At 37.5% G+C, this 144,179-nt stretch overlaps 10 protein-coding genes, 1 long non-coding RNA gene and 2 other non-coding genes across 16 annotated transcripts; 8 read left to right on the top strand and 5 right to left on the bottom strand.

Moving 5' to 3' along the window:
* Positions 1-922: 922 nt before the first annotated feature.
* Positions 923-7,531, bottom strand: LOC147485515 (aspartate--tRNA ligase, chloroplastic/mitochondrial-like). Its single transcript, XM_086572104.1, has 15 exons — positions 7,073-7,531; positions 6,847-6,990; positions 6,548-6,657; positions 6,095-6,206; positions 5,846-5,917; positions 5,398-5,489; positions 4,976-5,096; positions 4,724-4,846; positions 3,918-4,113; positions 3,646-3,833; positions 3,472-3,543; positions 3,079-3,177; positions 2,870-2,950; positions 1,878-1,935; positions 923-1,268 (listed from the first exon to the last, which is right to left on the bottom strand). Exons 1-15 carry the CDS (start codon positions 7,442-7,444, stop codon positions 1,099-1,101), a joined length of 2,010 nt encoding a protein of 669 aa, XP_086428230.1. The 5' UTR covers positions 7,445-7,531; the 3' UTR covers positions 923-1,098.
* Positions 7,532-35,442: 27,911 nt separating this feature from the next.
* On the top strand, positions 35,443-35,515 carry TRNAK-CUU (transfer RNA lysine (anticodon CUU)). The gene has a single exon. It is a non-coding gene; the product is annotated as a tRNA-Lys (tRNA).
* LOC147485513 (rhodanese-like domain-containing protein / PPIC-type PPIASE domain-containing protein) lies at positions 35,485-39,064 on the top strand. Its single transcript, XM_086573040.1, has 8 exons — positions 35,485-35,827; positions 36,237-36,359; positions 36,474-36,565; positions 36,941-37,041; positions 37,166-37,273; positions 37,621-37,729; positions 38,256-38,306; positions 38,740-39,064. The coding sequence occupies exons 1-8, from the start codon at positions 35,596-35,598 to the stop codon at positions 38,818-38,820; spliced, it is 897 nt and encodes a 298-aa protein (XP_086429166.1). The 5' UTR covers positions 35,485-35,595; the 3' UTR covers positions 38,821-39,064.
* A 3,664-nt stretch (positions 39,065-42,728) lies between these two features.
* LOC147485512 (transcription factor HBP-1b(c38)-like) lies at positions 42,729-53,602 on the top strand. Its single transcript, XM_086569712.1, is given in 13 exon segments — positions 42,729-42,979; positions 43,221-43,310; positions 44,448-44,527; positions 45,154-45,230; positions 45,866-46,063; positions 46,348-46,425; positions 46,541-46,600; positions 47,156-47,233; positions 47,627-47,678; positions 48,352-48,623; positions 48,890-48,916; positions 48,918-49,139; positions 53,146-53,602. Coding segments are annotated over 12 exon segments (1,335 nt in total). The 5' UTR covers positions 42,729-42,979; positions 43,221-43,266; the 3' UTR covers positions 53,293-53,602.
* A 4,255-nt stretch (positions 53,603-57,857) lies between these two features.
* On the bottom strand, positions 57,858-62,028 carry LOC147485511 (uncharacterized). The gene is made up of 4 exons (XM_086571668.1): positions 61,605-62,028; positions 60,362-60,966; positions 58,824-58,999; positions 57,858-58,668 (listed from the first exon to the last, which is right to left on the bottom strand). The coding sequence occupies exons 1-4, from the start codon at positions 61,630-61,632 to the stop codon at positions 58,257-58,259; spliced, it is 1,221 nt and encodes a 406-aa protein (XP_086427794.1). The 5' UTR covers positions 61,633-62,028; the 3' UTR covers positions 57,858-58,256.
* A 1,225-nt stretch (positions 62,029-63,253) lies between these two features.
* LOC147485510 (uncharacterized) lies at positions 63,254-64,095 on the top strand. Its single transcript, XM_086572088.1, has 3 exons — positions 63,254-63,395; positions 63,543-63,691; positions 63,797-64,095. The coding sequence occupies exons 2-3, from the start codon at positions 63,563-63,565 to the stop codon at positions 63,842-63,844; spliced, it is 177 nt and encodes a 58-aa protein (XP_086428214.1). The 5' UTR covers positions 63,254-63,395; positions 63,543-63,562; the 3' UTR covers positions 63,845-64,095.
* Positions 64,096-64,487: 392 nt separating this feature from the next.
* On the bottom strand, positions 64,488-68,064 carry PRMT3 (protein arginine methyltransferase 3). The gene is made up of 7 exons (XM_086572087.1): positions 67,623-68,064; positions 66,872-67,432; positions 66,658-66,755; positions 65,887-65,965; positions 65,548-65,808; positions 65,290-65,457; positions 64,488-65,063 (listed from the first exon to the last, which is right to left on the bottom strand). The coding sequence occupies exons 1-7, from the start codon at positions 67,887-67,889 to the stop codon at positions 64,617-64,619; spliced, it is 1,881 nt and encodes a 626-aa protein (XP_086428213.1). The 5' UTR covers positions 67,890-68,064; the 3' UTR covers positions 64,488-64,616.
* Positions 68,065-69,419: 1,355 nt separating this feature from the next.
* LOC147485508 (microtubule-associated protein 70-1-like) lies at positions 69,420-77,853 on the top strand. Its single transcript, XM_086572703.1, has 11 exons — positions 69,420-69,722; positions 69,817-69,902; positions 69,992-70,057; positions 70,190-70,360; positions 70,585-70,755; positions 70,870-71,025; positions 71,136-71,282; positions 71,523-71,594; positions 71,693-72,211; positions 72,317-72,480; positions 77,452-77,853. The coding sequence occupies exons 1-11, from the start codon at positions 69,506-69,508 to the stop codon at positions 77,468-77,470; spliced, it is 1,788 nt and encodes a 595-aa protein (XP_086428829.1). The 5' UTR covers positions 69,420-69,505; the 3' UTR covers positions 77,471-77,853.
* A 3,472-nt stretch (positions 77,854-81,325) lies between these two features.
* On the top strand, positions 81,326-83,607 carry LOC147485507 (uncharacterized). Its single transcript, XM_086573539.1, has 8 exons — positions 81,326-81,947; positions 82,042-82,200; positions 82,282-82,403; positions 82,486-82,561; positions 82,652-82,741; positions 82,874-82,944; positions 82,995-83,181; positions 83,435-83,607. Exons 1-8 carry the CDS (start codon positions 81,326-81,328, stop codon positions 83,605-83,607), a joined length of 1,500 nt encoding a protein of 499 aa, XP_086429665.1.
* A 15,431-nt stretch (positions 83,608-99,038) lies between these two features.
* Positions 99,039-101,078, bottom strand: LOC147485506 (uncharacterized). The gene is made up of 5 exons (XM_086573538.1): positions 100,222-101,078; positions 99,697-99,845; positions 99,469-99,599; positions 99,311-99,386; positions 99,039-99,220 (listed from the first exon to the last, which is right to left on the bottom strand). The coding sequence occupies exons 1-5, from the start codon at positions 101,076-101,078 to the stop codon at positions 99,039-99,041; spliced, it is 1,395 nt and encodes a 464-aa protein (XP_086429664.1).
* A 3,772-nt stretch (positions 101,079-104,850) lies between these two features.
* On the bottom strand, positions 104,851-104,953 carry LOC147485505 (small nucleolar RNA R71). Its single transcript, XR_015203364.1, has one exon. It is a non-coding gene; the product is annotated as a small nucleolar RNA R71 (small nucleolar RNA).
* Positions 104,954-120,352: 15,399 nt separating this feature from the next.
* LOC147485504 (uncharacterized) lies at positions 120,353-120,959 on the top strand. The gene is made up of 2 exons (XR_015201947.1): positions 120,353-120,836; positions 120,925-120,959. It is a non-coding gene; the product is annotated as an uncharacterized LOC147485504 (long non-coding RNA).
* A 2,337-nt stretch (positions 120,960-123,296) lies between these two features.
* On the top strand, positions 123,297-127,383 carry LOC147485503 (disease resistance protein At4g27190-like). 4 transcript variants are annotated; one of them, XM_086573278.1, is made up of 3 exons: positions 123,297-126,144; positions 126,251-126,293; positions 126,436-127,383. In XM_086573278.1, the coding sequence occupies exons 1-2, from the start codon at positions 123,400-123,402 to the stop codon at positions 126,260-126,262; spliced, it is 2,757 nt and encodes a 918-aa protein (XP_086429404.1). In that variant the 5' UTR covers positions 123,297-123,399; the 3' UTR covers positions 126,263-126,293; positions 126,436-127,383. The 4 variants fall into 4 exon arrangements, with proteins under 4 accessions (XP_086429404.1, XP_086429403.1, XP_086429405.1 ...); XM_086573277.1 differs by having other exon boundaries at positions 126,251-127,383; XM_086573279.1 differs by lacking the exon at positions 126,251-126,293 and having other exon boundaries at positions 123,300-124,931.
* Positions 127,384-144,179: the final 16,796 nt, after the last annotated feature.

Raw genomic sequence — 144,179 nt, 5'->3', positions numbered from 1 at the left:
AAAATACGCACTCACGCGCACACACATCTCGGAAGTCAGAACTCATAACTACTTGGAGAGTTAAAACGTTGCCCTGTGGTGTGGTCTTTGGTAGGATTGAAGGATGGATGAACTTGGCTAATTGGTCCATGAAAGAAAACAACAATAGCCAGAAGTCCTGGACTTGCGCTCAAAGTACAATTCTTTCCAAACTTGGCGTCCAAAATTTGAAGTGGGACTCAAGTTTGTGATGATAGATGGGCAAGAGCACATGAGAGCAGTCAGAACTACTGCCGCTCCTTGCAGCATCCAAAACTCGGGCTCTCCTATTTTGTGTTTATTCTTAGTTTTGGATGTCCCATGGGAGAGAGAGTATTTCAGGCTCACGTACATAATCCTCTAGATTAGTGATCATTTTTTATGTGGGAGAGACTCCTGTGCAAATTAAAATGTTGTAGACGAATTAACTTTCAGATCCTTCGAAATATTATGCAAGATAAAAATCAGTCAGGGATTATAGCAAACATGATCCAATATAGGGTTATGGACAGCGGATCGGATTTGATAGAACTTTATACTTGTGCACATACTCAAGTAATCTTACACAATTACACATGCATGCATTGTGCATTCATAAGATTTCATCGGAACCAACGTAATCTGATTGTTACAGGATTGAATAATTGAAAAGATGTACAATTGTTCAGTTCGAATTATAGTACAATTACTCTCTTCCTTTTCCTGTATATTTTGGCTTTGCGAGAATATACAGGCGAGTATTTCTAGCAATATACAGGCGAGTATTTCTAGCATAGTCAAGATTTTTATCATGCAAACGGCAAGGAATTATGTGTTTTGGTAATGATTATGTTACGGATCAACTTGTTGCAGATTATGACAAGATCATCCCTCCAAAATAACGAAATAATTAGACTCGAAGACAAAAGGGAAAGCCCACTGAGAGCATTCATAGAGCCCATTGGGCCAAGTTCATATGGAGAACCCATGGAAGGTTCTCAGAGTAACATAAACTACACTCATGGGGATTTGACATCAACAACAGTTCATCTCAATCAAAAGCTAAAATGATATATGAAAAACTAAAAAAGCAAAGCTAATCTACAGGTTAGAATATGAAAGATCCTTTAGTTGTTGTTGATCAACCTCTGATGGTGTGCGAGTAAGGGCACATTGTGCGGTTGCAGTCTTTGGAAAAGCTATAACATCTCTAATGGAACTGGCTCCGGCCAACAGCATTACCAATCGATCCAATCCAAAAGCAATGCCACCTGAACCAAAACAAATAAAAGCAACGACCATGAAAACCTTATAGACTGTGGAAACCAAACAGACCAAAGAAGGTTTTAGATACTACATTAGTACTACATTCATTGAAACTTTGGGTCACAACTCCTAAAAAAATCCCTTCTGCCTCACCGCACATCACCAAAGCGAAATTGTGACAGTTATTCCTAAAAGAACCTTAAATCCACGAAGTTTGCTTTGGAAAACAAACAAAATCCTTTCAATTCATCACTCTCATTCTTGATGGTGGGTTGGTGGCCTGACCCCTTTCAACATGAGGAACCACAGGTTGGATTCCACGAAAAGATAGGAAATCACGACACAACATAAAGAACACCTAATTGGTGCTCTTATAAAGACCATAGGTAGGGTCAAATTTCACAAAACATTGAAAAGAAACGTTTTGCAACGTAAGATTCATGTAGGGTTCCTATATTAGTAGGGCAGCTAAACATGGTGCAAATAACGAAATAAAATGACATTACTAGAATAATCTGTTAATTAGAGCATCACATGATACACTGACAAATAGTACTTTCAATCGTGTAGTCAAATAAAGGTACAGGGAACTATATTTGAGTAAGATGCTGTACCATGTGGCGGAGCCCCCATGTCTAAGGCTTCGAGTAGGTAGCCAAATTTTTCCTCAGCCTGCACGTGCAACATACAACCACATCATGAAAGGAACTCCTAGCATTTACTACCCTGAGAAAAAACTTTTGATAGGAAAGCGAGTCACGGTTCTGGTAGGGTTCAATTCCAAGTTTGTGAAGTCCACATGATTGTCTTAGGTACGAGGAACCATCAACTCAAAAGACACAAATGACTTAAACGTATTTAAAGTACCACACGTGAAAAGAAAAGAAACACAAAATAGACTGAGTCGGCAATCGATGAAAAGAAGAATCTCACTTTTAATCACTACAACTCATTAAGCCTTTAAGTATCATTATGCATGTCCTTGATTTTGTTAAGACGCTTATGTCTGCAAATATTCATTAAGGGACCATATAATCTAGAGACTTATGTTACAAAAAAGCAGACAGTGCAGCTTTCCCTATACACTGTTATCTAAGTGTAAGGCTGTATTTATTTTTTGCCTAGTTTTGAAATTCAAAGAATCAATGTAAGGTTTTCTAACATTCGGGTTAAAGACCGTAGAGGACTTCTTGGACAAGTACAACACCGAGCAACAGACACTTTAAATAAGTTGCAAATTTAGAACGACCTAAAATGGAAAATTATTGATGATTTGAAGATGAAATGAATCACAAGGCACAAAATGGCCATTAAAAATCACAAAATTCCAAGTTATCGTGTGCCTATACTCCAAGCTACCGATTGTCTATGGCCAAAGCAAACTACACTTTAGGTCTACCAAAATTGCTTTTGAAAGGCATAAACGTAATAATGGTAATATACTCATGTATCAAGAGCACATATATCTGCAAAAAAGGGATACATGATAGAGTACCTAAGCTTTAACAAAAAGGCCGTAGACCATGAGAAGCATAAATAAGCCTGGTAATCTAACAGTTGATAGTGTTAAGAATTAACTGGAGTGAGTAGGAAGTCAGGGTCTCACCTGTTTTGGAGTGATACCAACAATCTCTAAAACCTTCTCTTGGACTTCCCGCTTATATATCCTAAGACTACCTCCACCAATCTGACATCCCATAAGGAATTATGAACATAAGATTAAAGGAGAATACAGAAGATGAAACTTAGGGTGGAATTGACAAACTGAAACCACGCAGATACCAAACTATGACAAATAAAACAAGAGTAACACACCTCGACTCCATTATAAACCATGTCATATGCTAAAGCCCTGGCTGTAGAAAGGTTACTCATGTCCTCGGGGTTTGGTGCCGTAAAAGGGTGATGCAAGGCCTGCATTTATCAGAGTACAATAATACATGTACACCAAAACATAAATACACAATAAAGTGGTACCTATTTCTAGTAAAACGTTGCTAATTTTGGTACAAACCTAAATTAGAAAAGCTAAGGTTCCAAGTAGCAGATGACAATGAGAAGTTAAACAAATAGTGCAAGATACTTCTTTGGGTATCACGTTAATCATGGCAATCAGCACCAATGCTAAAGAACATGAATTAGGAAGTATATCCACAAGCAAAAAGATAAACACATTTTCCTACAAAAGAAAGGAAACATAAAATATACCTCAAGCCTCTGCTCAGAACTATTCCACTCGAACATCGGAAAATCGGTCACCCAAAGAATTGAATGTGCGGACTGGATACAAAAAATACTTGGTATGCATTAGATAGATCTCTGAGTGAACATACGCAAACAATGAACAAGTATAATGTTGTGGAGGGGAAAGTAAGAGCATACATGATCCACCAACCCCAGCTCATGTGCTACAAAGACCCTAAGTCGGTCTAGAGTCTTATTAACCGATGTATGGTGACCAACTGTGAACAAGATGAGATCACCAGATCTTGCAGAACACTGTTTTAGCAATTGCTCTCTTTTCTGGGGATCCAGACTTGATGTCAAGGCGGGAATTCCTTCAATCATCCCTAAATTACACTTTAAATTGATTAGGAAAGTAAAGCAGATCATCATCATGTTAAAAACAAAATGAGTACAGTTGTCTCTCGTACCATCATCCAAGACCTTGAGAAAAGGCAAACCCTTAGCGCCTGATTTAACTGCTTCGCCATAAATGTCACCTTTTTTAAGAGCAGAGTTTGAGTATCTTTTTGCACCTAAAGGCACACATAATGCCTTGATAATTCCCCCGCTTGTCAATGTATCTGAGAAAACCTTGAAAGTGGAATCTGAGAAAACATCCGACACCTGTGTGTTCATGGAAAAATAAATTGTCAAGGCACTAGATCTAAAGGATAATGCTAATAAATATTAGACGTAATGAATGGTACATACGGATTATGAGGTCTTAAAGTTATTCTAACTAGGTCATTCGTCTCGAAATTGCTTACTAAGTTCAACTTTTAGGATTGTTAAAAAACGAGACATCAGATTGATATGAACAAATGCATAACATACAGAAATAGAACCCACTTTTTAGTTCAATATTTCATGAGTACAAGGATTTTCCTCACCCTCAAGGAAAATTTGATAGGAAAATTTAAATAGGGACATCATGCGAAAGTTGTGGAAGAACTCTGCATGAAATCCCTTGAAGGCGGTGAAAAGTTCCCTTGGATGATCGTACTTCAAGATTTTTTGTGATAAAAAGTGAAAATCCCACTGAAAATTTCCCTTGCACATTCAAATCAAACGCACCCTAAGTCTCTCACCCATGTCACATTTGGGAATCAGTACGGAGATTTTTTTCCCCCCCGGGTGGTGGGGGGAATGTCCATAGAAATAGCTTCAGCATTGTGTAAAAACATAGAACGAGCGACTCTGAGTGATTAGAAATCTACAGATGAGTAAGACTCACATCTTTCAATTCAAGATCAAAACGGAGGTCTGGCCTGTCAGATCCATACCGATTCATTGCCTCTGCATATGTAAGCCTTGGAAAAGGATTTGGTAGTTGTATGTTTTTTATTTCTTGAAACACCTGCCACAAACATTATAAAAGGAAATATTACGAGGTTTGAACTTCAGACTTATCTATAATGTCCAGATATTCGTTAGTTTGAAAATATTTTAATGAGCTTCTATCTGAGATTTGAGAAGAAGTACGAACATATCTTATCAAATCCTCGTTAAGCTTTAGCATGTCTTCTAAAGGTGTAAATGCCAATTCCATATCAAGCTGTGTAAACTCAGGTTGTCTGTCTGCTCTCAAGTCTTCATCTCGGAAACATCTGGTAAGAGAAGACTTCTCAAATCAACAAGGAGCACTATCATTGTGTAAATACACACCAGTTAAGAATGTAAATTTCCTCACTCATATTTTTTACTTGCGACAGAAGAGCAAGCACGCCTAATCTTAGTTTGACATACTTTTTTCCCTTCTTTTAAATTTATTATAGAATAGATCTGATAACAGTATAACACTACTTAAGTGGTAATAGACATCCAGTCGAGCATGTTACTGCCTCACATTTTTGTAATTAACCAACTCATAAACACATGTTGTAATATTTCGATTGACAGCGAGATTACCTGGCTATTTGGTAATATTTGTCAAACCCAGAAACCATTAGCATTTGCTTGAACAACTGTGGACTTTGAGGTAAGGCATAGAATGTTCCTGGCTTAAAAAAGACAATTTTGAATTACAGCTGCAACAAATCAGCACAATTTAGGTTTTTATATATGGGTTTCAGTATATTCTATGTCTTTCATGAATAAAAGAACCGGATCTTAAGGAAGCTGTATCTCTTGACAAAATATGCTGCGGTTCAGTTTCAATAGTAACCAACAGTCAAAAAAGAATTGGTTTGATATAGATATCATCAAAAAACGATATATTTATTTTGAACAGTAAAAGCTGGTATAAAAAAGTATGAGATTACATGTTAAGTACGACCCAATTATGTTCAATTATTAGTCTTTGGCAGGTTCATCAAATAAGGCTATAAGAGAAGGAAGGTAACCTAAACTCAAGTACCTGAACTCGTGAAGGCACAAGATAATCACGGGCACCTTCAGGAGTGGATCTAGAAAGTATAGGAGTCTCAATCTACCTTACAACCATGAGTAATCATGATTAAGGAAAGAACAAAAGCACAAATTAGCTCCAGTATAAATCATAAGTAAAAGAAAGTAGTGACGTACTCAAACCGTAACATGCACTGCGAAGAATTCCAATTAGAAACCCCCGAGTTAACTTACTAACTTAAACTAATTCAAATGATACCTCCACAAAAGCATGGACATCCTCTAGGTATCTTCGGATAAGCTTGACCACTCTATGTCGCAACATTAGGTTGGAGCTCATCTGCTGCCGTCGCAAATCAAGGCATCGGTATCTAGTACAAGGTGTTTGTTTATAAGTTTAGATTTCAGATAATATGTAGAAGGGCTGATGAAGTGTCAAATTTCAGTTTACGCAAGCCAAAACAAACCCAGATGTTCTTTAATGCATACAAATCTTTGTATTAACCATCTTTTATAGCCTTTCTATGTGAGTTTGACTAAGATGGATATGTGTCTAGAGAATTCAAAATGAGCCTCAGGATAGTGGGTTATATGTGACAAAGCAAAAGAAGGATCTGACAGCCATAGCAAATAGTATTGCAATTTATTATGGCTTATTAATTCTAAATTTCTAATCCAATAGTTGTAGGTAAAATTACATTAAGCCAGATACCTCAAACGAATCTCCTCTTTTGCTGTTTCCTTTGCATCATCGGCAATGGTAACCAAGAAGGGCAACTTAGATTTCACAGAATTCAATACTAGAACATTCTCTGCAGCAACCTGCATGTGTCAATCACAAATTTAACAACCACTTTAAAGGCCTTAAGAGCATGTAAACTAACTCACTACCTGACTTGAAACAAATAAATTGTACACTAATCCTACTGAAGAAACTCTTATAACAACACCGAATAGACTTTCAAGTATATAATTACACTTTCACAGTGTATCTAATAGTACAAAAGGTACCTCTATACTTCCTGTTGTCATCTTTTTGTTCACAGACTCAACGGGGCGGGACCGAACAACACCCTCAACACAAACCACATACTCAATCCTCAACTCATTCACAATACAATGTGTATCAGGAAATTCATCAGGAAGTGTAGTAACCTGAAAACCACACATAAAAAAAAACATAACTAAATTTTCTTAAAAATCAAAAATTTAACTCAAAAATGTTAAAAAAACTCACCTGAACAATCCCAGAATGATCTCTAAGATTAAAAAAAGACAGACCACCATGTATTCTATGAGAAGCAACCCATCCACAGAGTCTAACTCGTTTACCAATGTCATCTACTGATAAATTTCCACATAAGTTAGTTCTACTTACCCATTCTAATGATTCTTTAAAGGGTACTACTGGTTTTTCATCATGGGCAAGTGTTTCTGTTGGGGAAGAAGGAGAAGAAGAGAGTGTGGAGTGTGTTCTCTGAGGGAGAAGTGGAGTTGGTTTGAGTTTGAGTTTGAGAGAGTGGGAAAAAGGTGGTAGAGATGAAAGTAAGATGGGTTTGAAACGATGTGTAATAATGGAAGGTAGAGCTCGAAGGAGTAATGAAGACATGGTTTTGTTATGCAAGTTTTTTGGAGAAGAAGAAGAAGAAGAAAGGAAGATGGTCCTGTTTTTTTGGAGTTGCAAAGGCTTTCTGTTATCTGATTCATGGTGCAAAATGCGATGAGATTTTGCGAGATTTTTGGTATATGCCGAAACATGTGAATTGAGGCGATATATTGGACATTGTGGAATTGGTATATCGCTATATATCGAGTGTTCAGGGGTCGGGATTTTAAGTGAGGCACTGAGATTTTGAAAAAATATTTTGTACATTCATATTGTTTTTTCTTCCTTTTTTTTTTTTTTTTTTTTTCCGATGAACAAACTGATTATATTAATCAAAATATGGATTACATTCAACAGCTTGGAAACAAGAAAAAATAGATGAAAACAATACAAGAGAACCACAACAAGTACTGAACATCCATAAAATCTTGAACCGAACGCCCAACACCGGCAGCAACTCTACATTGGAAACCCCACCACCACTTTCTCCAATTCAGCTACAACTGTACTCAACCAAAAGCCATGTTGGATCTCCCAAAGCAAAGACTCAAGAGCCTTCAAATCGCGCAGTATTACACTCCACGATACAAGCGGCAGATTAGCAATCCCATAAAGGAATGCCCCACCAAGAGCCCTACAAAGGGGCGGTGGCCTGACCAAATTACTACCCAAACCAGCAATCCAAAGAGGGAATAGATAATGGGAGAGAGCCTTGGTCTCAGTCAAGTAAGATATAAAGCCAAACCAAAGAAACAAACAGAGAGGGCTGAACCCATGACTTTGCCACTGATAGTGAGCTACTAGATCAAAATGAACCAGCTTGAAGCAATAACCACCTGAAAAATATAACTAGAAACCTAGATCTAACTTATTTAAGGTTTTCAAAGAAGAAACGATCTGCAAAATTGGGAAAGAAGGTTTCACCAAAAGAGAAAATCAAAACCCCCATAACCAAATCCAATGAAGTGCACGACCCGTGACGTTGATCATCCTATGTGTTGCAAGAAATTAACACTTAAAGGAGCGATTTTTTCTTCTTTTTCTTCTTCATTGCATTTGGGGTGAGAAGAAAGAGAAGCTACCAGGGAGGGTGAGAAGAGGAGGAGATTTGACAAGGAGAGATACTGCTTTTCCCCGCAAGAGAAGGTTTCTCTACTATCACACTATTGAGAGAGATCGAGAGCGGTAGCCATATTGTCGTACAAACAGACTTGTAATTTGCAAATTCATATCCGTGGGGAAAAAAAATCGTCAAATATTTCCGCAAACAGTCTTGTAATTTGCAAATTATTTAAATAGTTTTGGACTTTGGTGTCACATAATATTTCATCTCAAATTGCATTGGTGCAAAATTGTGTATCAGTGTATGGGCTGCCATTTTGTGCCCTATGGATGATTATCAATACAATAAGCCACGGCATAATTGCCTACTAGTTGGGATTCATAGAGGTTACTGGCACAAGAGAACCTGTGTGGGCGCACCTAGTACCGTTCGATTTTCATTATGATGGAGAGAACAATGATGGGAGAGTAGGAGACTTAACACCGTTTTTTTTATATTCGATGATGTGTCACCGAAAAAATTGGAACCAAACAAAACAAAACAAGAGAGAGAGAGAGAGAGAGAGAGAGAGAGAACAGCTCTTCTTCTTCTTCTATATTCATATGTCACTTTTGCTTTTAAATCTTTGATCATCGCTACTCTTATCTATTCAGGCATTGTAAGTATCTTCCGTTCTGCACTACAGTACACGTGTCCATACACCAGGTCATTCTCCATCAGCTTATACCACTCTATCAGAATGTACCAACGACCAGAACCTAGGTCATCCACAGCATCAGTTATAGCCATATATGGAAGCAAATCATCTAGCGCAATCATGGAGCTTAATCAACGTAACAATAAATAAGTCATTTACTTTGTAACATCAAAGTAATGACGAATCATGAAGACAACACACAAGGTGGATCCACACTTCATAACGGCCTAGAGCAAATAAGGAATGTGAGCTCAAACATCTATAAGTAGAGAGAGATGAACTACGTAAGGCTTGATTCAAGTTGACCCCGAGAAACTTGATACGTAGGCAACTCTTATCCCAAGAAAAGTGCAGCCATTCCCTAACAAACAAAACCTCAGGTCATTCACCTCCAGAACACCAAACCTCTACAGGCATAAATCTTTAATGAGATATCACCATTAATTGTTCATCTTCATTGTTTCTAGAAACAAATTAAAATAACAACTAAAATACAACACAACACAGTACAAGTGAGTCTTCACTCACCTAATTGTTCCAAATCACATATAAAATAATAGGAAATTGCCATCATATGATCAGTCCATGAAAAACTTAAGCATCAATATGATAAGTCAATGAAAAGCTTAATGTAAATGTCTAAAATTATCATTTTGGATTATTAGGACATTACATCAAGTTATGACTTGGCTCTTAAGTTAAGATGAAGAAAGGGGATGATTTTGGTTGTTGTTAATGGTTGTTCTTCATAATTATGAAGATGCCTATGTATCCAATATGTATATTGGAAATAGTAATGAGGTGTGAGTTAGTAACTCAGGTTAGGATCAATAACCAGACTGGAATCAAGCCACACATAGTTCTTAAAGGTGGTTTTTTTTATAGACATTAGGAGTGTGCATCGGATGCGACACGTGTACTGATGAGTACAGATGTGCGGTTGAGATAAATGACATGTTTCCATAAAAGACACGTGGGTAGTAGTCATAGGTGTTTAGGCTTACCTGAACTGGCGTAAGGTGTAATGATGGTGAGTCTTTCGTAATGATGGTGGATGGCTGTAATGGTTCATATATTACGGCGGGAATGAGGTTTAAAGATAATGTTAGTACTAATGACAGTAATATGTGATGATGTCACGAGGTGGGGTCGAGTGACGAGTCGCTAGTGTTGTCGTGTATGCAAGTCTTAAGATATGGCGAGTGCTTGGAGTTGTCTACAAGTGTGACGGATATCCATATGGATGTGGTACGACCGTGTCATACTGAAGAAGTCGTTACATGTGAGTCTTGTGCACATTACGTGTCTGGTGGGATGTCCCTTACACTTAAACATCAATATGATTAGTCCATGAACATTTGAAACGCATGACGATAAATAATTTTAGTGGAGGATCTTGTATTATAATCTATTTTCCAAGAGATATTATTGAAATTTTTTCTTTTGAGTGTGTAAATCCAAAATCATGATAGATAACTAGATCAGAGATGAATATGTTAGACTTGATAAATTAACCAACGAGCATAAGAAGATGAATATTATTTCTCTCTCTATTTTGGTTGGGTATTTGACATGTCATCGAAAATAAGAGTATACGATGTTAAGTCTTCCATTGAAAATCGAACAATACTAAATGCACCCATACAAGTTTTCTTGTGTGGGTAACCTCTTTAAATCCACACTCATTGCCTAATTGCTTTCGTATGGTTTTTCTCTTTTGGTCAAAACTAGTTTTTCTTTTAAGATCCTTACCAGTAACACAAAAGAGTTTCATACAACTTCAACTACTTAGTCGAAGAAACGGGATTTTATCAAATTTAAAAATTAAGAGTCTATGTAAAAAAAATAAAAAATAAAAAATAAACAAACAAACAAACAAACAACAACAACAACAACAACAACTAACCATTTGATTATATGCTAAATAATTAAAACTTGGAAACAAATCATCAAATTCCCACCTGTCATACGGGTGACTTGAATTCGATCCCCGGCAACGGCGCCATTTGAAGTATTAAATTGGTAAGTATGGTTTTAATGAGTTAAAGTTCATCCTAAATCTTAATATGGGAAAAATAATGATGTGTAAAAACAATAACTTTTTCAACTTTTCTTATTTATTGTTCTAGATTTAAAGAGGTATTGAAAAATAAGTTGTTTATCAAGGGAAAAATATTTAAAACATTTAAGTGGATGTGAGATTAAAACATGAAGTGAAAAGAGTTGTATAGTGGTGAGTATTCCCCCGCCTGTCACGCGGGTGACCCAAGTTCGATCCCCGGCAGCGGCGCCATTTGAAGTATTAGATTGGTGAGTATGGTTTTAATAAATTTAAGTCCATCCTAAATCTTAAGATGAGAAAAATAATGATGAGTAAAAACAATAACTTTTTCAACTTTTCTTATTCATATCTAAAGATGTATTGAAAAACAAGTTGCTTATGAAGGGAAAAACATTGAAAACATTTAAGTGGATGTGGGATTAAAACATGAAATGAAAAAAGAATAAAAGAGATAACTTTATCACCAAGTCACACTCATTTGATGTCTTCAAATGAGTGTAACTTGTGTTATTGAGATTTAAATGACAAGGAAGTTTAGAAACAAGTTTGATTGAAATGACAAGATTGAAAACAAGTATTGAATGCAATGAAGAACTTGAAAACAAATAAAAGCAAATAGATTGAAATAAAAAAAAGTAACAAGATAATAAAATAAATTGCAATAATGTAAATCTACCTAAGAAATCATGATAAAATTTAATCTCAATTTTTGGGTTGTCAAACCAAAAATTGGATAATGTTTTATCTCTATAATTTTTGCTTTTATCCTCCTACTTTTTACAATGACTTATTTGTCTTCTCCCTCTATAATTAAGACACCTCACACATTTGCTTTTTACTTTTCAGTTTTCCTCTATGCCTTTGCTTTTCTTCTTTCTTCTTGAGCAAGCTAGGGTTTGAGCAATGCTACTTTTGAGACAAGACCATCCATCTCCAATCTTCTGAGTTAAGGACATAATTTTCAGTCTTCTGGGTTTGAGTCCCTGACCGTTGACCGTTGACTTTGACTTTTTCAGTATTTTTTCATACAAGCTCAAGTCTTCATAAGAAGCGTTAAGAGTATCTTCAATGCTACTCTATAGTCTTACATGTCGAGTGGGTAGCTCAAATTTCCACACCAACCCATGCTCTATATCAAGTTGACAACTCACCACACTCCATTTTAGAGGTCAAATATAGAGTTTGATTTGCTTTATCAAGTGACACTCCATACTAGTTGCCCATGCTGTCCAAACTGCCCCAACTTACCACATGTGCAAACAACTAATTTTATTATTTTTGTATCACTACACTCCATTTTAGGGGTCAGATATGGAAGAAAGATGTGGGGGTGTTGGCAAATTGAGAGTGGTCAAAATATTTTAGCATAAATGTCCAATGGGTCTATAGGATAAGTTTAATTATAAAAACAATAATATAGAGTGTGTGGGTTGGTGTGAATAATTTTCAAGACTTCATATAAAGTGTGTGGGTTGGTGTGGATATTTTAACTAACATCATATTTTAACTTGATGACATCACTTTGAACTCTAAATGAAATGTATGCATTGAAGATGCTATAATAGAGCTCCTTTTGGCGCTAAAATGCATCTTTTATGATAAGTTATCTGAAATGGCATGTAACGTGCAAAAGACATTAAAAACTATGAGTTGTTTGTTTATTATGCGTAAGAAATGTTGTAATGCAGTAATATAAAGAGATATAGATATAATTATGCACATTTAGGAGTTGATCAATTCTCAAAAACTTTGTCACACGCGAAGAGTTTGTAATTGATGTTCATATCTCTCTTTAATTTCACACAAACACGTCACCAGAGTAAGACTTAGGTTTCGTGTTTTGCTTTATAGCTAATATTCTAAAGATAATGAGTTATTTCACAATATCTCTTACTACCAACCAAAATTCATATTCAAAAACCCTTTCAATCATAGAGTAATGGCAAAGGCAATAAAAATTGTGGATTATCTTACCAAAACCGAGTTGAATAACTAGTAAGTAATTATTATTTATCTATGTTTTTGTTTTTAACGGGAGTGTTTATTATTAATTGATTTTTTGTTTTAACTTTAAAGCAGTGATTTTGATTAAGCTGTGGTTTGGAAGGTTAAAAAGAAATTGGACGATGTATATTATTAGATTTTTTTTTTAATATTTTTGTTTGATTTGTTTGTGGAAATATATGTATATTTTTTGCGTTTGAACAACAAGATATGGAGTCCTAGAGAGTTATTAAGAGAGTCGTCTAAATAAATTTTTGTTGATATCTATCAACTTAACAAAACAGCTCGCTTTCCTGACTCACGGCTAGGATTCAATTTCAGGAGGTATAAATCGAGGGTCGCCATGCCGCCACGTTTGGATTAGGAAAATGTCTTAATTGTGAAAACCCTTCGTTTGCAAACCCTTGGTTCTCCCTCTCGCCATTAATTAAGGCAGTTACTTCTCTCCAGCGGTGGAAATTAATAGAGCAATAAATTTATTCACCTCTCTTTCAGCTTCCCACGCAATTCATCTTCCCAAAGGCCAAGACATAATTTTATCTCCTTTTGCTCTCTCTCCCCTCTCTCCCTTTCTCTCAGCTTTCAGTTTATTTCACTGAAGTTTTGTGGGTGAACAACTCAATTGAAGAAAAACAGTACAACTATAAACAATAGAAATAATGAAGTAATGGAATCTGTAATGGCAGCGGTAGTACGTGGATGGGCTTTTGCTCACCACGCAGATCTTATATGGATGGAAACTGCAAGTCTTGATATGATGGAGTTAACCAACTTTTTTGAAGGGGTAAGGTCAAAGCGACCTGAGACCATGTTGGCTTATAATCTGTCTCCATCATTCAATTGGGATGCGTCTGGGATGAATGATATGCAAATGATGGATTTCATTCCTCGAATTGCGAAGTTAGGCTTCTGTTGGCAATTCATAACTGTGGCTGTATTCCATCCGATCTTGTTGGTGATCGATACCTTTGCAAAGGATTACACTTTCGAGAGAGGGATCTTGGCTTATGTGGACAAGATTGAGGGAGGAGAGGAACAACGGGGTTGATACTCGCTCATCACCGAAGTGGTGGGGTGCCAACTATTATGATAGGGTGCTTAAAAACCGTCTAGGGAGGCATCTCTTTCTCTGCACGCCATGGGCAAAGGCAAGTTATTCCTCCTTTCAACATTTTATAATTTCACATTATTATTCCACGCCTACATAATCTATTGTTTGGAATAAATAAACAATCTTAATAAATTTTGTTAATATGGTTTGTCTCTTTGCAGGTGTGACTGAAGATCAGTTCAAGGAAACATGGACTCGAAAAGGTAGCATGGGCGTAAGTGAAGGCACTATCGTGGTTGCTAAGGCAAGAATGTAGAAGTGTTGTACCTATGATAAAGGTCCAGGAACTAAATTTTTTTCATGCCTACCTTAGTAGTATAATAATTCTATGGGATTAGGCTAATTATTTTGGCATTTTTAGCCAGCAATTGATATTAGGACCCTTGAAGTTATGTAAAGCTTCAATAGAAGTACGTTGAAGCATTGTGCTCATGTTTTCCTTTTAGCACTTCAGCCGCAGTGTTTAGTATATGTAAACCCAGTTTGATCAATGAAATGTTTGTCTCTCAGAATCTCGGGTTACTCGAATTGTTCCGAAAAAGGATAACGTGTACAACATTTTTCCATCAGAACTTCATATCCTTATCTTAAAAGCATATAATATTTCGTTCAATCATAAATACAAATGTTGAAGTTATAGGGATGTACTGACTAACAACTACATTTTTATGAAGTGTATATTTTCAAAAAAAATTCCTTAACAGTAGAGCAAACATTTTCTCTGCTCTCTCTCATGAAAACTCATTTTACGTTGTCTAAGCTATTATTGAGTGTGTATTGCCTACTTTTCCCATTTGCAGTCTAATGTAGAAGTTCATGGGGCAAGGGTCTGTACGAAAAATCAAACCAAGACTGAGGTACATGTTATTCATTTTGTGGGTAATGTTCATGTATTGCAATGCTATCAAGGCTTAATTTCTTTTTAAGATTATTATTTTAAAAAAAAAAGAATTGTTGTTTTTTTTTTGTAAAACGACAATCATCCGTACGTGCTGAACAAGGAAGATTGGATTTGCAAATCCGACCTCAAGCTATTAGTGACACCCAGGTATGTAGAGTATTTTCCACACCCAGCTATGTTCCCTTTAGTCTTGCAAGTTAAAAAAAGCTGGATCTGCAGGCTATGACTGAAACTATAGTTATAGTAAAAAAAACTAGACTGCAAATATTTACCATTAAAATGTCGAGTGAGTTTCAGTACAATGTGTTTTTTTTTATCTGCATGTATGTCACCAGATCATCTACTTATAATTAATTGAGTTAAATTATTGCAAATAGATTTCAGGGGCTTCAGTCCAACCTCATCGCCAACTTCCTATGAGTATTGTTCCTCTATCACCATCTCGCCGCACCATCTCACGACGTGCTTATTGTTTATATAACAATCAATTACTGGATTTAATCTGAAATGTGTTTGATGATTACGCTATGAAACTAACATAGGGTACTAATAATTGATTATACTCTTGCAATGTCAAAAAATTATATGCATCAAATTTCTGTTGTCATTGACAGGTTTATGCTTATGTTCTACAACGCTGTAGTAGAATCACAAGGATTTTAGTTTGGTGGTGTTAGTTTGATCACTTATCTTGATGGTTGTTCTCAAGAGAATATCAAAAGGTGCATATTTATTGTTTGAAGAGATGTTAGAGAAGGGAAGTGCCTTCGTATTTGTACCCAATATTTGTTTGTTTTTATTCTTCAATATTAACCATGTAAGTGTTTGTGTAACATTTGTTTTTTGTTCAGCAGAATCCATTGACTTTGAGGAAAGGTTCCACTGCTTTCACCACAATGTGTGGTGTTTGTGTGGTGATGTGACAGTTTTTTACGATGAATCGCGGGGTTCGATGGCTATGACAATTGAAGGTTTTGATATACATGACAATCCTCAAATGATCGGTAAGATTGAGTGCATACATGCATTGTGTCGTATTGTTAGATTTTGAAATCTTGAGTGTTGAATATTCCAAACGGGTGACTTGGAATATCATTAGAATATTTGGGCGTATGATATCACATTTCTTTTTATACTTAATTCATCATATATTTTTTTCATTTGCTAATATGTGTATTGTGTGAACATGATATATTATGTGCAAGTGTAAGTGGGGTGTAAAAAGTAGCAATTGTGGCAGCTTCTTTTGGCAATGTTAGAACTAAAAGGTTTATTAGGGTCTGCTCAACAAGGAATAGAGCGTCTCATGGCCTAATAATTTTCATCGGGAGATTGAACTTTATTTGTAAAAAAGGCTTGGGACAGGATTGCCAAAATGTTCAAAGAGGTTGCAATTCAACTGACTCTGTTGAAGTTCATGGGTTTCTTCTATATACATGACCCTATAGAAAGCATCACCTGTCAGTTCTTCTTAAAGCTGCATTTAAGCTCTACGTTGTAGTAATTGCTTTGTGATTTGTCTCATTCATGTCTATTATGAATTTAAAAATCCATGATACTAGGTATGGTAGTGTTATTTAAGTTGTCTGTAGCATCACTAGCTAAATATTTAATTCGTTTTAATCGTGGGCCTCGGGTGCTTGAAGGTTGTGCTTCACTTATATTCAATGTAAGGTTAGTAATGAAAATTTTGGTTAATCATTAAGAGACGTTGAAGTATGGTTTCCTGCTTTCTGGAACTTTTCAATAATGTATCTTCAATGAAATTTTATTTATGGTGAACGGTATACCTTGGTTGAAATCTATATAGATATCAAATACTCTCTATACGTGTCTATATGATTTTTATGTTATGTGGCTTGAAGTGTTGAAAACAAAGGACCTTTTGGTGCTTATGGCAAGTCCCTACCTTAAGAAATATTCATATACCAATAAAATTGTTGTGTGGCATGAGATTTTCAATCATATACAAACTTTTATATAGAGACATTAGATTTTCATATGGCTGATCCTTCGTTTATTTCATATACATGTGAAGATCTCATGCCTGAGCACATTTGTTTTCACTCCCTATACAAATTTCTATTTGTCTCTATTTCTTTTTGGTGTCTTCTATAGTGTAGGTGCCCTAATAGGTGACCAAGATCTTCATGTTGGTACCAACAATCTAATCTTAGCTAGGCATTTCTCCAGGCCCTAAATATTCTTTCAATTTGATTTAGTACAATATCATTTTTATTCAGCTCAACATAGCTAATTGTGTTCAATGGTTCTTAAATGTTGGTTATGATTGAATATTTTATAGGGTTTATGACTATGAATGTCTTGGAAATTTTGGATTTTGATTGGTGAACAGGTTTGTGTTGCCATCAATATTCCTCCATCAATTGATATCGACTAGCAAGACTTAGTGTGAGACCTCTCCGAATTGGTCGTAGTAGTGCTTCCGCTTCCTAATGGTACGTGTTATAAACTTGCATAAGAGCAGTTGATTCATACCCATATTGGATAGCCGGACAATCCTGATTGCATATTCATAATGGCAATTTCTTGCACATGGATGATGGAACTTGGTTTAGTACTTTCATCAATTCTCTTATAGGTTAGACTTTGTGCTCTATTACCTTATTTCTAACGGGGTATGTTGTTGTAATGAGATTTTTTTTAGTTCTAATGATCTGATTTTTTCTTTCGGGTCCTTAGATACACCTAAAAGATTAGGAACATGATACAAGGGGTGTTTTAAAGGATAAAGGATACCCAAGCGGAGGTGGAGCAGGAAACATATTAAGGGAAATAGCATATATATGGTATAAAGTATAGTTAATGACTTATTATTAGTGGGTACAATGCTTGCTTTTCAGGGGTACAAAAATCCATGGAGACTTCAATGGAAGTGTGAGAAAACGGGAAGGACTTTCCAAGAATAGAGGATGTATGTGTGCGTGGTAGCCTAAGTTGGTATCTCAATTAGCTTAAGGAGTAAGTCGGCCACACACTGACCCACTCCCAGTATGTCGGTTTTGGATTTTGGATATATACATCAATTGTGCTATTTTTTTTTTATTTTTTTTTAATGATTTATGCCTAATAATATCAGACTGTTAGGTTAAGTCATATATATAAATCAGCTTAATTAAACCACAACCACACACACATGCAAATTGTTGTTAATTATTATTATTATTATTATTTAAGTCCATCCCATTGAGCTTGGTGAAAGAGTTTTTTTTTAGCAGATTAAGTTGGAAATCGAGAGAGTATCGATCGTCTTGCAAATGCACCTATTTCAACTACTTACATATGAATGTAAGAATACCAATCCAACCACTACCTTTTTCGGCTTTCTTTGAATTCTTGTTGCGTTCTTTTTTAATGTAGTTGAACATTGTCTTCCAAGGCTGTTTAGATGATTGTAAGTAGCATGCATGTAATGTCATGAGCATTGTTATTATAATTTCAGGCGATCGAGCCAACCATGTGAACTCTGGAGTCATTAGTTGTTAGTGTGACTTTATCCGTGTATCCTTTTTTTTTAGAGGATGTTTGTGCCCTTTCAAATAAGTTTCCTATTGCTAGATGACCGTGTTGAAGCTAATTGTAAGTCCATTTGTCTTATCCTTCAATTATTTTTGTTGTAATTATAATATTGACGCTTCAAGAAGGAGATTGGTTGTTTGTGATATCTATACACAAAGCGTTGCTATAAGAAATTCTGGCATTGCAGGAGAGGGCCAACAAGCTAGGAGATTGTGTATGGTGTTAAACACAGAGAATAATAGAGAAAACGGCTTACTGTTCTCTTTCTATTCACCTCAATATATATAGATACAATCACAATGACCTAGCTAATGTAGGAAACTACCAAACTAACTCCTAAACTTATGGTAAGAATCTTTCCACAGTATACAAGATTTCCACAATCTACAAGAATATCCTATTACTCCCCCTCAAGTTGGAGCATGCAAATCACAAATGCCCAACTTGCGTAACAAATAACCAAACTGCTGACGCCCAAGGGCCTTTGTCAAAATATCAGCCACCTGATGACCAGTAGGAACATATGTTGTGGAAATATTCCCAGCTTGTAACTCATCACGAACAAAATGACAATCTGCCTCAATATGCTTCGTACGCTCATGAAAGACAGGATTATTCGCAATGTGCAGGGCAGATTGATTATCACAAAATAACCTCATAGGCTGAGAGTGAAGAACACCAAGAGAACGTAACAATGACTTTAACCACTTAAGCTCACAGGTTGTGGCATGACCATAGCCACGATACTCGCCCGACCGGATGAGCGGGACACCGTATGTTGTTTCTTGGTTTTCCAAGAAACAGGAGACCTACCAAGAAGTACAAAGTAACCAGACAATGACCGACGGGTCAAGGGACAAGCCGCCTAGTCACTATCACAAAAAGCATGCAACTGCATATCACTAGGACGCAATAAAATTCCCTAACCAGGGTGTCCTTTCAAATACCGTAAAACACGAATAGCAGCATCCCAATGAGCTATCTGCGGGTTGCTCAGAAACTGAGCGAGAGTATGAACAAAATAACTCAACTCAGGGCGAGTAACATATAAATACACCAAACACCGATACTGGTCCGGATGCTCGTAGGAATCACCTGCCGCAAACACAAGACAATGATTCTGCTCCATCAGAGTATCAATAGGTTTACAACCCAACATACCTGCTTCCATCAAAATATCCAAAGCATGGTGCGTTGGGAAAGAAATAATTCCTCATTACCACGAGCCACTTCAATACCCATAAAATATTTTAACACACCAAGATCTTTCATATGAAAACAAGAACTTAAATATTTCTTGAACCGCAAAACCACATCATGAGTGGAACCGGCAATTATCAAATCATCCACATAAACAAGAACATGCAGGGAGACATTACCTCGCTGATAACTGAACAAGGAGTAATCTGCATACGACTGTACGAACCCAAATCTTCTCAAAGCATTAGACAACTTAGCAAACCACTATCGAGGCGCCTGTCTTAAGCCATACAAAGACTTACATAACCGGCACACCTTCCCTGGACTAGGACCACTGTACCCGGGAAGGAGCTGCATATATACTTCCTCCTCCAAATCCCCATGAAGAAAAGCATTGCAAACATCCAGCTGATGCAACTCCCAATTTTTGGTGACAGCAACAGCAAGAAAAAGACGAATTGTTCCCATTTTAGCAATAGGAGCAAAAGTTTCATTATAATCAATACCAGCCACCTGACGATTACCAAAAACAACGAGACGTCCCTTAAGGCGTTCAACATCACCATTTGCATAATATTTAATTTTATACACCCAACCACTACCAATCGCCTTCTTACCAGGAGGTAAGTCATCCAGAGTCCACGTACCACTATTTTCAAGGGCATCAATCTCCTCTTTCATAGCCTGACGCCAACCGGAATCTTGAACTACTTCTTTGAAGGAAGTAGGCTCTTTATGCTTAGTAATTGCTATCAAAAAATGTTTGTCTCACAGAAAATTTATTATAATCCACATAACAAGCTATATGGAACTGTTTACCTGAGGAACGAAAAGAAGCAGTAGATGATGCAGGGGGGTATATCTTTCGAACAACAGTGTTGGTAACAAAACCACGAAGGCACGTAGAAGGTTCTTTAACCCGATGACCCCTACCCAGTTCCTCATTATTTGGCAATGGAACAATAGTATCTCGAGCTTTAAGAATTTCTGGACTCCCCCTTAAATGCAAAAATGTTGTAGTGTCACAAGGTACCTCACCAACCATCACCGTACTCGGACTCGGTGAAGCCATCAAACCATCACGATATGTCACAGCACCCCCAGGACCTGCACTAGCAGACGCCATACTCCCTGACGGAGCACCACCCATGTCTGCAGCACCGTCACCACTTACTCCAGTACCACCCACATCTTCAGCACCACCGAACTCACTCACGGCATCAATCCAAGTATTGGGTGACAAATATTTTTTAAGTTGTACAGGAGTAGAACTATGTGCAGGTTCAGGTTTGGAAAAAGGAAAAACATGTTCCACGAACTTCACATCTCGACTAACAAAATACTCATGGGTATCTAAATCATACAATCTCCAACCTTTTTGACCAAATGGGTATCCCACAAACACACACCTCCTAGAACGGGGTCCGAATTTATCTTTAACACGAGGCCTATTGATAGCATAACATAAACACCCAAATACCTTTAAAGCAGTAAAAGGGGCTGGACTCCCAAAAAGAATCTCACAAGGAGTTTTACCATCCAAAACAGGGGTTGGTGTCCGATTAATAAGATGATAAGCAGTCAAAACACATTCTCCACAAAAATCAATAGGCAACTAAGCTTGAAAACGCAAACCACGAGCAACATTAAGAAGATGTTTATGTTTTCGCTCCACTCGACCATTTTGTTGTGGAGTATCCACACAAGAAGTGTGATGCAAAACTCCCAATTGAGCAAAAAAATCTTGTAAACATAAAAAATCTTGCCCATTGTCACTCCGTAACACCTTAACATGCTTACTAAATTGAGTGTTGACCATTGCACAAAAAAATTTAATCAATTGGCCAACTTCATACTTTCCAACCATCAAATACACCCATGTAGCTCGAGAACAATAATCGACAATGGTAAAAAAATAATGAGCACCACAACTAGAAGCAACACGATACGACCTCCAAATATCGCAATGTATCAAATCAAACAAAGCATAAGCCATTCGTACTTAATGGAAAAGAGTTACGAGGCTACTTAGCTAAAAAAACACACTTGACAATCGTCATCAGAAAACTTAGTAAAACTACTACTACTGAGTACTCCAGGTAAAGACCGCACCACCTTCATAGATGGATGACCCAAACGCCTATGCCATACCAAAGTTGAGTCTGCAACTGTTGAACGATTTGCTTGAATACAACGAATTGGACGAAAAAAATAGACCCCATTACACTACTCCCTCACTCCAATCAGGTTCCTCAAACTCCGGTCCTAAATAGTACATAGCTTGTCAGTGAAAAGGAATATAAATTTATGTTTTTCTAAAAATTGAGACACAGACAGCAAATTACAATTTAGAGCAAGAACATATAACACATTGTCCAGAATGAGGTGTTCACTTAGTTTAATACGACCTTCTTTAGTTGCAGTAGTATGTTTACCATTAGGAAGACCAACAGGTTCTAAAGAAATATCATGTACATCAAAAAATAAATCGAGGGTACCAGACATATGGTTTGTTGCACCGGAATCAATAATCCATTGGTCTAGATATTTCTTACCATGCAACTGTGGAGTCGAAGTCGAGACTTCAGAAGAAATTAAAGCGACTACCAATTGTTGTAGTTGGACATCGGATAGGGTAGGTACACTTCCACAATCTACCCCACTAGCACCTTGTCCATAGCGTGACAAAACCACCCTGCCCCGGCTTCCTCCCGCGGCCATAATTTCCTCGGCCCACTCGACCTACCACCACTTCGACCACCATTACCAGCCCACTCGGGCCACCCAATCAACTGAAAACACTTGTCTTTCTCATGACCTTTGCGGCCATAATGAGAGCACATACGAACATCAACACTACCCTGCGCCCTACTTTGCGTCATACCATCAATCGCAAACCCTACCACATCATTGCGAGAATCTTGAGCAGTAATAACAGATTGGTGTCTCTCTGCAAAGAGCACCTTACCATGCACATAGGAGAGTGAAGGCAAAGGATCAAGCATCAATAGACCAGAAGCAACGTCATGATATTTTTTAGAATCAAGACCCATTAGAAACTGATGCAATTTTTCGTTTTATAGAATAATACGGTACTCACCAGCAGCGAAACACGTACAAGAAGGCAACTTTATGGCACTCGCCAATTCTTCCCACAAAGTACGCAATTCACCATAATACTCAGCAATAGATCTACCCCGTTGTTTGCAATCAGCAATCAGATTTTTGAGTTCCTGAATACGAGGACCATTACGAAGAGAGTATCTATCACGTAGATCATCCCACAATACTTTAACTTTATCAGGAAAAGGAACAATTTCCCTAATTGAAGTATCAAGAGTGTTAAAAATCCAAGCCACAAGCATAGAATTAACTATTCCTCATTGACCATAATCCGGATAAGTAGCATTCGGTACAGGAATAGTTCCATCGACAAACCCTAATTTATTTTTAGCACGCAAATTATTACGAAGTGAACATACCTACTCATCATAATTATTCCCTTGCAATAAAATAGGGCTAATCACAGACCATGTACCTTCCGATGGATGAAGATAATAAGGGGTAAAAGGTTCATATCGGGAGACAGGCGTATCAGTACCAGACATGATATGGTATCACAACAAAAAGGAAAAAAATGAATTGGAAAAAAAAATTACCCACCCTCACAGGATTAAAAAAGGCTCCGATACCATGTTAAACACAGAGAATAATAGAGAAAACGGCTTACTGTTCTCTTTTTGTTCACCTCAATATATATAGATACAATCATAATGACCTAGCTAATTTAGGAAACTACCAAACTAACTCCTAAACTTATGCTAAGAATCTTTCCACAATATACAAGATTTCCACAATCTACAAGAATATCATGGGTATTCGATGGTTTGGATTGAGCTATGTATATTCTTTTAACCATGCCTATAATCAATGGTAGTAGACAAGTAGTTTAATCATTTATAATTGTAAAAGATGTACTGTTTCGACCCCCACATACGTGGCAAACGTCCATTAGTAGGGGTCTCCATTTTATTCATTTAATCGATAGGGCTAAAGCCCAATTTGCAATACCATGGATCAATGTACAGGCCCATTAACTCATGTGTCTAAGGCTGAACCATAGCCACATGGCTTGCCACTAATGTACATTGATTTATGTCCAGATTCATTTATTATCAAAGAGATAATTATCGATTGACAGTTATATTCTATCACAATTACTCAAGATACGAGAATACTTGAGCTACAAGGACTCTCTACTCTACCTATATAAATACCAAACTGTTTTTTATAAGGAACTACGTTGAAACTTGATCCCTAGAGAATAGATCTTGGGTACGTAGGCAGCCATTATTTGGTTCAGTTTCATCTCCCCTAACATTAAAATCCTCTGTTTCTTAGTGCGTTCGTCACCATTGCTCTCGTTGTGTTGAAGCGGTTTATTGCAAAACATAATTGGCGCCGTCTGTGGGGAATTTAGAATTCATTATCCGTGAAACAATCAAGATAGTAAGCACAAGAAGCGGACCAAATAGTCGACATATTCCTCCCGCTAATAATACTCGCAACCACCGAAATTCAAATCGGCCCAATGCAAGAAACGTTGAACAATCAAGTTGCTCCTAGTGGTAGGATCAATTCTCAACATCCAATCAGCGTAAATAACCGCCACCGCCTCCCGCCATGCCATCGCGAAAAGGCGATAAGAACCGCGGCACCAACCCTAACAGTCTTGCAACAAGAAAACCGACAAGTCAGTAATCCTCCATGCGGTCCGCCGTCTGTCCATGTGTATGGGACCGTCTTGAAGATCCACTTCATCGTCCTCAACAACGTGTTATTTCTCAAACACAATCAACCAGTGCACATTCTAAGAGTAATGATCCTATTACCCGTACTTATGGGGAGAATCGGATTGCCAGGGATAACTACTACCCTAGACATGTCCGATCTCAAATGGAAGATTTACCTATAAGAAGCAATTTCAGGAAAGACCGCCATCCGAGATATGTCCGACATGACTGGGAAGGCGGGCATCCCAGACAAGAGCAACAAAACATGGAGAAGTGGTATAATTATACCGACCACCCGGCCAAGGGTGACTCACCGCCTAGACAAAGCCGTAGTTCTGGGATAGACAAAGACAATCACCCGGTCGAGTGATCGTGCGTACCGCCAAAGATCTCTAACTCTAATAAGAGATAATGGAAGGTATCCTTCTCCACATGGGCACGACCGGGGGTGTCCAGTTGTTTGAGCCAATACTTTAACTCTAACAGAACAACAGTTGAAAGAGTTGATTGCAAAAGAACTTAACGATAGAGAGTCAAGGGGGGTAAGAATGAAAAACTTGACAGTCAATGATGGCGTATTTCATAAGTTTTTGCTCGACATTCAAGAAGCTTACCACCATCCCGACTTCAAACAACCCGATTTTGAACTTTATGATGAGTCGGAAGGAGATCCTGGCTTGCATGTTCTATCGTTCAAAAATAAGTTGGTGTTATGGGGTAGAGATGATCCGCTCATATGTAAGCTCTTTCCATCAACTCTAAAGGGAGAAGCATTACGCTGGTTTAATGAGTTGCCTTCAAGATCAATTCACCAATTCAATGAACTAGAAAATCAGTTTGTTAATCGTTTCGCCACAATTGCAAGGCGCCAAAGGATGTCGACTCTTCCGAACATCAAGCAACAACATGACGAAAAGTTACGTACTTTTGTTACTAGGTTACGAGAGGCGAAGAACCGCGCCGCCTCATTACCATAAACGGCGATACAAATGCCTCCGAAGAAAGCGTCCACGGAAGAAAGTATAAGGAAAAACTTCATCCCAGATTGGACCGACGACGGGGAAGGCCGACCTCGCAGATTTGTGGAAAATCGCCATCCTAGACAGTAAAATCCGTCCCGCATAGGAAAAAAAGGCGTCCACGGAAGAAAGTATAAGGAAAAACTTCATCCCGATGGACCGACTTGACAGGGGGAAGGCCGACCTCGCAGATTTCGCGGAAAATCGCCATCCTAGACAGTCCATCCGGGCGGGAAAAAAGCGCCACGGAAGAAAGTATAATGAAAACCTTCATCCTAGATTGGACCGACCGGCGGGGAAAGGCCGACCTCGCAGATTTGAGAAAAACCGCCATCCCGCATAGTCCGACCAGGCGCAGGGATGGAAGGTGTCACGTATAACTAGAGGGAAGACCACAATCCGGACAAACTACCGACCTAGATAGGTTGGTTACCGCATAAAAAAAAAGACAATCTCGGTCGGACCCAAAAGTGTGTACGCCTAAAATCTCTAACTCTTGTAAGAGGTAATGGCGGGGTGTCATCTTCCACATAGGCTCGGCCGGGCGTCTATCTGTTTAAATCTTCGGGTGAAATAGATTTTACTCTTCAATACAATTTTTCCGATCTGTTGGGAAAAATAATAGAGGCTTATATCGATGATATAGTCGTTAAATCGAACAATCTGGTGATCATCTTTCCGATCTTTAACTTGTTTTTGATAGGCTTAACAAGTATAACATGATACTCAATCCGTCAAATGTTCTTTTGGGCCCTCTTACGGAAAATTTCGGGATACCTCATGACTTCGTAGAGGTATTGAGGCTAATCCCGATCGGATCTGTAGCCGTTATTGATATGTCATCACCCAAAAATAAGAAGGAAATTCAACGACTTACTGGTCGGCTTGCCTTTCTCCATAGATTTATTTCTAAATATTTCGATCGTTGTCATCCCTTCTTCCAGACTTTAAAGAGGGCGGCAACTTGGAACATTGATTGTGAGATGGCATTGCAACAACTGAAGAAATACTTGGTTAGTCCTCCTATATTAACAAGTCCTTCAACGGGTCAACCTAGTGGCATATAGCTGGCAGCTACATTGATGGAAAAATCTATAGAAGACATTCTGCCGCCACTAATTGGGGGCGACGAAGACCAACATGAAAATGCAATTCCTAATCCCATTGACATATGGATTGTTTACTCAGATGGCTCGCATAGTAAATCTGGGTCTGGAATTGGATGTGTTTTTGTTAAACCCGACAGAGAAAAGATTGGGAAATCATGCGACTTGGCCGCCGCTTCAAATAACGGCCGAGTATGAGGCGCCATTTGTGCCTTGAGAACGGCTTTGATCGGGGTAGCGAAAGCTCCGGTTATACCACGGATTCTCGCCTTGTTGCCAATCGGTTTGGTGGGTCTTTTGAAGCAAGAGATGAGCGTATGGCGGCTTATCTTAGTTTGATATGTAGTCTTGCTCGACAATTTGATAGCATCTCTATCACTCAAAGACCCCGAAATGACTTACGTCATGCGATTCATTAGCTTATCTCTCCGCCGCCGTTAGAAGCGAAGGGTCAAGACACATCACTTTTGCAATCATCTTTTCGTCAGTCTAAGTTTGAACGTTTTACGCTCACTTAGTTCGTTAATATCGTTCACGACAAAATCCGGACGAAGTTATCGTGATTTAACTTTGTCGGTCTAAGTTTGAGCGCTTTTACGCCGCTTAGTTCATTACTATCGTTCGACAAAATCGACGAGGTTACCACGTTTAGCCGTCGACTTTTAAGTTTGAACGCTTTTATGCTCGCTTAGCCTAATTTTGCAAAGTTAAAGCGCATTGGGGGCGTTTTTTCTACATGGGGGGCGCCTCGTTCTATTTCATTTCAACTACATAAATCAACAACATTGTCGGTTTTTCCACGGGTATGTTATCCCGTCACAAAAACAACATTCAATAGCAAATACATACTTTATTTTTATTTATTTTTCATCAAAAGAAGTTTTAGCTCTATGGTATTACATTCACACAATTACCTAATCCATTGTCTCATCAATTATCTTACGATTCGCTCGAGTAAATCTTCTTTTTTTCTTCTTCGAAATCTGCATTCGCTTAGCACTTTTTCGGTTAACTATCTTCCGCATTCATTATTTTTTTTTTCTATGGCATTGTGCGATCTTTCTCGAAAAATTTTCCGGCGAAAATTTTCGTCAAACCTTCATTATTTTTTCTAAGGCAGCGTGCCGATTTTTTTTTCTGAAAAAATTTTCGGCGAAAATTTTTCGACTTCATTATTTTTCTAAGGCATTGTGCCGATATTTCTATGAAAAATTTTTCGGCGAAAATTTTAAATTTTTCAAACTTCATTATTTTTTAAAGGCAGCGTGCCGATCTTTCTCTGAAAATTTTTTGGCGGAAATTTTCGTCAATGTCATTATTTTTTTTATTTTATTTTTTCTTTCTATGGCATTGTGCCGATCTTTCTACGAAAAAATTTCCGAGCGAAAATTTTCGTCAACTTCATTATTTTTTCTAAGGCATTGTGCCGATCTTTCTACGAAAAAAATTTCGACGAAAATTTTCGTCAACGTCGTTATTTTTTCTAAAGCATTGTGCCGATCTTTCTACGAAAAATTTTCCGAGCGAAAATTTTCGTCAGCTTCATTATTTTTTCTAAGGCATTGTGCCGATCTTTCTACGATAATTTTTCCAAATGAAAATTTTCATCAGCTTCATTATTTTTTTTTCCTTCGCGAGTTATGTTTTTGTTGTGTTCGTCCACTGTTCCAAGTTACGGAGCTTATCACTTCCTAATCTGGATTTAAATTCGTGCTTGGCACTTCCTAATCCGGATTTAAATTCACCGGATTTAAATTCGTTGCATGAATGTGGTTCATCAACTTTTTGCTTATACAACTCGTACAACTCTTTCCGTTTCAAGCGAATTTATATGTCAGCTTAATTATTTTTTTCTAAGGCATTATTCCGATCTTTCAACAAAAAAAATTCCGAACAAACAATTTCAACATCTTCATGCCGATTTTTCCGGGCGAATCTTTCCGAGTTAAACTTTTCAACAGCGCCATTATTTTTTCTAAAACATTGAACCGATCTTTCTCAACGAAACTTCTTTCAGCTTCTTTCAATCTTCTACAACATTAATTGACACCTTGTTACGCAAAACTTTTCTCCGTCGACTCTTTGTGAATATATTTTGCTCGTACTACCGCCGTCGTTTCTCCGTGCAGCAAAAAAAATCGCATTACGTTAACTTTTTGAGCGGATTGAAAATTATCTTCACCTTATTTATTTTTTATAAGGCATTGAGATCATGCGGAGCGAAACTTTTCTTCGCGATATTTTCGTGAATATTCTTTCTCCCGTCGTACCACTGTTTCTACCTGCGATGACAAAAATAAATTTTCCGTCAATCTTTCAGACTTAACCAAAATTTTACGATAACTGATAAAAAAAATACTAACATATCTGTTTCCGACACCGCTTTGTCATATTCTCCACACTTTTCTCCGTTTTCTTCATCTTCTTCGACAGGCCATATTTAAGTTTTATCGAAACTCAATAATTTAAGCTTAATATCCTAGCCGATCCAATTTGAAGCTGCTCGATCCTGAGCTAGATTATGTCGTGGCCTTGTGTATTCGTTATATCTGTCATTTTCTTTCCACCTCACCAAGTCTACGATCGTCAACGCATCTTCTTCTTCTCGATTATATTTTGCCTGTATAGTAATACGATCGTTTCTACCGCAAAAAACGGGTCATATCAAGGCAACACAGGTACGGTGTCCTTACCTTCCTGGAGCTGCACCGTATCGTGTGTGATTGAAACAAGTTTTTGAGTACGACGCAAGTACAGTGCACTTCTTTTGCTGGCGCTTGCACCGTATCATGTTTGTTCCAACAGTTTTCAAAAAGGGCGCCATCTCTCGCCACCACAGCGTTTCCTCCACCGTGTTTCGTGTTTTTGCACGTAGTCTGATATTAAGTGACGGTGTTTTTGCACGTGTTTAGAAAGCATGTGTGGTCTGAGAATTTGAGCACTTGCTATGCATTTTGACATTGAATTGCTTCATATTCCAAACAATCATGGCTGACATCAACCTCTTTGACTTCAGACTATGAAAGTTCGGCTCTAACCATTGAGGATTGCAAAGGTTGCCTTTGGAAGTCTTTTGATAATCCATAACAATCTCATCTCAATCCCCTAATTCATCTTCTTCCTCATACGCTCCATATCTACATCTATTTTGGCCGGGCGAGGCAATCTTGTATTGTGTGTTGATTCAAAACGCCCGAAGCGACTTCTCCTTGACCGACTCCGGCCTTTTTGCTTAAGATAGACTTCCATATAGGCGGCCCTCTCCTAAGGTCAAATGGTTCCCCTCCCTCATCGGTGAGACGGTTTCTTTGTTGGGACCAATCACAACGACGGAAAAAGACCTGGTTATTTAAAAGAAACTAAAATAAGCAATTTTACAAGTTCGAGTTTGCGAGAAATCAATCGTAGTTTAAAAGAAGCAAGAACTAAATGAGAATTCTTCTATAGAAACTGCTAATCTTCTATCGAGGATATTGAGTTACGGGCATTCATCTGAAGCTTTTCGTTATAGATATGGTTATAAGCTTCATTGTAGCGACATACTACATCGCTGACCTTGACATGGTTGTTTTGGTTAATCTCTTTGAATCCCCTTGTGGAAAAAGAGATACTAACGAAAATTCTTCTAACGAACCCGATGTATCGGTTTATGACGAAGTAAAAGACATGGTTTACACTCTCGTGACGCTCTTTGAAAGCATGATATTATGAATTTTTTTTCTCTCCACAAAATCATTATTCTTACCAATTCAAAATTACAGATCAAACAACCCAAGTTAGAAAGCATCATTGTTAGTTACTTCGGACGCCCTATGTCAAATTCATCCCCAAATATAAACTCATCAGTTTGCTAGCCGATCAATATCCTATTCGAATTCGATCAAGATTAAAACCCCCAAAGATATATTGCTCACGCCTCTTAGTCTGTAATTGAACCGGTATTCAAGCGAGCATTTTCATTGATTAGGCGTCGAATCGGAAAGAGTGAAGTCGGTTTCTCTGTGCTCGTGAGAAATTGGAGGGGAGAAGGAAACTATTGTTTTGACTTTTGATCCGAGTGGTCGGTTCTAGTATAATTTGAGGAGTGGTAGATCATAGCAAGGACTTATGCCTTCATCTTGGGTAGCCCAGAGGCCCATTGCCCTTTTTAATTCCTTTTGTGTCTTTTTTTTTTTTTTTTTTTAGTTGGGCCCAATATCACAACTAACAAAGGCCCATCCAAATAAACCAAGCCATATCCAAATGCAAATAGTGAATTCACCAAGTTATTATTACGTAATGCGATACAATTTCGGCCATCAATTTCGTTTGAAATTTTTTATGTGCCCCCATTTCACTTCTCCCTTCTACCATATTTTATTTAACTACATTGACATTATTTCATTCCTGATAATTCACGAATTTTTCCCGATTATCCATTTTCCTATCGTTTACGTTCACACGACACTTTGTTATACATTTCACCTACTATTTTCGTATTCCATTTTTTCCTTGCTTTTACTTCTCTTCTTTGCCATGTGAACTTTGTTCGCATGACAAAGAGGGGGCGGTGTTTCGACCCCCACATACGTGGCAAACGTCCATTAGTAGGGGTCTCCATTTTATTCATTTAATCAATAGGGTTAAAGCCCAATTTGCAATACCATGGATCAATGTACAGGCCCATTAACTCATGTGTCTAAGGCTGAACCTTAGCCACATGGCTTGCCACTAATGTACATTGATTTATGTCCAGATTCATTTATTATCAAAGAGATAATTATCAGTTGACAGTTATATTCTATCACGATTACTCAAGATACGAGAATACTTGAGCTACAAGGACTCTCTACTCTACCTATATAAATACCAAACTGTTTTTCATAAGGAACTACGTTGAAACTTGATCCCTAGAGAATAGATCTTGGGTACGTAGGCAGCCATTATTTGGTTCAGTTTCATCTCCCCCAACATCAAAATCCTATGTTTCTTAGTGCGTTCGTCACCATTGCTCTCGTTGTGTTGAAACAGTTTATTGCCGAAACATGTACTACTGACAAATTAGATTATATTATATACACTTAACAAAGTTTTGTTCATTATTGTTTGTGAATATGAAATTTATTCATTTGGTATCTATTTGGTAACTACTGAAATGGATATTACTATGTGCAATAATAGTTTCCTTCGTTTGTATGGTAGCTCAATGAGTATTTAATGCTAAGTAATGTTGGTAAGCGGTTAGGTTTATGCTATTCGTGCATGTTCACAGCTGCATAGTGGTGTCACAATGCAGGGGTTGTTGCAAGTACATGCAATATTTTCTTTAACCAGTATGGTGTAAATCCTTCAATTCAAGCACCAAATTGTGCAATAGGCCTTAAAGCAAAAGCCATTATAATTTTAATATAAACCAATCGCCAGTAAAGAAAAAGAAATGTAATAGAAAACAAATGGCATTAGAACTACTTTGTAAATGTATGTCCGTTTTTTTTTTTTAAAGATCGCAAATATAATTTATGGATAATAAATGTCCCATTTGAGACCCCACCAATTTTGCCAAATAGAGTCATGCACAAACTAAGCTTGACATGTGCTTATAACTATGGTCGTTGATTTTATCTTCATTCTGTCAAATGCATAAGTTGTATGGAGTTCGTTGGTGTACAGTAAATTTATTTTGTATGTCCATTCAATTGAAATGTTAAGTTTTATCTTCGTTTTTCATTTCATATATTAATATTGTGTTAGTAAACAATAAACATCAATACATGCAGAACAGATGAATTCTAAAGATTGTTGTGCTATAATTCATTTTCCAACATCACACAAATAAAAAAATCTTCAAAAGACATTCCACGCTAGCAAATAAAAAATTATAGCATCACATAGGTAGTTCTTATGGATAATTTTTCTATTAGATAAATGCATGTACAATTTTATATCATACACTATTGACGATGTCTCTTTATGAAATCCATGCCCGAAGGCACGGGCATTAACTAGTATCTCAATATTAAAGTTCCCACAAATGGTGTTTTTTCAAGCTCTATTAAAATTTCACATCATTATCTCTTATTAAAACGGGAATTCCTCCCATATTAGAAAAAAAAAACAATTCTAGCACTTTTAATTAAAACATAAATCCTTCTCCCATTAAAACAATAATACATCCCTTATTGAAAAGAAAAATCTAGCATATCTAATTAAAACAGGAATTTTTATCCTATTAAAACGAGAATCACACTTCTCCCAATTAAGTGAAATATTAAAAACGGGATCTCTCTCCCAATTAAAAAACGGGCTTTTAATACTTAATTAAAACAATTTGTTAGGAAATTAAAATGAGTTTTTAAAACTCAATTAAAACAATTTGTGAGAATCACAATTTGTCATAAAATTTATATATGTATAATTATGATTATTAAACAAGTTTTCAAAAGAGCCAATACATATGCACGCGCCTGCTTTTTAGTCTTAACATTAAAGCTAACACCAAAGGTATTTTTCGAGCTTCTTTAAAATTTTACTTCGCCAACTTAAAAAACCAACCTATAACAAGAATATATTTTTCCTTTTAAGAAACCCACTTAAATCGGGAATCTAACTCATATTAAAATGGGAATTCATCCCTGCTGCTATTGAAAGGAAATTTATAGAACTTCTAATTAAAACGGATCACACTTCTACCTCCAGTCAACTTTTATAACGAGTTTTTAAAGTACAACCAAAACAATTTATTAGAAAATTAAAACGTGTTTTCAACTAAGACATACGATTATTTTTTATTAAAATGAGAATTCATTTTCCTATTGAAAATTGAAATTATAGTAATTATAAACTAAAACATGAATCCTTCTACTATTAAAATGAGAATCACAATTCTAAATTAGATAAACTAGAGAGGCGTAAAGAAGGCTTCTTCTCTCTCTTCTCTTCACAGAGAGCAAGTTATGATAATTTAGGATGGGAAATTCTCCAGAAGGGAGAGAATTTAGGATGGGAAATTCTCCAAAAGAGAGTGAAAGCGTTTATCTACTGCAACAGGAACAGTAACAGGAACAGGAACTGGGTCAGAGAAGAAAGAAGAAAGAAGAAGAAGAGATGTTAGTGGCATGTCAAATTCATTAGTTCAGTACTGGCTTTGATATTCAATTGAGCCTTTTCTTTCACAACAGATCAAATCAAGCAATGGAAAGGCACTTGGCGCTACCTTCACAAAGGTCACCAAGGGGATTTCTGTTTGCACTAGCAACTCTAGATTGTGTCAATCTTTTGTTGCCAGTGCCTGCGGATTTATTTTCAAGTGCAGCGATTACTAGGGACCCTTCCCTCCCGATACTTGGCCCGTCCAGCATGGAGAGAACTGTCCATCTTGACAGCGGCGGAAGTTCTTGGCATTTGAGTACATTGAAGGTGGTCGGAGAGGGGAATTGTAATAGTGGAAGTGGATAAGGTAATGGGGGAGGTGGTGAAGATAATATTGACATCATAGCTATATGTGATGCCTCAGTAAAGTTCAGAAAGAAAGTAGTGTATATTGGAATAGGGGTCTTTTTATGCTGGAGGGACGGTACTCCAATATGTTTTACAATGGCTACAGCTCCATCGACCGACATTAATGTGGGAGAAGTAATTGGAATTTGGCTTTCTCTTCAAGTAAGCAAAGTTTTAGATTTAGATAATAAAACTTTGCTGATAATAAATGATAATGAGACAGTCTTTGGTCGTATAAATGGTAAGGAATTTAAGAAATCACCTCATAAAAACTTGAAAGATGCTCTTGATTTAATTTTGGAGTATCGAAAGACACATAATATTCAAGTTTGTTACGAGAAGAAGGGAAAGAGAAATAAAATAGCGCATGAGTTGGCTAAGCTCGCCTATGATTTGAAAAAAAATATTGTTGAAACGTCCAAGTCAGCAAGTAATTTTACAACATTTCCAAAAGTTTGATGGTAGAGAATACATGTACGTATTGAAAAAAGATATACTTGGAAGGAATGAATCGCCTTTTGGATTCAACTTTATAACTTCTTCCGATATCTTTTTTCTTAATGTTTATCAAGCTAGTTTTTTTTTTTTTGTGTGAGAGAGACTTGAAACTTCAATAATGTTGGTAAGAGAAAGGGTTTGAAAAGATGATTATTTTTTTGCAAAAAATAAATAAATAGATAAACTGTTAAAATAGGATATCTCCTCCATTTAAAAGCAAGTTTTTAAAAGACAATTAAAATAATTTTTTTTTACGAATTTTGTATATGTTTTTGAAAAGAGTCAGTGAGTATACATATGCCTACATTATAGTTATTATGGTTTTGCTCTTTTGGTCATAATTAGGGCGGTTAATAACTATAACCCATATTTATATTTTTGGGAAGCATGTTTAATTAGTAACTCTTTGATTCTGATCACCCTACACCTATGATATTATCATCTAAAGGTTTACCAATATTGCTAATTAGCACGTGCCCCCCACAACTTACTAAGCAGGCCAACACATTACTGGGTCTGGATAAATGTATAGCCCGTCTAGCTCAGTTGGTAGAGCGCAAGGCTCTTAACCTTGTGGTCGTGGGTTCGAGCCCCACGGTGGGCGAAAGCGCAAACTTTCTGTTGATATGTGATTTTTTTTGCAAATGAAACAGTGAAAGACTGAAAGCTAGCTTAGCTAAAACCATGATGAGAACTTCTTCTTCTCACTTACCATCTCTAAAACCATCTCCACTTTTCCTTCTTACCACTTTCAACTTCTCATCATCTTCTTTAAACACTCACAACTCCTTTTCATTTTGTCCAACACTTCCTTCTCTTTCCTTGAAACAACAACAACAACCATTTTTTTCAACTTCAGCCCCTTCTCCATTACTCAACTGGTCTTTAACTATGATGGGCAGTTCAAGTTCTAAAGGTAACATTTGGATAAAAAAAACTATGCTGGTTGTTTCTTGTTTTTCATTGGAATTGAATGAGCTGCCCGTTGCATTACTTGTTTGGCCTTTTTTACTGTTTGAATTAAAATGAGTTATATTGCCTTTGAATATTTTACCATTCTTTCAAAAGAAACATTCTTTCTTATGCAATCGTTAGTGGTTATCTGTGAATTTATACCATGCTTTGTTTGGACTTGTTGCTTTGTTTTTCCGATTTTTGAATGATTTGGTAGCTTGAGTTATATTAATTAGTTCTTTTTTATTGAATGAAATTGAAAGCCTATGCAATTTTTGTCGACCAGTTTAATACGTCGAACAAGATTAGTTATGAGATATGGTATTGATTAAAAATGCATTTCAGTAGTCTACTAATGTCTTCTTATGCAGCCTCATTTAGTACTGGAAGCAGTGAAGGGGGAGGAGGAGAGAGGGAAATAATGGTGCAGCACTTGCTTGTTAACGAAAGCAACCTTAATCTTATTGTAGAGCTTCAACAAAAAATTTTAGGAGGTTAGTATCTCTTGCTCATTTATGGGTGAAATATGAAGAGCATTCTTATATGGATGATGTTACTGTTAAGTGTTAATGATGCCTTGCTGATTTGATTTTTAACAACCTGTTTAGGAGAGGACCTGAGTGATTTGGCTACGGAACACTCAATTTGCCCATCTAAACAACAGGGCGGGATGCTTGGATGGGTGCGGAAAGGACAAATGGTATGGTTATGAAAATATTTAATGCTAATTGCGTCTCATAGATAAAATAATACAGTTATAGAAGACTGTGTGATTTTATAACTATAAGTGGAAAAAGGTTGGACCATATGCTGTTGTTCTAGTATGAAAAATCCTACTACTTAGATAGTTAGATGTAAAGATGCTACAAATGGAGCTTTCTGTTTGAGTTTCTCTTTATATTAAGGCAGACTTGGCTTTATTGACAAGCATAGTTTTGTTATTCCTTTTCTGCATATTTTTAATAGAACTATTACTTAGGAAAGGTATTGAAAAGAAAAACAAATGCTCTCTTGGTGGTATAATTACACATTTGCTCTTCCTTTAATTTTCTCCACACCTACACGTACTGCACAGGTGCCGGAGTTTGAGGAGGCTGCATTTAATGCACCCTTAAACAAAGTGGTACGATGCAAAACTAAATTTGGGTGGCATTTGTTACAAGTTTTGTCTGAGAGGTAATTTTGCATCTTTTTTCAAATGAATGCAGTATTTAAACCAAAGCAGATCAGTTCCTGAATAACAACACAATTCTCATTTTGTGTTTTTGCATGTTGTCTTCTTGGTGATTTCTTGTTATAGAGAAACTTCACTCCAAGACATTGACCCAGAGGAGCTTCATTTAAAAATGCAAGACCCTGGTTTTCTTGAGGAAGCTCAGTTGATAGACGTTCGAGAACCTGATGAAGTGTATGTGTCTTTGTCTATTTCATTGGTATCATTATTGCTAAACAATCACTCTAAGTTGCACAGTGGTATAACTCTTTAAAATTATCTATATGATCGAGTGTGCACCTTATATGTACCATTGCAGCATTTGTTCCTGCTTAAGTGGATAAAGATTGTAGGGGCACAAGGAACAAATGATTACTGACACTTGAGAATGGCAATCGATCATATATGAATTTGAACCTTCCACTTCAGCATTTTAGATTCCCATTATTGACATGTTATATTTGTTTTCCACTACTGGAATGTTTACTTACGTGTATTATTCATTTCCCCTTCTTACTGATGTCATCATTTGTTGAAGACAGCGATCAAGCTTCATTGCCTGGGTTTGTGGTTCTTCCTCTTCGCCAGTTCGGGAGTTGGTCAGCAGAAATATCCACTAAATTTAATCCTCAAAAGGACACATATGTTTTGGTGAGTAAAGAGAATCACTTTTATCTTTTATGTGGCTGTTTAGGGATTTTAGCAGTTCCGTGAGAAATGGTTATACTAGTAGATATTCTTTCTTGAATACATTTTTTTTCATTCTTTTTTTGTTTTTTGTTTTTTGTTTTTTGTCTTTTGTTTTTGATTTTTTATACTTCTGTATTTGCTTCGCCAAAGAGCAAAAGGCCCAATGTGAAACGTATATATGATCAAAGGCTTTAGACTTTATCATATCCTCCATATGACTTGTGTGGGCAAAATAAACTTATTGCAATCGTACATTCCAAGGAAATATCCACCTCAAAGTGAAAGTTGGGGTGGAGTATTTTGAGTTGGAAAAAACCTTGATTTCCCCGTAGGCCTGTACTAGTGCGGTTAGGAATAGAGATTTATAGTTGTGCATTGGTAACTTCATAATGCTTCTATTAATTTGACAAAAATGACATTCAGGTACATTCGGATTATACAGTGACTTTGTTTACTTGTATTGACAACTATTTATTTTTAACTGTAGTGTCACCATGGAGTGAGATCATTGCAAGTTGCCAAGTGGTTGCAGACACAGGTACTTTCCCTTCTTTAGCCATACCATTTTTGGGTAGATTGTCAGTGTGTTGCTGACTGATCAATAGGGTGTAACCCCTTCTTTAGATTGTCAGTAAATTATTGAGTAGCGATCTCATTTTTCAAATATTGCTGTTAAGAAAATGCTAAGAACAGCACAGCTTTTCAAAGAATTTTGCCAAGATTCAAGGCCACGCACCTGAATTACATTGTACTTATTTCGGGAACTCGAAAAAAGGTGGTCAACAGTTCCTTTAGGCATTCTGAACGAAATTTGTTGCAGTAGCGCTCTCTTTGAGACTTAGAACATGAATTTATTGCCTTTTATAATGGTAATGAAGCATGTTTGTCTGGTTCTCACTGAGTAGGATTGGCTTGTATGCATACTTCATATGCGATCAATCACCGTACCTGACATGGTTTCCATCTTTCAGGGGTTCAAGAGAATATTCAATGTAAAAGGGGGAATTCATGCATATGCCGTGAAAGCAGATCCCTCAGTCTCTACCTATTAGTGATGATCGGACATTTACAGTTCTCCGACATTGTGGCTCTGCAACCTTTCTTCTTTTATCATGGATTTGTACTTTTGTTCTTCATGTTTATTTATATGAGCTCTTTGGTCGACAAAGTAAGCTCAATCCACATTTATTTGTAAGGACAAGCTGCAAGCCTGCAACCATCAGATTTTGAGACATTGTGCAAATACAACTATACAAGTATGAAATTAAGAGGAATGACAAATCGCCTTGGCTGTTCTTTTGTGTATTTCAAATAAAAAAATGTTTCATATATATATGAAGTTTAAACATTCACTTGGTGACAAAATTTACATCGAGAGTGGAACTGATGCAAGGATGCAAGTCGTCCGCTCCATTATTTGTATCCTTCCGCTCATTTTCACTGAATTAGGTTGTACCGAATGACCTGGAATTCATCAATCAAGTGAGACTAGTCATATGAGCGGCCCAGAGAGTCAAATGATTCATGCAGCCAAATGATCCAAATTTTGTTTTTTACTTCTTTTTTCCCAATGCCAATTGATTTGTTGGGGATGATGTGACAGATGACATATGCAAAATGTTACAGTAATAAACTAGTGAAGATGAGATTGCGTTTTGAGGAAAGCGAGCCACAATCGTGGGTTGACATCTGAATTTATGGGCATACAGCATACTTGAGATTAGCAAAATTTATGCAGATAACCTTTATTACAGGGGTACAAACTACAAAGTACAATTTAATACTGGAAGCTTTTTTCAAATTGCAAGGTCCTGGCCAAATCTTTGGCCACCGGTGCTCACTCAGATTCACTCCGGCTGTTTTGATCTTTTACTGAGCTTCGACATTATCAAAGTATCGAAAATTATAAGCTTCCTGCAATTGCCATATTGGTCTTCTTTTTAGCTTGGTTGGAAATATTAAGATGCATGGTCCATACTCCATACTAGGGCTGTCAATGGATCGGTTTGAGTCGGGTTTTGGAAAATTCAAATCCAAACCGATAAGAAAATTAGAAACCCGAAACCAAACCGAACTGATAATATTACGTTTAATCCAAAACCGAATCAAACCGAAAAAATATATTGTAAATTGAACCCGAACCGATTCAAACCGAAAACTACAAAATCAATTAAATTTTAAATTAAATTAATTAATTTTAACTACACAATTGATAAACATATACAAAATTAATCATAAATAATACTAAAATGCTATCTTATCTGTTCGGGTTCATATCTGTTTGGTGGAGAGCAAACCCAAACCCAAAACTAAACCAATATCTTATCGATTCGGTTTCGGGTTGGTAAAAAGCAAACTAAATTATTCAAACCCAAACCATTTTATATCGGTTTAGTTCGGATCGATTATCGGGTTTTTGAAACCCATTAACAGCCATAGTCCAGACAGCCAGACTCCATATGTAGCTCATGTAATCATAAATTTTGATCAATAACCAACGATCTCACAAAATAAAAAAGAGACCGTAGAGGGAAGACCGATAGAAGTATAAAAGACTCAAAAGACTCGTCCACTGACATAATGACATTCTTATCTTTCATTTTCATACCCAAAATGTACGGTAATTGTCATATACTCATATGCATATAACAAGATAAATACTTGACTATTACCATAAGAGCATTCCCAATGCAAGTCACTTTGAGGGAAAATAACAACTTGTTGTCTTTAGAGCATTTCCAATGCAAGTAGTAAGTTTTTACCTTCACGTAGGACAAATTCCCCGAGGGGTTAAAATGTCGGAAGGAATGTTTCATTCCGTCTAAAAGTAAAAAATGAAAAAATATCGAAAAAAATAAATTGGACGAAATGTTTGGAATATTCCGTTTGAAAAGAAAAAAAAATGAAAAAGATCGAAAAAACTCACGGGACGAAATGGAACATCCTGTCCAGAAGAAAAAATCGAAAATAGACACGAGACGGAATAAAAAGGGTCCGTCTTAAATTAATAACTCAGCAGCTATCTTCCGTAGCAAGTGCTATTCTCATTGTCACTGAGTTACAAGCTACTCTCATTGTCATCTTTACATTGGACAAAGGTTTTTGGCTTCATAAAAGTGACAAGCCCCTATTTCCTCTCATAGTGATTTGCATTGGGAATGTTATTATGAACCAAAAACAATAGGCCAATGCAAGAGTGAGATAATGAGGGTAACTTTTCATTAAGTAACAATGAGAATAGCACTTATTACGGAGATAACTACTGAGTTGTTAACTTCAGACGGAACATTTTATTCCGTCTTGTATGTTTTTTCGATATTTTTTCATTTTTTTTTCCGAATGGGATGTTTCATTCCGTCCAACGTGTTTTATTTTATTTTATTTTTTATTTTGTACATTTTGACAAACTAAACACATTCTGTATGAATTTTAAAGTCCACATTTGCATTACATAGCCCATAGTATTTTTCACAAAAAAAAAATAACTATAAAGGGAAATAGTCATATACAAATTTATGTGAAAGCAAGGCCCAAAATATCGCCGACATATATGATATATCGCTGATATATATAGTTTTTTTGGTATACCGACATCGATATATCCGATATATATCCACCAAATATTGAATCATTTTTTTCCGATATATATAGGAATTTTCGATACAAAATTTTATATTGCCGATATAACCGATATATGTAATATTTACGATATATATCGTTTGACTTTTTGACCATTTTTTAATATAAATATTTTCGATATATATCAGCGAGATATCCGAAATGATGTTGATATTGATTCAGTTTATTCTAATTTTGAAGCAATGAGTATGAGTTAAGAGACACACAACCATGACAATGAGAAGGTATATGGTAGTGGTTGGGGATACAACCAATCGAGAGATAACGATTCTTCTAGTGATATGATCAGTCACCCCGCGAGTAGTGCGTCATATGGTTATTCATATGGATATTGGATAGGGGTTGATCAACAACCTTATAGCGCACCACAACCTAAACCAACATATGGATAACTCTATCCAAGTTATGAATCTGTTGGAACTGCACCTGTATTTGTTGCATTGCACTCAGTGTATGCTTACACCAACACTCTTCGAATTGGAATCATGTTAGAATTTTCAACATAAAAATATGAGTGACATGTTCGATAATTTCTCGACAGTTGGTATAATTCTGTATACACTTGGGTAGGGTATTGTGAAGCAGTTAGGATTCAAGAATCGGGTATGGAAGTTGACCAGCCACGTCACTCATTTATGTATTGATATAACTTATTTATCTTATTTTGTAATTTGAGACTTTGAGTACATTAGATTATGACATTGTGGTTAATTATTTGTCAATATTTTTTTTATGGTTTTCTTGATAAATAAATGTTATTATTATGTCGTACGATATATCCGATATTTGAGATAGTTTGGATTGGTCACACTAATATATTTACCGTATTCGATATTTTAGGTTTGTGTGAAAGTAACACGTTGTTGCTTGTATTATTGAAAATGCTCGTTATAATTCAAAACAACGACCACGACCATTCATCGGTTTGGCACTGTGGTTTACTTAGCTAGTTTGGTCATAGGATAAAATCGCGGTAAAACACCAAAAACAAGCAAAAAAAATTCAAAACAACGTGTTTTTTACCCATCAACTAACATTAGATCTCAACAAAAAAATTGATGTGAACATTTAGTGCCCAAATTTAACTAGTCTGACACGATATTGTGTATAATCACTATGCAAATATATATTTCGACTTTCTAGCATCAAGACATCGACATAACATTCCGAGATTTCAAATGTCCGTCTAAACTTGAATAATTGGTCAGCCAGTAATCTCAGTTATTCACACTTATACCCTTATCGCATTATTCCCCTATTTTAGCCGCCAACAGACAGTGGCAAAACAATGTAATAACAAACGTTTGGTATGTGTTTAATTGTCTTTTAATACTGTTAAAAAATGAGACAAGAAACAGTACGTCAGAGCAGAATCACTGAATCTCTCTCTCTTTCTCTCTCTTAAAACAAATTCCAAAGTCTCAAAAGTCTACTGTCTTCTCTTCAACTCTTATCATATCATATCACTTCACTCTCTTGCAATAATATTTCCAACTAAGGGCTTCAAAAGATTCCAATTTTACCTCCAAGGACATAAATTTCAAATCAACAAAACCATAAGTACAAAGTCAGGTAATTTCTAAATTTTAGCTTTTGTTTATATTCATTTCAGTTTTAATATGTTATACAAGGTTGAAAGTTTTGAAATTTTTGACTCATTATTGATGGGCTAGTTTTGTCTTTTTGTTTTAGTGTAAGCTAGGGTTAGGGTTTTAAGAATGTTGTTGAGCTGGTTTTGTGAAAAACTTGATATTGTGATTTGGGGGTTTATTTTTTGGAATTTTAATTAATGAAATTTGTGTATGGAAATTAGAGAAGTGAGGTTTGGTGGTATAGAAGATGATCGAGAAGCCGTGGTGATGCCGAGCTTTGTGTCTCCATGGTCTGTTTTTGCTCATGCAGTGTAAATTCTCTCTTCACTTGATTCATTTCATTTCGTAGTAAGATTTTTTGTGTTTTATATAGAATTGGTAAGATTTGGGTGATAGTGTGATACTAGAATGTAAATATGGGGTTAAACATATGTAAAACTACAGAATCACTGAACAATTTGTTGTTAGAACTTAGAAGCATTAACGGCCTTATCTATGTAGCAGAATAATGTATTGTATATCAACATTCTATGCCACTGGTAGGCCAAGAATTTACCTTAGGTATTTGTTGGACCTCGTTGTGTTCCTTTTCTTTTAGTTTGTGATTGCTTTAGTGATGTAATGTTCACAATTCCAAATTTTAAGGATTTTTCTTCAGCTTTTGTACCCCAAATGAGAACATCAAGAAGTTCGTAAATGAAAAGTGATTTCTTAACATCGGAAAGGTTCCTTTATTGGCTGGCTTTATTAATTACAGTGAAGATTTAAATGTGTGGCCGAGTTGGATAGACTGATAGAGTAATATTCCAATTTTCTTCTATTTCTTGTGCCCAATTAGTGGAATGGGTTGAATCTTATTTTACATTGCTCTTCCAATATAATTTTTTTTTTATCTGTTTCAGATATTAACTACCGCCTGCCATGCCAATTAATCCTACTGAATTAATCTTGCTGCGTCTTAGTGCTCATCCATTAATAGTTGTATAGAACAAATAAAAGAAACGGAGAAATATTCTTCCTCCTTTGGAACTTTTCTAAGCTTTCCAAAGATCATGTTAAGGAACTCGATTTTAAAATCTAGTATGTGTCTTACACTTTGAAATTCTCTTTGGTACATCATCTAGACCCTCACCTTTTCTTTATCTTTACATTAATTAATGCCTTTTTCCTTTGTTTGCCTACCTTATCACAATTGACCTAAAAAAAGTCTTAAGATATGCCAAAATAATCTACTGGTGAATATTTAAGGTAGTTTAGTCTCTTAAATGCTTCTAGTATGAAAGATGTCTTTTAGTTTTTTATTTTAGCTGATCTAGTAGTGAAGCCAATTAATTCTTTGGTTACTATAGCGTTATTAACGGCCTGGATATGTTATTTTAGGTTTTCTGGGTTGAGTTCGTGGTTTTGGTAAATGGTAACTTATAAGTATTCTCAACTTATGCTTTCAGTGGCACAGAGGGAATTGGTACTCAAACATCTGACTTTGACGACATCATCAGTTTAGAGGATATTGTTGGCCTGACTGAAAGTACTTCTTCAATACCTTTTTTTCTTGTTAGATATTGTTTTAATTGTTTGTGTATATCTATCTGGCCCATTTGTTTCTGTGTCATGGATAGTCATTTTAGGGGTGCAATTTTCTCATCTTTATCTGCGATCACTGAAGTATAAACGAGGTATTAGCCTATAAAAGTTGGAAGAACTATTCTATATTATCATTCCGGAATGTGCTTTGATTCAGGAGTATTTAGCTGAAAATTCTTCCCCATATTGATTCTCTTTTGACCTATCAAAAAATATTGATTGTCTTGACCCATTGAAATATTGTCTTTTTTGTTTTTCATTTTCGGTTATTGGCTAGTTGGCTACACTTTTGTCTATGAACACATGGTGAATCTGTTCCATCATTATTGCGACTTGAGACCATAGCTTCGTATGATAACATGCTTCTAAGATCATACTTGGTTTTAACAGTTATGTTACTTCCTTGAAGAATTTGCAGGTCTTATAATCTGTGTAAAAATAAAAAAATGGTTGAAGAAGGTTTATTTTTATTTTAATGCTTTTGGTGTTTTCCCTTTTGGGTTTTAAATTAATGTTATCAGACCGGATTTTATTCTGTTATATTTGTTTAGTCTGAATCTTGCTCTGCAGATTCAGAGATTGATCCAACGAAGTTGAGTGGACAAGCTGTTACTTCTTATCCTCCCCATTTTGGCACTTTTAATAAGGTTATTCTTCATATTTTCTCTCGTTATGTCTTTTCAACCTGGTATGCAAATGGTGGATGATAAGTTAATCGAAGATTAGTGGGAGTAACCTTGTTTACTTATCACCCTTGTACATTAAGCATTAGGGTACCTTGAAACTAGTCAGAATTAAGCAAAGATCAGAGGAACGATAGGGGTAATGAGACAGATACAATGTAGGAAGCACTGTTTACTGGAGTGTCATGTGCTGCTGTACTTCACCTACCTTTGTTTTGATGTTGTTGATTTTTACCAATTAGCTGTAGGAAAAAAAGGTTTTGAACTTTTGAAGCCACTCTTGTTTCAAGAAAATGTTTTGAAACAATATGGTGCCTGTCAAATAATAATCTCTCTGATATGGCTGCACATGTTATTACATGTCTATATCAGCTTCATTGTTGCCTAGTGTCTGGGCTGGGAACTTGAAGTTCTGTTTATCCAATGTTTTGATCCTTCTTACCCACCATTTGTGGTAATAATGCTTAACTTTATAAGCTCTCCACTAGTCTGAGACCACTTTAAATTTGAATCAGCTAGACTTAGAATAACTCCCCCCCCTCTTCCCATGGTAATTACTGTTGTTGCCTTTTTTTGATTGCTCTGTCTTCTGGAAACAGCTTGCTGCGTCTTCTGATATAACTCCATCTATCATCAGAGTTGGGTCTCAAAAGTTTCCACTGCAAAAGAGGTTGCAAGTAAATCGTGTATCTTTACCTACTGGTCAATTCGAGAACTGGGGAGAGTCAACCATGGCGGAAGCCAGTCCTAGAACTGATACCTCAACGGATGGGGACACAGAGGATAAGAATCAACGGGTAACGTCAAAATTATGTATCTTTCAAAGCTTATTCTGATGATGCACCCAAGTTAGAAAATAAATTAAAGTTTGAGTCACTGTTTTTGTTATTTGCTTATTTCACTAGAGAATCTCTGACTTTTGTGAATGATCTTGCATTTCTTCATTTGGTCTACTTGTTAGGTTACATATTAATTGGATTGACAAAGTGTAATACTTAAACCATCATGGCATCTTGAGTAGAATTGCTACTTATGCCACAAGCTTTACTTGGATGTTGACTTACAGTACTTATGTGTACAGTTTGAGATCGTGCCGTCAGCGGGGTTAGCTGTTTCTGATTCTAGTGACAGATCAAAGGATAAAACAGGAGATCAGAAGGTTATATAGTTTTTTTAATTTGTTTATTTTATATTTAATTATTTTTATTTGGTATTACATTAAATCCTTTAAATATGTTGTTTGGTATATTATGTGTTTGTCTATTATTTTTCAGACACTTCGCAGGCTGGCTCAAAACCGTGAAGCTGCTAGAAAGAGTCGATTAAGGAAAAAAAAGTAAGTGCCTCCTTTTTTCTTTGGTTTTGTTGTGTGCTATATTCTCGTTGCTAGCATCTCTGTCATGACAGTTTTATATCCCACTGAAGCGTTTAGAAGACATTGGGAGGCCATACGTGATTACTACTGAACAGTTTCCCATCAATCATTTGCTTGTACAATAAATCATATCACTTAAACAGGCACAGCAGACCATGCTTCAATCACAGGGGAACGTAAGTCAGGGAGTCTCAATAAAAAGAAAAAAAAGATTTGGTCAGAAGAGCTATATTATCCTTAGTTATGTAGGCTGTTGGCTTCAAATCCGACAGAAGTCCTTGTTTCTTAAGGTGGTTAGTTCCCTAAATTCAATTAAGAAGAAATGAAGAATTATATGGAAAATTACAACCTGCTCATGGCTAAGGTCTAATCACGATAGAGAAATAATGATGGTGGTAATTACTATTGTTAGTTTGCTTCTTTTTTCCCCCTTAATACGTTTGTTGTTGAATGGCGTTGGATACTCATCATTCCTTGCTGACTCCTACTAATTTTAATTTAATATTATGTGAAGGCATATGTGCAACAGCTTGAGAGCAGCAGACTAAAACTGACCCAGCTTGAGCAGGAGCTCCAGCGAGCTCGTCAGCAGGTTTAGTTACTTTTGTCCCTCTCTCTAATTTTATTTGTGTTACTCCTACATACATACCAGAAGATTTGTGTAGGCTCCTTTTCCTTGGATCACTAACTGATGAACTGGGAAAAAACAGCTGTACTAGTGGAAGCTGTTTCTTAAATCACTATGCTGTTAGGTTGTTGTGAGGCACAATGCACTAGGTTCCCAACTGGGGACTTAGGCCGCCTTAGAAGCGCCTTTGACAACTGCCTGCACCTGTTTTCCCGAAAAGGTTCCGCCTTGGGCTGCCATGGTGCCGCTTTAGACCGCCTTGATGTGGCCATTGCCAACGTATAAAACACGTCTTTCATTGACAGTACCTTTCATTATTATATGAACAATATCTAGCATTTCTTATGTTTTGTGTAGGGCATGTTCATCTCTAGCAGTGGAGATCAATCACATTCAATGAACGGAAATGGTATTTCTACTGAACTTCACCCCTTCTTTTCTTCTTGACCCCTTTATTCCAGAACAAGTTCTTTTAGTAATGAAAAGGAATTACAATCTATAATTACTATAAATCCCTTAATCATTTATGAGATAATCTTACTTTAGAGTGCAAGTACTTATCATGAAAAACAGCACGGAACTATCTTTGGAGTTACCCTATAGCAGCCAAGGTTTTGGTCCATTCCCATGTCTTGAAAATCTAACATGTGGATGTTGGATCCTCAAGAAACTTGTTCTTTAGGGGGGGAGCTCCGTATATATCCTGATCATTTTTCATGTCATTATCATTACGTTGAAATGTTTAATTTCTCTTGTACATTATATCAATCAGTCAAGCCTTGGGGGTTTGGGCCACGAGCTCTTGGTCTCAATTTCTACCTTAACAAGGGGCTAATGGGTTACTATTTACTACAAAAGTTGTGCCAAAGAATTCTTCTCCACTATCATGTTTCTTATAACCCCAAATGACATGGTATGTTCAGAAAAAGAAAATACGGCTAGATTAAATCATAGAATGACCACTCTTGCATAATTTACTTTTGTATGATAAATTCAAACTTTGTATTTTATGTTTTTCATTGTTGAGCTATAAACTCCACCTTTGAGAAGAAACATTTTTTTTTTGTCTCTACTGTTTTTAGGGGCCTTGACATTTGACATAGAATATGGACGGTGGCTTGAAGAACACAACCGTCAGGTCAACGAGCTACGAGCCGCGGTGAATTCCCATGCAGGCGATGGTGAGCTTCGCATTATTGTGGATGGCATCATGGCGCACTATGATGAAATATTTAAGTTGAAAGGCAATGCAGCTAAAGCTGATGTTTTCCATATGCTATCCGGCATGTGGAAGACGCCTGCTGAGAGATGTTTTCTGTGGCTTGGTGGTTTCCGTTCTTCGGAGTTACTCAAGGTGAGGATATGAAATGTCATTTTTATTTCAAGCTTGTTGCGTGTAAGGAGGATGATATTTTTGTTCTGTGTGTTTTTGTATTGTAAGACAACTCGTTCTTTTACATTTCGTCATCATTCATTCAAAGATCTGCTTCTCATAACAAAAAAAAAAAAAGAAAAGAAAAAACAAACGAATATGTATCTCATATGTTTTGGTTTTGGTTTTGGTTTTAGCATGTATCTCATATGTTTTTCTGTTTTCAATTGAACTTCGATTGGATTCAGTTACTTGTGAATCAGTTGGAGCCTCTTTACGGAGCAGCAACTAGTGGGAATCTGCGACCTGCAGCAATCATCTCAACAGGCAGAGGATGCATTGTCTCAAGGGATGGAAGCATTGCAACAGTCCCTAGCCGAGACATTAGCTAGTGGTTCTCCTATCCCCTCGGGATCATCAGGAATTGTGGCAAACTATATGGGTCAGATGGCCATGGCGATGGGGAAGCTCGGAACTCTTGAGGGATTTGTCTGTCAGGTAAGCAACTGATGCATGGGCATGGAATACTTAGTACTTGGTTTATTTAATTAGTTCTATTTAGTTAGTTTCTATTTTTATTTATTATGTTAGTAGTATTTTCCTATTAGGACTCTAAATAGAATTAGGAACAAGGTTTATTATATAAAACATCTAGGCCTTCATTGTTAGGTTGGTTGTTTTTGGATTGTTTAATCAAGAGATTGAATTAAGGAAATTCGTTTTCCCTTTGAAACCCTAGTTTTTGGGTGTTTATCAATTTTATTCATTGGTGTTATTGATTCGAAGTTGCTTCCGTCTTTGTATACATCAAATTGGTATCAGATTTTTAGGTTTTTCCGGGTTTGCTCGTCATGGACACTTAACAAAGAGGACGCGGACGACCACCAGCAGTAAATACACGACTAAATCGTGTAGAAGAAGCACTACAAGGTAGCAAGATGGAATTGCGAGAGATTAAGGAGATGTTGTCATGGCTTCGTACCTAATTATCGACGTACCGCAACTGTTGAAGAACAACTCGTGCCAAGGGATGAAGACGATGCCCCTAGTGATCACAGTTTGCATAGTTCCAGTTCCGATGTCGATGTACGCGACCCTTCAGCACCTCGCCAACGTAGCCACGCACCTTCTAGACCACATTCACCCCCAGTTTCTAGCGATATGGAACATCGTATTGCTCAATAGGTGGCTGCTGCAGACCCCCACAATCGCAGCATATCAAACCCACCTTCTCCAATTTGTGGAATTCAAACTCCCTACCACACCCACGGAGTTAGAGAGAGAAATCACAGCACTTACAGCAACAAAAATCTTGATTTTGAAGGAGAAGGAGAAGGAGGAGATCTAAGAACTCACCACCGCCAAGTTCCGAATTTGGTTCCTCCAAATCAAGTTGGCAACCACCACCATCAGCGCAATCAGGGAGGTCGCCAAGAAAATCAGCAAGCTTACCTCACAGATCAAGCTTTTGCTCCAAAGGCAGATCGTCTTCCACAACCAGTTTGTCGGGGAAGATGACCTCTTCCTTCTATGTCTGTTTGTGAGATTGAAACCCCAAATTGGGCTTCTACTGACCAAGCCCAATATGCTACTAGCACTGGACCAGGTTTTAATTTTGTACCTAATTTCCAACTGTGGGGTTATCCAGACCAGGCCCAAGGCCGAGCACAACATGCTTTCAGGATCAATTCCTCATGGTCACGCCCACCAGAATTTGAGACGCCACCATGGTGCTACCATAGCCCATGGTCGACGAGTTTCACCACCAAGTTCTCCACGACGAAATCGACGACAGCCCCACCGCATTGCTCCTGATTTTGATCCACCCGATCCTTCAGACTTCTCATCTAATCCATCACCACCTTATTGCAATCGGAGAAATCCACGGCATCGAAATTTTAGCACCCCCCAGGTAATTATGATATTAATTGTTTATTGCGCATTTTAGAGAAGAATCAGATGGGTGATATTAAATTAGACGTGCCTGAATTTAATGGAAAATTACAGCCTGATGTTTTTGTCGACTGGTTAAATAAGATTGAAAAAAAGATTGAAAAAAAAATTTATTATAAATTTTTTGAGGATCCTAAGTATGTTAAATTAGTTGCGACTAAATTAACGGGCTATGCACTTGTTTGGTGGGATGAATTTCAATTGACTCGTGCTAAATTGGGTTACAATAAAATTACCACTTGGGATAAAATGCGCCGAGAGCTGAAAAGAGAATTTATTTCTTATGATTATGAGAGGGATTTATTTATGCGCCTCCAAAATTTAAAATAAAAGCTTACTTGTGTGACTGAATATAGTGAGGTGTTTCTTTTATTGGCCACCAGGGCTGATTTATCTGAGACTATGGCACAGAAGGTAGGAAGATATTTGAATGGTTTGAACCAATCAATACAGAAATATTTGACATTTAAAGATATTTTTGATATGTTTGACGCTATCAAATATGCTCTTAAAGCTGAAGAATTGCATAATTTTCTGTTTCTATTGTTACACCACATCCAGTTTCTGTTCCTAGAAGCACTTTTGAGGCTACATGTTTTGAGTGCGGCAAAGTTGGACATGAGAAAAGTGATTGTCCACAGTTAAAGAGAGTGGCGTTAGTCCATGATGATCATAGTGAGATGGGTGCTACATAATTGCCACATAGTATGACTCAGTCTGTGGTTGTTACACCTCCTGATTCTGGTGTTCCTGCTTTGATGATCCGTCGATCCTTGGTTACATCTTCTACTCATAAACCTTCATGGCGTCGTTTTACCATTTTTGAAACTCGTTGTATTGCTGGAGGCAAACTTTGCAATGTAATTATTGATAGTGGTTCTAATGATAATCTTGTCTCACAAGAAATGGTTGATAAGCTCCAATTGAAGACTGAACCGCTTTCAGAACCATACAAAATACAAAGTTTGAGCAAGGGTAGTGCAATTGAGGTTACTTGTCGTTGCTTGGTTCCTTTCTCCATTGGCTCCCTTTACAAAGATGACGTTTGGTGCACTGTGATTCCTATGACTACTGTTTGCCATCTATTATTGGGGCGACCATGGCAATATGACAGAGATACAACTTATGATGGCGCTGCCAGGACCTATTCTTTCATTTTTCAAGGCCAACAGGTTGTATTGTCTCCACTTCCTCCTACTTCAAAGTCTGCCACAACGTTCTCTCTTTTCTTCTTCTTAAACTCGAGGACGAGTTTGCTTTTAAGCCGGAGAGTCTGATGCATGGGCATGGAATATTTAGTACTTGGTTTATTTAATTAGTTCTATTTAGTTAGTTTCTATTTTTATTTATTATGTTAGTAGTAGTTTCCTATTAGGACTCTAAATAGAATTAGGAACAAGGTTTATTATATAAAGGCATCTAGGCCTTCATTGTTAGGTTGGTTGTTTTTGGATTGTTTAATCAAGAGATTGAATTAAGGAAATTCGTTTTCTCTTTGAAACCCTAGTTTTTGGGTGTTTATCAATTTTATTCATTGGTGTTATTGATTTGAAGTTGTTTCCTCCTTCGTATACAGCAGCAACGTTTTAGATTATTATTGTCTGTCTAATGTCTATTCTTATTGTTGTTTCTTTTTAAGCCGCTAGTCTGCTACTTCAGTTTTTACTTTTTACTGGTTCCTTCTTTATTCTATTAGTTGATCTGTATAAGCAAACGCTAGTAGTGTTTATCGTTGTCATGAGTATAAAGTTAGATTTTGTTCCATTGTTCATCACTTTGAAATAGTTTGCACTTTTCCATTGTATTACAACCTCCAAGCCTGTAGTATTCATCAGCTTGCAACACATGTGATGTGTCTCAATTGGGTACCCATTGTCAAGATGGAGCTGAAAATAAGATGGTCTCCAACTCCCCATCTTCAGTACATTAATTTTGGCAAATATATGGCATGCCTAATCCCCAACTTTTCCAAGAAAACAAAAAATTGTAGTCATAATAGGACACTGTTTCCCCCAAAAAAAAGTTGTAGTGACAATTTGTAGTAGCAGCCCTCCTTGATTGCAAGTCCTGACATGCAGCGATAAGTTGCTTCCATCAACAAAAATGAACGTTTTGACATTTCTGGAATTGCCTCAACACTTGGCGTCGACATGAGTGGATGTAATCTTAGCTAAGAATACCCTATAGCTACTCTGTAAACTGCATGAGTTGAACCCTTCTATCAAATGTAGTGGCAGTGTTGTATGGATATAGTTTTATCTAGGATTGGTTTCTTAACTTAGTCGAAGCAATTCATTTTCAGAAGAAAAAAAAAATAGTACATCTAAACTAAAGCTGATTTTACTGCACCGCCGTGTTGAATTGTTAGCAGTTGGTATTTTAGGTAATGCGCTGAACATACTTTTGCTGTTAATGACGTGTAGTCATGAGCATCAGATAATGACATTGTAGATATGTTGTATTTTACTGTGTTTTGTTTTTTGTTTTTCCTTTCCCCCCAACGATCCATTTTCAGTTAACATCATTGTAATCTTTATATTATTCTTACCAGGCTGACAACTTGCGGCAACAAACCCTCCAACAAATGCTCCGAATATTGACAACCCGCCAATCAGCACGGGCACTTCTTGCTATTAACGATTATTTTTCCAGGCTCCGTGCTCTTAGTTCTCTGTGGCTGGCTCGTCCTAGGGAGTGATTACCTACTTACTTTTAAGTTATTCTAGAAACAAAGGTCCTGTTGAAGGGTGTCAGAACCACACCGAGTTTTTGTGTCTACCCTTGCAGTTTCAACTTAAACTACTTGTTAGTTTGGCAGGCCTAGGCACCCTTGAGTTCAGCATTCGTAAGAACAATAGAGATGTAGTCACCAAGGTGTTGTATGTGTAGTCACCTAGTTATATGTTTATTAACCACATTTAGAACATTGATCACAAGCTGTATCTGTTGCTGTTTGTTATAAATTATACATTATCATCCAAATTTATACACATTAGATTTAAGTGGTCCGTAAAGTTTTGTGGTGGTTGTGAATTGTGATTCTCATTTTTTCTTTATCAAGGGGAGTTGCTAAAACCTGGAACTTGGAACTGAGAACTGGGGACATCTGCCAATTAGCAGAAATTAGAACTTCCACGACTACATGCCTCCACTCAACCAGTGGTCCACGCTGCCGTTATCTTTTGTTAAATTCAATTTGGATGTTCCTTTTTATTTTGAAAGCGCCCTTTACGTATTGGTTATGTATTGTCTGAAGATCTTGGTCCTTTCTTAAGAGTGTAGTGTAGTGTAGTGTGTAAGCATTTCTCAGGACGAGATGCAGACTGGCTGAGGGCTCGAATGTGCCATCCAAGGGGTTGCATTTAGCCTTGAAGTTGGCCTTCCAACAAGCGTATCCTCGGGAACTTGAGAGCTGATAAAATTTAAAATCACTTCCAATATTCAACAAGCGTATCCTCGGGAACTTGAGAACTGATAAAATTTAAAATCACTTCCAATATTGTTATGTAATCATCAGTGTTTATCCGGGAAAAAAAAATGTAATCGTCAAGGACACCTGGATTTACAGGTATAGCTGAGATTATCGGAAAAAAAAACCAGGTATAGCTGAAAGTTTTGAAAACAAAACATAGTATGTGTCAGATATACAACAAGAAGATCTGAATTTCGAAGATATTTACAATTTTTGTGTACTGATTTCCCCATCTTGCCGATGGTCTAACTGTGTGGGCAGTCAGATGCGAAATGTAAATTTTGGACGCCAAGTCACCAACAAAACACCATGCAATGCATTGAGACCTATCAACTGCTAATCACTAGAAGCAGAAGTTAATTGGTCATTAAATTTTTAAGCATTTCCTTCTCCTAAAATAGTTTACATTATCTGATGCGTTCTGCCGTCATATGGCCGATCATTTTACTATTTACGTATGTGTTTGAGAGCAGAATAATAATTTGATTAACAAATTCAACAACAAGAATCTTTAGAATCTATCCAATTCTTCAATGCAACTCACGTCAGATACTTAGCAACCAATCAATTAGGGGTGTCGCTCTCGCTCCAACATTTAGAGCAACACTCCATGCTGCTAATTATGTTCTTGAGAACCATCACAGATCCAACTGTTCAAGCACAGAGACCTGTTGTTATTTTATCGGTATGCATGTTTTTTTTTAAAATGGCATTTTTCTCTGATAAGTGATAAGTGATAAGTGCTCCAACTAGGTAATGTCGCACTCCTACTCCTGTTCTGGCGGTCATTTACCTGTACACATTGGTCAGAAACTATATATATATACAAAATACGTCTGAATGTATGTTAACAAACTTAATGAACGAAATAACAAAGAATGCGTCAAAATCAACCCCAGACAAAGCGTGTGCGTGGCCAGACTCAAAATCCTCCATTCAATATTATGGGAATCAAAATTACACCTGGCAATTATGTCTTAATTGCCGTCTCAATTGTGAGTTGGTATAAATAACAAACAGTTCAGACCTTAATCTGAATTGTTTCCACCCTCTACGTACTTACATCCAACACCATTGCCATGGAAAACCGCAGAGAGGTATGAATCTTCGCAAACCATTTTATTTTAAAAAATCTTTAATCATATATTTTTTTCAAGCTATCATTTTAGTGTTATATGGTATTGCTAATGATAAGCATTCGAAAATAAGAATTATATTCCTCTATATATGATTGGAAACATTGATCTCATATACAATGATGTAACTATATATTATTGTTATTGTTATTATTTCTTATATGTTTCACTTCATTTTGCATTAACTTTTGAGTCCAAATAAAAAACTTCATCCAAAGTCCAAACAAAACTTTTTTTAGGAGAGAATCCTCTAAAGATATGATCAATATTAGATACAAATCAATAAAGCATGAGGGCCGTGATTTGAGTCACTTTGGGTGACCCGGCTTATTGGCGATACTCGATCTGGTTAACAAAACAAGCGTGGATGCCTCGCGTCTGGACTACAAGACAACTCGGGCACCACGCTTCATGAGCCACCTATTGCTTTGAGCTAAAAATTACCCTGCCTATATCAACCAAAAGGAACAAACAATTTTTTCTTTTATTTTATTTTGGGTAAACCTGGCAAGCTAATTGCCCAATTAAGTTTTGTGTGATATTACATCCTAAAATGATTTATGTAAGACAACGACATTGTTGTTTCTGTATGGTTGTTTCCGTGATTCTTTCCCCAGCGCCTTTGTTTCTATGTGGATTGATTACACTTGCAATCAATCCTACGTAACTCTGCAAGGAAACTCCCAAAAGTTGTAAAATTGTTTGGACTTATTCTGGCAACCTTGCTAAGCAATATTAGATACTCCTAATTCCCAGCTCCATGCAGCAACATTTGTATATAGCACTTGTTTTTTGGCATTTAAGGTGTTAAACTACTAGTCTACTAAAACATATAGTATTCTCAGTAAGTTCCAACTCCGACTCCACCAATACATAGTGTAATAGGAATTTGTAACAGCAAATTTTCACATCGTAGGATTGTATGAATGCATGCATCTTTCAGTTTTGCTTCCTAATATTTCTCCTAACACACTTTTATTTTGCATAAAATACGTAAGTGTATAACTTGAATATGGAGATCGTCCATTCCTCGTTTATCTTCACAGCGAGTGCAGTGGAGTTCTGTACCAACTCCGTCTGTAGGCCCGGGCTCTTTAGTTTTGTACTTCAAAGTTTTCGGTATGAATCCATTAAGAATTTAACACTCTGGATATTCATCTTAAAGTGTTCCGATACGTTCATTTTGTAGAAACCGGTTTGGATGTCTGTACCACAATTCGGAGGGTGGGATCACAAGACAGGAGCAGCTCCAGATTACTCCATGGTATTTACCCGAGCTCGGGCTAATAGGAAAGAGGTCAAAAAAGAGACAACACGCTCCAGTATTGGAAATGAACAAGAGCTCATTGTACATAATAATCAAGACGACGCTATTGCAGTAAGCCTCGTACTTACTGAATATCATGTCTGCATCTCTTTATTAAATTTTAATTTTTTTTCGGGTTTATCTTTTTTATTGAAAAAGGATTTCTTGGTGCATTCTTTGTGTAAAAATTGATATGGATTAGCATTATATCCCCCTTCTTACATTTTAATATATTTATGTGCAGAGGAAAAAGAAGATTTTGACCTACTTCAACTGTTGTATAAAGGCTTGATAATGTACAATTGCTTATTCAATGCTATTGTTGGATAATTTTAGAACTCAAGTGTTGGAGCATAAAGCTTTAGATGATTGGTAAATGTTTTGTAATGAAGTCATACACCTATTATCTTTCCTTTATTATAATTTGATGTTCTAGTGGTCTTCCCCCTCACATTTGGAAAGTGTTGTATATGGATCCCTCCCGGCCTCCCCTATATATATATGGCCTGGATCAATATCAATATCCTTCTATGAATATTTTCGGTTCAAGATGATAAACAATTCGTATTGTGAACAGGACCAAAAAATCTGACCATTGAACTGCTTTGTTGCTCAGTAGCTTGTAAGTTCTGTGGACGACTGTCTGAATATCATCTATCTTCCATATTCTCACTGAAGAATCAATTGCATTGATTTTATGAGTATTTAATTGATTACGAAAAGTTGTAAATGTAGATAAAAAATTCCTTCGTTGAATTAATCGCACCCTTGGGGCATGTGCCTATGGAAAAGCAAACATATAACTCATCTGAGAACAGACCTTTTCTTTGGAAGTCATAGCTATCTAAGGATTATATCGTCTATGGAGTCTCTTTAGATTTTGCTTAAGAACATCCCTCCATAATCTCTCATAAGATCTGAACAATAGTTCTTCAGTTCTTATATTCCTTCATATAACATCATTGTTAGTATGCCCAAAATATAAATAAAACTCCCTCTACTGCAACTCAAAAACAATTTGTAGAGTGATAAACTGTTGTATAAAAAGTTTTGTACATTGATCCTGGCCCTATATATATAAGGAAAGTATCTATATACAGGAAAGCATAAGGTCGTCAACGAGGATTTCATGAGGATGTATTTTCTTCTAGGACACGCACAATGTATCTATATATTGCACCTACTATTTCCTTTGTTATATTTCCAACAGAAAATATGTCAGGTTGTGAAGCTTTTATTCTTGAAATCTCGTAGTGCTTAACTGCTTATTATCTTTTATCAACAGCCTGATCAGGAATGTCCTTTAAGCACGAAAACGGGTCTAAAAGAGTTCGCTCAATAACAATTAGTTAAGCAGAATAAATACCAACTCCCTATTATTAAGAATAATTAAGCATGTCTGAGCATGTGAAAGCACATTGCCAAAGCACATAGCCCTAACTGACATCCTATTGAATCAACGAGAAGTCAGCTTTTACAGGTTAAGAGATCCCTACCTCGAAGACAACTATAGGACTTCAAGCAGCAACATAAAAAGCAAAACTCAACCCCAGAAAACAGCTGAAGCTTATTTGCTAGGAGAGCATATTTTGTTTTCTTCTTATCACAACTCCTGTGACCATATTCTAAGTAAGCAGAGATTATAAACAAGATGGATTATCAGTCTTTGTTGATTCAAGAAGTTTAGCCAAGTAAAGAACATAAAGGACCTTTCGTCGCGCACTTCAGTTTCCAAATCCCAAGAAGACTCAGCCTTGCTTCGGCCCTGGCTTTCTTATCATAACTTTGCAACTCTTAACCCCAGAGCAATATAACTTATCGTTTTCCTTGCCAGCGTCCAAATGTGAGGGTAGGGACCAAGAACTAGCTACAGTTGGAAGCTTCAACTTGTATGGATAATTAGTTGGGCTTGATGAGCAAACCTGGGACTGCTGCAATGGCAAGGACTGGTCAGAAGACTGATCCATCAGTGAGTTGGTTATAGAAAATCTGAAGCCTCGATGCATGAGGTAAGAGACCAAGCGAGCAGTATTTCTGGCATCATCCAGGCCACAGTGAGCACGCCCCTCCCATACCAGACCAGCTAGCTGGACAGCCTCCTTGAGATTGCAGCGAACACCACCAAATACCTCATTGAAGGGAACTTTTAAGTTGATCCACCTGGTCATATAAGTAAAAAAAAAAAAAAAAAGGGTTTGAGGGTAAGTAATTTGACTTGATTTAACCTTGCAGTTCGACGTTATATTGACGAAACGCCAGGAAGCTACACCAACAAACAGGACCATACAAATTAACAAAACACAAGGATCTCCTACCTGTTGAAATAAGGAGGCTTTCTGATATTCTTGAAGCGGCACTCAGATTCTAACATAACCCGACAATCCCAATTGGACCATGTAACAATGGCAAAGTTAGTCCGCTTAATTCCCTTCTCCTCGAGCCACTTGTCATGCATAAGTAGAGCTTCACTAAGAGGGACACCTCTGTCCACCTTGTACCACAAAGTTACCACAGTTACAGCTGGGTTCATCATTTCATTGTCATAATTCATCCGAGAAAATCATTTAAACAATATAGTTTGTGCATAAAGAGGACACCACATTCAGAATTGGGATTGATAATAAGAAGCATGGTGACTGGTAATTCATGAAATAAGGAAGCATAAACTCATCTGAAAACAAAGCAGAGATACCACCATATCAGCTTATCCAAATATGTTTAGGCTTTCGATTTATCATGTCAACCCAAGACATAGATTAAAAAAATGCAGCTTTTCCTAGTATTGTATAATTAAAACCTCAGCTCCATTCCAGTATACACTGACTGTTCTTAGAGATTAAGGATTACGAAATAGCAGCTACAAGTTATTTCACTTATTTGAGCCAACTTAACATCAAGGGTTCCTCTAACATCAATGAGAAATTGATGAAAAAAGGAATCTTAGATCATCAGCACATCTAATTTCTTTTAAGGGGTTTATTAATCATATAGTGGCGCTCCCAGGTATTTTGTACTTGCTCCTCCTGGTTATCAACAACCATACAATGAGTATTGCAAACCAAGAAATAGAGCAGTCAGAGCACGGCTACACAGCAAAGATTGGTCAATTCTTTGTACAAGTACCACTAGATTCACACATGACCAAGATGTGAATTATGATATCAAGCGAAATGTAGTCCTACATAAGGAAATGCAATACTACAATGAGAGGAAAATAGATAATTCATAACAATTTGCAGCATCAGCAACAAAAGCAATCCATCAAGTTACCTAACAGAACAAGTAAAGAGATGAATGAATGGTGCCACCAGTGAACTTAAGACGACTGTACCATAATAACGAAGAAACACCAAGGAATGCGAAGAATAGTCAATATATGGCACAATTCAACTGCAATCATGCTTGTTATGCATTAATGCATATCAGCCACAATAATTGATCTAATTGATGAAACTCGCATACAGGACTAGAGTGCCACCTCCTAACCGCTGATCCTCCAAGAAGTGAATTCTACTCCAAAATAATGTCATTCCTAAAACGAAAATTTCTCAGTATCCTCCAAAACTATGCCCTCACAAAATAAATAAATAACTCCACACCCCACACCCATACAAGGATCTCCTGAGACCTATAACTGGTGGACTTGGAACTTGTATGACCTAATGATCACCTTATTTATTGTTCAAGTCTATGTTAAAGATTGGAAAGTTTATTGTCGAAAAAAAAGTCTATGTTAAAGCGCACTTTACATCAATTTACTGTTTTAACTAAAGCAAACTAAAATAGAATACCAAGCTGATATAGTGTTTTAGTGTGAATAAGGATATGCTGTAAAATCTTTGAGTAAGGATACCTGAATTTGCTCAATACCAGTCAACTCCTTGCAGAAATCAGTCAAATTTTGATTATATGCAGGTCGTACATATGTTTGAAAAGAAGCCTCTAGTTCCCCAGTCAAACTATTCACCAGAACAGATGGAAACTCAATTATCTCTTGTGGGTGGGGATTATTTCCTTTATCACAAGTAGCCTCAAAATCTATGACAACAAAATACTGAAACTCCTGAAATTGGTACTCCTGCTGGTATCCTTGATAAAACATCTCCACTGGGACATACTGAACTTGATTTTCCACAGGTAAAATATAATTGTTCTGATAGTACAATTGTCTGTCAAAGCCAGTATACTGGCTCAACTGTGCATGTTGGTAATCAGTATAGTAGGTTGAATACATGCCAATATCTTGTTGATACACAGGTCCCTGATAACTCTCGAATTGAGGTGCCAAAGTAATGCTGCTTAAAGTGTTATTCTGTTTTACAGCTCCTGGTTGTGCATTAACTTCATCCTTAACCACAAAACCTTTCACCGGATTTTTACTATCTTTCGGATTCGGAACGAACAACTTATTCTGTAGGCCGCATCTCACATACGCCCCAGAATTCTTTTGCATAATTTCTGAAATAAAACAAAAAATTAGCATGTCCCTAGTAAAAAAATTAAGTTAAACTATAAGCTAGTGATCACAAAATGAGCACAAAGCAATAGACTTGTGGAATCGCATATATCCCTCAGTAAAAAGTTTAACTATAAGCTTGATCAGCACACCATAAAAAGAAAAGAAAATAGACTTGTGAAAGTAGACTTATTGAATGTTGGGTATATTCCTTTTAAAGTGTTCAAACAGGAATCAAAACAAACAAAACCCAAACTTCAAGTTTCAGATTTCGTTATAAACAAAGTTTTAAAAGCAATCAGAAACTAAAACAAACAAAACCTCAAACTTGAATTTCAAGTTTAGAATTAAATTCTCACACATTGTCTTTAAAAACCCAACACAAACTTAAAAAGTTACAATTTTTGTTCACTTACACAATTTTCTAAACGGCCCCAGAGCCTAAAATAGCAAAATTTCTACAAATAGCTCAGACAAAAACTGATCACTACTTAATAACTACTACTACAAAAAAAAAAAATTAACTCAACTTTAACTACCTCATAAAAATCTAATCTTTTACACAATGGTAAAACAAACACAAAACAATGAATATAAAAAGAAAAATCAAAACACCACAAGTTTAAAAAAAAAAACATACCTTTATGTTGTTGATTAACCATGTTCATCGAAGTACATTAGAATTTTTAACTTCTTTTCTTTTTGGTTGGGTGTGAAGGGCTTTTTTTCTTTCCACCTCAAACCGACAAAGAAAGAAGTTTGGAAGAAGAAAGAAAAGAAATGAGTTGTAGGCTGAATGGACTGCTTACATGGCTGTGAGTTATATATATATATGTATTCTTATTTTTGCAATATTCCTTTGTTTAATATAAAGTGGGAAAGTGGAATAAAGTAGGTCCCATGGTAACATGGCTCTTAAATACCCTTTTATTAGTTAGATTCCATTTAAAGATTCCTTGATTGGGTTACCAAAATAAAAAAAAGATTCCTTGATTGGAATTGGTAGTGGTTGTTGTACATTGACCCCAACTAAAATTGGAGGTTGTAATCCAAATTTTTTGGAGATGGGGGATCAATAATTTGGGACGATTTATAATTGGAGGTATGAGTTGACACTTGACAGTAATGAATGAATATGGTGATTCCATAAAGTACAACCCCACCAATAATCCAATACCATTGTCCAACATGTCTAGAAAATATCTAAAGACTGAAAAGACAGAACCTTAACACTTTTTACCTTTGAGGGGTAGAATGATATTGAATCTCTCATTGAAGGATCAGTTTGATAAACTTTGACTACCAACTTAATTTTGGAATATAAAGAGATAAGAAAGTAGAGCTGCTAGAGTACGCGAGATTATGGATGTGCTAGCATCTAGAGTTTTAGTTATAGACTCTGCCGTGCAATACACCTTTCACGGCTTCACCTTTTGTTTGATGGAGAGCTCAGATGTTATAGCGTAGATACAGCGTGCTTTAGAATTTGGCATAAGAATATTGTCAAAAAATTTAGAACTCCAACATCTGAAGTTCATATAGGCCATTGAAAATTGATAATGAAATTTAATCAAATATTTAAGTGAACCAAAAAGCTAATGGATCTAGTTGGCAGTTTGGCACTAGGTGGGAACGGGAACCCGGGTGCTTAGGTGCTTGACTTCTAAGGCGCCACACACCATAGTTCAGTAGTTCACACTTCCACACCCGTCTACTACGCGAGTACTCCAACTAACTTAGGGCCCACTTAAACATGTACTTTTTGAAACTTGAAAGTACATTGCCACTTTGACTAATAGAACTGTGGCCGTATATTTTTTTTGTCTACAGTAATTACGGCCAGTAAAAATAGTAAGGCTAAGTCCAATGGTTTCGCACCTAAACCACAATAAAATAGTTCATAATGTTAATTTTAGTGTGGGATAGCCTTTTAACACCCAATGGTTTTTACAAAAAAAAATAAAAACACTTCTCTAGCCGCCTTTGACAATGGTGTGTAAACCAAACCAAATAAAAAAAAAAAAAAAAAAAATCTCTAACCACCACTCCCAATGGCATATGGAATTTTTTTTTTTCCTTTTTTTTCATTTTACCATTTTTTCTTTAAGTAAACAAAAAAAATAAAAATACAAACGTAATTTACTAAAACTAAATATTTTAAAAATAAATTTAGTCAAACAAATTTTGTAACGCCATTTCTACCACACGCTATATCGTTAAAATTGGATATAGATAGCTAAATTTATACTTGGCGGGTTAGCGTTTTGACGTACTATTGGATTACAAATTATTATTTCGGTCACATTGGACTTAGCCTAAGAGCCCAAGAGTAAAGGGTGTCGTTTACTGAGTGCAGTCCTTTTTTCTACTTCTCCACTAACCACGTGACTCTGATCTCTCTCTGTCTGCAAACATATGCACGTTGAAGAAGGTAAGTAGTGCACTAATTTCCAACTCTCTTAGCTTTATGTAAGAATCATGTGAACCAGACTTATTAGTAGTTGGACAGTTGCTTTCTTGGTAAAATTAGTGAGGCAATGTGTGTGTGTGTTTGATAAAATTCCCCACCGACTTGCAGTGCATTAAGAACGAGGGAAAATGCCACCTCCACATAGAACACGTCCCATGGCATCGCTGTTGCTGTTTATGGGAGTCAATTTGGTTTTGTTTACAACCATCACTCCAGTGTACGATTTTGTCTGCTTCCTGCCATACTGGGAGAGAAGGGTATGTATGTTTTTGTTTAACCTGATTTTCAGTTTATATGAGTAGAGAACGATTGTTTTCATGATTTCACTTATTTATATTTTTGGCCTCTTGTGTATGCAACAGAGAGAAAGGCTTCGTCAAGAACGCGAAGCTGCTTCGAGAAATGGCTGATTGCTTCATGATTGTCAGTAGAAAACGGCCTCAAAACAATCTTCAGTCACTGAGTTTTTGTGGTGATTCGCTGCAAAGAATTTTTGTTTATAAGACAATTTTGTATGAAAAAGTTTAATCTATTTTATTAGACAGGTTATTTAGTTGTCCACATATATTCCTTCTTCATCTGACTATGTGAGAGTGGATTATTAAGTAAGTAAAAAAAATGTTCAAAAGGTGCAGAAACATGCCATCTTAGATGCGGATAAGGTTTTGTTGCCCTCCTGGTGCAATGTTAGTGACTTAGTGGTAGCGCATAAATCGTTTGCAAATTCTTAACTGGCAATTTGCGATAATTTGTGTAATATTCTTAGATAAAATTGAGGTGCGTGATGAACATCCAAAAAAGTGTGTTACACAATTCTCTGTTAACCTTTCTATACTTACATTTCCAGGTGCATAATTCAACGTTTTTGAGGTCTGCAGTTTAATCCAGAAGACCAAAACCAAACAACACCATATGCGCACAATTTGAATCTGCATTACAATGAATTGGAGATCTATTCCAAAATATAGATAATTTTCAGCCTGCAACATTCTGAACTGTATCAATCAGCCATTCGAGCTTAACAAAAAAATAGCGTATCAAGGCACTGAAACAGAAACTCAAACTTTTGACTACTGACATTTCCTTTATAACTGATTAACTTAAATAGTGATACAAAATATCCAGGGCAACAGGGAAAACTGCCAACTTGGATCATCATCCATTACATAACAGGAACTATAGCTACAAATTAAAGATCTGCACTGGCCAGTTGTGCTTCTGACCATCTGATCCAATCCCTGATGTCTCCAAAGATATATCAATGCTACGATGCTCTGCCGCTCGAACTATGCTGAGACGAGATTGGATTCTTCTAGCTGGGCAGGAATCAGAACCAATCTCTGCTGTGACATCTGGATTAGGTTTCTCAAACCCCATAGCTATCGGTTGCCTGAATGTAAGGATGGTTTGAGACCAGTGTGTTTTAGGAGTATAAGGTGATGTAGACAGCACGGTAGGCATTTCCTTGCAGAATCTACTGGTAAAACCTGTCTCAAACCACAAGACAACTCCATAGCACCAAGCTGTTGTGGACTTGGTGTTGTCCAAAGTAAGATCTGGCTTCAGTTCCAACTCAAAGCTTGCCGTGAAATCCAATTCATCAGGCTTCACGGTCAAGAGATCAAAAGTCTGCAACAAAATGCACAAGGCTCTCTAATCATTCTCACATAAAGAGATTCAATTATATAGTTGAACTAGCAGAGGTTCTGCAAATCTCTTATGACATTTCACATATACCAATAACAGAATAAAAATATACAATAAAGAGGTTTAAGTCTATGAGAACAATTAACACCGGTTAAATATATCCATGAACCACTTATCTTCCCCAAACTAGTAAGAGTTTGGTCCTTACCTGGATGACAACAGCATTGGTCATTATATCACAACTGTCCACAATATCAACAATAGGAAACTTTGCAGAATCCTCGAAAACTTCCTTTCCAATGCGAGACATATTGAAACCATAGACATTTTCCCAAAATGGAATACTCGTTCCACCCTTCCCAAAACCTGCTACAAACTATAATTGCAACCAGTAAGTGAAGCAAATTTAAGTTTTAATTAGGTTAAGAAACTAAAGGAGTTTAGTGACAAAATGTAGAGAACTCACAATTGTTGCAGTGTCAGGGAGAATGGCACCACCAGGCTTCAACCACCGATCGCGTGCATATAACACTGAACTGAGCATTGATTCGTACAGTAAGCAATATCCCATCCATTCGCTTAGTAAGACATCGACACTATGGGGTGGTATATTTATGTGTTTGTCAATCTCTTCAACCATACCGGAAACTACTTTAATAATACCAGTGCCTTCGCCATTACCTCCACTTGGGCTTCCATCCAACAGCATTCCATTGTCTTTTGCAATCTGCATTTATCAAAACGGTAAGGAGATCAAACTTATAAATAGAATCAAATGAGGCAATGAGCAAGAAGTAAGTTTCACCTGAGATGCAACTGCAGCCATTTTTTCACTGGCTTCAACTGCAATTACCCTTGAGGCGCCTGCTTGGGCTGCAAATAAACTACAAAAGTACCAAGTAGCAGAAACTAATTTTAATGAGATAACAATTACCAAGTGGTAAGGGAGAGGAGAATAACTTAAGATTAACCAGTAACACCAAGATTCAACCCATTTGTGCATAACTTCAAATATTCTCTTTCAATTGTGACATCTGAAATATCGACCTCTCTCAACCAGTCCCTATAAAAACTAAAGGAACTAGGTCTAGAAGGACCATTTCCAAATTCTCTAGTTAAGTGGCAGATCTTTCTCTTGTGATGTTTAGGATGATATGAAGAAAGAAGATGATCAATTCGATAGAAATCCTTGTAAATTTCCCAAGTGGCAAATCCCTTGCCCACAGCATACCCATAACCTAAACTATCTATTGTATTCAACCGTAAAGCAAGCAATTAAACTTTCAACAGGGAAAGGTGAAAGAAACATGTTCATAGTAGTTGAAATGGAAGGCCTCTTTGTAATGCACCAGGTTTCAATGCCTTTGGAATGTCTATCAAGTGCAGGGATCTAAAACATGACTCCACAAACTTGTCCTAAATATTGATGCTATTGATCTAACATTTTATTAAAATAAGCAAAAGGGTAGGCAAGGCTTGAGATGCTGTAAAATCACCAAGTAAAAGCTTAAAAGAGAAACAAATATACATTACTCTAACAAAACATAAGAACATACGGTGTAAGATAGTATCGAACCTTAGTATGCCAGTTCCACAACCAACATCCATGACAGTTGCACATTTCATGAGAGAAGGATTATTCAAGATTGCTCCTCTATAAGCATCCATCCTAACCTGCATAGTCACATAATGTAAATCATTACTGTATTATTTTATCACCACAGAACAACTTCTACTTAAAAATAATAACAGCCCAAAAGACACAGTCACAGATGGGCAAGTCACTGTACCTTATCACTTATCATCTCTCTATGGATGGTGAAAGAACTGTATGCCCCAAAATAATTTTCATTCACTTTTTTCTTCTCTTTAGTGATAACGTTAGCAAAAGAAACTTTCATATGCTTATCTTTACTTTTCAAATAGGGTGACTCAATATCTTTACCACCCATTTTACCATTAACCATGACATTCTCTAGAGATGTTGACATGCTTAATGATCCGTTGGATGAAGAAGATGCCTCCTTGCTCTCATTTTCATTAAAGGCAGCAGAACTAGGTTCTATCATTGTCTCATCATCAAGGCAAGTATTTTCAAGATCTTCAGAAATCATTAACTCCCTCATCAATCCCTCTTTATCAAATGCTGCAGTACAGTCTTCTTGAACATCTTCATCTTCCCCAAAACTGTACAAAAGAGAATCATCTTGCATGAAAGGTTTCAGATACTTATCGTCCTCCCAAGGGAAATTCCCATCATTCTTTAAACTAACTGGTTCATGCAAGTGGTCTTGCAAATCTTTGTTGGACTGACATGTAAGTCCACAACTCCAACATCTGTTAACTGCCACCTATGAAAAACAAAGAGAAAAATGAGTATATACCAGGTATCAAGTATCTTATATTATGTGTAGCAACCTCATGTTAATTTAAAACTAATGGAATGCTCTCTACATATAAAACTATTTACAATTCACATGTAATCCATTCAGAACACAAGGAAGGCATAAAATGAGGAGAAGGGGGAGTGTAGTAGCTTACTTGAGACCTAACGTAGTTAATGAGCTTAAACGAGCTATAGAAATCCAACTCTAGACTTTTTATAATATTCTGAAAGTCAAATGAGTGGTTAGAGCTACAGTGTTGGAAAAGTGAGTCGACTGAATTGAATTTGGAGTCACAGAACAAACAGAGAAAATCAGGGTCTGCATCCTCTGAACCCCAATCGTCCCAATCTTCGGCCTGGTTTTCCATTTCTTCTTCTTCGGTTTGTTCCATGTCCTCGTTTTCGATTAACATTTCTGCCATGGATGAGATAGGAAATTTTAAAACCCTAGCAAAACCTTTTAAGCAGTTGAGGTGACAAGGGTTTAGTGTTGTTTCTTAAATTGCAGTGAAGTCCTGCGTCTTTCGTGGTATTTAGCAGAAAGTTCTAACTGTTCATTATGTCATTTTTTGGACCTCCTCTTTTTGACTTGTTTGTAGGTAGGGCTGTCAATGGATCGGATTTTGAAAAATCTAAACCGGTATCGATAAGAAAATTGAAAACCCAAAATTGAACCGAACCGATAATATTATATTTCATCCAAAACCAAACTAAATCGATAAGATATATTGCAAATTGAAACCGAATTGACCCGAACCGAAAACTACTAGTATACTACTATGCAATGGGGGCGTGAGCAGAGAGAGAAAGTGAAGACGGAAAAATCGAAAAGCGTGGGAGAAGGATGAAGAGAAAAAATGATAAATGAGGACCGACAGACAAAAACCAACCTAATGACTTTTTGTCCACATACTCTCACCCAGAATGTTCGCTCTGCTCACTTGATAAAATCAATTAAATCTTAAATTAAATAAATTAATTTAAACTACACAATTGATAAACATATACAAAATTAATCATAAATATTATTAAAATACAATCTTTTTAGTTCGGTGGAGAGCAAACCCGAAACCAAACCAATATTTTTTCGGTTCAGTTCGGTTTTGAGTCGGTAGAGGGCAAACCAAATTACCAAAATTTAAACCGTTTTTTTATCGATTTAGTTCATCGATTATCTAGTTATCAAAACCATTGACAGCCCAACTTGTAGGGTCTTAAGTCCTCAAATCAAATCCAACTAGTAATGGCAGGGGCCGCATGGCACAGTGGCAGTGGTCACGTATGGTTGGGGAATAATAAAAATAACTAAGGGGTTTGATGTGTAAATTGCAAATAGTTAAGTACGAGTGGCAGTGAACTATTGAACTGGGCTGGACATAGTGACATACTACCATTTGGTGAATTTTCAATACAATTCTTCTGCCCTGTGGTGGGCTACTCGAAGTTTTGTAGTCAAGTTTCTTAAAAACTTGGAGTTATAATATTGGACATACCACCTGAATAAAAGTAAGCAAATCATCATCTGTTAATAGTTACTGTTCAAGTTCATTATTCTCTAAAACCTCTACTACAAAGTACAAAGTGCATTTCATTCTTTGTTCTCATCTTCTGATAGAACGAAAGCAAAAGCATCATCAATCAGGCTTTGCGTGAACTGTATGCCCAAATGGAGCCCATTGCCAACTACTGCACATGCCTATTAAAATTCTTCTCTACTCTACTCACTTGTACAGTTAGATTTGGTGTAAATTCTTTTTCTATTTAATATCTTGTACAGTAGTTTCATGCTGTCTTTGCAACAAGCCAACAACTATATATCTCCTTTAATTTCAAGATATATTGCGATAGTTCCCGAAATATCGTGGTTTCTTAAAGTGATCAATTTAAAACCCCCGCCTAAACCTCACTTAATCTCTCTGCTTATTATAACTACTGAAATAACACTCTGTCTCCTTTCTCTCCACACAAAACGTAAAACTTGTCTCACTCTCTCTCTCTCTCTCTCTCTCTGTCATTGTTTCATTTTCGTTAATGAACGATGGAAGATTCACATATGGAAAACGGTGAATTCGCGCCACTTTCCAATACTTCTTTGAGACCAACTCTTGTCAGTACTTCAGCTTCTTTAAAGCTGAAAAAGAAGAATAACTCGTTAGTTGGTCGAGCTGGTTCTGATATTGATGATTTTATTAATCTCTTGCATGGTTCTGATCCAGTTAAAGTCGAGCTCAATCGCCTAGAAAATGAAGTTAAAGGTAACAACTGTTTATCTAAATATTTGGAATGGTTTGACTTTGTTTATCTTCCATTTATTCAGCGTATGTATTGAATTGCCCATCGGGTTTGCAGAGAAAGACAGGGAATTGGGAGATGCACATGCAGAAATTAAAGGGTTGAAATACTCTGAACGCCTAAAAGATAAAGCAGTTGAAGAGGTAAGATAGGAAATATCAAATATATATATGAATGACATTTATTATCACCGACAGACTTGCATTAGTAATTGGATTGATGTCATTACCAGCTAACTGAGGAGCTGAAAAAGGTGGACGGGAAACTTAAGGCTACGGAAGTTCTTTTGGAAAACAAGGTAATCTTTATAGTTGATAGTTCACCGTGTTGCCTGGGTTAGTTTATGTCAGTGTCAATTTTTGGAAGTTTTGTTTTGCATGCAGATGTGGAAGAGTTTTTTTAATTTACTTGTCTATATGTGGTATTGTAGTACCTTGAGATCAAGAAGATAAATGATGAGAAAAAAGAGGCACTGGCTGCACAGTTTGCTGCGGAAGCCACACTCCGAAGAGTCCACGCTGCCCAAAGAGACGATGAGATGCCTCCGATTGAGGCCATTATTGCTCCACTGGAGGCTGAGTTGAGGATGGCTAGGCTGGAGGTATATTTTTGTTGCGCCACTTTATGTATGAATTTGTCCAAGTTCATGTGTCAAATTCCTAAACACATCCACAGACACACTTTCTTCTGCATATAATGGTCTTTGTTCCTACTTTGAAACAAACTTGATTGTGCATCATCAGTGACACTGTAGCTTATTATAATGAGTTATAGTTGGAGGATTCAATATCACTTGCATCATGAAAATTGGTTTTCATATATTAGGCAGCGAAGTTACAAGATGATAATAAAGCATTGGATCGCCTCACTAAATCTAAAGAAGCTGCTTTGCTTGAGGCTGAAAGAACTATTCAGATAGCTTTGGCAAAGGCGTCATTGGTTGATGAACTGCAAAACAAGAACCAGGAACTGATGAAACAGATTGAAATATGCCAGGTTTGTTTCGTTTTCAACCTTACCTTTTGGTGCAATGTGGCTATTTTGTTGAATTATCTTATGCTTCACCATGAGGTATAAATGTTTGATTTTGATATTTTGATTCTATATCAGGAGGAAAACAAAATCCTGGACAAAATGCATCGTCAAAAAGTTGCAGAGGTCGAAAAGCTAATGGAAACAGTACACGAACTTGAGGAAGCTGTTCTTTCTGGTGGAGCAGCTGCCAATGCTGTGCGTGATTACCAGAGAAAAGTGCAGGAGATGAATGTAATAATTTTATATCATTTACCTTTAATTTCTTTAGATATGCCTGATACCTATCCACAGTGTACAACAATTTCATGAATCAATATATGATCTTAAAGTGTTTTGTTTAGGACGAGATGAAAACTCTTGACCGGGAATTGGCTCGAGCAAAGGTTAATGCAAATAGGGTTGCAGTTGTTGTTGCTAATGAATGGAAAGATGCCAATGAGAAAGTAATGCCTGTAAAGCAATGGCTTGAAGAAAGGCGATTTCTGCAGGTTTTATGCCTCTCTTGTACAACCGTCATATTGTTTGAGTTTACTTAGTCATTGGATATGTGGTAATTAAAGAACTTTAGATAATGAAAAAAATGTTGCTTCCTTTGAGGTTTTAAGCTTGAAGCTGCCCCTTTTTGAATTGACCTTTTTTCTCCCTTTGATTATGGAAAGCATAACATTTTCAATATGCTTGTGGACGTATGGAGATGGACCTTAATGTTTTTCGGTGTAACTCTATAGGGAGAAATGCAACATCTTAGAGACAAACTAGCAGTTGCAGAGCGTACAGCAAAAGCTGAAGCCCAATTGAAAGTGAGGAAAATTTCTTCTTTGGTTCACTTTCACATTTCATTTTTGTTATATGGTAGTCTATTTTGAATGATTTAATCATTGATTGAGCTGGTTTTTAGGAAAAATACCACCTACGGATAAGAGTTCTAGAAGAAGGGCTAAAAACGTCATTCAGTGTTAATGGTCGAAGTACCTTGGAGAGGAGTATGAGCAATGTCCCTTCACAACGACAATCTCTTGGTGGAGCAGATATCACGTCTAGATCTTCTTCCAACAGCTTTTCATCCAAGAGAGCACCACTTGCTTCAAATAGTGCTACTGCTTTGTTAAGACATGCGAAGGGCTCATCAAGATCATTTGATGGTGGTACTAGATCCTTAGACAGAAATAGGGTCATTTCAAATGTAGATGCGAAAAATAGATTATCCAGTAAACGCAATGATGGAATCGCAATCACTGGAATCACTGTTTCATCTGAGCAGAGTTTGGATGGGAAATCAAGTGAGACAAAAAAAATGGATCATGAGGATTATGTGTCGGGACATTTGTACGACATGCTACAAAAGGAGGTTATAACATTGAGAAAAGTTTGCCATGAGAGGGATCAGACACTCAAGGACAAGGATGATGCAATTGAGGTTAGTTGTTATTGCTGTCTGTATAAGATCATAATTCATAAGGGTAACTTATTGTTTTCCTTTTTATCTAAATATTTTGCAAATATATATTTTGGTGCGGATCAGATGTTGGCAAAGAAGGTTGATACGTTGACTAAAGCAATGGAAGTTGAAGCCAAAAAGATGCGGAGGGAAGTAACGGCAATGGAAAAAGAAGTTGCTTCTATGCGTGTAAACAAGGAGCAAGATATGAGGGCACGACGGCTTGCTACATCCAAGGTTCCTGGAAGGTAAATAAATGTACTTCCACTCCATCTGCATAATCTGAACCATCACAATCATGGCTGAGCGCCTGAGCCCACTATCTCGTCACATTGAGCAATTAATGTTATTTTGAAATTAAAAGTAACTGCCTCCAGGAATTTCACTTCTCCGTAGCATTGTTTATGCCTTGCTTGCCATACTCATTCTCCATGAAATATGAAATCCTTATGTAGAAGAATAAAAGACTCTGTAGTTGGTTACCACGATCTAGTATGAGTATCACAAGTAAAACCTGAAGCTCACGTCTCTTGTTTTGTTTCTAACCCACCTGTACTAGTTTTTTATGATAGAAACCCACCTGCATGTACATGGTTTGGATGAAACAAATTAACAAATTGACACAAGTAATTGTCATAACATCTATGCTGTTGTAACCCTTTCTCACTAGTCAGACTTCACTTTTGTCTTTGTTGGGTTGGTGGAACCGTCGAGCTTTGCTCCGGTTGTCCGTATACCACACTCACCAGATGGTATCGATGTCATTCTGTCTACGATCCATTTATGTAGGGATGATGCCACATGCAGAATGTGCTTAATTTGAAGATTTTTGTCTATTAAAGGTTAGAGCTTTAATGATCGCGTTCATTTTGTATAAGTTCTGCCAAGGATGCCCAAGCCCATTTTACTTCCCCTTTGTCTATGTACACCTATATAAAGGAAATAGATTAGGGTTTTTCCCAAAGAGATTCATTTCTAATTGTGGGTACGTAAGCTAGGACCATGAGGCCTCTTCTTATTGATTCTTGATCTGTAAACTCTGATTTGTTATAAAGGAAAGAAATGGATGTAGGTAACATTGGCGAACCACCTAAATCTTTGTGTCTCTTTGCATTGTTACTTCCATTATTATTGTTCTTTATGAATTGTGATGATATTGTAGTGGTTTTTGCTTTGTTGAGGTTGTTGTGATAACTACCAAAGTCTTGGGTGGGTGATTTCCTTGGTGTGAGCTCCAAGTTGAAATCATTTGGGATAGAAAGTAGCTAGATTGAGGTGTGACCTTAGTGAAATCTCCCAACATTTGGTATCGAGTGACCATTTTGCCTTCATTTGAGGAAATTCCTGCAGGTACTCCCAGTTGTTTTGGTTGATTAAAGAATGAATCGAAAAGGAAATTTGGAAGATATAGAACCCCTGGAACAAACAAACGGCTATTGGAAGATGCAAAATGAGGACATTCTACAAAAGGATTTGTATGAACCTTTGATGGGAGAGTGTAATGTCACTTGGAAGGCAAAGGAATGGGATTTGCTAGATAGGAAAGCATTTTTGGCAACAATCCGATTAAAAAGTGTGGCCTTCAATAAAAAAAATAATGAAAGGAAAATATATGCATGTATCCGGTTGAACAAAGTCTATTTGATTATGCTCTTATCGATGAGAAGAATACCGGAGAATGCATGATTTCAAGGACCGACCACTTAAATGAATTACCCAAATGGAGTCGGTTGAGATTACATTTAGTGATGAAGTAAGCGTTGGCGATAATAGGACAAATGCCTCCAAGTTGGAAGAAATTTAAAATTTTATATCTCGGCGGGGAATGAATAAGTTGAAATTTGTGATGTGGTTAGTATGATACTTTGAAGGAGTTAGGATTTTCGACATCGGGTTTCCGGCTATAATAGGCGAAAGGATGCATATATGATGGTAATAGAATAGAAATAGAAGGGGAGAATGAACTCATTAGAGAGTTTGGAATGATGAAGAGATGATAGTATCATTATATGTTACAATTGTGGTTTGCATTCGCCACGATGAATGACAACTACAAGAAGAATCAAAAGCTAATGTAGTTGAAGTGGAAGATGATGCTTTGATATGTGGATGGAGAACAATAAGGAGTCTTGGGTTTTAGATTCCGGCCAATCATTCCATGTGACCTCAAATCGAGAGTTCTTTGTGAACTACACCAAAGGTGACCTTGGAAAGGTCTTTCTTGGTGATGACCAATCTTGTGCCATTGTTGGCAAAGGTGATGTCCGTGTTATGTTGAAAGATAGGACATGGTTATTAAAGGGATGTTTATAACGCCCGGATTTGAGGACAAATTTGATTTTCATTGGGTTGATGGCTAGTGAAGATTTTGTTACAATCTTCATGAAGGATACTTGGAAAATCTCTAAGGGTTCTCTAATAGTTTATAAATAAAAGGATGGCGATCTCTACATGAAGCGGGTGTGGGTCGAATCGAAAATATGCAAATGGCAAAATAGGATCAAATGTTTGGCATCATGGACTTGGTCACATGATGAAAGGAATGCAAGTCCTTCAGGATGGTAAACTCCGATAGAGTCGGCCGGACTTTGACCGTGAGAATGCATGTTTGAAGTGAGAAGGGTGAGTTTTCGGGGAGATGGGTCGAACTCGAAAAGCTAGGAAGCTTGAGTTGATTCATACAGATGTTTTTACTAATGTCTCTTCACTTGGCGGAAAGTTATATTTTGTGACTTTCATCTTGACCATACTAGGAAGGTGTGGGTCTATTTCTTGAGACACAATTGTTCAAGGCGTGGAAGGCCATGGTTGAATGAGACATGCTTGAGGTGAAGGTTTTGAGATCGATAATTATGGAGAGTATGTTGATTCGTAAAGATTGGCATCAAGATGGAAAAGACTTTCGCGAGGGACACCTCCGGGGAGAATGGGGTCGGCGGATGATGATTAGAACTCTTGACATAAAGATATAGGTGTATCGTTTTGCCTGATATATGCAGGCGTTAAAAAGTGTTTAAATATGACGATCAACCAGGGAAATACCTTTAAATTTGAAATTCGGAGGAAGTGTGGAGTGGGAAGGATGTGAACCTTTCCCATTCGGAGAGTGTTTGGGTGTGAGTCCTATGTGCACACTAGTGACCAATAGGATAAGCTTGATGTCAATTGTACCTTCATTGGATATGGCGATGATGATCTTGGTTATCGTTTTGGGATGACCAAAACGGGAAAATTATTAAGTAGTAGAAATGCCTTGTTCAATTGAGATGGTTTTTTAAGACCGGTGGAGCCGGTTCCGATAGTGACATCGAAAGTATGTTGAGTTGGAAGAGGCTCTTATATGTTTCGTGGTGTTTGGAAGTTCGGTCGGATGATGATAGTAGTGATCGGGTGAAGAGATTCATACCACCAAGTCCATCTCCACTTTCGTGCACTAAGGAAGTTATGAAAATGCAGAGCATGAAGTATCCTCCCTCCAATTTATTTATCGATGATGGTGAACCTCATTGCCATGATGCGGCATTGGAGGTTGGTGATGCTAGCAAGTGGGAGCTTGTTATGCATGATGAGACGGAGTCCTCGTCTTTAGTGTCACTTGGGAGTTGGCCAAAGTACCCAAGGACATGACTCTACGAGCAAATGGGTGTATCGAGTCAAGGAGGAACATGATGGTTCCAAGAAATATTTGGCAATGATATTCTCCCCAAATACTTTTAATCAAGTGTTTAGTATTTTAGCGGAAGGTTTAAATCTTTAGCGTTAAATGTAAACTGCTCACCTCCATAAGCGGACCATGTTGAGGAGATTTACACGAGACAATGTTGGGTTTAAACGGAAGGATAGAAATATGGTGTGCAAAGCCGAAAGCAAGAGCTTGCATGGTTTACAAACATAAGCGGTGGTACATGGTTTGCCTTCGGATATATATGCGATTGGGAATTTGGAGGTTTATGGCTAACCTTGGCAAACATCATTGGGAAGCGGTGAAATGGATATTGTATTATTCATGGAGTATCGGAGACATGTCTATGTCATGGTAGGGGGTGTTGTGGAGACGAAGTTGAAGTGTTTAATCCCGGTGGGTCTTCTTGCTTGAAGACCATGATGGAAGCCGAAAGTGTTTCTTTAGTTTTGGATTTGGATTGAGTTGTTACAATTGAGATGTGATGTGCATGAAGAATCTCGAAGGTTCCAAGTGGGAGATTGTTGGGTTGGTGGAACCGTCGAGCTTTTCCGGTTGTCCGAGAAAATCGATGAAGAGGAAATGATTGTCGTTGTGGGGCGGGCTTCGGCTTCGGGCAAGATGCCTAACAACAAAGGGAAGTTTAAACAATGCAACAAACTTTATTGAAGAGGGGCCAAGGCCACCTTCAAGGCTCAAATAAAAGGTTTCCTATGTAAGCGCCCAGCTCAAAGTCTGCGGCCCAAGCCCATTTTACTTCCCCTTTGTCTATGTACACCTATATAAAGGAAATAGATTAGGGTTTTGAAGTACAACTTTGAGAGATTCATTTCTAGGGTATTGTGGGAGCTCTGTTGAGCTAGGGTTTGAGTGAGGCCTCTTCTTATTGATTCTTGATCTCTTGTAAACTCTCCAATCTTTGTTATAAAGGAAACTTCGGCTCTTTGTGTGTGGATGTAGGTAACATTTACCGAACCACCTAAATCTTTGTGTCTCTTTGCATTGTTACTTCCATTATTATTGTTGCTATGAATTGTGATGATATTGTAGTGGTTTTGCTTTGTTGAGGTTGTTGTGATAACTACCAAAGTCTTGGGTGGGTGATTTCCTTGGTGTGAGCTCCAAGTTGAAATCATTTGGGATAGAAAGTAGCTAGATTGAGGTGTGACCTTCTAGTGAAATCTCCCAACAGTCTTATGAATCAGGAGAATGATATGAGGTAGAGTATCCCATCAGTTTATTTTACCCACACCAGATGTCTATCTGTCATTCTGTCTACGATCCATTATATATGTAGGGATGTACCACATGCATGCACATTCCACTCGTCGTTTTCATGTGTAATTTTCTGAAAGTAATTTTGGTAAATTAAAGTTTAGAGAAAAGATAATCATCGCGTTCATTTTGTATAAGTTCTGTTTGTTTAAGCTCGAAAGCAGCATTCGACCCCTGGTGCTAAAGGGGCAAAGATGCCAAGCATGATAGTAACTTATGTCCCAAAATACGTATATCTAATGTAGTGTACGTAATTTTTCAGGACCATGCGGAATGGTTAGGCTGCTGATTTGTGCTACAAGACAATGTGACAGGACGATGGCTGGATCAGATTAACTTTTGCACTTCTGCTTTCTCCATCAACAGGTTTGCTAGGTCGCATTGTCACTGGATATTTCCGTACGTTTTGTACCCTCGCGAAGCTTACTACTGCGAAGGATTGGATGCGCTGTGGTTTACTTGCGTGTATGGAATTTGTGCTAGACTTCTAGATGCATGTGTGGTTACTGTCTACCCATTTTGTTAGCTTTCTTGCCTCATTTGTTGACCTGCATGTCTTTCCATATGTGTAAAGATTAAAGAATGACTCTAAAAATTTGGATTATAGCTGTGCCCTCTGTATAGTTCTGTAAAATTTTAAATCATCATTCTACATTTGTTCACATATGCTGTGTTGTGTATGTCAGTTGGCAGGCAGAGGGACGTTAACCCCATTAGTCTCATCTTTTCAATCCATTATCTAGTCAATACACAATTGAAAATGGCCAATCAAAAGGAAAATATATAGATGATTGGATGAAGCAAGGACCAAAATATCGCCGATATATCCGATATATTGCTGATATATATATATTGTTTTTTTGGTACACCGACATTGAAATATCGATATATATCCATCGAATATATAACCCTTTTTTCCCGATATATATCGGAATTTCCAATATAAAATTTTATATCGCCGATATAACCGATATATGTGATATTTATGATATATATCATTTGACTTTTTGACCATTTTTTACTATAAAGATTTCCGATATATATCGGCGAGATATTCGATATATATGTGCACAATGTAATGAGAATATCGGAACAAGGGGTCGTTGGTGGATTAGAGAGTTTGAAATAAAGTGAAAAAAAAAAGGTTTCTATTTTAGCATCTCTTTTAGACTTTTAGTCCATTCCCTTTGTCAGCAAACCCCATTACTTCACAAAAAAAAAAAAACATCTCTCCTCAACCTTCACACCAACTCATATGAGATTCATAAACCAAAGTCTAGTACTCAAATGAGCTTTCAATAACCCATGGGAAAAAAAATAGCGGCATTTTTTGTACCCAAGTACTCATTTTCAGCTCAGTTGTTACTTGTTTTCTACTTAGTTACTCATCTAGCTACAAAACCAATCTCTTCATTTTTATTAAAGAGGTTTGCTAAAGAAGTTAACTTTGATCATGAGATTACTTTATATGGTGATGCACAAATTGTTAATGCTGGTACTACTGTTAATGTTACTCAACCTGAACTTGGGAGTGTTGGGTGAGTTGTTTATAACTTTATATGATACATCTACAAATTTCATTATTCATGCTTGATCTAAGTAAGATTATTTTCTTTCTTCTAGACATTAGACCTACCACATTATAATTCGTTAACAAATAAATAAAAGGAGCGATCCCATGGTGAAGTGAGCAAACGAAATAGAAAATATGTTGGAATAATAGTACTAACGTGTTCTTCATGATCACTGTGTTACTTGATGAGAGATGTCAGTTGAATTTTGAGGATGAACTGATGAAGAAACACTGATTTAGTTTATAGTTCTGAAAAAAAAAAAAACTAAAAGAACAAAAAGTGGACTTGATATGGGACATAAGAGAAAAGAACGGATTGGGCATAAGATGAGGTCATAGGGTCCCGCTATTGGCATGGGAGGATGGGCCAAATTGCTTTTCCGAATGGTAGGACATGTGTGACCAAAATGCACCTTACAAGTTACAACTAAAAATGTAAATTACCATACATGATTCCAAGGCTTAATATTTTGAAGTCGGGAGATATTTCAGACTCTTCAAAAAACAAAATATATTAGAAATGTTGATATATCGAAAAAAAATAAAAAATCAGTCAAACATCGGTCAAAGTCAACAAAGTCAAAAGATATATATTGAATAAGTCGTAAATATCATTATATCGTTGAAATAAAGATATATTTTAGTTTTGCCGATATATATCGAGCTAAAAAGGCTTAAATATTCGGCTGTGAAATATCGAATCTTTCGATTTCGGATTGCTTAAAAAATGAAATATTTCAGCAACATATCGATTTGTTGTCCGAAATTTTCGGCCTTGGATTAGAGCTTCTTCTTTTTCTTTTGTTGTGCTTAGCTAGCTACCTAGTGATTAGTGTTGATTGCTTTTACTTGAATAGATTTGATCAGTGTTCTTTATGGGTATTGTTCGTCTTGGTTATCTTCCTACGTTTTGGACAAGTGTTTTGTAGTGGTTTTGATTGAGATTTGATTGAGCTTACAAGGGTTAATATGGCAGTGAAGATGACATCGGCGATGAAATAGTGAAGAGGTCTAGGCGATTGTTTAGATAAATATATGCCAACTGAGAGAGGGTTGGGTTCAATAGTGATAAATATAGAATCTTTCTCTACCTTTTCTATTTCCAATCTTTTTTGTTATCAATTTGATGGCGGTGCCTGCCTAAGGTGGTAGTATATGCCCAAAGTTACGGCAGATCAAAACAATTTCTTTCATCGATTGTTAGTATTGGTATTCTGTGCTAAGTTGAGGAGTCTATATTCCAATGTTGCTGGCAATAAACTGTCGTGGTATGGGTACTGACTCGACAATTTAGTACTAGTCTACTAGACCTCATAAGGGATCATTTTGATGGGGTATATGATAGGATCACAAAGAAAATTTAATTAGTTTCCTACAAAAATTAATGTAGCTATTATGTTATCTATAAATTAAGGTAGCTATTATGTTAAAATAAAAGAAATCTCATAAATTCATAAGAACTAAATTGATCTACATTGAGAAAATGAATAAACCTACATCGAGAAAATGAATGATAAATTGAGAACGTTAGACTTTTATGTTGTTATATGCATAGCTCGATCACTATTGTTTACCTTTCGGTGTATGTCTATCCCTTTTTATGGAGTTCAAATTGATTGGGCTGTACCGTTGTAGTATTTGACTATTTGGAGAGTAGGCACTTTTTTAAATGTATATATGTCTTACATTTTGATTAATTAGTTATATTTGTCTACGTACATTATTTTAACATGTTCGGAAAAACAGTTTCGTAGTTACATATTTGTCTAAGAGAAAAATGGTTAGGAAACCGGATATTGGTTGGTCTCATGGCGTACCGTTGGATAACAACAAAGGGAAGTTTAAATGCAATTACTGCCAACTAGAATTTCATAGTGGTGGGGTCAGTCACCTAAAACAGCACTTATCTGGGGTTGGTAACCAAGTGGTAAGGTGTAAGGAAGTCCTTGGACATGTAAGAATTACAATGCGAGACCTACTACAGGATGGCACAAATAAAACACTTAAAAGACGGCAGCGTGAAACTTGAGTCGAGGAGACAATGTACGCAAATTTGGACGATGATTCCAATGATTCTGACACAGAAGAAGAAGCAAGAGCCTACGAAGGGAAGGGTGAGGAGTTTCAGGGCATGCAACATGCACAAAAAAACTCTGTAGTTGACCAATGGGAAGAAAGACAGCTAGAAAGGGGAAGAGAACAGGCAAGAAATTTTTGGCATCGTACTACTTTTGTGTCAGGAAGTGGCTCTGGATCAAGCAACAAAGGAAAGGGATTCATGGGTTTACGGAGGTCCAAAACCATGAGAAAAAGAAACAATTGATCCATACACTATTAGACAGCCGGGACACGACCAACCTAGTGTCAAAGACGTGGGTAAAATGAAGACATTTAGGCAGAAGTTAGGTAGACGGATCAGTTCATGGTTCAATTTTGCCGGAGTACCTCCACATATATTAACGACAAACAATCCATACTACCAACCAACTATTGATTTCATCACGAAATGTCCTCGGAGTGAAAGGAAGGACGCTGCTAAAAAGAGGTGGGAAAATATTTAAAGATGGAAAATGATGATATCGACAAATTCAAAATGGAAGTGGCAGAGAAGTATCCAACTTATGGATGCACCATCATGTGTGATGGTTGGTTTGGGACAAGAAAGATATCCCTCGTTAACTTTATGGTCTATTGTGATGGGGAAACAATTTTCAAGAAGCCTTTCGATATCAGCATTGAGCCGAAAGATCACAAAACCGTATTTAAGTTAATGAAAGAGGTTGTTGATGAGATAGGTGCACCAAATGTGGTGCAGATAGTAACTGATCAAGGTTCTGCCTACAAAAAGGCTGGAAAATTGCTGATAAAGACACCAAGATATAATTTATTTTGGACACCGTGTGCTTGTCATTGCATAAACTTGATGTTAAAAGATATTGCCAAGTATCATCGGGTGGCGGGGTGTATTAGCAAAGCTCATTCAATTACAAAGTTCATTTACAATGCATCCAGGGTCTTAACATTAATGAGGGAGACATGTGGTGGCGAAATAGTTAGATCTACAACAACTAGATTCGCCACAAACTACTTGTCTCTCAAAAGTCTCCAGCAGAAAAAGATATCGCTTAGGCAGATGTTCGTGGATCAAAGATATCTCGACACCCCATCGACTAATTCTGTAGAGGGTATGATGGCTGTGGAGCAAGTCGCTCAAGAGCATTTTTGGAATGATGTTAACTATGTTGTACAAATTCTTGAACTTTTTGTCGACTGCCTAAGGTTCTTTGGATGGTGACAAGAAGCCAACAATGCCATATGTACAACAAGCCTTTGAAATAATGAGGGTGGAGATCTCTGAAATCCCTGGATGTGGTTGGGTCCTTGATATTATCGACAAAAGATGGACAAAACAATTACTGCATGTGCTACACACAGCTGGTGAGTTTACTTGATTTAGTTTGAGTTAATTAAATTATTTCTATTTCAAATATTCCTAAAAGTTATGTTTATTTCTACTAGCAATGTATCTGAACCTAGAGTACCAATACACATTGAAGCTCGGATTCTCCGATCCCCACAAACAAGCAATTGCAAAAGTGTTATTTAGTGATGGTAGCAAACAAGCAAAAGCATTGCATCAGGTAAAAATAAGAGTATTGATATTCTCAAGTTAGAATTTGAATTGTACATTTATGCTAGGTCACTAACACTTTGGTCTATTAGATGATGTCGTTTCGGGATCGTGTTGGGGAATTTGGTACACCTGCAGCGCAGGCTGGAATAGCAATTTCACACCCTGGTAAATGAAATAATTTTTTCATACTCTCAATCACTCAAATGTATTGTCTATAGATAATTAATATGTGTTTTTTTGGTTTAAATAATGCAGCTGAATGGTGGGAGTTGTATGGTGGTGATACAGAAGAGCTAAAAGAGTTGGCGATCAAAATCCTTTCTCAAATAGCTTCATCATTTGGGTGTGAGCGCAATTGAAGCACATTCGGCCTAATTCACACAAAACTTAGGAACCATATTGGCGCGCCAAAATTGATGATGTTGGTGAAGGTCCACTACAACTTGCATTTGAAGCAAAGATGTGTGCAAAATACAGATAATGATCAAATTATTGACCTCACCCAAGTATTTATGGATAGTGAACAAGTTGATCCATTGGCTGATTGGGTTCTTTTAAAAATCTTTTAAGCGGATTTATGTTGGATGAATCGTAGTAGGTTGACCCAGATGTTGAAGATATGGTCGATAGAGTAATAAGAGAAGATGACGATGCGCCTAGTTTCAGTTTGGGCCCCGAATTTGACACATCTCTCCAAACACAAGATAATTTGTTCGAAAACATCTCTGGTGATGACAAGACACAAAAACCTGATACTGATGATAATGATAGTGGTGGTGGTGATGGTGACAACAATGGTGGTGGTGGTGGAGGTAATTTTAACCTTCAATTGCATGACTCAACTGATGAGGAAACTCTATTGGACCCACAAGTATATGAGGTTGCACCCAGAAACAATAGTGGTAGAGGAGCTCTTAATGACAATTCGCAAAGAATGTATGAGCCAGGGCGTGGAAGTGTTGGTCAAAGAAGACAATTAACGAGGACACATTATATGAAATGATGTTGATATTGATTCAGTTTTTTCTAATTTTGAAGCAATGAGTATGAGTTCAGGGACACTCGACCATGAAAATGAGAGGGTATATGGTAGTGGTTGGGGATACAACCAATCAAGAGATAACGATTCTTTTAGTGGCATGATCAGTCACCCTGTGAGTAGTGCGTCATATGGTTCTTCATATGGATATTGGATGGGGGTTGATCAATAACCTTATGGCGCCCCACAACCTGAACCAACATATGGACAACTCTATCCAAGTTATGAATATGTTGGAACAGCACCTGGATTTGTTGCATTGCACCCAATGTATACTTACACCAACACTCCTCGAATTGGAATCATGTTAGAATTTCCATCACAAAAATATGAGTGCTACGTTCGACAATTTCTCGACGGTGGGTATAACTCTGTATACACTTGGGTAGGATATTGTGAAATAGTTAGGATTCAAGAATCGTGTTGGAAGTTGACCAGCCACGTCACTCGTTTATGTATTGATGTAACTTATTTATCTTATTTTGTAATTTGAGACTTTGAGTACATTAGATTATGACATTGTGGTTAATTATTTGTCAATATTTTTTTATGGTTTTCTTGATAAATAAATGTTGTTATTATGTCCTCCGATATATCCGATATATCCGATATATCCGATATTTTAGATAGTTTGGACCAATGCCCAAAATATCGAATTCGGTGAATATATCGGTGTACTAAAAAACCGATATATATCGAAAATATTAGATATATCCATTTTTTTGTGACCAGTTCAAACTATCTAAAATATCGAAAATATCGGATATATCGGAGGACATAATAGCAACATTTATTTATCAAGAAAATCATAAAAAAATATTGACAAATAATTAACCACAATGTCATAATCTAATGTACTCAAAGTCTCAAATTATAAAATAAGATAAATAAGTTACATCAATACATAAACGAGTGACGTGGCTGGTCAACTTTCATACCCAATTCTTGAATCCTAACTGCTTTACAATACCCTACCCAAGTGTATACAGAGTTATACCCACTGTCAAAAAATTGTCGAACATGCCACTTATATTTTTGTGTTGGAAATTCTAACATGATTCCAATTCGAGGAGTGTTGGTGTAAGTATACATTGGGCGCAATGCAACAAATCCAGGTGCATTTCCAACAGATTCATAACTTGGATAGAGTTGTCCATATGTTGGTTCAGGTTGTGGTGCGCCATAAGGTTGTTGATCAACCCCCATCCAATATCTATATGAAGAACCATATGTCGCAGTACTCGTAGGGTGACTGATCATGTCACCAAAAGAATCGTTATCTTTGATTGGTTGTATCCCCAACCACTACCATATACCCTCTCATTGTCATGGTCGAGTGTCCCTAAACTCATACTCATTGCTTCAAAATTAGAAGAAACTGAATCAATATCAACATCATTCCGTATAATGTGTCCTTGTTAATTGTCTTCTTTGACCAACACTTCCACTCCCTGACTCATACATTCTTTGTGAATTGTCATTAAGAACTCCTCTACCACTATTATTTCTGGGTGCAACCTCATATACTTGTAGGTCCAATGGAGTTTCCTCATCAGTTGAGTCATGTAATTGAACATTAAAATTACCTCCACCACCACCACCACCACACCACCACCACCATTGTTGTCACCATCACCACCACCACTATCATCATCATCAGTATCAGGTTCTTGTGTCTCGTCATCACTAGAGATGTTCTCGGACAAATTATCTTGTGTTTGGAGAAGTGTGTCAAATTCGGGGCCCAAACTGAAACTAGGCGCATCGTCATCTTCTCTTATTACTCTGTTGACCATATCTTCAACATCTCGGTCAGGCCTACCTGATTCTCAGATCCAACATGTGCTCTAAAAGATTTTTATCAATAACCCAAATCGACCCAATGGATCAACTTGTTCACTATCCATAAATACTTGGGTGAGGTCAATAATTTGATCATTATCTGTATTTTGCGCACGTTTTTGCTTCAAACGCAAGTTGTAGTGGACCTTGATAAGTACCCAAAAATATAATATAAACCCCGTAGAGACATTACATATTGGTTAATTATGTATGTAATAAATGCAAAATAATTGAATTTCCATGCTTTTGCAAGTTTCGACACGTAAACGATGAAATTTAAACAAAACCGGCATTTTAGCATAGAAACAAGGTGAATATGCTAATTGGAAACAAAGCCTTTTTATCAAGTTCAAAAGAAGCCCATTGAAAGCTTAAATCAAGCCCATGAAGCAAGCCTGGTCAAAATGATCAATTCCGGGTCAAATCTTGCAGAAAAATCAGCGAAATTTCGGAAAATCATATCTTTTGACTCCGAACTCCGTTTTGGGCGTGTGACCTGTCAAAACGATCACCGTAACAAGCTCTACACAATGGTATACAACTTCTATTAATTTACTGGACTAGGAGTTGAAACAGGTCCGAACCAAGATAAAGGAAAAATCCAATTACTATTCATCATGATGTCATTAAGTGGAAGCTTATGTAATCACCTACTTTCCTACTTAATAAGTGCACAAACCACTCCTAATTATTTATCTTGTAATGGGAATTACTATTTCACCTACTTTTCTCCACTTAGATTAAATAAATTCTATTATAAAAGTAGATTAATTTGTAACCTTTGGATTGAAAATGTAAGATGTAATCTTGGCCACCCATCTCACTCCTTTGAAACTATAAATAGGAGGGGTGGTGCTCTAAATAAACTTGTCAATTTACTTGTGATTTGTGGCCTTGTAGCCCTTCACTCTATTCTTCTTCTTTTTCTCTAAATTAGGAAGTAGGAGTAGGATTAAATTAGTTATAGAAGTAGCTATAATTTTAGTAATAAAACTTTTTCTTTTTCTTCTTCATTTTTATTAGTTGTAGTTATCTCACCATGAGCTAACTCCTCCCTTGTGGAGGGTTAGATAAACCCATATGAGGATAACTCTACTAATGAAGATGTAATTCAATTGCTTAAAATTTAACAAGTTTGATTTTTACTTCAATTATAAAATAGTTGAAGTGGAAAACAAATTAGAGGTTGAAGAAATGTTCTAGAGATAGGGTGCTAATTTAATCTCTTCATGCTAGTAGAATCTCTTTAGAGATTTAGACATTCTACTAGGGATCAAAGTTTAATATTCACTTTGATTTGTCTATGAATCAAAGTGAATATGAAAACTAACAATTGAAATATTTCTTTCATTAATAGTAGTTTGAATCACATGGTAAATCAAATCTCTACAACTTTTTCTCTTCTATATTCTAAATTAATTTTAGAATTAAGTTGTTGATTGTAATTTGAAAGTGAATTAAAAGTAAGTGTAGTGTAAAAATTTCCACCAAAAGCCTTATCTCCTTAAAGGTTTCTTATGATTAGTTTAGCTAAGTTGTGAACCAACACGTGCTTCAATGTTAGGCATGGGATGATACCTTTACTTGAGCTATCTTTCAACATAATTTGAGAGTAAGGTAATTGATATAAGTGTGAGTTGGAGTGACATCCAATTTAATTTCTTATCAAATGGCGCCGCTTGCGGAAAAGCTATTCAAATTTAAATCTTATCAAATGGCGTTGCTGCCATCCTAACATGGGGGATCCCCCCTCTTCTGTCCCTTCCAATTTTTTTTTTCTCTTTATTCTTTTTTGTCTACTGTTATTTTTTAACTTTTGTTTTGTTTTTGGTCATAGGTTCTCATTTCTGGCACTAGATTCCAGTCGCAAGACGCGACTAAAAAGGTGGCGTGCGCGAGTCCCCTCATATTAGTGTTCCATATCTTGCGAGGAAGTTCCGAAATCATTTCTATATCTATAAGGTGGAGTTGCGGGATGCTTTTTAGGTTTCGTTTTCTACCACTCCTCGACTCACTTGCTAGAGGAATTACTTCTTGCATGATATAACCTATTTAAACCTTGTATACGTATAGTAGTATGTATTATAATATTTGTTTGCATGATTAGGGTTGTTTAGTATATATGTATGTATGTATGTATGGTTTGGATGTTTGTATACGTATTCAATTTTGTCAAGAAAGAGGAGAACATTCCAACAAGGGTTAAAATCTGAGTTGGGTAAGTTGTTTCTAAGCCATTCGGGGCAAAGCTGCTCTCTATATGACATTCGCAATCTCAATGAGTATTGACGGAATTAAATATTTATACAAAACATGCGTTAACTAGTGTCGTATATATTGTGTAAACAAATGCATGTTTCGTGAGTTGTCGTATATAGCATACTTATAATTTGAGTTGTCTATGCATATTAGTAATATGAGATTTGTTTTTACGTTGCATGTTATAACTTGTTGATTATAAGTTGGTTACATGCTACGTATTTTTGTACCTTGTATAAATTGTGTTTTAGTTTGTGTTGTATTGCCATATTTGTTTGTATAATTCGTGAAAAAAAAATCATAAAATATTTCATATTCAAATAGTGTCTAGGAGGCTTGCAAAAATTGAGGTTCTCAATCTGTCAAGTGACCTGGCTGTTTGTTTATGCCAACGTAATTCTTGTTCAACTGTTATCATTAGTAGAGGCTCAAACTTACGTTGTCCATCTTCATTATCACGTAATTGAATTAATCACATAAAAATTCATTCCTTGTATACCTTAGCTAATTTTATGCTTGCATGAGATTAAGGCCTGTTACTAATAAGGAACTTGAACACACATATTGTAGAAGAAAATACGATAAACAATTACGTAAATTATCACCTCAAACATGCTACTCCTCTGACACTAAACCTCAAAAAGCGAATCCGTTGCTATTAACTCCTCTAGTTATGGCTGAAACGACTACTATAGTAGAGAAGCCCCTTTCGGACTTCTACACTACTTTAAAGGAAGGACCTTCTTCCTGTATCAAACTTGCAGACCTTAATGTGGATTTTCGAATCCCGCCAAACGTCTTCAATTTGTTACTCGTTTACCATGGGTAGGAACATGATAAACCATATAATCATCTTCGTCGGATCCAGACAATCCTAAATACTTTCCATCATCCCAACGTTTCCGACGAACAAGTCTTGTTACAGTTGTTTCCTTTCACCCTAGCTGATAAAGCTTCGGTCTGGCTAGCAGGCAAACCACCTTATTCTTACGACACGTGGGAGAAATTAGTACAATCATTCATGATTAAATTCTACACTCAGAAGAAAACCAAAGAGATGCTTCAGAAGATTCAATTTTTTGTCAACATCCTCAAGAATCTTTTACGGAAGCCTGGGAAAGATTCAATGATCTTCTTCTCGAATATCCCCATCACCAACTCGACACTGGTGTTCTCGTTCGTTCCTTCTTTAATGGTCTTTCCGATCATCAACATAAACGCTCGATATCATGAACGGTGGTAATTTCTTGGATAAAGGCACTAATGAAGCATTCAAATTTCTTGAAAAGCAAGCATCGCGAAGTACCTCTTGGGAAAGAACTGATTCTTCCTACTCATTGCACGTCACTCCTTCAAAAGCCACATCTATGTTTGAAGTCAAACCTGATCCAGAATTAAAAACTTTGATCGAGTTGCTGACCAAGAAGATAGATGCTCTTTCTGTGCAAGTTAATGATACAAAAACACAACAAGTCATGAACGTCAGAAGTTCCCCATGTTATCTTTGTCAAAGCCTAGCCCATACTGAACTCTCTTGTCCGTTGCTTTATGAATCCACGCCATATCAACCTGAATAAGTTTGTGCCTTCAACATACCCAACGCACCGTGGTGACAACATCCAAATTTTTCTTGGTGTAACAATCAACAACAAGGATCTCCAGGTTTCCCCAATCCACCAGTTAGGCCACCACCAAACTTCAATTCATATCAGCAAGGATATAATAAGCAATTCCAAAAGGACAAGCCTAGTTCCCAAGTAATTCTACTTCCAATTTCAACCGTAGTCTTGTGCCCGTCGATCAAAATTTCTCACAACAACAACCCATCAGCAACTACCGTGATCTCGTTCCAGTAGCACCACTTGTGCAATCTCCAGTTGATAAAATAAGTGCAATTTTCTAACTTACATGAATCAACAATCTCAAATCTTGACATCAATTCAACAATCGCTTAAGATGTTAACGCAAGATAAAACTCAAAAAGGCGTGTTTCCTGGCCAAGCGGTACCAAACCCTAAGCCTACAAACACAGCCTTTGAAGCTAGCAATACTCAAGGTACTAGTAATCTAAATCAGGGTGAGGTGAACGCAGTCACCACTCTTCATTCTGGCAAAACTGTTGACAATCAAATATGTATGCCAGATATTCAACCTTTTGAAGCTGAAATAGAACATGTACCTACACCGACAACTGAAGCGACATACCTCACCAAGTCTCAATCCCAGCTTAAGGACAAAGAGCAAGTTGATCCAATTTGAAAGATACATACCAAAAGCACTTTTTCCAACACGATTGACCACGAACAAACCTGATGAAAATTTTGATGAAATTTGAGAAACTTTAAAAAATTGACAATAAATCTTCTATTTCTCGATGCTCTCAAACATTTGCCACGACATGCTAAGTTTCTTAAAGACATGTGCACTACCAAAAGGCGAACACATGTTCCTCAACAAGCATTCCTCACAGAACAATTTCCTTCTATCAATAGAATAGTAAATTATAATGACCTTGGCCATCCCACAGTTCCATGCACCATAGGAGACAAGTATACAGCTACTGCACTGTTAGACTTGGGAGCAAGTGTAAACTTACTTCACTACTACCTTTTCAAACAGCTGGGTATCCATGAACTCAAACCTACAACCATGACGTTGCAATTAGCTGATTGTTCCATCAAGCATCCCAAGGGCATTGTAGAAAATGTCCTAGTCAAGGTTCAAGATTTTTACTATCCCATTGATTTTGTCATTTTGGACACGGAAGTTGCATACGACTCCATTCCTATCATCCTAGGGCGTCCATTTCTTACAACTACAAACGCCCTCATCAACTGTCGTGATGGTTCTATGACTATGTCCTTTGGAAATCTCATTGTGGAAATAAATGCTTTCAAATTGATGCCACAAACTATGGATGGTGAGATCAACATGATCACCACTTCAGTTGATGTCTTAACTCTAACATTGGTACCCATTCTTCTTACGGAGGAAGACAAGGATCATAATTTCTTTGACAACATCACTACCGAGGATATTGAAGATTTCCTTAAGGATGCACATACTTTTGTAGCTAAAGATTATCCTGTAGATCCAGACAAGCTGGATGAAGAATACTTCGAATTCTTAAGAGCTTGTGACGAGTTACCACCTATAGAAACCCACCCACCTTTTACCACCACGATTTCCCATCCTTAACCCTTTCAACAGAACCTTACATTTTTATTTGACCTTTTCGCCTCACCTATTCTTCACGAGTTTTTCAACCCTTCTGGCGACGAAGTAATAACCAAGACAACACCAACGGACACCTTAATTTTCAAATGTGAATCAGTAAAGCCCCACTCATTCAAAGAGTTTAGATCTAAACCCACTTTCTCATCCCTTCTGAAACATTTACATCCCAAATGTGCTTTTCGAGCATTGTTTTTCTCATTGTCATCTCCTCGAATACCATTCCGTTTGAGAAAACCAAAAATGCACGCTCGTTTAGTTTCTCGGTCTACTAAACCTCGAAGTAACAAATCTTCATGTCCGAATCTGTTTGGGGGTGAAAAACGTGTTAGTTGGATAGACCCACAATTTTTTCGGTTGTTAATATATGATAAGTTGTGTATTGATTTTTGAGGACCCCACACGTTAAATTAAAGTCTTGAGAATCTGACTTTAAACGACTCATCTTTTTCTTTCGGTGTACTCCATTCCATTCTTATTTTAGAGAGAGTGCACCATATTGGTACCCGGGCCCTCCTTTTTTTTCTTTCTCTATTCTCTTGGAGTATGTGGTTGCAAGCATCGGAGCCTTAGTATACAACAACTCTATTTCAGAACTGAGTATAAATGTCTTCTGATATTCGAGCAAACATTAATTCTGGTACAAGATGGGTACCCAAAATTTCCCCTCCTTCCTTCTCCACTCTTTTCTACTTTCTTCCAACTGACATTCACCTCATCATTTGGTGTAACTATCACCCATCTCGAATAGGTCAAGGTCGTAGCTCTTTTGCTTGTAAACTACGTGCGCGAAGGATGGGGTGGTGTATGCATTATCAAACGCCTTCCTGCCCCGGTCTTCAACCACTAGGAGATGCTTGCCATTACAAGGTGTACACTTGCCTGACACCAGCTGAGCAGGATAAACTTTGCCGCCGCGCTGTTGCTCCCACAGGATGGGAATCGTCTTGAGGATCTGACGTTAAAAGACTCATATTATATATACGTACTCGTGTCTTTTTCAATTCACCTTTGTGCTATTGCTGCGCATAAAAAGATTTCGTGTAGGTCGTCATATGTTTACCTACTAGGAACACGGGCAATGCATTCCACCCAGGTCAACCCCTAGAAGTACGCAATCTCCATTCTTCTAGAGGCAGTTTGAGGATAAGCCATATGTAATAAGGGTAGCTTAGTCCGCCGCGCTCCTCGCAAGGTCCAGGATGGTATTGTCCTAAGCAGTAAATCCCCCAAAACATAAAGGTGAAGCCACTGTCTGGATGGATTGGGATTGTTTATGAACAGACATGAAAGTTGTCTAGGATCACCTCGATTGAAAAAGAGTTCAATAGCCGTAACAGTGATGGTAACACGTTAATCTTCCCTTATACATTTGTAATTATATATATATATATATATATAATTAACTAAAGGGGTTGAGTCTTACTTTAGTGAGCCTCAACCCCTTTCACGTTGTATATTATTCTTCCTTCAAAAGCCCATTAATGATTAACATCCGTCTGCTAACGATCGTATCTTAACGGCCCTTTCAGTAGCACGCGACCCTTTTAGCTCTCCACAGCTTTCAATTTCGGGGTTTGCTACATCTTTTCAGAATATGTGTTGGTCTAACTACCCAGTGAAACCTTCCTCCATATGTTCTACTTCAGTAAGAAAGCCTCGATCACCGTCTTAGGGATCTGACGTTAAACGACCTATTTTCTGAGAAAATACATGTTGGTTTAACTTCATTGTGACACCTTCCTCCGTATTTTCTAATATTTTTGCACAACTTGTTCTTCATCTTGGGAATCTGACGTTAAAAGACTTACTTTGAAAACCACTCACTTTCACGTGAATGCCACGTCAGAGTATTAAGGAAAAAAAAAACACATGTATCCTTTGCTTTTCATCTTGACCTTCCTCACATAATCTGGATTTCACAACTCACTCCCATTCTCATCCACGTTTACTTATATCTTGACTGCAAGACTCTTTCTTACAACCACCTCCCTTTCATTCCATCATATCCATCCTTTCCATTTCAATCTTTTCTACTTTCCATGGCTAATAGGCGAATAATAGTGCCCGAGCAAGATTTTGAAAGAAATTTTATTGAAGGACTATTTCATCCCTTTTTCGACACTGAAATCATACGTTGATGTTGGCTACCTCTTTTGCATCATTCGCAAATCACATTTTCCTGAGAGTTGGTTATGATGTTCTACGAACATAGTAACTTCCATAATGGTAAATTCTTTTTCCTAAAGAATGGAAAGCAACATGAATTAACTCGGGAACTCATTTTTGAGGTCGTTCAAATTCCCATGACAAATCCTGAAGTTCATCTTCAAGAAACCCCTTTTGAAACTGTGCGACAACTCATGCTTGTAACAATTCGGTATGGTGAATTCCATGACAAACTTCATATTGTTCGTCACAAGTCCTTACAAAAAAATCAACTAGCAGTGGTCCACTGGTTGGCAAACAATGTCGTTGGCAACGCCAAAACATCTGAAATAAACAAAACTCTTCTCCACTTACTCTGGGTGTTACAGACTAAACGAGATGATTTTTTGCATAATTCGTTATCTCTGAAATTCGATTACTCGTACCAGAAGTGGAGCAGCCCCTTTGCCTACCATAGTCACACGAATCATGCTGAAGTGGGATTTCTACGTTGAATATCCTCTGATCACTCTTAAAATGGTTTGTAATATAACAATTCAATCCAACTGCTTGGACGGTTATTGGACGCCATCTGCCGTAATGAACCAGGGTAATGACCAATCTAACAACACTCTCTCTTCTGGGAATTTCTTCACTGAGGATGCCCTTGCCCACATAGTTAACCCTATGGAGGGTATTCGATTTCTTCACCAAGGTCTAAGGGCCCTCCATAATAGTCAAAACATCCTCATCGGGACATTGCTAGACCTACAAGAACGTCAGACGGCGCTCAACGAGAACTATAAAGAGTTAATGCAAGCCCACACTCAGTTCTTAGGAAATCAAACCCTCAACTTAGAGCATAATACTGAGATTTTTGAGAACCAGGGCAATCTGCAGCAGCAAGTCCTCGGGCAAGTTGATGAACTTCACCATCTTGTGACAAGTTTTGTTCAACCTTCTACTTTTCCTACTCATCAACAATGGCCTCCCTCTTCTCATTGTGCTCACCACTAGACTTTGTTTATGGGTTGTTTACTTGATTTTTCTTTCTAGGTCCATCACTTTTGTTTTTATGTGTTATTTGGAGTGTTTTTGAGTGATAGTTCAGTTTGGTGTGTTTTTAGGTTGTAATTAAGTATATTTGTTTTATAATAATATTATGTTCCTATAGCCCATTTTACTCTCTTTGTTTATAATTATGCTTGGGAGTACAATCTAACTATCATCCATCTTCTTTCATCATTAATGCAATTCTTGGATTCCAACTTTTCTTGCTTTCCCTATTCCAGCCATTGTGTGCCTCAAGGATAATACATGTTTACTCTTAAGTGGAGAACATAATCACAAGTTTTAAGGAGTGGACTATTCGATGCTTAAGCCAATGCAACTACCTTTTTGACTTTTAATCAAACTGATTACTAGTCTGTTGGGCTTAACTGTTATAAATTGCACATCTTAGATCTCATATTTCATCCATCTCTTCACTCAAATAGAATTAATCGTCACTTTCTAAGCTCAATTTTTGTTGCATAATTGTTCTTAAACTCCCTTTCTTACCAGTTCCATCTTTTTCTCTTAAGATGTCGACTCCACAAATTATTCCTGAACAATCTTTCCAAGCTATGATAGACTCTCCCTCTTATGGACATCATTTTTGTGACTTCATTGTCGACATTGGTTGGTCTTCTCTCGTTCTTCAACCCGAGCAAACTTATGCTCCAAGTTTGGCTGCATACTTTTATGCTCATATGGAAGACACAACTGCTTTCAACCGTGCACATGGTTTCTTCCTTGATGGCTTCACAGTCCGACTTGGTGATACACACCATGTTTTTCCTGAACCTCTGATAGCTATGGCTTTGGACCTACCATATCACGAGCCGACCGCCAATTTGCCCTACATCTCTTAAAACACTTACAATTCCTTCTCTTGGCCTACCTTTTGTTACTCTTACGGTGCTGGTCTCTGCAGGAAGAATGACCCTGCACCTGGCGGTTTACGCTGGCTTGAACTAAACATTCCCCTTGCGAGCATGACGATGAATGTAGGGAATGCCATGTTATTTATCCTTCTGAATGTCATGGGAGATTGACATTTTTCTACTGCCAATGAGTCTTCTTGCATCGTCTTCAATGCACTTGCTCAATAGCATACATTTTTCAACATCACTCGCTGTGTAGTTCAGAATTTGAAACGAGCTCGGGACTTTCGACACCGTTATTTATTTTTACCCGTCACTGCCAGCCGTTTAATGAGGGTCTTCTTCCCATAGTTTTCGGCCGGTTTTACTGACTGGGTTACAGTAGATTCCATGTGTCCTGCAAATAAAATAATTTATTCTTTACGGTTTCGGGTATGGCGACATTGTTCAAGGTACCTGAAGAATAGTCCTTGCTACCCGAAAGACAATAAAATGCTGCGACACTTGGACCGATCTGGAGCTACAAAATGGAGCAAACTATGGCAGACCATTATCAACTAACGTGATGCTAAAGAGTGGCACTTCACATGTGATGATTCTAGATTGGAATATTGGATGCTCCCTGAATTTACATGTTATATATATATATATATATATATATATATATATATATATATATATATATATAAATATATATATATATATTTGGTGTGCTTTTCCCTTTTTGTTATGTGATATTTGTTTGTTGTTTGTTTTCTTTGCTTAGTGTGATATTTTCAGGTTTCTTTTGGTATATTGTATATTGTGCTCGAATACCATTTTTATTGCAGTTTGTTTGCTAAATCTTTGCTCAAGCTTCTCAGGTATCTTCTTTCTCTCTCATACACTTTGAGGACAAAGTGTCCTTATATTTGGGGGTGGTTAGAACCTTTTTTGCAAAAATTTAGCATATTATTAGCTTGTTTATAGTTTTTCTTTCTTTTCTTTTCAACGTATTTAGTGACAAAGTCTTGTTTCCTTTTCTATTATAAAAATTGTCTAGAAATCTCACCTTAGCACTAGGATGAGAATTTGTTCCTTGAAACTTAGGTTAATACGTAGGCAATAGTTTTTACATCTTTTCATAAATATTCATGCAATGAGTATCGTTGACTGTACTTAGCAGTAAGTTTCTGGGACCCACGGTTAGACTACTTAATTTCAAATCCAGTGAGAATCTAGCCAAAAAGCCTCGACAGGGGTGATTTATGAGTAATGACACAGAAGCGTAGTTGTTTCGAGTAGAGAAATCACGTGTCTACTTACTTGATCACCATTCGAATCCTAGAAGAGAATTTAGGCCTTCTTTGGATCGATATAGCCATAAATATATACCTGTACAAATTTTACCGCTAGTCGCCCCCATTGAACCTTTCATTTAGCCATTTTCATTTTCACCAATATTTCCTTACCCATCTATTAACCCCAAAATAAAATAAACCCATCTATTTGATGAGTATGAGAAATAGGATGAATGCAGAAAAGTGAAGCAGAAAGACTTGTCCAAACAAAAATCAGTTATTTGCTTCAAAAAGAAAAAGAAAAGAAAAATAGAAATAAGTTTCCAAAAAGAAAAGAAAAAGAAAGTTAGAACTCTCCAAGTCAAATCAAAATGAGCCACAAGCCAAAAAAAGCATGAGAATGGAAACATAAGTTAGAAGCAGCAAACAAAGGATTTCTCTAGTGTTAAATTTTTTGAAGACCCTGTTCTCTCATACTTATCATATTTTTTATTTTTCATTCCATTTTTTTCTACACTATCACCTAAGCCCCATAATTCATATTAAAGACCTCTAGCTCAACTAGGAGTAGGGTAGTGTGATAATAAGTAGTAGTTGTGATCGATCGACCTCAACTCTTCTGAATGTCATTGAGTATGTGAAGAAACGTGTGCCTATTGCACATTGGAGTTAGCGAAACTTGAGTGGAAAAATTATAAGAGAATTTGTGTTTCGACACATACTTGTGCGAAACTACTTGAGGACGCTCTTCAAAGGATCCAGAAACGGCCCTGCTTGTACAGTTCATTGTAAAAATTCATTACATGCATGATCATATGTAGATGTTTTAATTATTGTGAATTTATTAACTTAAGTTTCAATGGAATTAGTTCTTGTTCCCCGCTAATGAGATGTATAGATATCTGAGATCAACTAAGGGAACAAGCCCTTGTTACTAAGTCGTTGTAGTATAAATGAAGTTTGTGAGTATCTTCTCTGGAAAACTCTCACGAGGTTATAACTCGTCAACTAGGGAACTCCTAGTGGTTTAAGACCTTATTGCATACGGTCAATGCAATCACACTCTGCGAAACGAGAATTAGCGTAGACTACACATTTTTGGCCACTTATCTGTTTAGTGTCTCTTCTTTGCCTGAGGACAAGCAAAGTGCTGTTTGGGGGTAGTTGATAAGTACCCAAAATTGTAATATAAACTCCGTAGAGACATTACATATTGGTTAATTATGTGTGTAATAAATGCAAAATAATTGTATTTCCATGCTTTTGCAGGTTTCGACACGTAAATGGTGAAATTTCAACAAAACCGGCATTTTGGCATGGAAACAAGGTGAATATGCTAATTGGAAACAAAGCCTTTTTATCAAGTCCAAAAGAATCCCATTGAAAGCTTAAATCAAGCCCATGAAGCAAGCCTGGTCAAAGTGGTCAATTTCGGGTCAAATCTTGCAGAAAAATCAGCGAAACTTTGGAAAATCATATCTTTTGACTCCGAACTCCGTTTTGGGCGTGTGACCTGTCAAAACGATCAGCGTAACAAACTCTACACAATTGTATATAACTTTCATCAATTTACTGGACTAGGAGTTGAAACAGGTCCTAACCAAGATAAAGTAAAAATCTAATTACTATTCTTCATGATGTCATTAAGTGGAAGCTTATGTAATCACCCACTTTCTCCACTTAATAAGTGCACAAACCACTCCTAATTATTTATCTTGTAATGGGAATTACTATTTCCCCCATTTTTATCTACTTAAATTAAATAAATTCCATTATAAAAGTAGATTAATTTGTAACCTTTGGATTGAAAATATAAGATGTAACCTTTGGATTGAAAATATAAGATGTAATCTTGGCCACCCATCTTACTCCTTTAAAACTATAAATAGGAGGGGTGGTGCTCTAAATAAACTTGCCAATTTACTTGTGATTTGTGGCCTTGTAGCCCTTCACTCTATTCTTTTTCTTCTTCTCTAAATTAGGAAGTAGGAGTAGGATTAAATTAGTTAGGGTTAGATAGACTTACCCCCCCATTACTAGTTACCAATTAGTGTTACCACCCCCCCCCCCCCCCCATTTGTAAGATCCAACGGTCAGATTTCTTCATCGGAAAAAAAAAATCATCTCGTAGCCGTTGGATCTTGCAATTGGGGGGGTATCACTAATATTTTTGAAAATGGGGTAAGTCTAACTAACCCAATTAGTTATAGAAGTAGCTATAATTTTAGTAATAAAACATTTTCTTCTTCTTCTTCTTCTTCTTCATTTTTATTAGTTGTAGTTATCTCACCATGAGCTAACTCCTCCCTTGTGGAGGGTTAGATAAACCCATATGAGGATAACTCTACCAATGAAGATGTAATTCAATTGCTTAAAATTTAACAAGTTTGATTTTTACTTCAATTACAAAATAGTTGAAGTGGAAAACAAACTAGAAGTTGAAGAAGTGCTCTAGAGATAGGGTGCTAATTTAATCTCTCATGCTAGTAGAATCTCTTTAAAGATTTAGACATTCTACTAGGGATCAAAGTTTAATATTCACTTTGATTTGTCTATGAATCAAAGTGAATATAAAAACTAACAATTGAAATATTTCTTTCATTAATAGTAGTTTGAATCACATGGTAAATCAAACCTCCACAACTTTCTCTCTTCTATCTTCTCAAGTAATTTTAGAATTAAGTTGTTGATTGTAATTTGAAAGTGAATTAAAAGTAAGTGTAGTGTAAATATTTCCACCAAAAGCCTTATCTCCTTAAGGGTTTCTTGTGATTAGTCTAGTTAAGTTGTGAACCAACACGTGCTTCAATGTTAGGCATGGGACGATACCTTTACTCGAGCTATTTTCAACATAATTTGAGAGTAAGATAATTGATATAAGTGTGAGTTGGAGTGACATCCAATTTTATTTATTATCAGACCTTCACCAACATCATCAATTTTGGCGCGCCAAGATGGTTCCTAAGTTTCGTGTGAATTAGGCTGAATGTGCTCCAATTGCGCTCACACTCAGATGATAAAGCTGTTTGAGAAAGGATTTTGATCGCCAACTCTTTTAGCTCTTCTGTATCACCACCATACAACTCCCACCATTCAGCTACATTATTTAAACCAAAAAAACACATATTAATTATCTATAGACAATGCATTTGAGTGATTGAGAGTATGAAAAAATTATTTCATTTACCAGGGTGTGAAATTGCTATTCCAGCTTGCACTGCAGGTGTACCAAATTTCCCAACACGATCCCGAAACGACATCATCTAATAGACCAAAGTGTTAGTGACCCAACATAAATATAAAATTCAAATTCTAACTTGAGAATATCAATATTCTTATTTTTACCTGATGCAATGCTTTTGCTTGTTTACTACCATCACTAAATAACACTTTTGCTACTTTTATAACTGCTTGTTTGTGGGGATTGGAGAATCCAAACTTCAATGAGTATTGGTGCTCTGGGTTCAGATACATTGCTAGTAGAAATAAACATAACTTTTAGGAATATTTGAAATAGAAATAATTTAATTAACTCAAACTAAATCAAGTAAACTCACCAGCTGTGTGTAGCACATGCAGTAATTGTTGTCCATCTTTTGTCGATAATATCAAGGACCCAACCACATCTAGAGACTTCAGAGATCTTCTCCCTCATTATTTCAAAGGCTTGTTGTACATATGGCATTGTTGGCTTCTTGTCACCATCCAACAACCTTAGGCATCTGTACAAAGGTTCAAGAATTTGTACAACATAGTTAACATCATTCCAGAAATGCTCTTGAGCGACTTGGTCCACAGCCATCATACCCTTTACAGAATTAGCCGATGGGGTGTCTAGATATCTTTGATCCACGAACATCTGCCTAAGTGATATCTTTTTATGTTGGAGACTTTTGAGAGACAAGTAATTTGTGGTGAATCTAGTTGCTACAGATTTAACTATTTCACTACCACATGTCTCCCTCATTAATGCTAATTAGGACCCTGGATACATTGTAAATGAACTTTGTAATTGAATGAGCTTTGCTGATACACCCCGCCACCCGATGATAGTTGGTAATATCTTTTAACATCAAGTCTATGCAATGACAAGCACACGGTGTCCAAAATAAATTATATCCTGGTGTCTTCATCAACAATTTTCCAACCTTTTTGTAGGTAGAACCTTGATCAGTTACTATCTGCATCACATTTGGTGCACCTATCTCATCAACAACCTCTTTCATTAACTTAAATACGGTTTTGTGATCTTTTGGCTCAATGCTGATATCGAAAGACTTCTTGAAAATTATTTTCCCATCACAATAGACCATAAAGTTAACGAGGGATATCTTTCTTGTCCCAGACCAACCATCACACATGATGGTGCATCCATAAGTTGGATACTTCTCTGCCACTTCCATTTCAAATTTGTCGATATCATCATTTTCCATCTTTAAATATTTTCCCAGTACTTCTTCAGCAATTGGTCCTTTCACTCCAGTAGGACATTTTGTGATGAAATCAATAGTTGGTTGGTAGTATGGATTGTTTGTCGTTAATGCATGTGGAGGTACTCCGGCAAAATTGAACCATGAACTGATCCGTCTACCCAACTTCTGCCTAAATGTCTTTATTTTACCTATGTCTTTGACACTAGGTTGGTCGTGTCCCGACTGTCTAATAGTGTATGGATCAATTGTTTCTTGTCTCATGGTTTTGGACCTCCGCAAATCCATGCATCCCTTTTCTTTGTTGCTTGATCCAGAGCCACTTCCTGACGCAAAAGTAGTACGATGCCGAAAATTTCTTGCCTGTTCTCCTTCCCTTTCTAGTTGTCTTTCTTCCCATTGGTCAACTACAGAGTTTCTTCGTGCATGTTGCATGCCCTGAAACTCCTCACCCCTCCCTTTGTATGCTCTTGCTTCTTCTTCTGCGTCAGAATCATTGGAATTATCGTCCAAATTCGCATACATTGTCTCCTCGACTCGAGTTTCACGCTGCCGTCTTTTAAGTATTTTATTTGTGCCATCCTGTAGTAGGTCTCGCATTGCAATTCTTACATGTCCGGGAACTTCCTTACACCTTGCCACTTGGTTACCAACCCCAGAGTTTTAATAGCGTAGTAAATGATAACGGGTTTTTCATCACATCGTTGGCTTAGTGCGACACCAATAATAAAGTCGATAGCGTCACATATCAGTTCGAATGGTTGAGACTAATCAGGGGGTTGAATGATAGGAGTGGTAGTCAGAGCGGTTTTTAGAGTTTCAAAAGCTTGTTTGAAATTGAAATTGAAGTCGAAGACCGCATCCTTAAGCAGGGGATTGGTTAAGTGTCGACCAACTTTAGAAAAATCCTAAATGAATCGCCTGTAAAACCCAGCGTGGCCTAAAAAGGCACGGATATCACGAACTGTTCGGGGGAAAGGTAGCGAAGCAATTTTAACAATTTTAACTTTATCAACCTCTATCCCGTCTTTCGAAACGATGTGACCTAGAACAATTCCTTTGGTCACCATGAAATGACACTTCTCCCAATTAAGTACTAGATTTTTCTCTTCATAACGCGTTAACACTTTAGAAAGGTTGGATAGGCAGTCGTCAAAGGAATTTCCATAAATGGAAAAGTCGTCCATGAAGACTTCCATATAATGTTCCACCATATCACTGAAAATGTGAAACATACAGCGTTGGAAAATGTCTGGGGAATTGCAAAGACCAATATGTATTCATTTGTATGTAAAAGGTTCCAAAGGGAAGATTCTGAAAGATACATATTGAGTAGAAAAGTTTGTTAAGGATTTGGGGCTGAATTACCATAAGATTGATACTTGCCTGAATGACTGCATCTTGTATTGGCGAGATAACGAATTCTTGGAACAATGTCCTACTTGTAACTCATATAGATACAAGTTTGCAACAATTCAAGACAGAAAAAAAAACTTGTTAGACAAGCTGCAAAGCAATTGGGGTACTTTCCTATAGTAGATAGGTTGAAGAGAATGTACAGTGTTGATTGGGTAGCAAAAACAATGTGTTGGCACTCTACAAACAGATTGAAGGATGGTGAGTTGGGGCACCCAGTTGACTCTACATCTTGGAAACATATTGATAACACATACCCAAGTTTCTCTTCAGAGCCTTGTAATGTTCGATTGGGTCTTACCACAAATGGGTTCAATCCATTTGGAATGCAAATCACTTCACATGGTTCATGGCCGGTAATGTGTGTCACATATAACCTCCCCCCTTTGATAAGAGCCCAAAACTGTAGTTTTAACCCCTTAGCAGTCATACTTTTAGACCAATTATGTGAGTAATAAGTAAGAGTTAATCGATTCGTGTTTTATGTATTCGAGGCTTCAAAGTCAATTTAATGCGGGAATGTGCCACTTTGATGAGATAAAGGAGCAATGGTTGGTTACTAAGGAGTTCGGTGATTAAAGGCCAAGATTCAAGAAGACGAAGCCTTTGTAAAAGCCTGGTCAAAAGATGAAAAGTCAAAGTCCACAGCGTGAAAGCTTGATGCACAAAGTCAATGAGAACTTCGAAGACCATATCTTTAGACTCGGACCTCCAGAATTGGGCCTACCTTATGTCAAAACGACCGGATCGGAAAGAGATTTCCAATGGTCAAGCCTTGACCCAATCAGAAGAGCAAAAGTGGACGAAAAGTCTGTTGAAGCGAACTGCAGCTGAATAGGCCTTTTGGACCAGAAAGAATTGGGTTTTGGGCGATTCTCGGCCCAAAACATGGCTCAAGCCCATGCACGATTTTTGGATCTGGATGTATAAAAACAAAAGCTTCACTCTTTGTTAATGGTAGCTAGTTAGACCTAAATTAATATATAGAATTCTAGATCTGTTTTAATTAATTAATTAAGTTTTAGTTCCATTACAATTCTTGTTTTAGATTAAATTCTTGAATGATTGTTCTTGATTGATTAGATAAATAAAATAGTTATTATTCAATTTCGTTCTTGTCATTTCCATTCTAGATCTAATTTAAATTCTTGTTCTTATTCCATTCCAGCCATTAAATTAGATTCATTATTGTTTAATTAAGTAAATCTCAATTTCTTACATTATGTTTAGTTTAGATTCAATGGAAAATGTTAGTTTGATGACTCAAGGCTAAAACCTCCATTAGAGGGGTTGATGAAGCCTTGATGAAAACTTAGTGGTTAGTATAGAATTGGTTGTAGAATCTATTCCACTCTAGAAGGTCGTGTTTCGCCATGAGAATGGGTGGGCGACCTCACATGCTAGTTAGTATCCGGTAGGAATGCCATGAACACTAGGGATTAGACTTCGAAATTCTTGCTTGGTGAAAAGCGTAAGAATCGAGATCGACAATCTATACTAGGTTATTAAGTTGGATTAGAGGTGGATTTAATTCCCTCTATTTCTTTATCTAGAGTCAAACAATCATTATTTCAGTAGCTTTCATATCTTTAATATTTTAGTTTATATTATATCTTGTTATTTAAATTTAGCGTCTTGTTAGCATAACATTTAGTAAAGCTCTCATTGACTTAAGACTGATTTCTTAGACTTAGAAGACAATCCATGCTAGGGAACTAGGAGTGGAGCGAACTTCCTACTCCACTTAGTGCAATTCGCATCGAGTAGAAGCTTTGATAATTGAGATAGTAAAAGGATAGTTTTAGTTTACTACGGTTGAATTCATCGTTCATTTAAGTAGGTAGACTATACATTTTACCGGTTATCAAATGGGCATTTTATGCCATCTTAGTTACACTTTAGCATTGTTTTCCTTGTAGAAGTAGTCATTTTTAAGTCCCATTAAACCCACCCACCCTTGTTTGTTTCATCTTGTGGTTGCCCATTTCAGTATTGACAAATTCGAGAAAATACCGCGGGCGAAAATACCAGCGACCAGCTAAGTTCTTGGAATTTTGTCTACTTTGAAGCGCCAGCGCCCATACCAAAAGCGACCGCTGGAACTTCGACTTCCTGCGGGGCGACGCCGATTTTGATTGAACTTTGATCTTTCATATTTTTGGTGATGTTAAAATTTCGGATTTACGGGTTTGATTCAAACTTTGATCTTTCATATTTTTTGGTGTTCTAAACCTGAATGTTTGAACGAAAACGTAAACAAAGGCGCTATTCATAAAGCGAAGCAAGGGCCTTAATCGGTATTCCTTTCTTCCATACCTCGCATTTCGGTTAGAGGTTTTCTACTAGTATATCAGAATTGTTTGGAGTGTTGCATGTTTAGTTAAGCTCAACTTAGTCTTGCATGAGATTAAAGATGCAATTGAACAAAACAACAAAGCGTAATTACGACAACAAACAAGTCTATCTAGTACACCACCACCCGACACCTCTAACTACTATCACACACCATACGACATAATGGTGAAGAAAGAGACTCCTCTCTCAGGCTTTTACAAAGCCTTGGCGATAGCCCTAAATCGTGCATCGTTCTAGCGGAGACCGGTGGGGATTTTGAATCCCCAAACATATTTAATTTGTTACCCGTTTTCATGGGTTAGACCATGAAAAACCTTATCGGCTATCGTAGGATTGAACAAGTCCTTACAACATTCCATCATCCTACGGTAGGTGCGGAACAAATTAAACTGAGGGGTATTCCCTTTCACATTAGCCCGATAAAGGCGTCTTGGTTAGCTGCCCAAGGCGCTAATTGCGTGGACTTCGTGGGCTAAACTTGTTCAATTTGTTTATGGAACATTTTTACCCTTTAAAGGCGGATGAGATGCTTTCAAAGATTCATTTTTTCGGCGGAATCCTCATGAATCATTTTACGAGGCATGGAATCGTTTCACCGATCTCCTTATAGAGTGTCCACATCATAACTTAGCGAAAAAGAACCGTTAGTTAGATTGCCTTTTTCAAAGGTCTTCTACACCACCATAAAGAAGTCCTTGACATAATGAATGGGGGTAGTTTCCTAAGTAAAGGAGCACCGGAGGCTTACAAATTTTTAGAAGACCAAACTAAAGCGGAATAATAATTGGGGGTAGTGATGATATCCCCATTTCGGCTAGTTCTTCTTCAGCGGTAAAGGCCGCCGGTATGTTTGAGGGCGAAAACCAATCGAACTTAAAAATCTAATCGAATCTCTAACTAAAAAGTAGAGGCTATTTACGCTCACACAAAGCCTATCCCCGTCATGAATGTAAACTCCAACCCATGTAATTTCTGTTTGAGTCGAGAGCACCCGGCGATTATTGTCCTCTAGCTTATGAACAACAACCACGAGAACAAGATAATGTTTACTCTATTAATAACTATCCTATTCTAGCGCCCCTTGGAGACAACATCAACCGGTTGGAGAAATAATCAACAAGTAACACCTCCGAGGAATGACAATAAAATCAAAGCGTTAGGCAAGCAAACAATTATAACCAAGCTCCACCTAGGCAAGGACAAGGACAAGGACAAGGTCGAGGAATTATAATAATTATAACAACCAAAGCGCCCAACCACGACAAGGTCGAAGCACAAGGTCAGAATAATTATAATAATTATAATACCAATAAGGTATCGTTAGGTTAATAATAATAACTATCACAACCCACCCATAAATAATCGGCGAGAGATAGTTCGATCCACCACCACGTGACTACTACACCTACACAAAAACGGATCGTGTATCGGCCTTTATACAAGTTACCCGACAACTTTTTCGGACAATGACTCAATCAAACCAGCCAGATTTTACAATCCATAAATCGGGGCATACAACGACGGTTGCCTGGAAAAGCCCAACCAAAAGCGTGTTTCGGGACAAGCAATACCAAACCTAAAAGCGGCAAACCACGACCTTTGGGGTAAAGCGGTAATTCTAGTGCGGAAACTACAATCGTAGGTGACCTAAATGCCATCACCACTCTCGGATTACGGAAGAGTGGTTGATAATAAAAGTAACTTCGCTATAGTTACCCCATCCGTAATCCCTACACGGATATCGAACTAGATACCGCAATAGAAAGCGAGGAGCCTACCGCGGTAGAGGTACCGGTTAAATCACAACAAAGAAACCGAAAGCCAAGGTTACCGCGACAAGTAGAGCCATATGCGAAATATAAGGCGAAACCACCGTTCCCTCAAAAATTAGCCATGCTAACCGGGGATACAAACTTTGAGGAAATTAGGAGCGTTTTCAAGAATCTAACGATAAACCTTCCTTTTCTCGAAGCTATTAAAAGCTACCTAACCGCTAAGTTTCTTAAAGAGTTGTGCACTACTAGGCGTAAGACCAATATACCTAAAGGCGCTTTTTAGCTGAGCGGTTCGACTTTATCGAAAATAATGGAATTGTTAAGTACAAGGACCACTGGTAGATCCCTCTTGTAAAATGCACCTTAGGAGATTCCCCACGGCGACGCCTTATTAGACACGGGGAGTGAGTGTTAACTTACTCCCGTATTACTTGTATAAACAAATAGGTCTACGAGGAAATGCAACCTACAAAAATAGCGTTGCAATTAGCGGACAGTCAATTAAGTATCCTAAAGGTGTAGTGGAAAGCGTGCTTGTTAAGGTTCAGGAGTTTCTACTATCCTGCTGATTTTGTTATCCTCGATCTGAATTAAGCTAATGACTCATGTACCGATCATTTTAGGGCGCCCCCTTCTTGGCATTTTGCCCGATGCGCTTATAAATTGTCGCGATGGAAAGATGTCCTTATCTTTTGGCCATCTTTCCGTCGAGGTAAATGTTTTAAAATGATGAAGCAGTTACCCGGATTCATGCGTAGATGGGGAGGTTAGCATGATCGAGAGTTTAGCTCAAGATTATTTTAACAACCGTTTCACGAAAACAATATGTACAAATTCCTTTCTTTTGGAACTTCAGATTTTGTAAATGACTCCTACTTAGAGGAAGTCAACACCATCTGGAGTCCACACCAATTTGTAGACCGTCGGTTGCTCCATATACGATTACGAAGACTTGCTACCTAAGCAAGTCTTCATTCACATGAATAAGGACACTTATGAAACATCGATGGACATTCCGTCCGTACCGGTCTTAAACCTCTTCCCGGGTTAAAATATATTCAACTTGATCCGGATGGTAGTCACCCCGATAATTATATCTTCTCTGTTAACTAAGGATGAAGAGACATGTTTAATAAGGGTGATTAGGGAACATCGGTCTGCGATTGGTTGGTCCCTAGCCGACATTAAGGAATTGACCCCTAATGTTTGCACTCATCATTATCCATTTGGAGGATAGCGAAGACTTTCATGAACCTCGGTAAGCTTGAACCCGCCATGAAAGAGGTGGTTAGGGAAGAAGTCTTTGCGATTACTCGATCTTGGGTATTATATACCCAATCTCCGATAGCGAATGGGTAAGTCCCATTCATGTAGTTCCTAAGAAATCGGGGAGTTACCATAGTGCGTAGCGGGAAGGGTGACTATGTTGTCACTCGAGGTCCTATGAAATGGAGAATTTGTATTGATTCTGAGGCGTTTAAATGCTATGACACGAAAGGATCACTTTCCTTACCATTTATAGATCGGATGCTAGAGCGTCTAGTGGTGGTGCCTTTTATTGTTTTACGGATGGCTACTCGGCTATTTTCAGATTATTATTGATATTGATGACCAAGAAAAGACAACCTTCACATGTCCGCCGGAACATATGCCTATAAGCGAATGCCTTTTGGCCTTTGTAATGCCCACAGTACCTTCCGGCGATGTATGCTTCATATATTTAGTGACATGGTAGGGCTTTATGGAAGTGTTCATGGATGATTTTTCTATCTATGGAGACTCCTTTACAAAATGTTTGTCTAACTTTGTCTAAAGGTCTTGACGCGGTGTGAAGAAAAGAGCCTCGTTTTAAATTGGGAAAAGTGTCATTTCATGGTCAAAAGGGCATAGTACTAGGTCATATTGTATCTAGTGATGGCATCGAAGTAGATAAAGCCAAACTAGATAAGATATAGCGACCTACCTAAACCACGGACTGTCAGGTGAGATTAGAAGCCTTTCTAGGCCATGCGAGGGGTTTTATAGGCGTTTCATTAAAGATTTTTCGAAAATAGCTAGGCCTTTAACTAACACTGCTTTTGAAGGATGCAATCTTTGATTTTAATTTTAGCTGTAAGCGGGCTTTTGAAACCTTAAAAGCCATAACCAACCTTGCACCTATTATCTGACCTCTGATTGGTCTAAACCTTTCGAACTCATGTGTGATGCTAGTGACTATGCGGTTAGTCTTTGTCTTGGGACGAGAAACTAGATAATAAGTCCACTGTTATTTATTATGCTAGTAAAACATTAAAGCGGCTTTCAGCGGAATTATACAACTACTGAAAAGAATTCTTAGCTGTCATTTATGCTTTAGATAAATTTAGTCCTTATTTGGTTGGTTCTAAAACTTTAGTTTTACGGACCATGCGACCACTTAGGTACCTTCTTGCAAAGAAGGATGCTAGCGAGATTAATCCGATGGATTCTTCTCTGCAAGAGTTCACATTAGAAATAAAAAGGACAAAGAGGGTCGAAAGCGTAGTTGCCGACCACTTATCTAGACTTACAAATGGCGATAGTAGTGATTCGAGTCCATCTGGGACTCTTTTCACGATGAGCATCGTATGCTATTTTTTCATCACCATGGTATCGCGGACATCGTAAATTATTTAGCGGCTGATGTTATGCCTTATAATTGGACAAGAAATGAGCGTAAAGAAGTTCTTGGCGAGTCAAGTTATACTCTTGGGATGAGCCCTACCTTTTAAGTATTGTGCGGATCAGATTATTCGTCGTTGCATTCCCGGTGGGAATATAATGAAGTTCTATCGTTTGCCATGACAAAAGTGTGGTGGCCACTTTAGCGGAATGAAAACAACCGCTAAAGTTCTTCAATAATGGATTTTATTGGCCTACCCTTTTTAAGGATGCCCAAGTGCATTGCAAGGCGTGTATTAGATTTGCCAACAACTTGGGCCGAATCCGGCGTAATATGATGCCATTAAATCCAATCTTGATAGTAGAAATTTTTGATGTTTGGGGTATTGATTTCATGGGCCCTTTCCCTGTTTTCCACGGTTATATTTATATTCTAGTAGTTGCCGTGGACTACGTGTCTAAATGGATAGAGGCCCTAGCTTGCGTAGCAATGACCATAAGACCGTGGTATTTTTTATTAAAGAATATATTTTACTGTCGGTTTGGCATTCCTAAAGCCATCATTAGTGATGGTGGAACACATTTTTACCTTGAGTTGTTGCATCCCTAGTGAAAAAGTATGGAGTTACACACAAAGTAGCAACTCCTTATCATCCACAAACTAGCGGACAAGTAGAAGTTTCTAATAGGAAATCAAAAAGATTTTAGAAACAACGGTAAACCACGATAGGAAAGATTTGGTCGAAGCGTCTATCGGATGCCTTATGGGCATATAGGCTGCTTTCAAAACTCTATAGGTATGTCTCCCTTTAGACTTGTATTTGGGAAACCATGTCATTTGCCCGTTGAATTAGAGCACCGTGCTCGTGGGCTATAAAAGCCTTAACTACAATATTGATGAGTGGTGTCAAACATGAAGTTACAATTAAATGAGCTTGAAGAAATCCGTGGCGATTCTTACGATCTCATGAAGGATTATAAAGCTAACATGAAGCGTGTTCATGATAAGCATATCTTGCGCAAAGAGTTTTGTGGTCGGACAAAGGTTTTGCTTTACAACTCCGTCTACATATTTTCCCGGGGAAACTAAAAACCCGTTAGTGCGGTCCTTTTACAGTTCTTGAAGTCACCCCTTACGGGGCAATTACCTTGGTAAATCCCAAGGACAACGGTACCTTTCAAGTTAGCGGTCAACGATTAAAACATTTTCACGAACTTACGTCACGACGATATAGAGGAAGTCCTTTTACTGGGACCACATATATGAGGAATGACCCTTGTCATTTGGTGTACTTCCTTTCACTTCCATTTAATGGTAAGTACACCATTAAGGTAACCGGCCCCCCATGGAGTGTGTGGCTGTAAAGTACCGGATCTAAGTCCACGGTTCACATAATTCCGTTTTTCCACTCTTGCATGTTTTTCGTTTTTTGAGTCATGTTCCTACATGGAGTGAATTATGTATTTATTTTTTTCGTGTTTCTTATAATAAACAAATAAAAATAAAATTAAAATTCTTAAAAATAATAAACATAGCAATCAACAAGTTTTCATTTTTGATATAGGAATCTCGAACTTTAGTCTTGGGAATCGACTTTAAGCGACCGTTTAAAACAAATTTTGTGTTTAAAAATTTGTTTGGGGGTGGAAATCGATCTTTCCATCGGATTGCTTTCGAACTTTCTATTTGTGTTGCTTAGGTCCATTAGTATAGTTCATTGGGGTTGGCGTCATCTAATTTAGTGTTCATTTGTTAAGCATAACTTCGTCGTCATGCGCTTCGAGGCGTTTTCCACTATCTTATATGTCACCCACGGTCGGAATAGAGTAGTTTATGGATCAATGGATTGGAAATTCTCTCTGATCATTTCCATATCTCATTATAAAAATCGGACCGATAAAGCGGGAAATTTAGTTTGAAGTTCTTTAAAATCGGCCGAAAGTCGAAAAATCGAATTGGGCTTTGGGCCCAACTCTCTCTCACCTTCACTGCGCCAGCATATCCCTTTTCAAAACCCAATCGCGAGTTCATCTTCTCCAACCGCTTGTCACAAATTTAAATTCAAACCCTAGCAAAAAAAATAAAAAATAAAAATAAAATAGAATACATCAAAATAGAAAGACCACCCGCCGCTTTGTGAAACACCACCACAATCTCCAACCGTTTCCACCAAGAAAACACCCACCAATTCAAGTTTTCAAACCTGCCACCGTAACCACCACCGCCACCACCATTGTTTTTCGTTGTTTTTATCAAACTTCGCCTCCCCACAGGCTACAAAACCATTAGTTATCTAAGAAACTTCAATGGCTTCTGACGAAGAATGTTTGCGAACGCGCGTTTGAGGCCGACCATTTTCGCACCATTTTACGGCGCCAATATGATTAAGAGGGATTGGAGCAGAATGTGGTATTGACGGATGAGTTCTATCACTATGATTTGGTAGAACAGTTTTATAAGCGAGAATGGAGGGAAATAGGATTTTCATTAGGATAGCATGAGCGAGGAGGAAATGCGAGGCGGTTGTTGGTGAGCTATTAGGAATCGCGCTGTAACCAACCTAGATCGACCATTCGGGGAATCTAGTATCTGCAGTTCTGCTTTGATGAAAGATACGGTCATAGAGGGTGAATACAATACGATATCTCATTCGTTAAGCGGGGCGACCACGAGAACCAATCGCTGGTGTAGCTTCGGTGGATTGGTAGGAACGATCCTCGGGAAAGACAAAGTTAGCGACATCGGACCGATTAATGCGCGCGTTCTCTGGATTTTGCAAGCGAATGAGTGTAATTTCTGCATCCTCGATGTAATTTTGAATGTGATTAGAGGAGTGGGAAAAGAGCATGGCGCCTCTTCCGTATTGATCACTAAGATTATGCTCTCATTTAGAGTATGCGCTAAATCTGCTCCTATTAAGATCAAATTGCATTCTAATGCAAGTATTTATAAGGAATGCATCAAGAGACTTGGCGTTGTCTGCGAGAGAATAAAGTTGAGTCGAATAATGAAGGCGAAGATGACATGGTTGGTTGAGGATAATTTCGATAGTCATACTTCTAATTTAGAGCGAATGATAATGCGCAAAAGCGGTTTGCGATGCGGTTATCGTATCGTGAAGATATCCGACATAGACAAATTGTAATTGAAATAAGCAAAGCGAACTTTCAGGGCGAGAGTTGAAATGCTTTCGAAAGGGTCGGGGAAGATATCTTGTCTAACTTGGAGATTATCCACCGGAATCACCAAGCCCGATTATCGCGATACTCAAGGTGAGATGGAAACCTGGCGGCTTGTTCGGGATAGAGATGCTACTGACGTATGCCACTTTCGTGGATGAGTCTGTCTCGGTGAGTCGCGAGAGGCATGGCGTCGTCGCCCTTGAGGGCGGATGGCTCAAACCATTCTTCACCTGAGAACCGATCTCCATCTCGGGGACCATCTTCTTCCTGCGCCTAGGTGTTCACCATCGGTTGTGTCTGTTATTTCATTGTTTTTATTGTTTTGTTAGTGGAATTTTATTTCAGTAGTTAGATTTAAATATTAAGTTGTTTGTTTTAGATTGCTTGGATTTCATATTATTTTAATATAATTTATTTTGATCATCTTTTCGTAAGGATGTCTTGGAGTCAAAGTTGAAAATTAGGCCGATATCGGCATATCTATGATTTTTGTAGTGGTAGCATGATATGTAGGAGAGTTTAGAAGTTACTATTCTAAACCAAGTTTAAAAGATACCGGGGTTGTTAGGAAATCAAAACTATGGTTAGTTTCGTTTTCGGGTTTGGCGGTTTTCTATTTAGGAAATTGCCTTAAAACAATTTGGCAACTTGCCGATTCGTTTTGGAAACCCGAACCTATTTAAACTTCCATCATTCTACACTCTCACAACCCACACTACACCCACAATCATCTCTCACCTTTCACTCCAAGCTTTTCAGCTTGTTTTTCTTGTAAACAACGTTTACGAACTTCGCCAGCGCCTATCGATAAGCGCGCTGCGCCCAATACACTTCCATAAAATTTTTTTGTCGGCGGCGCCAGCAAAAGCGCGACTTCGCCCTAAAACAACGTAAATCGAAAAATCTCAAAGGCTGCCAGCGCAAGCGAAAGCGACCAGCGCTCAGGCTCTTGTAATTCAAAAACCTAAAAAAACCTATCTGGCGACTTCGCGCCTCTCTTTAAATAAGCCGCAGGGAAATTCCGATTTTTACGAGGTTTCTTCGAGGTTTTCGCGGCTGTTTCTCTGAGTAGTTTTGAGATGACACCTCTATAGTGATTCGAGCAGTCATTTGAAGACTTGATGGGAACCGATACCTATGGAGCATCGTTCATGGCCGGATCGTGCGATTAGGATGGCGGCATCTTACGGTGAGTGATGGCGATTCTTTTTCACCTAAGCTAACTGAATTCTTCTATAATAATATTACTTTTTATTGTACCCAAGAAGGAGAACAAAATTTTCCCTTGCTATTGATGGCGCGACTATGAAATTGATAAGCAATTGATAGCTTTGGTTTCGGGGTTGCCATTACGACCACATGCACCGCGTGGGGATATATGACCGGATAACTTCGTACCTATATGAATATGCCTATTTCCATGAGTATTATGGGGAGGGGTGTTTAAATATCATGGACCAAGACCAATATAACATCATACTGAGTAGCCCTATCGGCTGAATGTAGAGCCTGACCATGTTGTTAAATCATGATGAACATTCTAGGAACGGCGGTTTATACGCGATAATATATCGCTGAGTGGCGTTTTCCTTGCTTTAGGCGAGGGGCGTCGTCGGTATGACATTCGAGTTTTAGTTGCTACTCGAAGCGAGGCCATACCTTGAGGCATAAGTACCTTCTTATGCTGTCTTGGTTTACTACGCATTATCGCGGCGGCTTGCCTACCCATAATGCGTACCGCGATTACCGCAGTTGGGAAAGGTCGAAATCATGAGACCCACCAATCGTGTGGTAAGATCATTAGAGCCATGACTTGGCGGGATGGCAGGTGCAACCACATTTGGTTGCCCCACACCCCATCGGACCAAATAACACTAGAGAGGTTAGCACTAGTTGATGATACGGCGGAAAGCGTGGCAAGTTGTTATGGCATGGCGGGGATCGCGAAAAGAACCTCATATAGAAGAGGAGGATGGCAAGTAAATCTTTGGGGTGCGGGTAAGTTTTTTTAGTTAAGTTAGTATGCGCTTATGTCCAAGCAATTTCATTACATTAACCCCATAATGGGTGGAACTCTTATAGAGTTCGTCGGTTTTATATTACTATATTTGTATGTTTTAACCTTGTTTTGCGGATGTTCACGAATTTCCGCGGCGATGATGGTATTTTTCCTACCCTCTTTATTTAAATGCTTTGAGGACAAAGCATGCTTCTTGTTTTGGGGGGCATAGAAACGCGTGTAATTAAAGGCATCTGATAGGATATAGATATGTATAATATGCACTTGTTTTCTAGTTAAAATTTCAAAATTCAAAATATAAATAAAAAAGTTTATGCTATACACTTAGGAATATTGGTATTGTTTTCTTTCTCTATGCTCTTAACAATTTAGAAGTCTCACATAGCTTTTGCATCGGAATAATTGTTAGAAACTTAGGTTAATATGTAGGTAATAATCTTTGCATCTATCTATAAATTTATTACATGAGTATCTATGATTGTTAGCGATAAGTTTACGAAATCTAGGCTAGAGTACTTATTCTACAAATCCTGTGAGAATATAGCCTAAAAAATTATATAGCGAAACATTTGAGAAATGACACAAGGGAGAAGTAAAATCGGATAGAGAAATCCCGCGTCACTTGCTTGATCACTATGCCATATCTAGCGAGAATTTAGGCCCTCTTTGGATCGATATAGCGAGAAATTCAAACCTATGAATTATTTTTCGCTAGTAAGCCCCCTCTGAGCCTTTCTTTAGCCTTCCATAAACCACAATTCCTTTACCTGTTACAAAAAAAAAAAAAAAAAAAAAAAAAAGAGAATAAATCAACCTACCCATTTTAGAATAAGTCGAGAATAGAATGAGGAAGAAAGAAAAAGAGAAAACCTGTGTAAACAAAAATTAGTTAGTTGCTTGAGGAAATAAATAAAAAAAAGTTTCCATCAAAGAAAAAAAAAAAAAATAGAAATAAATCAAAACTCCAAAAATAGAATAAAAGGAGTCAAAAGCCCAAAAGAAAGAAAAAGAAAAATATGGACTGGGATGGAAACAAAGTATAGAAGCAAAAGAAAATAACAAGGTTTTCTCTAAGTTACATAATATGAAGACTCTATTATCTCGGACTTGTCCTTTTGAATATCCATTTCCTTCCTTCTTCTTAATCTCTCTAATCCCATGACACCTAATAAAGACCTCTAGCTCAATTAGGAATAGGTTAGTGTGATAGTAAGTGGCGGATGTGTTTGATCGACTCCGAACTTCCTTGTTGTCATTGAAGTTGTAAGGTAAAGTGTACTTACTGCATACTGCTGGAAAAATGAAAACTTGAGTGGAAAAATGAGTGGTTTTGTCTTGACATTTATGTGAGGACCTACTTAAGGGCAGCTATTCGAGGAGTTTTCAAAGCGGACCTGCTATTACATTTCATAGTATTACTCATTGTTATATGTTTATTTTAGATGATTGATTATTATGCATATATTAGCTTAGGGTTATTTGGGTTATTCTTATGTATTTGCTAGTGAGATGTATAGATAGTTGAGACATGAAAGAGAAAACAATAGTTTTATTTCTTAGTCGTTGTAGTATAGATGAAGTTTGTGAGTACCTTCCTTTGGAAAACTCTCCGCGAGGCTATAACTTCGTCCACTAGGGAATTCCTAGTGGTTTAAGGCCTTGTTGCGTATATAATTGAATGCAATCGCTCAGTGAAAGCGAGTAGTTAGAACTCCATTTTTGGTCACTTATTCTAATTTCTCATCTTTGCTTGAGGACAAGCAAAATGCTGTTTAGGGGGTGGTTTGATAAGAGCCCAAAACTGTAGTTTTAACCCTTAGCGATCATACTTTTTAGACGATTATGTGAGTAATAAGTAAGAGTTAATCGCGATTACGTGTTTTATGTATTCGGGGCTTCAAAGTCAATTATGTGCAGGAATGTGCCACTTTGATGAGATAAAGGAGCAATGGTTGGTTACTAAGGAGTTCGGTGATTAAAGGCCAAGATTCAAGAAGACGAGAAGCCTTTGTAAAAGCTGGTCAAAAGATGAAAAGTCAAAGTCCATGCGGAGAACTTGATGCACAAAGTCAGTGAGAACTTCGAAGACCATATCTTTGGACTCGGACCTCAGAATTGGGCCTACCTTATGTCAAAACGACCGGCTCGGAAAGAGCTTTCCAATGGTCAAGCCTTGACCCAATCAGAGGAGCAGAAGTGGACGAAAAGTCTGTTGAAGCGAACTGCAGCTGAAGAGGCCTTTTGAATTTGAAAGAATTGGGTTTTGGGCGATTCTCGGCCCAAAACATGGCTCAAGCCCATGCACGATTTTTGGATCTGGATGTATAAAAACAAAAGCTTCACTCTTTGTTAATGGTAGCTAGTTAGACCTAAATTAATATATAGAATTCTAGATCTAGTTTTAATTAATTAATTAAGTTTTAGTTCCATTACAATTCTTGTTTTAGATTAAATTCTTGAATGATTGTTCTTGATTGATTAGATAAATAAAATAGTTATTATTCAATTTCGTTCTTGTCATTTCCATTCTAGATCTAATTTAAATTCTTGTTCTTATTCCATTCCGGCCATTAAATTAGATTCATTATTGTTTAATTAAGTAAATCTCGATTTCTTACATTATGTTTAGTTTAGATTCAATGGAAAATGTTAGTTTGATGACTCAAGGCTAAAACCTCCATTAGAGGGTTGATGAAGCCTTGATGAAAACTTAGTGGTTAGTATAGAATTGGTTGTAGAATCTATTCCACTCTAGAAGGTGGAGTGTTTAGCCATGAGAATGGGTGGGCGACCTCACATGCTAGTTAGTATCGGTAGGAATGCCATGAACACTAGGGATTAGACTTCGAAATTCTTCGTGAAAGCGTAAGAATGAGAATCGACAATCTATACTAGGTTATTAAGTTGGATTAGAGGTGGATTTAATTCCCCTCTATTTCTTTATCTAGAGTCAAACAATCGTATTATCTTTTAGCTTTCATAGATTAACTTTAGTTTATATTATATCTTGTTATTTAAATTAAGCAGCGTCTTGTTAGCATAACATTTAAGTAAAGCTCTCATTGACTTAAGACTGATTTCTTAGACTTAGAAGACAATCCATGCTAGGGAACTAGGAGTGGAGCGAACTTCTATTGAGCTTATCTACCTCGTCGTTAATACTTTTTGAAATATTGACCAATCGTCTAGAACGACTGTCGGTAGTTTAGCACCCGGGGTTGGCGTTCTTAGATGGCATCACGATGCTTAGAGATTATACGAACTACGTCGATATCTGACAAAGCGAACACATCTTTATTCATGGACATAAATTTTACAAGTTGAGCCTTAAGTGTGGGGTTGAGGTTGGCTCCCATAGACGAGTTTAGAATCAGGTCTTCGGTTCGGAGTTCACTTGCTGCTTGTCTTGAGCTGGGATTGCCGGCTCGCGGCGCTCTGCGGAGGATTGTTCCATGCGAGTGTCTCCGGTCTTATTTGTCACGGAGTAGTCAAAGGAACTGGGGCGTCCTCTGTGGATTCACGACAAATTCGGCGATATTTGTTAGGCGTGACAACAGAACCGGGTAGTTCCACCGCCATTCTTCTCCGTTGGAGGGGTGGTGGTGGTGGTATCACGAGACTTTGCTTGTTCGGTGATGCTTCCAACGGGGCGACCTCCGGATTTGCATCTGTTGGCAGCCGCAGCTTTGGTAGTGGTCGACGGTCGGTGAGTGGAAACTCTTCTTTGGAGCCCCAGTTTCTCGTTTTGTCAAGGCTAGCTCTTACCTCGACCACTAAATCTTTGGCCATCAGATAGGTGGTAGGTTCGATTCTTGGCGGAGATGGGAGGAGGTCCGTGGTCTTGGTTGCTGCGATGATCTGGTTACAATGATGGGCCTCGGTGGTTGCGAAGTTCCATCATTCCCTAGGCCAGAAAAGCGGATGACTGAGTGCGGCGATGGATGGATACGGCTGCATCGATGTATCAACGCCGATCCCTAGAATGGCGTTGTAGGGCGACTTGGTATCTAGGACGCCGTCACAGCCGCCAGAAGTTGACTTTGTCTTCCGGGATCCAATCGGGGGAGGATGATGTCTCCTATGGATCGGCTCGGAGCCGTTGAATCCGAAGAGGGTGCAATGGGGTCTATGAAGACCGACTTTGGTAAGTTAAATCTCTTGGATCGTGTGGTAGAACAAAATATCGCAAGAGCGCGAGGGTTGATCAAAACTTAAACGGCGGTCCGGTCCGATTTTGACGTGGACCCGCAGTGCATCGTTATCACGGGAGGCGGACCTTGTTGAGGTCGGCCTCCCCGAGAAGGTGATATCGCCTGTTCGATAATCACTAGGTACCTACATGACTTGTGAAGAGAAATTGTATACTTCATGGAGGGCACCCTGGCGCCTTCTTTTCCGTGAACTTGGGGGCGAATCATCTTGGAAGTGATCATGTGGATGGTTCAATGCTCGCTCCTTGCTCGCGACCTCTTGGCGATCTTGACTTGATGGGCCCGTTCGAGGGCGCCTGCTTTATGAGGGTGACTTTGAGACCTCGTCGCCGTGCCGGTGGGGACCTTCCATATCTGATCCGCGCCATGAGTTTGCGGGCGTAGGTCGCGTCGAATATATTAATTACGCTTGATGTACCTAGAAACACCGTGATCTTGTAAGTAATGCTTGAGCCCCCGCCGGACATCGGTCCTCGTGGCAATTAAGGCGTGGTGAAAAGCGCTATGATAGGGCTGGTCCAGGCGACCGGTTGGGCGCCTTATCTACGGTCGATAAAATGCGCTCAGCGATCTTGTCTAGTATGTAACTAGGAGATCACGAGTGAGCAACGCGAATTCCGATCATTTCTTGGTTTGGAGTCGGAGGGTTGCCCTTGTTGTCCGGTCGTTTCCTAGAGGATGATGCTACCGTAAACCTCTCCCTCTTCGATTTCTTCTTACGCTTCGTTTTACGCTTTAGCAAAGCCTCTTGCAACTTGATGTATTTATCCACTTCGAAGTCACCCATTTCCAAACATTTCGGGTTGGTCTTTCAAAGCGACTGGTTAGGTCGATGTTAGGGTCGATGCGCGCAGTTGTGAAAGCCAACTGCGACAAATGATTTCTTGAGGCCGCTTTCCATGTCCAAGAGCTCTGTTTTGAACCGCAGAAGGACATAGGTTTCCTCCTTGCCCGAGAGTGAAGTCGGAAGAGTGAATCGAGATCACCGCTTCTTCGCGTCATTTGTGGACGATCTTGGCTCATGAAACAGTCGGTAAAGCCTCAAAAGCTTCTTATGGAGTCCGGGTTCGAGGGGGAAGAACCAATCGAGTGGAGCGTCCTTTAAGCTTCTTTGGAAGAACTGCATTGGAGATGGTCGAACTCTACGGCGACCGTAAGTCGCAGGGCTTTGAAGCATATCGTGCTATATGTTGCGCTGGGCATGTCGCGGCCAGATCATCACGATTAAAGGAACCGTGGTTGGACGAAGTCACGGAGGGAGACCAATGAAGTACTTCCAGACAAATGGAGATCGCCGATAGGTTTCGGCATTTTTCTGCACTATCACAGGTGGAATCTTTCTTGACCGCATTCTTGTCCACCTTTGGTTTAGCTTCGGTGATCGTTGGTAGCGTTGATGGCGCCGTCTTTCGCGATTACCCGGCTAGTGGGCTCGGTATCAACTTGTACGTAATGCGGCGTTTTCTTGCACGAGTTGGGCAATTTGGTCATTCATTGTTCCTAGCTGGCTTGCCAAAGTGTGGAATTGAGCTTCGAGGCTTGCCATGCTTCGTGGGCTTGAGAATCTTTTGTTTTGATTTTTGGCTACTGATTAGTGTGAAGGTGTGAAAGTGGTTTGGTTTCTCAAGTAATCGAGACCACAGACGGCGCCAATGTAAATGTGTGATGTGATATTCCCTTACAAACAGTCTCTGGGGGACTGATATGGATGGACGGGTGAGACCGAGTTCGGCTTTGAGGCCTTAGCGCCTCGCCCGTATCTTACTCACCGGGTTCCGGACTCGAGTAGAATCAGGTCTGGCGTAGTTCATAGGAGTGGTATTTATAGAGATTGAAAGTGTATCCTCACCCTCCACGTGTAAAGGATGTCGCCAACGTGGGGTGTGGATCATGGATTCATGGGAGCACGTGAGAAATATCTACATAGGTCTTTGTGATGATGAGGAGTGGCGGTCGGGCAAGTAACTACTTGGTCGTGGATTGGTGACCGATCAAAGGATTAGTGCAAGTACACCCGGTCATGATTGCTTATGGATAGGGGTCCGTGTCATTTGCACAGTGTAGTTAGGCGTGATGTTGCGATCTGTCTTGTGGCGCGATGTTGGCTCATGGATGCGACCTGATACCATAGGTCGGTGCATTAGTTCCACCATGCTAAGCGCGTGCTGGATAGAGAATATCACTCCCCTACAGGCCTGGAACCCATGCCCAATCGGTATGTTGCCTTGTGCTCTGGGTTCTACAGGTGTTCTTCCTGTTCTTGATAGGGTCGTCATCCTGCCTGAGGTTCAAAAATTACCTGGAGGCAAGGAGTCCTGGGAATGGAATACCTGTAGTGGAATGACATATGATGTCGGACTGTTAGAGAAAACAAATGCTATTGAGGAGAGGAATGCAGTTGAGGATGGTCAAGCAGATGACCCAGACTTGTTACTAAACCCCATCAAAGGTCAATTGATGATTGGCGGTGTTTATAAGAAGGTTTGGGCGGAGGAGTTGCTTGCTATTGAGTCTGCTGTCAGGATTTTGGTGTGACTCACTGACAACGGTACTGTTTTCTGTTCTAATTTATATTGAAGCTGTGTAGTTCTCCCAATGTAGGACCTTCCTGGTGCAAGATGCGAGAGATTGTATACTGCGGCCAACGAGAGAAGGACCAAGCACTCAACCAATGATGTTGTAGGTATATACACTTTTTCTACCGTTTGAGTTTGGTTATATGTAAACTTTGCTTGTGATCAGTTTTTTAGTAACAATTTGTGTCATGCCAGGTTTTATGATACCTGGAATATGATTACACTTAGAACTTTGATAGGACTGGTAAACTAATCCGTGGGACTGTGGGGAGCCAGAAACTGATAAAGATGTTAATGCATTGACTTTATTGATGCTTTTGCTTCTGACCTTCTGTCACTCGGGTAAATAAATTGTGATGGGGAGGAATGATCCGTAAGATTAGGATTTGGACGTTATTTTCCTGTGCCTGCAGAAGAAAAATTCTATTTTGCAATGAACTTGTAAATTTCATTTTAAAATAATTCAAAGGAACAAAGTAACAAACGAATCCGATCACCTATTAAAATTAGTGGTGACTGGTGGAAAAAACGTGGAAGATTGTACGTATTTGGGTGAGGGAATAATTAAAGTTTTACTTTGATTGTTCCATGGAAGTTAAATGTATTCTCCTTTTGTGGCCTGCAAACACGCACCTTGGTAGTTTGGACTATGTATTATGTATATGATGCAAGAGGAAATTAAATGGGCAATTGAGTTTGTAATAGAATTATTGCAATCGACTTGGACCACCTCTCATTGTTCCTTGCTCTTATATTCACTGAATTATTTTCCTACATATATTCAAGGATCCTTCTCTCAGCTGTGGTCGTCCTTTGTTAAAGCAAAACAAACACATGAGCGTTCAAATATCCTCAAACTGTGCTAGCTAGCTTTGGCTTTGATCGAAATGTGTATACACGACTAAGAGCATCTTTATGAGAGAAACAAAAAAAAAATACCAAATTTTTTAACCAAACACCAAACCAAAAACACTAACCAATTTAAGCAGTAACATCAAATATTCACATCAAATGACACGGATTTGGATAAATTGGTGGCACAAGCCATATAGCCCTCTCAACTTTCGAAACCCTTAACGAAGCCCATCTTAAAAGTCCATTTCATGCGGTTTCCAAAACGTAGCGATATCTTTATTTTTTTCTTCGAATCTCCAGCGGTTTTGCAAACCGCCATACGTAAGACAACTTAAGAGCCCAAGCCCACGCGGTATTAGAAAAACCGCCGTTTACTGCGCGTGAGAGATTTGATACAACATCAAATTTTGGAACCAAATTTGGCCGATTTGGTGTTTGGTTTTGGTATTTTTTGGTGTTTTCATCAACAGACTCTCTAAAGATGAAAACACCAAATTGTTCGTGAAATTAGTGTTTGATGCTAGTAAAAGTATCTCTCCTAAAGATGCTCTGCATCTTCAATAGTTCATCCATCTATAACAAATCGCCTGAATTTGGAGTTTCATTGTAGTAGCGCGATAATGATCACCTATTAACCTTTTAAACTGGTTCAACTGCCATCGCTAAAATTCTTAAAATAACAACATGAAATTTCTAAGTTTGTGTTATTCTCTCTAGAGCCACAACCATCCAACAATCAATGACTAACGCCAACTAGTGATGCCCGACGGTCGTGCCATTCTTCCCTTTCTTCTTTCTTTGTTCTTGATATAAACTCAATCTCATTTTTTGCATCATTATTCATCAATCATCAATAACAAAAAAGTTTTGCAAATCCAAAATTAATTAATAAATAAACGACATCAATTTAAGAGATGATTAATTAAACTTTAAATTCCAATGAACTGTTTGAAATTTGTATGATTTACAAGCTTCATGCTCGAGGAATTCGATCAGTATATTTCTCAAAAAGTTCTTAGTCGCTTTTCTGTATCTTGAAGCTTTTGGGTGTTACGAGACGACCATGAGATACAAATTCAAAAGAAACATTTGACCCGAAATTGAAATTGCAACCTAATTATTAATATGTGACTTTTACGTCTTGTTGATATCATTAGGCCCTTAAGTTTTGTAGACTTGTAGCGAATGTATATTGTCTTTGCAGAATAATTATATAATTGACATGAATGACTATTGTGGTTAGACTTAAGTGATATTGATAAGAGTGATCAGGCTAGGAGATGAAGCATAGAAGTTAACTAGTTAAAAGGACGAAAAGATTAAGGGTGGATATTACATTGGGTTTAACAAAAAAAAAATAATAATAATAATTGAAGTTCTTGGGTTGCACTGATTTATGCATTGGCAGTGAACCAATCACAAAAAAAAAATGTTTGTGAACCAAGCATGCAAACAGTGGCAGAGCCATAGGGACCCAGGGTAAAAGAGAAAAAGTAAAAAAGAGAGGGGTGAAGCAGAATAAGAGAAGAGAGAGAGAAAATAATAATTAAAAGGCGGTTTCAGCTTCGCGGCATATCTGAAATTTAAATGCGGGTATTCATTCTTGCTACTTTACTTTCTTTTTCACTTTTTTTTTTTCTTTTCACTTTGATGAGTACAAGCCAATATCCAAACATAGCATTCGTTTATAAAAGAGCTCTCTCGGCAAATATGTGTATCTCATCAAGCAAACAACTAATAACCTCTTCCTTTCCAAACATCTTCCACTTCATCATTTTATCATTTTGTAGTTTTTAATCACACCAGGTAACTACAATGGAGGCCGGCAGTGCCGTTGCTGGAGGACTAACCGCGCCTGTTATTACTCATGGTGAACGTGAGCTTAATTATATTATCCGTTTCGAAAGAAATATCAAAAACCTCGGTGACAATATTGATGCACTAGAAGCAAATCGAAGAGATGTTCGGTCCTGGGTCGATGCAGCTCGGAATAATAACCATTTAATAAGGAAGACTGTCGAGACATGGCTGGAACAGGCAGATCGTTTATTTGAAGAAGCAACACAGCTAAAAAGTGAAGCAGGAGATATTAATAGCTGGTGGAAAGGGTGGGTTACTTGCTCTCGTTTCTGTCTTGGTAGAAAAGCAGCAAAGAAAAATGTTGATGTCCAGAAACACTTGGGAGAGGGGTCTAAGTTTGGTGAAAATAATGTGTCCGACCCTAGGCCTGTTCAAAGCTATGAACCCGAGCCTGTTGGTGATTTTAAAACTTTTGCATCAAGGGCGAAGACTGAATTTCAAGTCATCGCGGCATTGAAAAATGATAAAATCAGCTTAGTCGGGATATTTGGGATGCCGGGAGTTGGCAAGACCATGTTGATGCAAGCAATAATGGCACAAGTGAAAAAGGAGAAACTCTTTGATGAGTTTGCGAGTGTTGTCGTGTCTCAGAAGCCCGACTTGGAAAAGATCCAAGATGCTATTGCAGAGAAATTGGACCTGAAATTGAAAGGAGAATTGCTTTCTACAAGAGTAGCAGAACTGCGGGAGAGACTTAATCAAGAAAGAAAGACTCTTTTGTGCTTAGATGATGTATGGGAGCCAATGGGGTTAGTTGAAGTAGGCATTCCTTACAAAAATGCGGGAAATCGCTGCAAGGTCATTTTCACAACAAGGATCCAAGGCGTGTGTGAAAGTATGGAAATGGATGAAAAGATTGAAGTTGAAGTCTTATCGGAAGTAGACTCATGGAATCTATTTCGAAGTAAAGCTGGTGGTGTTGTCGATCTTTTCAAAACAGTTGCTGGAAACATTGTGAAGGAATGTAAAGGTTTACCCTTGGCAATCGTTACCTTGGGTTTGGCTTTGAGAAACAAGGACGATATTGCTGTTTGGGACGATACACTAGCACGACTAAAGAAGTCAATCTCTGAAGAGATGGAGCCTGTCAATGCTTCCATAAGATTGAGCTACAACTTTCTGCAAGACGAGACAACCAAAATGTGCTTCTTATTTTGTTGTATGTTTCCAGAAGACTTTCAGATCCCAACTGATGTGCTGTTTGGTTACATGATGGGAGAAAAGCTGATTAGAGATGTAGACACTTTCGAGGAAGGAAGGAACAGATTGCAGGCCACAGTTGAGAAGCTTACATCTGCAGGTTTGTTGTTGAAAGGCGACTATGGAGGCATTATGATGCATGATGTCATCCGCGATGTGGCAGTATCAATTGCAAAATGTAAAGAAAGAAATGAATTCATTGTTAAAGCTAAAATGAGTTTGGACGAGTTGCCAGATATGGAGTTGGAAAAATGCAAGCGATTATCATTGATGAATACAGAAATCAGGTATCATCTCCCCTCTCAGATTAAAGCTCCAAACCTCTTAACCTTATCTTTGAATAGTTTCAATGATTTAGATGAAATTCCTTCCAATTTTTTTCAAGAAATGACAAACCTTTTGACTCTAGATCTAAGTAACACCAAGATTAGATCACTTCCAACATCACTCTCAAGCCTTACAAACCTCCGTACGCTTCGTATGAATGAGTGTTATAACCTGAAGAATATATCCCCAGTTGTAAAACTTAACCGCCTTGAAATACTTTGTCTTAATGAATCTGGAATTGAAAATTTTCCCGAAGAGATGGGTAGGCTAACTAGTCTGAAGTCGATGAACTTTTTTAAGTCGAACTTTTTTAGGACAACCCAGCCTTATACAACCATCTCACCGAAAGTTATATCAAGGCTGTTTCGGTTAGAAGAATTCTCTGGTCATATAGAAAATCTCGAATTCTCTTCAGAAAAGGATGCTAGTCCATGGAAAAAGATGACAAGATTTAAAATTTTGCTGGGAAAACATGATATTCCAGGCTACTGGTACCTGATGGAAAGGATGGAATCTCGGAGAAGTTTGTTCCTTGCACTCTCATCAATTTCAATTTCAATTTTACATTTAATCCAAGTGTTGTTACCGAAAACAATCTTATTGTATTTAAATTGTGAGGGGATTGAAAATGTGCTACAGCTTGATAAAGAGGTGTCATTCCCTAACTTAAGGAAGTTAGTAGTAGTAGACGATGTGGGAAGTAGTAGATGTTACTTGCCACCTTCTCCAATTTTCCATAATTTAACAGATTTGGATATTGAAGATTGCCATAAGTTGAAGCACCTCTTCCCATTCAGAGTATTTCAACATCTTTCCAAGTTGGAAGTGATGTATGTGGCAAGGTGCTCAGCTTTGGAGATACTGTTTCCCAATGACAGTGATATGGAGAGTGGAGATATAGAGAAAGACAAGGCCAGTCACCCTCTTTTGAAGGAATTCGGTCTTTTCCATTTACCAAAACTGTCAAGTTTCAGTGGAAGCGATTCACTTGTTGTTGATTGGCCCTCCGCAAAATCCCTAATTGTGCTTCAATGCCCGAATTTGAAGAGACTACCCCTGGGTACTCACAGTGCACCCAAACTTGAAAAATTTTATATTACGGACCAGGAGTGGTTCAATAAGCTGGAGTGGGACGACCAAAGAATCAAGGCCGATTTGCAAACCCTTTTGGAGGTGAAGTGCTAAAACTTGTTTTCTTTATTTATGTTTCATCCACCTCAATTTTATTTTTGACACAAAATATTTTTCTTTTCAACTCATACAAGATGACTTTTTATAGGTAAAGTTATAGGTAAAGAAGTAAAGAAGTTTGCAAGCGGGTTGTAAGCTTTTTTGACTGAGTTCGCGATAGATGCAAACTGTCTACGTATCAAGTTCTTGGGTGCAACTTCAATCAAGTCAGATATAATTCCTCTTTCTCTTTTATAGTTGAAGTTTTCCTCTTTCCTTTTTCTCATGTGTCAGGTCAGTTCTCTCTCACGGGGGAATTGAATGAGCTTTGATGGTGAGTTATGGGGGCTCATTGATGAGCGCTTCTGGAGTTGCGGCTTTGAAGGATGCAACTGTGATTGAGCATTTCTTGCCGACCCGACCTACGATACAAGAACATGACTCATAGGGGATCGGTTCGAAGTGTGACGAAGCGATGAGAGATCGTCTGGCTCGTGCGGGACACGTGAATAATAATATGCCTGAGTATATTAGTACCTCGCAGGGGCAATGAAACAACTAATGGAGGCAGTGAGGCAATCTATTATAGAATAGATTACAAAGAAGTGACAGAAGTTTCCAAAGAAGTGAGAGAAGATTCCAATGAGGCAGCAGATGCAGATTCCACCAGCCCTCAACAAATTTAATCATCTACTTCATGCAAGTTTGATTTACTTTTTCTAGACTTATACTTTGACCCAGCAGGGGAAATGTTTGCCAAACTCAAACTTGAAATATTGTCCCGGTCGTGTTCTGCCTATGGCCAAATGGCAAAGAATTTACATAGCAACTTATTAAAAATAAGAGGATGATGTCCTGGTCACTTGGTGGAATAATTATAATTTTCTTTATTTCAGATAATTTATCCGAACGTCCGGAGGTCTCTTGGGGTGGGGGAAAAAAATTTCTGACTTGGTTTTCCACTGAAATAAATTCAAATCTTCCTCTTCTCAGCTAAAATCTTCATATTACCAACTCCAATTTCATCTTTCCCATTCAAATTTCATCTTCTCTATGTCCTTCCTTCTTCCAGATTTTGGCTGCTTCTGGTCTTCTTTCTCGGCATTCCCGTCGCTAGCAGTATGCCAGTATTCTAGTAGTACTGATTGGAGTGGCTCAAAAGTTTGTCTAAGGTGAATAATTGGATATATATTCTTGTGTATTGTTTCTGTCAATAAAACAAAATGGTAATTGGGTTCTTTGTGATTCTATTCTATTTAATGAAATTCATTGTAGTAATACTAGTAATAAGTGTTATGTCCATAACATTTACAATTCAAATATTTTTGGTCGACGCCATCGCAAGCAAAAAGTGGCTTTAAAATATTAGCAATTCTAGAGTGCGATGCACCGGTGTGATGGATTTAGGACTCTTGATTCAAGACTTTGTGGGGGCAGTACACACACCTTTTGCTGATAGAAGAGCCCAGATTCGAGAGTACAGGTACAACATACGTACTCTAGATTTTGCATTAAAATATTTTTGAGAAATGAAAAGAACAAGAAACCAAAGAAAGGTTTGCTGGCGATGCTTTTCTAAGGGTAAATTTGATATCCAAGCAGTAGATTCTTTTATCTTGATTTTCTGAGTCAAGAATAGCTGCATAAGCCTTTGCTCCACGATGAATTGAGCTAGATGCTCAAGCATGAAGTACATTGTTGCATGACATTACCAAAAACAAATGTGCTATTTATGAACTTTTGACCTTGGTCCAGATGATCTCGGATCTAGTCCATACACCTGAAGTGATCAGCTTGCTGGGCACGGCTTGTGCAACTTGGACATCCTTCCTTGGTATTCCCAGACCCATCTTCAACATATGGCTTGTTGTCTTTCATCTGATCAGATTTCACGCCAATAAAGCCACCAAACTAGTTGGAAGAGAGAGAGGGAGATTGTGATGTGCTTTTCTCACCATGATCGCGTGTTCATGTTCTTGGCCTGTATTACCTCTAATCTGTTGAAGGGAAGACATTGTGATTGAACTTCGAATACTAAAAGTCTAAAACAATTTGAGAGGACCTAATAAACCAGGACTCCAATTCTCCAAATTATTGTTGATACTTTTAAGTAGGCTAAAAAATTGAGCAACCATTAACCGATTAACGTGTCTAAGGTGTGTGATTCAGTGATTGTACCTTTGTATGTGTTAACATTTTAGCTGCAACGTCTGACTCAGTTGCTACCCATTCCCCAAGGCGGTTGCCCGCTTAGGCTATGATTGCTACCCAAGGCACAAACTTGGAGTGTGTTGGTTTGGAAGCCTAAACCGAGTTGGGCCCAAAATTCAAGTTTGTTTTTTTTGGTTAACAAGTTAACAACCCGAAATTTAAGTTCGATAACTCAAGTTTGTATAAAACATTTTGGTGGTTCTGCCACTACTACTCGAGATTTAAGTATTAATTACGGGTTAATTACAGTCTCAAATAAGAGTTTTTTCTTTTCTTTTTTTAATAATGACTTTGTGATTTTTCTCTTACCGCAAGTGTTAACAGGGCCAGATCTTAGATGATATGGTACTGCTAATACTCTGAAATGTTCAGAGCATTGCAGTAAAACAAGAAAAGAAACAGTCTGGTGAAGGCACTTTGATGGCTTTGACATGATATTCCCTAACACTAATACATGATGACTTTGAGATGTCCCGACTTTTACCTTAAAAGCGCATTATAGTAAATTTCAGACGAGTTTCTTTAGTTTCTCGTTATTTTATTTCAGCTTTTAAAAGAAAAAATCACAGTAATAATTCATGGCAAATATCTATGACCCAGGTATTCAGAATACCTTTCCAATATTGAGTAGGCAATTTAAGATCTCCTTATTTACTTAATTTAGAAACACCTCCCTCACTAAATTTAGAATAATCCCCACTTTTATTAACAAAGTCCATTTTTTATTAATAATTTAGAAACACTTCTCTAATGTCATTTAAATTAAATAATTGCCCCCATTTCCCACATTGAAATTAAAACAAATCCTATTTTATTATTGATAATTTAAAAGAACCTCCCTAATATCACTTAAATAACATAATTATCTCCCATTTTATTTTTTTAAAATAAATAGATGAGTCTCTTCTATATAATTACAACTAGATTTTTGGACCCGTTCAACGAACGGTTCTATATAATTTTTTTTTCATTATATTATTATGTATCAAAAATCTTACTTCCAAACTATATTGAAATTCAGACAATAAATTAATTAATCAAAGTTCCCAACGCCAATAATTTCTTAGATTAAAAGACTGTTTTTTTTTGTATCAATGGGCCTTTAGATTTCATACCCGTTCACTGAACAAATGCCCTTAAATAAAATGATTTTTGTTGTAAGAAAATTTGCAATAATTTTTAATTAAACATAGCGTGTATTTAAAAGAAGTTAAAGAACAAAATTTTAAACAATTTCACTTGTGTAAATTAGATTATCCTTATTTAGAATTCATTGAATTTTCGAAATACAATAGTCTTTCTTTAACAATCAACATTAATCGGCTTCAAATAAATAATCAGCCCGCCGTTGGCTGGGCTTGCTACACTTGACTTTATCATCTTCAGACCAATGAACCTCAACTTTGTGAATAAAAAGATCGATTTTAAAAGAATGTACTAATGTTCCTCAGCTTAGTGAACTTGATGTGTAATTGTGGTTAAATGTAGATGTAGTTTCGAATTGGAATCTACAAAAAATCTAAATGAACCTCAACTTTGTGAATAAAAAGATCGATTTTAAAAGAATGTACTAATATTTCTCAGCTTAGTGAACTTGACGTGTAATTGTGGTTAAATGTAGATGTAGTTTCGAATTGAAATCTACAAAAAATCTTAATTTAGTTGGTGACTTGGTGTAGAGGATAGTAATCATTATTTCAACAACTTTTCTACATATAGCATCCGCTAGCTTTCATATATGATTGGCTAGCTTTTATGTATTAGAAAATGTAATAATTAAGCAGATTGGGCCATGGACCAAAATATCGCCGATATATCCGATATATATCGGTATTTTGGTACACCGACATCGATATTTCCGACATATATCCACTGAATATAGAATTCTTTTTTTTCCGATATATATCGGAATTTCCGATATAAAGTTATATCGGCGCCGATATAATCGATATATCCGATATATATCGGTTGACTTTTTGACTATTTTTTAATATAAATCCGATATTTTCAATATATTTCCGATATATCCGATATTTTTTATATTTTAAATAGTTTGGACTGGTCACCAAAAAATAGATATATCCGATATATATCGATTTTTGGGTACACCGATATATTCATCGATATCGATATTTTGGGCCTTGGATTGGGCAAGCTAAGTAAGAACAATAAAACTTTTATTAAAGCAAAGAAATTGACTTCTAGTGTACATCCTCATTTGTATCCTAAGTGGTGCGTTGGAGTTAACTCAACAGGTTTCATATGATATTTACACATAATATATCATTCTTAACCTAGCTTTCTAAAGTTGGCACTTATCCAAACGATGTTTTCCTTCTCGATCTTGTATTGACTCCTCAAAAAGTCGATTATCTAAAGCAGATGCTCGTGATGGTGGTCTTTCATCATCTACTTCTATCCACTTCATTGAAGTGCTTGCACATCTTCTATTTCATTGAAGCTCTTTATCCTTTGAAGTTCTTACAATTTCGCTCTTGCAACATTGTGAACAACACACTATCATTTCCACTTTGCAAATAACATTAAACTTCAAGCACCAAAGTGTCTATATTGACATCATTGTCCATTACAGCCTGGGAACAACATAGAGCAACATAAATATATACAAAGAAAAAAAAATTGTAGTCTCCTTCCAACTTAAATCAATGATTCAGTCTAGAAAAAAAAATGAACTAACCATCTTTCACAACAAAATTCTTTTTGCAACCAATATGTTTTATCATATTACTTTATAAGAAAATTTAAAGAACTTAGACACACCTGAAACCATTCAAAAACAATTAAAAAACTATTTTGAATTAAAAACTGTTAGAATATGTTAGTATTAGAATATGTCCAATATGGAAAGTCCCACGTTTCTATAAGTGTGGACATCTATATCTAGTAGTTTCTATTATCATGTTTGAGGTTAGTATAAGTATGTAACTCTGGGAAGAGAACAACACTCTCTCAGACCCAAGAACTCTTTAACCCTAATCAATCTCTAGTCTTCTCTATTGTTCTTCTTCTTGGTTTCTCTAATATATCAATGTCACAACTCTCTTAGCATCACTACTAACATAGAATTTAATATGGTATCGGAGTAGGTTCAAATCAAAGTTTAGTGGTATGCTAGGAGATGAATCCCTCACTAAGAAAAAAAATCAAGTCTTTTTAAGTTTTTCAGTATAGTATTCAAGTCAAGTTTCAAGATTTCTCATAAGAAGAAGTTCTTATATCTCAATTCAAGTTTCAATCTTTCTCTGGAAGGATTTACTCTTCACCAGTACTGTTCACCGACACTATTCACCAGCACTGTTCATGGTATTGTTCATCGACATGTTTAAGTATTCTAAGTTCAAGAATCTCTCATCTCATTATTCTCTATGGTCGAAGTAAGTTTTTCAAGATTTTGCTGGTGTTTAAAGTTTGTTTGAAGAATGTTAGGAGAGAGATCCAAAGTTTCTCAGTATTGGTTTCTTAGTATTGTTTCGCTTTTGCAGTCTATGTCTTCCGCAATCTCTCTGTCTTAGTATTGATAAGAGGGGCACAACCTTTCTGTATCCCGGAGTCTCTGAAGTTAGTATTGGGCCGCGTGCAGCTTTCGATCTAAACCTTTGCTAGAACACCGCGCCAAATATTGTTTTCAGTATAGTTCGCTTTTCATCCAGAGAAAAGGGTGTGCACACGCTCAAGTATAGACTTGCCCAAGGCATGCACACGCCCATGCCATAAGGAGAAAAAAACAATTTGCTTAACCAACAATACTACTTTAAAGGCTTCCAATATCAAATATGCTCGCCGCGTATGGCCTTAGCCTCCACTCATCAGTTTCTGAGATTTTTGAAGTATCAAGCCTTTGGAAGGTAGTTTACACTCTCATCCAGGATTGGAGGGGCAGTATTGTTTGTATGATGTTATGGATGTTTGGGTTTCTAGCTTCCGCACAGTTGATATTGATGCCGTCTTCTGTCTCAGTTTCTAGAACATGATCAAGTTGTTTGTTTGAAGTATTATAAGGGCACACGACCTCTATCTTATGAGGAATTATTCTTTCCATCTTCCACTATTCAAGTAGTTCGTAGTCATAAAAAGACGCGACCCACCCTCCATCCTCTATAGTGAGTATTGTTTGATGCATGTTTTGTTAGAATTTTTTTTTTGTGTACTGGAGCATGAAGTATTATTTTTTGAAGTGGGCATTGGTTAGTTGTATAAGTTGGTATTTGGTTTTCTCAGTTTCAAGTTCAAGTCGGAATAGACAAGCCTTTGTATGTTTCACCTTAGCCTTGTATATTCCAACTTGAGAGGGAGAATAGGGAGATATGAAGACATTTAGTAGTATATGAAGGAAGGAGAATATGGAGATGTATGAGAAAGAGTACTCATGTCTCCATATTCCAGCATGCCTTGGAGATATGAAAACATTCAGTAGTATATGAGGGAAGGAGAATATGGAGACGTATGAGAAAGAGTACTCATGTCTCCATATTCCAGCATGCCTTGACAAACTCTTCATGACAAGGCATATCCACTATTCAGTCTTCAGTGTTTCAGGTAGCAATCAAGCCTAAACTGCAAGTATGTTTCAGGTAGCAGTCAAGCCTAAACTACAAATATGTTTTAGGTAGCAGTCACGCCTAAACTGCACGTATGTTTCAGGTAGCAGTCACGCCTAAACTGCACGACATTCCATTTCTAGGAGTACCTATAATAGTATTTTGTTGATATTAACAGTGATATTGATAGTAGCAACCAAGAAGCGCACATCAAATCAGTGTTATTGTTTTCAATTTATATTATGGCAGCCATAACAGCGAATAGAGTGAGTAGTAGCCAAGCAGCGCGCCACTAAACCGGTGTTATGGTTTCAATTTGTGACTATGGTACACCTTCAGTATTCAGGTTAGGTCATTGCCTATACCGACAGTTTCACCTCCAGAATGTCTCAACAGTTGTTCGAGTTCTTTAACTAAAGATAGTTCTATGCGAAAGGGAGAGCAGTATTCTTATCTTTTGTTCTTTGTAATCCAAGCTGTAATTTGCATAGTTTGCATAATTACAGCTTGAGGGGGAGTGTTAGAATATGTCAGTATTAGAATATGTCCAATATGGAAAGTCCCACGTTTCTATAAGTGTGGACATTCATATCTAGTAGTTTCTATTATCATGTTTGAGGTTAGTATAAGTATGTAACTTTGGGAAGAGAACAACACTCTCTCAGACCCAAGAACTCTCTAAACCTAATCAATCTCTAGTCTTCTCCATTGTTCTTCTTTTTGGTTTATCTAATATATTAATATCACAACTCTCCTAGCATCACCACTAACATAGAATTTAACAAAAACTAAAAAAGAAAGGAAAAAAATGTAAACACCTAAACAATTCATAAGCAATTAAAGTCTTGGTACTTGGGAGACTGTTACTAAATACATAATATGACATCACTTGAATCTACTCAGCCACCTTATAACTATTGTTTATATAAATTATTCTAAAAAATATATGCTCTATGCAGAGCTCTTAGATATAAATATTATATTGATTGCTCATTCAAATTTCTTGTAACTTGAAAACTCCACTCTCCATAAAAAGGAAAAACCCATCCCTGAAAAAACCATTCGACTTCTTTTGTTGTTGGAAAATAGAAGTTTTATGGAAGTCATGTGCGAATGCGCCCAATGATGCAATGATCATATTGAAGCTACTTGAATAGGAAGCATTGCCAATATATGAAAATAGATATGATAAACACCATTTTCAATGTAAAATTATACTTGTTGAGACATTCAGTTTCTGATTTCCCATTAATTATTATTTGAGATTAGTGCAATGCAGTTGCACCGAGTTTTTGATTTCCCGTTCATTATTCTTTGATGTTAGTTTCAATGCATTTGCATTTAGTTAGTTTTTATTTTTATTTTTTTTTCGTTAATTATTCTATAAGGTTAGTTCGATGCCAGTTTCCAATTTCCCGTTAATTATTCTTTGAGGTTAGTTCGATGCATTTGAATCAAGTTTCCGATTACTCGTTAATTATTCCTTAAGGTTAGTTCTTAGCATTTGAATATAGTTTTTGATTTCTCATTGATTATTCTTTGAGGTTAGTTCGATGGAGTTGCACCCAGTTTTCGATTCCCCGTTAATTATTGATTGAGGTTAGTTCGATGCATTTGCATCTAGTTTATGATTTTCCATTAATTCTTTAAGTTCAATGCATTTAATTACATCTATTTTCTGAATTCATATTAATTAGATAGTTCAATGCAATTGCATCCAGTTCCTGATTCTCGTTAATTATTTATATGAGGTTAGTTAACTCTGAAAAACATATAGTGCTCAATTTGTTCCAATAGCTAGAGATGCAAAGATCAGCACAAATATACCTAGAATCTAGTACATTAGTTGGTCGCTTGGTCAAACTCTCTCCAAGATTCATCCTATTGCGACAGAGAGACTTGAATTTGGGCTTCTTTCTCCGATCCTTGTTTGGTTTGCTTTTAGAATCTGAGTGATTCTTTAAAAAGAAAATTGCGCAAGGACTACATAAGGCTACGCCAAGGTATAAAGATTTAATGTATTGTCAATATAAAGGCTTAACTACAAAAGGCAAAGTCAAATGAAATCTAAGAGTTTTCTCAGTAAAGACTCTTCATTTCATTAGGTCTCCAATCGAGCAATTTTGAATCAATGAAAAACAATACAACAACAAATATCTCGCTTCAAGTTCTTTTAGATTTTTTTGGCACGAATTGTCCTTGATATTTTATTTTTTAATTGCTCACGTCTTATCTTGGTCACATGTTTTAGTTAAATTTCTTTTTCAATTAAAAGAAATTTATTACAAAAAAAGAATGGAAATTCAGTTTTGTAATTTTATGGACTGATTAATTGTCATTCAGCAAGAAACTTCAAACATATATACTCCTTTAAATTAGTACGTATACAACATATTATCAAAAATATAATCAACAAAGAATTTAGATAATTAGGCGACTATTAGGGACATGCATGACCATTCCCAGTGAGCGTTTGATCCATAGTTGATGTCTACAGTGGTATACCACACTTTACTTGTATTGTAAAAAATTGAGACTAAACAACAAAATGAAATGTCACAATATTGTTTTTGATACATGCGGAAGTGATGGAAAACAAAAAATATATTTTACATACCCACATAGTTTGTCAATATTTTTTGAAATGATACAACAGAAGATGTTTTTTCTGTCGTGATGTTATTAAGGAAATGAGCATTCCCAATGAAGGAAACCAAGATGACCCTAAGTTCATACACAACTTCACAACAGCTTAAGGCGAGCAGTATGCCTAGCGCCGTCCCACACTCCCCGCCTTATGATACCTAAAATCAACAAATCAACCTATCAGGAAAAAAATAACAATAATAAATAAAAGTAGAGCGATCTAATAATAACTCAACAATATACAATATTATGATAAGAAGTCCAAGAAATCCAATAATAAGTGCAATGTATTAGTAATCTAAGTAAGAAAAGGTTGCCTAAAAAGAATCTTATGTGCTACTTCTTACCAAAGGATTATCGACGTACTATGGGGTATCTCAACATGTCATTATATTAGATTAGAAACATTGGTGTTAAATTTGGAAATGTTATCTGCTTGACCTAAGAACAGTTTACGTAAACTCAAAACACACTAAAAGAACTACTCACGCCTAAACATCATGCATTAAGATTTCTTTGGTAATACCTCACAACATTTGCAGCACCAACCACAAATCATGTCTAGCAGTAGCTAGTAGGATATGGAAGGCATGGTGATTTCTTTGGCATGAACTTCCAATTTGACTATCTTCGTTGCCTTTCCATGAGATACTTGCAAAACAACATAGCTAAAATTTGAAGTTCTGGAAGTTAGCAGATGAAAAAACGAATGAAAAAAGGGGTTTGGTGTATATAACAAGGTCATCGAGCGTACAATAAGTACACAGATTATCACCTCCAACCCAACTACTGAATTTAGTATTCAAGTATGTAGTCTATTTAAGATGGAAAAAGAATTGGCAATGCTATTACAGATCCCTACTCCTTCGTAAGGTTTCACGTTTAGATAGTTATTGTCTTCAAGCAAGAGGCTGAAACATAGCTAACGCAATTTGTTGTTGGCTTAAAGACTATTAGAGCTTATCTCCAATTCGCTAAACCCATATGTTGAGACTTTGACAGAGACATCCATTAGAGAAACATATAGCACAAAGGTTAGAACCTAATATCAGCCAATCAAACATATACTTATCCAATTATTCCTCTAAAGAAGAAAAGTTGAATGAACAACTCAACCCATAGTGCCTCAAAAGCTTAGACTTTTTTTTCGTTCTTTATGCAGGTATTGATAAAATCCTTGAGTTGAATAAGACTTATTGAGTTGGATTACCTTAAACTATTAGGGCCTAAGGCAGCCTTGCCTAGTCTAAAGTGATTTGAAGAACAACACATACGTTTAGATGAGATAAGACACAAAATATTAAAGATTAGTCATTGTTAAAGAGATGAAGATGCTACCATTAATTTTGCAATCACAAAGATAGAAAATGAGCGAGTGTATATAGATTGATGTCTAGCAATTAATAATAATACAAAAATACCTCGAGATGTTGAGCAACTTCCATTGTTAAATTAACAATTGCAGCAGTTAGTCCTATTAATCCTCACTCTAAATAAAATGAGGAGGAGATTAATTAATAATAATAAGTCTAAGTTGTTATAGATCATTCATCAAAACCTTAATAGTCAGAATTCAATTACCTTGTTACATGAACAAAGAGAGAGAACAGAGTAAAGAGAGAGAACCACAAATAAAATTAAATGAAAAACTTTGGTTGGATTGTTTCTTACCATCTCCCAACAGATTAATCTTCATGGAGGGGATGGGGTCAAGCAACTATTTTGGTTTTTAGTCGTGAGGTTTTTGGGTTTAGGGCGTTTTTGCTCTCCATTTTGAGTTAGAGACTTGGAGCAACCCGTTTTTTCTTTCGCCAATTTTTTTCTCCACTTTCTGATGCATTGATAAGTGAAAAATAAAATAAAATAATTTGAATGTACGTTATATACATTAGTGTATTTCAAAACATGATAACACTCCTCTATTCATTCGATAAGGATAGGGTAATCCAATTCCTCTATTTCCAACGACTTGATGGTTGTAGTTATGAACAGAGAGAATTACTTGAGCTCTAAGTGACCCACAACTTAGACACTCCTAAACAAAATCAACATAGCACCGAAATCCCAATTCTTTATATGTTAGATCTAAAGGTTCCATTTTCTATTCATTTCTAAGAACTCAAATAAATCCTAAAAGTTCAATTCTATAAAAATTCAATCAATTCAAATGAAAAAAACACTTTAGTGAAGTTGGAGAATGTGAATATCTTGATTAAACATGTTGGTTTAATTACAAAACATAAATTTTAGAGAGAAAGAAGAAGACGCGTACCTTGATTTGGAACGGTAGTGAGAAATGCTCCAAATAGATACACATCAATATGTGTACTTGCTTTGCCAGTTCTAACAAGTTCTTGTGCAATATAGTTGAGAGTACCTGCATGGCGAGAAGTTTGAGGATCAACTCCATGATCACATAATTTAGCAAGGTCAAAGTCCCCTAACTTTGGGTTTGTTTCACCATCTAGTAGTATATTGCAAGTTTTTAGAGGCTTAAGTTAAAGTGTTCAAATTTCGATGACTGATGTGCAATTAAGTAATGGCAAAATTATTTAGTGATGCAAGTTCAAACCTGTCAACAAATGAAATCATGACAACTAAAAAAAAAAACCTTGTCAAAGAAGAGAAATCCCACAACAAAAAATGCAAAGTTGGAAAAATAAAAAACTTGTTTTTACCTCGCGATTCATGGAAGCAGTGTGTTCAATCCCTGCAAGTTATACGTGAATATTTAAGTCCACCATTATCAAGTTAATTATCAGTAGATTAATATTCACAGGATGGGAGAGCCAAAAAAATTACGGGTTTTGGGAAGAAGTACAGTGGGTTATTACTTATTAGTTAATGTTTTGTTTACCATGGATTCTTTGTAGGTTTTGTTTCCATTTTTCGACCCATGATTTCTCATGTGCGCAAAAGGAACCCCCAATACCTCCCTCCTACATGAGAATTGATAAAACATAATTAAAAACCATTCAATTATGAGAATTAAAATAAGTAGGAAGGCAACCACTGATTGAAAAGAAAAATACCAACATTTATAATAAGGATAAATTGTTACCTGAGTTGTGAATGTCGACAGTGCTGGCTATGTTACCGCTACTTGATCTATTGTTAGCTAGCTTAGTGAAACCCTCAAAGGTCATCGCGCAGCATAACTTGGGATCGTTAGGTAACCTTATTGCAATTATATAATCTTGTAGTTTAGAATGGTGCACTTGCTTGGTGGCAGGCATAAAGTCATCTTTGTAACTGAGACAGGGATATTATAATTATTGTCTAGATTTTCCAACACTTTTAAAGAAAGAAATAACATAATCAGAAATAAACCAAATTAAAAAGCTCAGATAAATGTATTTCAGGAATGGGCCTATCCAAGATTGAGTGATTTCTTCTTCGGATGAGGGCTGAAAGTCGGTGAGGCTGTTGACACTTTCTTTCAGGTATGTGGGTCTTTCCAGGATATCAATGTAGACTGTGCTGGGGCAAACCTCTTGTATCTTTGAGGCGAAGAAGCCCAGACTGTCTACATGTTTGTTATCTTCCCTGGGAATGTGCTCCAATGAATACGTTTTGAACGATCTGATGAGGTCATTGACGACCTGAGCGTACTTTGCCAGATTTGCTCCATTTGTGACATATTCTTTGGTGATCTGTTTGACGATTAGCTGGGAGTCACTATAAGCTTTAAGCTTTGGGACTTGTAGCTGCTGTGCCATGCGGAGGCCTGTGATCAATGCTTCTTATTCCGCTTCGTTGTTGGATGTTACGAAATCGATCTTGATTGATTTTTGTAGCTGGGTGCCTTCTGGTGATGTTAATGCAGCCCCCAGTTTACTGCCGTTATTGTTGCACGTTCTATCTACGTAGAGGTGCCATGTGTCTGGCTGGTTGATGGAGTGAAGTGATGGGCTCGGATTCCCATTTGGTGTCTTCAACGGGAAAGTCCGTAAGGAAATCAGCAATGACCTGTCCTTTGCAAGACGTTCTAGGAACGAACTCTATGTGGTGCTCTCCGAGCTCTTCAGCCCACTTGACCATTCTAGCAGTTTTGTTGCTGGAACTCAATACTTGCTTGATGGGTACATTGGTGATTACCTTAATGCTGTGAGATTGGAAGTAAGGTCGGAACTTCCGAGCTGAGTAGAGTAAAGAAAGCATCATTTTCTCCATCAGAAAGTAGTGTTTTTCTAAATCTACCAACATCTTGCTAGTGAAGTAGACTGGCTTTTCGACTCCTTCGTGTTCGCAAAAAAGAACTGAGCTGATTGCAAAGTCGGTTGTTGCAAGGTAAAGTCCCAGTGTTTTTCCTTTCTCTGGTTTGGACAGGACGGGCGGCGTTGATAAGTAAGCTTTCAAATCGGTGAAGGCTTTGTGGCACTCGTCTGTCCATGTGAATATTGCGCCTTTTTTGAGTATTTGCAGGAATGGTCTGCAATTGTCAGATGCTTGTGAGATAAATATGTTGAGTGTTGAAACCATGCCTGATAACTTGTGAATTTGTTGCTTTGTAGTTGGTGCTGGCATCTCAAGGAGAGCTCGTATTTGTTCTGGATTTGCTTCAATGCGCCTTTGTGAAATAAGGTAACCTAAGAATTTTCCCGAGGCTACTCCGAATACGCATTTTGCTGGGTTGAGCTTCATCTTGTTTTGGCAAAGTCGTTTAAAGGCTTCTTGCAGGTGGGATATGTGATCGCCCGCCTTTTCGCTTTTGACCACCATGTCGTCTATATAGACCTCCATAGTGTCCCTTAGCAAGTCTTTGAACATTTTGGTGACCAGTCTTTGGTAGGTCCCACCGGCGTTCTTCAAGCCGAATGGTAGGACGTTATAACAGAACGTTCCTTGCTCGGTTACGAAAGATGTCTTTTCCTAGTCTTCTTCTGCAAGTGGTATTTGGTTGCATCCACTGTATGCATCCATAAATGATAACAGCTCGTGGCCGCACGTTTGATCTACCAGTATATCAATCCTTGGTAGGGGGAAGCTGTCTTTTGGGTAGTGCTTGTTGACGTTGGTGAAGTCTATGCAAAGTCGTACCTGACCATTCTTCTTTGAAACAGCCATAATGTTGGCTAGTCAGGTTGGGTACTCGACTTCTCTGATAAATCCAACATTCTTGAGCTTTTCTATCTCTTCATTGATGGCTTTTTGAAATTTTAGTCCTAGTTTCCTAGATCGTTGTTTGACAGGCTTGACAGTTGGATCTACATTTAACTTGTGGCAAGCGACTTGAGGGTCGATTCCTGGCATATCGATATACGACCAAGCAAAAACATCTTTATTGAGAGATAGAAATTTGACAAGTTGCTCCTTGAGCTTGGGGTCTAAATCAGCCCCTACATAAACAAACTTTGGGTCTTCATTTGAGCCCAGATTGACTTTTTCTCTTCGTTCTATTTGAGCTTGTTTCCCTTTGAGCTTGTCTGCTGTAGTTGTTGTAGGGTTGGACGTTTGAGGATCTTGCTTTTTTGGGATGTCTTTGTCTTCGAAGACTTAAGGCTTGGGTGAGGTCGTTGTGTTGACGTGATTGCACCAGTGAGCTTCTAGTTGGTTGCTTCTGAGCTCCATGATACCTCGGGGACCGAGAAATTGCAGGACCTGGTGTAGGGTTGATGAAATTGCTTGGATCTTGTGAATCCATCGGCATCCAGAATGGTAGTGTAGGACGACTTGATATCGATCACACTGAATCATGTTGAGGTTTTGACCATGTCTTCCTTTTCTCCAATGGAAACTGGCAGGATGACATCTCCAATGGCATCTGTGCGATCTCCGTTGAACCCATAGAGCAGTGCATTTGATTTTATTATCACCGAGTCTGGCAGGTGCATGTCCTTGTAAGTTTGATAGAAAAGTATGTTGCACAAGCTGCCTGGATCGATGAGGACTCTTTTGACTGTCCACTCGTTGATTTTGACGTGCACTACCAGGGAATCATTGTGGGGTAGGCACACCTTGTCTAGATCCTCTTCGGTGAATGCAATTAATGTTGTTGTTTGAGGGTTGGTGGGATTGATCACTTCAACTTTGTGTGAGAAGTGGTAAATTTCTTGAAGCGCTCCTACTCTTCTGCGCTTCTCCCGACCCGAGGTTTTGTTGTTTGAGGTGTCTGTGATACAGGTCGTCTAGGGTCTCTGGCTTGTTGCGCATGAGGGACCCTACTAGGTCGGAGTCGTCTAAGAGGGCGTTTGTGAACACAGAAGTTGCAAAGCTGTCTTTGAGTCCTGCTTCCAGAGAGAGGAGGTCCTTCTTAAAACGTCCTAGGAACGCACGGATTGTCTCGCCATGCGCTTGTCTTAGCTGGAACAACTAGTCTAGGTTGGCTTGTTTCTTCCTATTGTGGACGAATTTTGCCGCGAATGTTTCGGCCAGCTTGTTGAAGTTGCTGATGGAATCAGGAGGGAGTGTGTAGAACCAATCTATGGCTCCGTCCTTCAGGCTGGCTAGAAAGAGTTTGCACTTAAGGTAGTTGTATTTTGGCTACCAGATAGTGCAAGAGAGTCGGCTGAAACGAGCTACGTGGTTGGCTGGACACGAAGCCATCCGCCATACAAGGAACGTTGGTTGGATGAACTCGGGCTTAATCGACAGGACTGATTTCTATTGTGAATGGTGACTCCTTATACATCTGGAGTATTTTCTGGGCGATCTGGAGTGCGTTATCCTTCTCATTTGCCTTCTCCAGTCTTTGTACGAAGTCTTCCAGCCTTTGATTGGTGGTGTTGGTGAGGGCTGTGACGGCCTTGTTCTCCACTGCGTCTGGAGGGTCGTTGTTGGTGTTGGAGGTGGTGTGCTTGCGCATTGTTTGGTTCTCTTGTTGAATTACTATGAACGACTCCTGTAGCGTCTTCATCTAATCTGTTAATGCTTGTAATTGTGCTCCATGGTGGCTTGTTTGTGACCAGTTTCGTGGGCTTGAGAAAATAGTATGTGTATTTTTTCAAGAGAACGAACTGGCAGGCGGCGCCAATGTAGATGTTAATGTTGACTGGACCATAGTACAAAATATCAGGATATGGGTATTTATCGATATTCAATTTCTGGATATGTATCGTGGATATATCCCCTTCTTTGGGGATATTTAACATTGTTTCACATGCAAATATCGTGGATATATCCAAAATATCGAAAAATATCGTGGATATTGTGGATATTTCTTGATATATCATGATACATTATTTATATTTATTTGAAATATAATGGTAAATATTAAATAAAATTATTATATACACAAAATATCGCAAAATATCCCCAAATATCCCCAAATATTACAAATATCACAAATATCATTGAAATATCACCGATATTTACAGTCGTATATATCTCTGAACATATCGTGATATTTATATATTTTTTTCTGAAATATGGATAGATATCCCCAAATATCAGGATATATCGGGATATTTTGTACTATGGACTAGACTACGACCTGATGATCTGGGTGATAGGAAATGACTGCACTCTTCTTGGGATAAGAGTTGCCTACGTATCAAGTCTCTCGGGGTAAACTTGAATCAAGTCTTATGTAGTTCATCTCTCTCTATTTATAGATGTTTCAGCTGACCTTCCATATTTGCTTTGGACCGTTATGAAGTGTAGATCCACCTTGTGTGCTATCTTGATGATTCACTATTACTCTGCTGTTACAAAGTTAATGTCTCTTTGATTGTGGCGCTGATTGAGCTCCAAGATTGCGCTAGTTGATTTGCTTCCATAAATGGCTGTAACTGATGTTGTGGCTGACCTGGGGGTTGGGTCGTGGGTACGGTCTGATGGTTTGGGACGAGCTGTATGAGGACGACCAGGTATGTGGACACGTATACTGTAGTGTGGAACGGATGATACTTACAGTCTCCATTATTCTTGGGCGATTGTTCAAAATAGTTGAGGTTTTGTAGAGTTCAGTCCGTCCATCAATGTGGCCTAAGATGTTTGGGTAATCTACCGACTCCTTGTTTGGAATCACAAGTGATCCTTCACATTTATGAAAGAAACTTGTTATTATTATTTACTAGTGGATTTAATTTATGGGTGCAATAAGTACCCTTTAATTTGTTGATTAAATTGTTTGATGCTCCATATATAGTAGGGATATATAGAGGCATAGAGCTGTGAGATTTTAATATTTTAGGGATCGGAGGATGACCACCTAGGTTTTTTCTTGCACATATGAACATAGTATTAGGGATATCTTAAATGTATGAATGATATGGCCGGAATCATCAGTAGTGAGCAGGTCTGAGAATTGAACAATATGCATTTGTATAGGGTGTACTGAGATGCCTCACATGCACGCAGCGTCTGATCATATATCATTTGACATCACATCGGAACGGGTACAATATAATGCACGCCATATTTTTTTCTTGACTATATATTCGAAGTTGAAGTCCTCGTATTATTATGAGAAGAAGAAAAATAATAATTAAATAAATGAAAAATAAGATATAATAAAAATATACTTCCTATAACTCACCAGCAAAGATTTAATAAATGATATGATCGATTTATGAGTTTAACTTAATTTCTTCAAATGATCTGATCGATCGATGATGAATTGTAATTTTCTCAAAACTATTTCCAAGCAAATTATTAATCGGCGTGTATGTATCTTTGATT

This window comes from Coptis chinensis, chromosome 7 (assembly GCF_015680905.1).
Source record: "Coptis chinensis isolate HL-2020 chromosome 7, ASM1568090v1, whole genome shotgun sequence".
Classification (NCBI taxonomy): Eukaryota; Viridiplantae; Streptophyta; class Magnoliopsida; order Ranunculales; family Ranunculaceae; genus Coptis; species Coptis chinensis.
This window is presented reverse-complemented; position numbering and strand designations above follow the sequence as displayed.

Coding starts and splice junctions, on each gene's coding strand:
- LOC147485511 (XM_086571668.1), bottom strand. CDS start 61,632: ATGAACATGGTTAATCAACAACATAAAG. Junction 59,000..60,361: donor CTGGTATTGAGCAAATTCAG/GTATCCTTACTC, acceptor TTGTGGTACAAG/GTGGACAGAGGTGTCCCTCT. Junction 58,669..58,823: donor AAGCCTCCTTATTTCAACAG/GTAGGAGATCCT, acceptor TTATATGACCAG/GTGGATCAACTTAAAAGTTC.
- LOC147485508 (XM_086572703.1), top strand. CDS start 69,506: ATGGAAGATTCACATATGGAAAACGGTGAATTCGCGCCACTTTCCAAT. Junction 70,058..70,189: donor AAGTTCTTTTGGAAAACAAG/GTAATCTTTATA, acceptor GTGGTATTGTAG/TACCTTGAGATCAAGAAGAT. Junction 70,756..70,869: donor AACAGATTGAAATATGCCAG/GTTTGTTTCGTT, acceptor ATTCTATATCAG/GAGGAAAACAAAATCCTGGA.
- LOC147485510 (XM_086572088.1), top strand. CDS start 63,563: ATGCCACCTCCACATAGAACACGTCCCATGGCATCGCTGTTGCTGTTT. Junction 63,692..63,796: donor TGCCATACTGGGAGAGAAGG/GTATGTATGTTT, acceptor TGTATGCAACAG/AGAGAAAGGCTTCGTCAAGA.
- LOC147485515 (XM_086572104.1), bottom strand. CDS start 7,444: ATGTCTTCATTACTCCTTCGAGCTCTACCTTCCATTATTACACATCGT. Junction 6,658..6,846: donor TGACAACAGGAAGTATAGAG/GTACCTTTTGTA, acceptor TGACACATGCAG/GTTGCTGCAGAGAATGTTCT. Junction 1,936..2,869: donor TTGGTATCACTCCAAAACAG/GTGAGACCCTGA, acceptor TTGCACGTGCAG/GCTGAGGAAAAATTTGGCTA.
- LOC147485503 (XM_086573278.1), top strand. CDS start 123,400: ATGGAGGCCGGCAGTGCCGTTGCTGGAGGACTAACCGCGCCTGTTATT.
- PRMT3 (XM_086572087.1), bottom strand. CDS start 67,889: ATGGCAGAAATGTTAATCGAAAACGAGGACATGGAACAAACCGAAGAA. Junction 67,433..67,622: donor TTAACTACGTTAGGTCTCAA/GTAAGCTACTAC, acceptor TGTTTTTCATAG/GTGGCAGTTAACAGATGTTG. Junction 66,756..66,871: donor GAGAGATGATAAGTGATAAG/GTACAGTGACTT, acceptor GTGACTATGCAG/GTTAGGATGGATGCTTATAG.
- LOC147485507 (XM_086573539.1), top strand. CDS start 81,326: ATGGAAAATGATGATATCGACAAATTCAAAATGGAAGTGGCAGAGAAG. Junction 82,562..82,651: donor AATAGCAATTTCACACCCTG/GTAAATGAAATA, acceptor TAAATAATGCAG/CTGAATGGTGGGAGTTGTAT. Junction 82,742..82,873: donor AATAGCTTCATCATTTGGGT/GTGAGCGCAATT, acceptor TGCAAAATACAG/ATAATGATCAAATTATTGAC.
- LOC147485513 (XM_086573040.1), top strand. CDS start 35,596: ATGATGAGAACTTCTTCTTCTCACTTACCATCTCTAAAACCATCTCCA. Junction 35,828..36,236: donor GGGCAGTTCAAGTTCTAAAG/GTAACATTTGGA, acceptor CTTCTTATGCAG/CCTCATTTAGTACTGGAAGC. Junction 37,274..37,620: donor GTTCGAGAACCTGATGAAGT/GTATGTGTCTTT, acceptor TGTTGAAGACAG/CGATCAAGCTTCATTGCCTG.
- LOC147485506 (XM_086573538.1), bottom strand. CDS start 101,078: ATGTATGCGAATTTGGACGATAATTCCAATGATTCTGACGCAGAAGAA. Junction 99,600..99,696: donor ATGGACAACAATTACTGCAT/GTGCTACACACA, acceptor TATTTCTACTAG/CAATGTATCTGAACCCAGAG. Junction 99,387..99,468: donor AAGCAAAAGCATTGCATCAG/GTAAAAATAAGA, acceptor TTGGTCTATTAG/ATGATGTCGTTTCGGGATCG.